The 142,399-nt window shown below is 47.0% G+C and overlaps 3 protein-coding genes and 1 pseudogene across 5 annotated transcripts; 2 read left to right on the top strand and 2 right to left on the bottom strand.

Moving 5' to 3' along the window:
• Nucleotides 1-2,991: 2,991 nt before the first annotated feature.
• On the bottom strand, nucleotides 2,992-33,995 carry ABCB10 (ATP binding cassette subfamily B member 10; the record flags this gene model as incomplete). The annotated part of the gene is made up of 13 exons (XM_081039234.1): nucleotides 2,992-4,880; nucleotides 5,330-5,364; nucleotides 7,059-7,102; nucleotides 9,386-9,566; nucleotides 10,752-10,831; nucleotides 12,445-12,654; nucleotides 13,680-13,775; nucleotides 19,593-19,728; nucleotides 20,739-20,885; nucleotides 21,936-22,070; nucleotides 25,165-25,367; nucleotides 26,075-26,275; nucleotides 33,491-33,995. 13 exons carry the CDS (start codon nucleotides 33,993-33,995, stop codon nucleotides 4,622-4,624), a joined length of 2,232 nt encoding a protein of 743 aa, XP_080895360.1. The 3' UTR covers nucleotides 2,992-4,621.
• Nucleotides 33,996-34,461: 466 nt separating this feature from the next.
• LOC308493335 (large ribosomal subunit protein eL15-like) lies at nucleotides 34,462-36,124 on the top strand (annotated as a pseudogene). The gene has a single exon. The product of its transcript is annotated as a large ribosomal subunit protein eL15-like (transcript).
• Nucleotides 36,125-48,045: 11,921 nt separating this feature from the next.
• Nucleotides 48,046-74,783, bottom strand: TAF5L (TATA-box binding protein associated factor 5 like). 2 transcript variants are annotated; one of them, XM_081039172.1, is made up of 5 exons: nucleotides 74,665-74,783; nucleotides 65,253-65,397; nucleotides 62,803-62,907; nucleotides 55,175-55,899; nucleotides 48,046-49,113 (listed from the first exon to the last, which is right to left on the bottom strand). In XM_081039172.1, the coding sequence occupies exons 2-5, from the start codon at nucleotides 65,392-65,394 to the stop codon at nucleotides 48,319-48,321; spliced, it is 1,767 nt and encodes a 588-aa protein (XP_080895298.1). In that variant the 5' UTR covers nucleotides 65,395-65,397; nucleotides 74,665-74,783; the 3' UTR covers nucleotides 48,046-48,318. The 2 variants fall into 2 exon arrangements, with proteins under 2 accessions (XP_080895298.1, XP_080895299.1); XM_081039173.1 differs by lacking the exon at nucleotides 74,665-74,783 and adding an exon at nucleotides 73,932-74,404.
• A 226-nt stretch (nucleotides 74,784-75,009) lies between these two features.
• Nucleotides 75,010-99,890, top strand: URB2 (URB2 ribosome biogenesis homolog). The gene is made up of 11 exons (XM_081038937.1): nucleotides 75,010-75,138; nucleotides 76,722-76,860; nucleotides 78,243-78,419; nucleotides 80,697-83,994; nucleotides 86,518-86,678; nucleotides 88,301-88,411; nucleotides 89,937-90,179; nucleotides 92,579-92,666; nucleotides 95,252-95,391; nucleotides 97,185-97,369; nucleotides 98,636-99,890. Exons 2-11 carry the CDS (start codon nucleotides 76,735-76,737, stop codon nucleotides 98,730-98,732), a joined length of 4,626 nt encoding a protein of 1,541 aa, XP_080895063.1. The 5' UTR covers nucleotides 75,010-75,138; nucleotides 76,722-76,734; the 3' UTR covers nucleotides 98,733-99,890.
• Nucleotides 99,891-142,399: the final 42,509 nt, after the last annotated feature.

Genomic DNA, 142,399 nt, shown 5'->3' with positions numbered 1-142,399 from the left:
ATAGAAAAGTGGAAATATCGGAAAGGCGTGAACTGGCTGGAGATCAGACTGGAAATGACCAAAACACAGGAAAGGATCTTCCATTCGCTAGTAATTAATGCCAATTAAATCACCCCTTGGCATTGTTTGCCTATCGAATTAGCAGTAATGTTTTTAAAAATGAGAATAGCTCATGTTGAAAGGCTGTGGGGAAATAGGTTTGTTGTACACACTTCTGGTGGGATTATAAATTAACCATCTTTTCGATGACAATCTATCAAAAAGATTTATAATTTGTATACGTTCTTCAAACATGGCAATTTCACTTTTGGAACTTTATTTGAAAAACATTAAATCATATATATTGCTAGTATTGCTTATAGTAGCAAACAATCTAGAAACTAAGCTAAATGCCCAGCAATGGTTTTACAGCATATTCATATCATAGAGTGTTGTAGATTAACGAGAGTACGTATGTGCGTAATGAGTATTTAAAAGATGTAGGAAAATATTCTCTACATTATCAAATAAAAAGGCAGTTTCAGTATTATTAAAATAAAAATGCCTCACAAGTATACACATGTGGATACGTGTGCGATGCTGAACTCGTAGGTGCGCCTCCCCTCTGGACACCCTAAAACACAGCCCTTTCAGTTAATACCAAACTTTGATTTACATGGGGCTAATCCCGTAATCAACAACAGAAAAATAGCCAAAATTACTCTCTGCAGATGTGGTAGAATTGTTACAATCCCATTCTCAGCAACACAGTAAATATATTATTGAAACAAAAGGCAGGGGACAACGACAAACTCATAGAAATTATCTACTCCCAGTCATTTCCAGGGCATTCATCTCATTGTCATCTAATAGCAATGGAACTTCCTAAGAGAACCCTCCATTTCCGTGTAGTTGAAAAATCCTCCAAACACTGAAGAACGATGATTGTTCATCCCAGCTCTGGGGACAGCAACCTGTCAGGGACCGGAGAGAGTATCCCCGGCTTGAAGGCTGTGCAGCCTCTTGACACCGCCCTCATGAGTGTGTCTGTGTTCCAGTGACTCCATTTCTGGACACTAAAATTCGATTTCATGTAACTTCCATGTGTTATGAAATATTTTGCTTTTGATTTTTAAAACCATTTAAAGCTGTAAAACTAGCCTTGCTTGCAAGTGGCAGTTTGCTGACCCCTGAACTACTAGCTTTGTGAGGGAGGCACAGCCAGCAGCCAGCACAGGACCTAACAAAACACAAGATGCACAATAAATGCTGAATGAGTTGAGTAAATAGATTACCGGGAAAACATCACAATGCTTCAGATGTAAACAACATGCAGAAAAACATCCCGAAAGGAACTTTGACAATGTAGTTTTCACGTATTTCTTTTATTAATACACTTAAAGTTTTGTAATGTTTACATTTGTTTTCATTTATTTTCTAACAGCTTTGGCATTTTATGGAATAAAATGGACTTCCTAAAATGGAGGCCTACTTTATAAGAGTATACTTAGAAGGGTTTGGCCTATAATAGTTTAACTTGGGATTATCTCCTGCAAACCAGTCATGTCCAAGGTCAGAGGAGACCTTGCACATAAAGATGAGCCTGGGAGGGTGGACAACAAAATGCTAAGCTCATAATGTGAAAATTTATCTTCACATGTAGGATTTCAGATGATTTAAATTTTCGTCTTTTTGCTTATTTCCTAAATTGCTTAAGTGATCATATATGAGTTCTGACAAGTTCGTGAACTCATCCTAGAAAAAGTGCTACATACCTCACTGCTGAATATCACTACAGTCACCTTCAAAAGGGACTTGGGAAGCTATGCACCTACACCAGCACCTAGTCCACCCTTCACACCAACTTTGGAACTGGCCATCAGAGCTGTGTCGTATTACCCTTGATGTCCTGAATGTCATCCAAATGTCTTCCTTTCAATATTTCCTTTTAAGTTCAGGTAAAGAAAGAAGTCATTGGGGGCCAGATCAGGTGAGCAGGGAGGGTGTTCCAATACAGGTATTTGTTTCCTGGCTAAAAACTCCCTCACAGACAGTGCCCTGTGAGCTGGTGCATTGTCATGATATAAGAGCCATGAATTGTTGGCAAAAAGTTCAGGTTGTTTTCCTCGAACTTTTTCATGCAGCCCTTTCAGCACTTCCAGATAGTAAACTTGGTGAACTGTTTGTCCAGTTGGTACAAATTCATAATGAATAATCCCTCTGGTATAAAAAAAGGTTAGCAACATCATTGCAACAAGTTTGCAAACTTAATTGTCTGACCTAGTAGGTATTTGTTTAAACTACAGGAGTGTCAAAAGATCAAAAGTGGTAACATGTGCAGACACTCAGAAAAACAAGTAATGTCAACCCGTGTTACACCACCACCTCTGCGATACTTACCGTGTTTCCCCAAAAATAAGACCTAACCGGACAGTCAGGTCTAATGCGGTTTTTGGAGCAAAAATTAATGTAAGTCCTGGTCTTATTTTACTATAAGACTGGATCTATGATATGATATATGATATGATATGATATGATATGATATGATATGATATGATATATGATATGATATGATGTGATATGATATGATTCCAGGTCTTATATTAATTTTTGCTCCAAAAGACACATTAGAGCTCATTGTCCATCTAGGTCTTATTTTCAGTGAAACACGGTAGCTGCTTTGCTGTAATTATTTTCTCGGACGTCCCTACCTCTGTCTAAACTGGCAGCTCCCTCCACGGCAGACACTATGCCCACTGTCTGTCGTCAACTCTACAGCAGCTCCTTGTCCCCAGAGGGTAAGGGGGTACTTATTAAGCAATTACACAGAATGTTTATAAACAGCAGGGAAATGGGAACATTAACAATCAGGAGAAAAGGAATGAAACTTGTCATTACTACTTACTTTTCTCTATCTGTAATGTTAGTTTTTTCATTCCAGAACCTCCATAGCAAAATTCTAGTAAGACACTGAATGTAGTAGAAAGTTTTATAAGAAGTGGCAGACACAGATAAAGTTCACTAAAAATTTTAATCCATGATATAAATGTTACCTAAAGACACAATTGAACATCTTGTATTAGACAATAAAATATAATAATCAAATTCAATTTTGTAACTATTTCTATGGCCCACAGAGATTTCCCTCAGATCCAACCTAGTAATTGTGTTTTGTTTGCTTTCTGAGAACCATAGCATAAGAGCAGAGTGTTTAAAGAATACAAGTAAAGTTTGCTAAAATGATTGTCGCAGATGTACTGTTTACTAAATCAAGTAACATTTCGTTCATTTATGCATTGAATCCATTTTATTCATCAATAAATTCCCTGATGTAGACTTAAATAGAACTCTCCCTGTTTATCGTGAACTGGTGGTCTCTTCTTCCAGTGTAACAGGGATTAATGAGTACTTAGTTTAGGAGAAACCTCCGTTTTAATTATATCCACATAGCCACTTAGGTCTGGCATCACCAATGCAGAAAAAGCACTTTTTCGTGAGGCAACAGGAAATTAACAGCACTGATATGAAATATGCCAAATCCAATGGTTGTCAGCATTGCTTTAGGAATTTTCAGACATTTAGGTGAATAAAACTATCATCATAAATAAAAGAACAAGTGTTATTGTCCTCTTTACAGAAGACTGACAAGTTCTTAAGTTTTCTTGATATGCTACAGAACAGTAAGAACTTCCAAACTTTCTTCAAATGTTTTAAGGTTGAAAATTAATTATATTAGTTGGATTTTAGCCTCAGTGAAAGAAATTTCAAAAGTATTTAAATAACTGATAAAAAGCCATAAAATTTGGATTGGAATTTATAATTTTTATAAATATAATTTTCAAAATACATGCCTTCAGATATAATGTAAAATTCATTTTTACATCTTTCTCGATAAAGCCTAACAGTTCAAGCCTTGCTTCCCATAGTACTTATAGAAAGAAATGTGTGAATAATGAAAATAGAAGTTTTCCTAGTACAAGGATGGGGCTTCTTCCGTTTTTAAAACTCATCAGCCTCTCATGTGCCAAAAATGTTGAAAACCACACACACCCAAGCAGTCTCATCCCAGAGGGACACACACTCCTAAACTGCCACATCTTTGAAGACACAGGAGATGGGAGAATACAAATGTCCCCTTCTCACCATGTGAGACATTAACTATTAATACTTCTGTATGCATAGTAGTCAGGATTGCTTCATGACACCATCAGGATAAAATAAAGGGTTAGATTTTCGTCTTCTACCAGGCTACCACAGAATTACACATTGATTGGCAATCTGGCCTAAAATAATTAGGCTTTTTATTTATAATTCCCTTTTAAAAGTTGTCATTTGACAATAGTTTCAATCTGTAACAGCAGGTTAAAAAAAAAAAAAAAAGAGGTGCCATGCTATATTAATTAAAATGTTCCAAGATAAAAGTACAAAACCTGAAAATAACTTCAGTGCTATAGACATTTAGAAAGTTATAATTCTTAAAACTCTGAATAAAAATGTCTTGAGAACAGGTACATCTCAAAACAATATTTTATACACTTTGGGAAAAACTCATATTTCAAGTAACTTGAAGGATGACTTACAGATTCCACACGGTCTCTAAGTTTCTCTTTGTCCCCACAGTGTGGCTTTGCTTTCCAGCCTCTCATGTTTGGCTTACCAGTGGCGGCTCCTTCATGCTGAAACCAGACTGCTTGCTCATCAGTTTTCTGTACATACCATCTGGTTTTGAAAGCAGTTCTTTGTGCTCCCCACATTCAATAATTCTGCCCTGGTCGACCACAGCCACCAGATTGGCGTTCTTCACGGTGGACAGGCGATGGGCGATGACCAGCACAGTCCTGCCTTCCGCGAGCCTGTCCAGTGCTTCCTGTACGAGGTGCTCGTTCTCGGCATCCAGTGCGCTGAGACCCGAAGCCGCACAAGAAAGCAAAGACGTCAGTGCGCAGCCTGCGTACACCCATGTGCCCCGTTCCCGACAGCGGCCTCTTGTTGTAACCGCGCCCTCTTGGGTCTCCCGTCTATGTTTCGTGTTCTAACGGTAATATAAAAGAGAGCTTGGGACGCCTGGCTGCACAGAACTACTGTCACTTAAGTGGACAGCATTCTGCATGCAGCTTATTAGAGGGACTGGGGCTCATCACAAACGTGTCTGAATTGGAACCAGAACTTTAACTCATGGCTCTGCCTGTCCACTGCTCTCAGCTGCCATTATTAATTCAGATTCAGTCACTTTAAAGTATAAGCAGAAAGGCATTGACAGCTATATCACGGTGAAGTACAGAGTAACAAGTCTTCCGTAAAGGAAGAATTTGGTTTAATACAATAACACATAGTATTAAGATAGTCTCACCTGGTTGCTTCATCTAGAAGAAGAATTTTGGGATTCTGAGGAAGGAAAAACATTTTTTAAAAAATGTATTAGAAAAACACAAGCTCTCAGTAATAAAAAGGAATGGAGTGCTGATACGTGCTACAACATGGATGAACCTTGAAAGCATCCTGCTGCGTGAAGAAGTCAGGCACTAAATGCTACATGCTGTATGACTCCATTTGTAGGAAATGTCCAGAGCAAGCACATCTACAGAGGCAGAAAGTAGACTAGTTGTTACCTGGGGCTGGGGTCCACGGGGAAAGAAGGGAAGGCAGTGTGTGTGTGACAGCGACAGGGTATAGTCTCTTTCTGGGGTGACGAAATGTTCCAAAATTGATTATGGTGATAGATACACACCACTGAATACACCAAAACCCATTGAATTACATAGACACTTTCAATGGGTGAATTGTATAGTATGTGAATTATATCACAATAAAGCTGCTACAAGAAAACCACACACTCCTAATTGTCTGAGACAACTGGAAGAGTTAGAGATGATTTTAAGCCATCATCACAGTAATCACCGGATTGGATATTGTTCATATACAGTTTTATCCTGTTGACCAATCAACTAACAGTATGAAGTGGGGTGTAAAGTGAGTAAGACAGAGCCTAGGTGCTTGACTCTAATTTATGCGGAGTATCACAAAACCGAGACACAGGCTACAACACAGGGCAACCTCAAAAACAACATGCTAATTGAAGACGCCACATGCAAAGGGCCATATCTTGTCTGGTTCCATTTTTCTGAAATGCCCAGAAAGGTGAATGTAGACAGATCGAAAGCAGATTAGCAACGGCCCTGGGATGGGGAATAGGGAATGGCTCTAAGTGGGTACAAGGGATTGTTCTCGTGTGACAGAAATTTTGGGTGGGTTCTAAAATTAAATTAGTGTGATGGTTGAATAACTGTAAATTTACTAAAAGTCCCTGAAATGTACATTTAAAACTGGTGAATTGTATGGTATGTAAGTTACGCTTCAATAAAGCTGTTTTTAAAAAAATCACCTATAAATCTAAGGAGAGTAGTTACATCCCAAAGGGGAAGGCTGTCATTTCCGAAAAGCATGTCTATCACTGTCAGCCAGAGCGGCTTCCCCTCGACTTCCCCTCTCCTCAGGAGTCTCGCAGGAGCATTTCAAGTTCTCACTGCTTGGCATAGCAGCTGACTGGACTGCACAGAAGCATGCTTTATTGTTTTGCTATTTTGACAGAATCAAGGCTCACCAGTTAAGATTGCATGCTTCTTGATGGGAGGTCCATGTGTTAAACTTTTCTCCCTCTTACTAGCCTAGCACAGCACCGGCCACCTACTGCCTAGAAAATGCTTGTGGTTTCTGGTGTTTTTTAAAACTCTTGTTTATTTTAAGTATGATTTTTCAGGACCCATCAGCTCCAAGTCAAATAGTTGTTTCAATCTAGTTATGGAGGGCGCAGCTCACACTGGCCCATGTGGGGATCGAACTGGCAACCTTGCTGTTAAGAGCACTGCGCTCTAACCAACTGAGTCATCTGGCCGCCCTTAGAAATGCTTGGATGAAATACTCTCAGCTGAACCCCTAACTGGTCTTTCACCAGCTGTCAACCATTTATAACCCACCCCCTCCAAAAAAAGAAAAAGAAAGTAGAAAAATAGTCAATTACAAATGACACGGTCTCTAATGAAAACCAGTAATAGCCCCCAGCCATGTGGCTTCAGGCTTACCTTAAGCAGAGCACGGGCAATTGCGATCCGCTGTTTCTGCCCACCTAACAATGACAATGACAATGTTTCGTTAAGAACTGAAAGCGTTAACCAAAATTCCTGGTACCCAGGCTTTGTGGTAAGCCATGTGGCAATCTGGAGATAACTTCTTCCAGTTAGTCACAGCTATGACAGACAGCAGAACAGAAACCTAGTTTTAAATAGATGTCTCCTCATTAACTTCAAAATGAATAATGATATTTATCGCAGCTAATATTTATTGTGGAGGTCTTATGTACCAGGCATTTTCTAAATGCATTACACGTTATTATCTCATTTAATCTTAAAAATTCTATGAAGTAGATCCTATAATTATGCCTTCTTTATAGATGCAAAACTGAGGCATGAAATAACCTGTCCAGTGGGTCGCACCTGGTAAGGGACAAAAGTGAGGTCTGAATGTCCACAGTGAATGGCTACGCTTCTAACCCGCACACCTACCGTCTCCCTCGTACCATCTCCAGTGCAGCACGGAGACCAGAAACTCAAGGAATGCAGAGGTTCTGAGCAGCATGTGAAGTGTGTGTGGCACAGGGCATTGGTGACGTGGGGTGGGGACACTGCCGCCCCGTCAGGGCGCTACTCCTAATGCCTCCCACGCAGCACTGTTCTCGTCTCTTCCCGCTAGGGAAGAACCGGCACGGACAGCTGCCTGTGCGCACATGTGGCATTGGAGGTAACAGAGGAAGCACCCAGAGGCCCCGTTTAAAACTCAAATCCTACTAAAAGCAAGGGAACAAAGCGGGGGGGAGGGGAGGGAGGCGTGGGGAATGCAGACAGGACAGCAGGAGGCCTGCAGGAAAGCTGGGGCTGCCTCACGTCAGCCTCCTTGCAGCCCAGGCACACAACTGCTAAATATCAACTGGTGACCTCTCGGCGCAGTCCTCAGGACTCACGTCCCCAGACTTCATTACAGAAAACTCAGCTTCGTTTTGGGTGTTGAAAACATCCCTTCTGGGTTGATTTCACTGGCTGAAAGTACCTACCACACTACTGGCTGGACGCTACCTTCTTTCACCTAGAAGATACGTGTCATTGCAAGTGGAGTGCCACTGGAAGCTGACCCCAACCTGGCCCTGTGCTCGGAGGGCAGCGGCTGAGGCTCCCTTCCTGAACCTCCCCGACTGCAAGGCTGGCCGGGCAGCTCAGCAGCCAGTGGGACCGGCCCCTCAGCGCCTCTCTCGGTGCCCATCAGTGCACAGGGATTCTACTGCCAGACGTCCCTGCTCACTGTCGCCCAGCAAGTTAGTGTGGGTTGAAATCTTTACTTATTTCACTCTGAAGTGAGGGGGCAGAGAGGCAGACCCTGCTCCCAGGGAGAAGGGGACATGCTCAGGGGACAGGGCGCTGCAAGCCCCCACCCCACGCCTCGAGGCTGTCCCACCCTCAGCAGCCTGAGCTGGTTCTCTGCCACGTTGCCGACAGCAGGAGCAGTTCATGTGACATAGCGACGTGCGACTCTCCTCCCGGGACTGCCCAAATCTAACAAAAGCATGTTTTCATCTACTGCCTATAGTTTTAAGAAATCATGCACAATAAACTTAAAACATTTCACGTTAAGTTTCCTGTGGTCAAACTTCAAGTGCAAAGGTTAGTGCTGGAAAGACCACTGCTCTAGCCCCACCTGGCAGCCCCCACTGTCATCCTCTGCTCAGACACTGCCACTCACAGGGAAGGGAACACGTTTCCCCGTCATGGAAGAAAACCTGTTTTTAACTAGAAAAAAATGTATTTCCCTTTAAGTTCTGCTCATTGGTCCCACTTCCGCACTCTCGAGCAATGGAAAGTCAATTTTCTCTTTCCCCTGAAAGCCTGGCGCCGAGTGTGATACGACACGCTGGGTGTGCTCGTCATCTCAGGAACAGTGAGACCTGGTACTGTGTGTCCTCATTCGTCTGGGACAGGACCTGTCTGTGCGTGGCCCTTGAGGTAAGAACAGCTTTTACATTTTATATGGGACGTTCAAAACACCCACAAAGAAGAATGCTATGTGACTGAGCCCACACGTGCCCAGAAAACCTAAAAGTTTATGCTCCCTCTGGCCCTTTGTAGAACAAGTGGCCGGCCCCGGTCTAACGTGCACATGACAGTGCAGCTCTCAGTGGGCCACTCGGGAACGGGGCAGAAAGCGAGGGCCCCGAGGAGCTGTCACACGCAAAGGAGGCTTCAGCCAGTGTAAGGAAATCTAACTTCATGGCCTCTCAGCACCGCGGCCCAATGAACACGATGCTGCAGCATGAGGCCCCGGGCCCCTGGCAGAGCCAGCCCCGGGCAGCGCGACCAGGTACCTGAGAGGAGGACGCCCTTCTCTCCGACCACGGTGTTGAACCCCTGCGGGAAACTGCGGATGAAGGCGGCTGCGTTGGCCACGTCGGCCACCTGCTCTATCTGCGCGGCAGTCACCGAGGAGGGGTCGTCTGCACCGTAAGCAATGTTCTCCGCGATGGAGCAGGAAAACAAAACTGGTTCCTATACATCGGAAATAAAACATACTTATTGCAAATTTCAAAACAGACTTCCAACACGTGCAGTAAACAGTGGAGCTCAGTACAGTGCTCAGATCTAAGAAAGTACCAGGTTGTTCCCAAAGAATGCAGTTTCCTTGGTTCTACTTCCTCATTCTCCATGAATTCACCCAGCAGATTTAAAAATTCGCCTCTTACCATAAATAGGAGTGCGTTTATCGCCTGTAGTTCCTGTTACACTGCAGGAGATTAGCGCACACAGCACGTGCCCGCATGGGCCTGGTACATAGTAGGCACGTGCCCGCATGGGCCTGGTACATAGTAGGCACTTCGTAAATGCACATTCCCCTTTCTTGGGAATCCTGAGGCACTGGGAGACCACAACCCATCCGAATTTTCCAGCTGCTTGCTTTCTGCCAAGGACAAGGGAGGGACTCCATCTCTGTCTACTACTTTCCTAAATGCACACAAACCAGACGGGAACATGACATTTTTACAGAACTCTGTGGAATATCCTAAACTTCCCGCTTCTTCTCTCCATCCCATAATAACACGCACACTGATATCCTCACAGTGCTGACCAACCCCCCACCACCACCACACTGCCTGCCTGCCCCCGGCACACTGCACAGGGTGAAGACAAGGGCTGAGGGGAAACTCGGTAGAGATGGAGGCCCGGGTTTGTCTGCTGTGCACACAGCCCAGTAACAAAAATATAAACAGCTGTGTGAAAAATTTCCCCACACCACGTGTCCTTAGGAAAACAGCCTCATTAAAGTGACAGTGTCACCTTATGCTCACCTTGCAACCTGCCACCTCTTTGCAAGGACACCCTGGCTCTTCCCACAGCCTTAGCTCATCTCTAAACCCCTTTATGCAAAACAGTAGACTGCGGCTGGTAATAAAAACGGGAATTGGGGAAGAGCGAGTAGAAACTAAAAGGGCATATTCTGTTCTCTGCATTACAAAGCAGTGTCAGTCCCAGTTTTTGGTAAAAAGTCCATGGCCCCACTGGTTACAGAGGTTAAGGTCCTAAAGAAGCCTGAACAACCTGCCACAGGAGACTAGGGTAATACACCTGGATCCCTCTCACCCCTCCTCTTCTGAGAGGTTCTACACCGAGCGAAAAACAAACGATAAAAGCAATTTTAAAAGAAAATGCAGTAAAAATAGACCCCTCTCCTCCTACCTGGCTCACTGTCCCAATCTTGGATCTCAGCCAGACTGGATTTAGCTGGCGGATATCCTGGCCATCGAGACTGATAGTTCCTTGTAGAGAAGAAAGGAAAGGGTCACTGAGCATCATAGAGCCAGTGACTAATGTAAACACAGAAAATTCCAGACTCAGTTTTTTAAAGATTAGAAGCATACTCAAAACCTCTAAACAGAATCTAAACCCAACACATTTCATGGAATTTTAGAGCTACAGGAGCCTCTGTGGGGGGCCCCCATCCACTGTCCCCCTGCGGTGCTGAGCTGACCTGCCCACCCAGGGCCCTGGGAGAAGGTGCCACTGCTGGTTCAGAAGGGTCACATGAGAGAGTGGCAAACTGTGAGTGTCCACTTGCACAAACGCTGGCAGGGGTGACACACTTTTGCAGCTGGCACCCAGGACAGTGGATGCCTAATTCTGCAGCTTCCTGACGTGTCAGCACCAGCAGCTGCCTGAAGGGCCATTTCTGCAATGGAGTTCTGGGAAGCGTCGGGAAGCTCGACCCTCCAGCGATTCTGGAGCTCTCTTCTTACTCCTTGAAATGCCCCTTCCTGCACAGATTGTGTTGGAGGAGAGTGTTACCTGAAGCTAAGAATCTGGTGGAGACTGTGGCAGAGATTTAAACAACCAGATGTTACTCTGGCCTTAGCTAACGGAATTAATTCTACATATTGAGGGCACCCGGTAATGCTTGGTGATGATGACAATGATGAGTGACATAGAAATGCCATTCCTTCTCAGTGAGTGGGGTGTACTTATGCCAGCCAGCTACAGGCTTTCAGGAGCTGGAAAAACCTGAGGTCCCTAAATGCTTCAAAAGTACAAGTGCTCTATGGACTACACAGGACAGGAAATGAAGCTTAGTTCACAATATTTTGACTTGATTGGCACCACCTAACGAGGATTTTTCTAAACTCGGAATTTGATAGCAAGTAGAGAGTAAATCAAGACAAACAGGGTGCCAACACCCACTTTAACAGCTAGGCTTCTGTGGGCCAGGACCGGCCGCTCAAAACATTATCTGGCCCATGACCAGCTTCCACATCGTGATCGTTCTGCCATGTATACAATTATCGAATCACAACATGGCACACCGGAAAAGAACGCGAGGTTATACGCCAATTATATCTCAATAAAAAAGGATATAAAGTAAAATAATGTTGTGTTCTTTGCTTTAAAGATGCTATGGTCTGGTTAAAAATAAAATAGAAACCACGAGAAAAATCCGTTCAGAAAAGCCCTGCTTCCCCCGCAGCGTCAGTGTGGCGGCCACGAGAAGCGGGCAGCAACTGCCCAGCACTGTCTGCTCTCGAACCAGCAGCTTCCCAGGCGCTCCCCAGGGCCGAGGCCCCAGCGTGCTTACAGCTGCTGAGTGGCCTTGCCCACCCGTCTCCCACTGGGGCAGCAATGGCATGGGGGAAGAGGAGATACAATTCAGGAAGCCACTCAGGATTTGAAGAGTTCGGGCCTGAAATATGCCAAACGCCAGCCGGCCGTCTGTGTCAGCAGCCCCAAAAAGTGAGCACTTTGTTGAAGGGATTTCTCTCCTGGGAACAAATGCTGTGGTGTCCAGAAGTCCCACACTGCAAGCTCTGCATGATCGCATCCTCGCCAGGGCACAGCCCAAGGGCTCAGGACAGTCCTGCCCTACAAAGTGGGGACTACTCACCAGAAATGGGGTCATACAGCCTCAGCAGCAGGGACACCACTGTGGACTTGCCAGAGCCACTGGGGCCAACCAGCGCCGTGACCGACCCTGATGGGATGGACAGGCTGAAGTCCCGGAATATGGGTACCTCTGGGCGAGCTGGGTAGGCGAAATGCACATTCTGGAACTGCAAAGTGCCCTGGAAGCTCTTCTCGTTTAAGATAAGCCCCTCTGAAACAGGTGGAGATGGATTGCTTAACACAAGGACCAAACTCACGGCTGAAGTCAGTTCCCACGGGTCTGGCTGGTCCAGGGCTGGGAGCTCGTTCTGGGCAGTCAGGAAGAGGCCTTCACTCGCCACTCACTGCCCAGGCCCTACACATAGGAGGTCTTGCTTGAGACGGAGACATGACTGTGCCAGCTTTACTGACAGCACACCGAGGCTCAGGGCCACCAACCTGCCCAAGCTAATGAGTCTGCAGTTAGCCCCCGCCCTTCCGCTGCCTCTGCACCCTCCTCCAGGTTTTACCTCACCTACTCAAAATCCGTGTTTCAAGAGTGAGGACCAACGGGGGCATTGCACAATAGCCATGGAGCCAGAGGGGGTCAGGAGTCCTGCTGTCTTGCTATTGCCCTGCCACTGACCCGGGGGAAGCTGCCAGTCTCTCAGGCTGGGCTCGCCCGCAGCCTATGATGCTGGAGAGCACTGGCATTCACGTTCTGACCTGGGGGCGGTGAGTGGTTACTGCCCACAGCCTCTTCCGAGCCCAGGCCACACGGCTGCCCCGAGTAGTGCTTCCATGGACGCAGGTGACGGAGGACACGGCACTGGACAAGTAGCAGCAGCATGCGCCCCCCACCCCCAAAGCCAGAGGCTTTTATATGTGTGACGCCTCTTCCTTTCCTCCCAGCCTGCACTCAGACATCATCAAAAGCACTACGAAGACATACCTGGTGGGCTGGCTGGGCGCTCCCCACTGGTGTGCCTGGGCCGCACTCACCACCATCCTGCTGCGGGTCAACCCAGTGGGCGGCACGCCACGTGGTCAGCCCCCGGGCTTGCAGGGCCCTCCTGGGCCCTCGGGTGGCTGTCCTTCCTCTTACTGCTTGCCCCTCTGAGGACTGTGTCCCTGCCCTGCGGCAGGGACATTCTTGTCATGCTCATCCCTCACAGGTAGGACAGGGAACTGGCCTAACTGTCCAAGGCCACGTTTGTTTAATCCCAGTGAAGAAAAGCAAATGCATTTCAGACTCACCATTAAAAGGAAGTTCAGGCTTTCTCTCAAGGAGCTCCCAGAGGCGTCCCCCAGCACCCAGTCCTTTCATCAGCTCCGAGTAGAAAGAGCTCAGACCTGAGGACAAGAAGTGACATCCATCACTGGAACCAGGAAATGCCCATCTGCTACTGCCCTCCGTCTGGGAACAGCGACAACTTGCTTTGATAGAAAGCCTGTTATTTTCACAAAAGGATTTGAGGCAGCTGCCTGGGAGCCCATGTTCAGAATCCCTGCCTCTTGTTCTCCTTTAGCTTCTCCTCCTCCAGACTGACTTCTAATAAAGAGTTACTGTTTCATCAGGGCATTTACAAATACATGTAGCCATACTAACCAACCACTGGTGAAAATCACAGTGTTACAGAGAAAGTCTACCTACTCACAAACATAGCAATGTAAATAAAATACAGTGCTTATCCCCTACTTAAAAGGAATATAAAATATCCCAATATTCATTTTAAATTCATACCATCAAAAATCAAACCTCCCTTTCAGGCACTCAAAAATTCAACTTTTACTAAACTAAAAACTGAAATTTGGGGAAATTAATATTCCAACAATCTCTTCTTAAAGTCACTTTTGTCCCATTCAGTAGGCTGCCTTTTCATTTTGTCGATGGTTTCCTTTGCTGTGCAGAAACTTATTAATTTAATGTAGTCCCATTTGTTTGTTTTTCCCTTTGTTGCCCTTGCTCGGGGAGACATAGCCAAAAAAAAATTTACCAAGACCGATGTCAAGAGAGTTTACTACCTGTTTTCTTCTAGAAGTTTTATTTTCAGGTATTGCATTTAAATCTTTAACATATTTTGAGTTTATTTTTGTATGTGGAGTAAGAGAGTGTTCCAGATTCGGGGTTTTTTTGCATCCAGTTTCCCCAACACCATTTACTGAAGAGACTATCTTTACTCCACTATATATTCTTGCCCCTTTTGTTACAGACTAATTAACCATATAGGCGTGAATTTATTTCTGGGCTTTCTGACCTGAATAGACATTTCTCCAAGGAAGACACACAGATGGCCAAAAGACATACAAAAAGATGCTCAACGTCACTAATCATTAGAGAAATGCAAATCCAAACCACAGTGAGATGTCACCTCACTCCTGTCAGGATGGCGATCATCAAAAAGTCAACAAATAAGTGTTGGAGAGGATATGGAGGAAAGGGAATCCTTGTGCTGTTGGTGGGAATGTAAACTGGTGCAGCTGCTACGGAAAACAATTTGGAGGTTCCTCAAAAAATTTAAAACAGAACTACCTTATGACCCAGCAAATCCACTTCTGGGTACTCATCTGAAGAAAAGGACAATACTAATTTGAAAAGATATGTACACGCCTATGTTCATTGCAGCATTATTTACAATAGCCAAGATATGGAAGCGACCTAAGTGCCCACTGATGGATGAATGGATAAAGAAGAAGTGGTACATGTATACAATGAAATGTCACTCTGCAATAAGAAAGAGTAAAATCTTATCATTTGTGACAACAAGGATGAACCTAGAAGGTACTATGCTAAGTGAAATAAGTCATATAGAGAAGGACAAATACTGTATAACTTCACTTACATGTGGAATCTACAACTAACAAACAACAGAAACAGACTCATAGATACAGAGAACATTTTGATGGTTGCCAGATGGGAGGGCAGTTGGGATGGGTGAAAGGGGGAAGGGCAATAAGAGATGCAAACTTCCAGGTATAAAATAACTAAGTCATGAGGATATAATGTATAGCACAAGGTATATAGTCACTGGCATGGTAATAACTTTGTACGATGACAGATGGTCACCAGACACAGTGTGACCACATTGTAAAATACATAAACGCAGTCACTGTGTTGTACACCTGAAACTAATACAATACTGTATGTCACCTGTACTTTACTAAAACGTCACCTTTGAACTAATTAATTAATCAGAATTACATAATTAATGACTTCATGAATGACTTAAAACTCCAAGTACATGGTCCTTCTCAACTGTTGGACGTAGACTTGTAACACTGCCCCTCAGTAAGGAAGCTGGAGAAATGCAATGCACATGTTCTCTCTAAGGTACATTTGTGCGTGGGTTTGTGCATATTTGTGCAAGATACAGTGGATTAAAACTTTCAGGGTGAATGAAAACTGCATTGGGCAGAAATAGGCCCAATGCAGTCCTCTGATCTTTGACAAAGGAGCAAAGGCAATTCAGCGGAGAAAGGACAGTCTTTCCAACAGATGGTGCCGGAGAACTGTACGTCTCCATGCAAAAGATGGATCTAGACACAGATGTTACACTCTTCACAAAAATGAACTCAAAACGAACTACAGACCCAAATGTAAAATGCAAAAAACTTAAATGACTTTGGGTTCAGCGATGACTTTTTAAATATAATACCAAAAGTACGACCCATGAAAGAAAACATTGGTAAGTTAGACTTTATCAAAATAAAAAACTTCTGCTCGAAGAGAATAAGACAAGCCACAGACTATAAGAAAAGCTTTGCAAAACACTTATCTGATAAAGGGCTGTTAGCCAAAATATACAGAGCTCTTAAAACTCTACAGTAAGAAAACAACTAACCCAATTAAAAAATGGGTAAAAGCCCACACAAACTCCTCACCAAAGAAGATAAACAGATGGTAAATGGGATATGAAAAGATATGTCATTAGAGAATTGCAAATTATAAGAATGAAGTACACCACAACACACCTACTAGAATGGCTGAAGTCCTGAAATCTGGAACACTGACCACACCACGTCCTGGCAAAGACATGGCACAGCAGGAGCCCTCAGTCATCACTGGTGGGGACACATGTGGTGCAGCCACTTCGGAAGACAGTCTGGCAGTTTCTTACAACACTAAACATACTCTTCCCATGCGCTCCAGCACTCATGCTGCTTGATATTTACCCAAAGGCATTCAAAACTCACGTCCACACAGAAGCCTGCACACGGATGTTTACAGCAGCTCTTTGCATAATCGCCAGAAGTTGGGAGCAACAAAGATGCCTCCAGTAGGAGATGGATAAGAAAAAATTTAGAAAAATTTAAAACAGAACTACCTTATGACCCTTAGGATAAATAAACTGTGGTCCATCCTGATAGAAGAAGAATATTCATCACCAAAAAGAACGACCTATGAAGCCATGAAGAGGCGGAGGAGCTGTAAATACACAGTATAGCTGAAAGAAAGGAGCCCGTCTGAGAAGGCTGCACACTGCGTGATTCCCAGTACATGACGTTCTGGAAAAGGCAGAACCATGGCGACAGGAATAAGAGCAGTGGTTGCAGGGGGGACCGAGGTGACCAGGCAAAGCGCAGGGGATTTTTAATGCAGTGAAACTATTGTCTATGAAACTCTAACGGTGGACACGTGTCATTTATTCATTTGTCCCGACCAATAGAATGTACACCACCAAGAGGGACCCCGATGTCAACTGTGGACTCTGGGTAACGATGACGTGTCCATGGGAGTTCGTGGATTGTGACAAATGTACCCTCTGGTAGGGACATTGGTAGTAAGGGAGGCTATGCTTGTAGGGGCAGGATTATGGGGGAAATCTCTCATTTCTGCTCCATTTTGTTGTGAACCTAGAACTCCTTTAAAAAGTCTATTCATTGAAAGAAAGAGGGTGGGTAGGAAGAGAGAGGTGAAAGGAAGGCATGTCCAACACAGTAAAGAGTTTCGATTCTGAAAAACAAAAAACCACATGGCCCTGCACAAACTAAATGCACTGTCTATACAGTGGAGTAGTTATTACTCAGCCATAAAAAGGAATGAAGTACTAATCCACACTGCAATGGGGGCAAAATGTGAAAACATGCTAAGCGAAGAAGCCAAACACACAAAGCCACACAGTACATGATTTCATTTATAGGAGTTATCTGGATAAGTAAATACACAGAGACAGAAGCCAAATTGTGGTGCCGGGTCCTGGGGGAGGGGTACGGAGACGAGTGCTTAGTGAACGTGGGGTTTCCTTCAGGGTGATGAAAACATTTGGGAACTAAATAGAGGTGGTGGTTGCACAGCACTGTGAATGTTAGAAAACCACTGAATTGTTAGCGTTAAAATGGCTAATTTTACATTGTGTGATTTTCACCTCCATAAAAATATAAATACATAAGGAAAATTCGCTGGGGTTCAGTAGAAAGATGTAAGAACGTTCTGTGGTACAAAATACACAGGATGCTTTCCTTCACACAGCACCAGAGCAGACCCTCTCTCAGCAGGAAACATGGAATTTGGTGTGGGTTGTTGTTTTAGTATGCTACTCTAAGTGGAAACCAACATGTAAAATGCATCTTTATTTAACAAATAAAATAGAGCTTCTTGCTTGCAGACCCCGTACAGAACTACTTTAAACAGTCAGCTTCACAAAAAGCATTTAAAATCCAACTCGCCTTGGTGACTTAAATCCCAGAGCCGTAGGGACCGGCCTACGTCATAACTCTGGGGACTCTGGTGGCGACAGGTCCCTGCAGATCTAGCCATACGTTGACCCTCCCATCACCGGATGACGGGTATCACGCACGATCGCTGGCCAGAGCTGGCGAGCCTGCGACTGACAAAGTCAAGGTTCCCAAGTCCTGTGCACAAAGCCTCAACAGCTTCCTGCCTAACTAGGGGAGGCAGCCGGCTCCTGGGACCACAACTATTGCCAGGCCAGTTCGGTGTAGGACTCAGTTGTGAACTTGTCAGGACAAAAGGCTGGACTGTGGGCACCCCAAAACAGGTCAGGTAGGATAGAAGAAAAGAGGGTGGGACCAAGAAAGAGCAAATAACGGGCAGAAAACACAGTCTTAGGGGAGATGGGAGGAAAGCTGACCGTGGTGGTGTGGAACGTGAACAGAAAGGCAAATCCCCTCTGAGGTGGGACAGAAGACTTCAAGGAACATGACCACACTGCGGTGGGACCCTACAGCCCAGCAGGCTCAGCCCAGGGGACGGAGAAGAGCTAGCAACGCCCTTATCCCTGGGTCCTCCAGAGGGATCCTCTCGCTTCCCAAATCACTCAGCAACTGAAATGTCTTAAGCAGGTTTTTCAAGACCAGCCAGCAGAACAAAAATGCTAATTTTAGGGGCTCTGGAAATCTCAGTGCAGAAAATATCCTCGCTTGTCTGCAGTCTAAGGAAAAGGCTTTAACAAAATCTTCAAAATAAAAATCCTGCGCTGAGGATTTTGAGGATTTTTACACAGTGGGGTCTCACGTCCCATTAGTCAGACCTCAAGCTATTTCTCTAACCTTTCCATCTGGGTTTTCAAAGAGGAAGGAACACGGAAAGCAGGACATCATTCACTCGTCGTTGGCTGGGGATGCAGGAAAGGGACAGAAAAGAAGATTGCACAGACCACAGGCTTTGCTGCCTCAGCCCTTCCAGCCCTTCACCCAGGAACGGACAATAAAAGCGAACCCCGATTCTTGACAAAAGCAAGCAACTCTGTTTGATGCACTTTATAACTTACAGTTTTTGATTGGTCATTAGTTTTCAACGTGGCTGACTTTGTACAAAAGAACTTTTCTTTCCCTGTGACTGGCCGATCGTGAAACTCTCACTCCCGTAGGACCTGGGTGTCCACACTGTCCTCCACCACCCACTCCATGAGCTAAGTGAGCAGCCATCGTGACATGCAGGTTAGAGAAAGCTGCTCCTGAGTGACCCTGAGCTCAGTGAGTGACCAAGGCCTGCAAAACCCCAAACTCCCCAACCAAGGAAGTGCTTGCCTTGACAGAATCACCTCACATCTTTATTTTTTCTTTCCAAGTCAAACTGGAATAACATTCTAGGACATGATATTTTGAATTGAAGTGAATTGATGAGCGGTGGAATAAAGTGGACGTTAAGTTTTTATTTCAAACCCTGATTTTTCACGTGTAACTGCCGAGCCTACTTAAGTTATATACCTGCAATGCTCAATCCAACCCAGAAAGCATACATTAGGAAGGAAGAGAGTTCCCCCACTGTCATGTGGGAGCTGCCCATCAGCAACCCGCCTTGGTACAGCACGGAAAGCACAATCAGGTTCCCGGACAGCCCCGTCTGTTGAGGGAGAAAACACAGACGTCAGCTGAGCACTGAAGACCCAAAACACAAAAAGCATTAACACGGCCCCTAATTTCCTTTTGGCATTTAACTATCACAGCAAGATTCTTTCAAAATAGGACATTTTAATCTGAATTTCAAACAAGAAATACTTTAAAAATATTGCAATACTGAAAGAAATGATCTCCTCAACATGGAAACCCAGAGCTAAGTCACCCATCAGATTCCTTTTGGCTCTATCTACTCAGTTTGCAAAGGAAAATCGTATCATGAAGGGTCCCCTCCCCACCCAGAGGAAATGAACACACAGCTAGCACCTCGTGCATGTGTTCTAGCATGACACACTGGCTCAGCACTGCACTGACAAGCTGGGGTCCTGGGCCTCTCCTGCCTGACCTGGGCTAGGCGTGTGCTCCCTGGGCAGTGCCGTCTTCTCTGCGCCCATTTCCTTATATGTCAATCACGGCCATTACTGAATTACCTCTGACATTCTTTCCCATTTGAACCCACTGTGAACTTGCCCTCATGCCGACACTCTCACTCAATATCCTATTTGAGTACATAGTGATTTCCATACTTCCTCCTTGAAGCCGCTGAAGTTGTTCTGGTTAATCCTCAGTGGGGCTCAGACAGCCGGCAGCAGAGGGACCTGGGGCGTCTGTCCCCACGGGTGGCTGGCCTGCCCGCAGAGGTTCCGGCCCAGTGGCCTGGACGGAGCTGGAGGCTGCATGGCTGGCCAGGCCCCGGGCGAGGCAGGTGCAGCAGGGCGGGATCACACTTTGAGGATAAGCGCCTGACTCCACACAGTTTGGTCTCACCACCCACTGCCTCTTCTGTAACTACATTTACTTGCTTTCCTCCTCTTTCACAAAAATATTTTAAGGAAGGCAATTTAGTCTTGAGGGAGAATAAAATTAGTTTCTGTTTATGGCAAGAGACACAGAACAGAAGTCTCTCCCAGTGACAACACTGACCGTTTTCCCTCCTCTCCCAAGCGATGTACTCACAGCTCCAAAGAAGCCGGCCCGAGCGAGCGCCTCCTTCCTCACTAGCCGCATCACACAGTCCACTTTGTTGGTGTATTTCTCCATTTCGCTCGTTTCTTTCCCAAAAGCTCGAACAGTTCTTATATTTCCAATGCGCTCCTCAGCTAGCTGGGAGAATAACAGACACATTTCAGGGGGAGCAGTCTCACATTTCAAGATTCCTAGAGGCACAATTAAATGTAGTGCTCATTTTTAAGGCGCCGCCGAAGGAAGCTGCTCATGGTACACGGCGAAGTCAAAGCAGGTTGCAAAGCAGAGTACACAGAACAATGTTATTTTTGGAAACATCTATGCATATGCACATCATACGTGTAAGTAGATAGGAAGATAACCAGGAGAGTAGGTAGGTAGATATAGAAATATACCTTTATGCAGAGAAAAAGGACAGATTTCCAAATGCTAATAACGTTAATTCTGAGGCAGGATTATGCATGTTTTTTTCTCTTTATACATACATTTTTTTAAAAAGATTTTATTGGGGGAGGGGAACAGTGCGTATTTCCAGGACTTTATTGGGGAACAGTGTGCTTCTCCAGGGCCCATGAGCTCCAACTCAAGTCATCATTTCTCAGTCTAGCTGTGGAGGGCGCAGCTCGGCGCCAGGTCCAGTCTCCCGTTTCGATCTTAGTCGCAGGCGGTGCAGCCCACCCTCCCATGTGGGAATTGCACTCGCAACCTTGTTGTTGAGAGCTCGGGCTCTAACCACCTGAGCCATCTGGCCGCCCCTCTTTATATTTTTTAAACTTTCAATTAGAAACACACATGGTTTTTGTAATATGAAAACGTAACAATTATTTTTAATTTTCTAAAAAGACACTATTGGACAGCATTGAAACACTACCTTTATTAATTAACTAAGGATAGAGTGTCATCCAGAAAGTGTTTTGAAAATATGCTTAGCTTTCTCATCCTATAGGAAATGGTGATGATAAGAAAGGAGAAGTTGGTAGACTGTTCAGTCTACTGAGGGTTGAGTCCGCTGAGGATTGGGTCTACTCTGATGTGTGGGCAGTGATCCAGTCTAGAAGGCGAGGGAGCTCGGGGGCCTGGGATCCAAGGGCCTATGGCAGGGAGAAGGCGCGTGCCTCAGGGCGTCCCAGTACCGGCTCTGAGCTCACTCAGTGGGCAGTGGGTACCACGCCGGGAGACGGCCGTTACCTGAGTGGCTTGTGCCAGCGAGTCCTGGGTGACTTTGGTCAGTTTCCGCAGATATCGTCCATAAATCACAGCAAGGATGGATATCGGAGGCACCACACTCAAAACAAAAGTGGCCAGATGCGGTGAGACAAAGAACTGCCAGAAACAAAAGGCAAAAGGTGTTTGTCACACAGAGTAGCAAGAAGTCCTCACTGCCCCCCTGAGAAGCGTGTGTGTCCACGAACAGACAGGCTGGCCGCTGGCTGTGTCAAAGTTGTGCGTCCTGCACTGGGGCACAGTGAAGACATCTTCAATCAGCATGCCACACAGGGGTAACGTGACAGAGCAGCTTACCCTCTGTGCTGTGCCAGGGCTGGTGCCACGCTGTGTGCACGAGGCCACGCTGCTTGACAGCACAGGAGGGGAGGCAGGACGCGAGGCATGGGCCCGACCGCAGCAGCAGGCTTCTCCTCAGGTCTAGACTGCCTCAGGACACCGAGCAACCAGAAATGCATCCCACCGAAAGGACCAAGATGGCAAAGAGACAGAAAAGCACGCACCGTCCCACGAGCAGTGGGAGGAGGACACCACTGACAAGCCCACTGACCAGCGGCAGGAGCTCAGAGCGGCCTCCACGGTTCAGTGGACTGTGCACGAGGAGGAGACGCCGATAGCGGGAGCTGCCCAAAGAGGAAACAGGCAACTTCTAGAAGTAACACAGAGGGTTTTCCTGTCGACCCTGCGATTTGCTGATTATATTTGAAATGATACTAGCGTCTCTTTAACAACTTACTCACATCTGCCAAATCTCACTTGCACAGAAACTAGCAGAATCTGTACGGGGCTCTCCTAAAATGCTGAGGAAAAGCTGCCGACTAAACAACTACTCACTCGTTCGACAACTCGTTACCGCAGGCCTCCCTGCAGCAAACACTGTGCCAGGCACCTGAGAGAGAATGACGAGTGTGGAGTCTCCTCCACAGGGAGAGGAGAAGTGGGAGTTACAGAGTGAGCAGGGGAGAGAGAGAGAAAACAGGTGTAATACAGACTCAGACCCCGGGGCAGGAATGAGCTGGGTGCCTTCATTATGGAATGAGCCACCCTGAGCAGACACACACAGTCCAGCAGGGCCCTAGAGGTGGCTGCTACGGGGACACGTGCAGGGGCAGTGCTGAGCTCAGGGAAGACCTGACCGTTCTGGAGTCGGAACGCAACTGAGCTCAGGTGAACCAAACGTATTTGGGGCCTTTGGCAGTGGGGAGGGATGTCCACTGGGGCCCTGGGACCAGGGTGCACTGTCTCAGAACCACCTACCTCCCTCGCTCTCGTTCCACACTTGGCACTAACTTCTGCAGACTACCCAGGGTCCTGTCACACGAAGGAGTGCTGGATAGCAGAAACACACATCTCACTGGTAGGAAGGGAGACGCCCAAACGACTAAGCAGGCAGGGTGACACAGCCACCACCAGTGCTTGCGAGCAGGCTTACCATCAACCAGGTAGGATGTGCAAGAGAAACAAAGTCCTACTCGCGTTTCCCCAGGGCTAAAGACCAGGTCCAGGTGATGTCGCCTCATGAGGCCCCATCATGGGCTGATGGTTATGGGCCCCCAAAATTCATATGCGGAAGGCCTAAGCCCATGTGGCTGTATTTGGAGATGGGGCCTCAAAGGAAGAAATTAAGGTGAAAGGGAAGAGCCCTGATCTGAAAGGACTGCAGTCCTTATGAGACCCCGAGTCTGCTTTCCACACAAGCACTGAGAAAGGCCACATGAGCAAGGCGGTAGCCGCCTCAAGCCAAGAAAGGAGGCTCAGGACGAATTGCCCTTGCCGATACCGTGACCTGGGCCTTCCGGCCTCCAGAACGGTGAGAAAGAACCCTCTGCTGTTTAACACCCCCAATCTCTGGCACGTGGTCATAGCAGTCTGAGCTGACAGCAGACTGGCTTTAACTGTTACAGGACGGGGCTCCCCACTCCTCCCGAGCCCAGAACTATAAACATTTACAAGTGACGCTTCAGTGCAGGAGGGGGCTTCTTCCAGGGCTGTGCTTCTCTCCTCCCTGGAAATAGAAGATTTGGAAGCTGGTTTCCACTCTCTAAGTCAGACTTAAGGGCTCCCTCCGACAGCATGTCCTCTGCTCTGGCCTAAATGCCACATGGAACAGGGAAGAAAACCAGGCTTTGCACTTGGGAGGAAGGCCAGTCACAGTCCTCATTGTGGGGTCGGAACCTGCACTGTCGCAGCTGCCAGCCTCACATGGCTGCAGGCACTGGAAATGTGCTTACCGTGACCCACCGACTGAAGTTTTAATTGTATTTCGTTTTAACTAAAATTGAAACACCAATGCTCCATTTCTATTCGGTCACTGGTACAGCTTTAAGCATGTCTGGAAAACTCGGTTTCTCAATCTGCTTTTCAGTTGCAAATTTTATGAAATCTAAACACAGAGCAAGTATTTCCAACAAAAATTCAGCATCCAGATTGAGATGTTTCATGAATTTAAAGTACACACTGGATTTTGAAAGCTTAATATGAAAAAATATAAACTATCTGGTTAATAATTTTATATTAATTACATGTTGAACTGATAGTATTTTGTTCATACTGGGTTAAATGAAATATATCTCATCTCATCTTTCTTTTTGGGCTTTAAAATACGGCTGCTAGGACATTTTAAATCATGAGTGTGGCTCGCATCACATTTGTACTGGGCCGAAGTGCAGGCCTGAGGAGAAGCAGGTTTTGAAGAAGGCAGGCAGCAGGCAGACCTGAGCTCTGGCCTCGGACCAGGGAGGGAAGAGGCTGCCCACGTGCGGCAGGAAGGAAGGATGGAATTAGCCCTCCTCCTCACAGAGGAGGGAAGGAGGTGGCCGCTTGGTCCTCAGACAGCAGTGGCAGCATCACTGCCTTTGGGCGTCTGTCAGTCACTGTCTCCCTTTGACCCACTGCTCACACCCAAAGGGTTCGTTCTGCTTTTGGTCTTTTCTGCCTGCACACATTTTCAGAAAACCCTGGCAACAATGTAATCTTTTCTGAACAGCAGCAGTATGTTAAGAATTCATTCGGGAGGAATGCGAGAGCAGGAGGCCACCGGAGGAAGGAGGAAGCTGTCTCCGTGATTCTGCAGCCCTGTGACAATGTTCTGGGCCAAGAGGCTACAGGGCAATGAGAACGGACCTCATGCTGCAGAGGCCTGGCGTGGGCCGAGCCCAGGCCAGGGGGTATCGACGGGAGCCGGCCAACGTACCATCATGCCAATGCCGACGGAAGCCTGGGCCCCGGCCCTGAGCCCGTCCGAGAGGTTTTCAGTCACGGAGCGCCCCAGGAGGGCCGTGTCCGAGGAAAGGCGGTTAATCAGCTCTCCTGTGCGGGTCTTGTCAAAGAAAGCAACCTCCTGCCTCAGGATGGAGGAGAATAACGAAGCTCTCAGCCCGTTCACAATGCGCTGACCTGCAAAAGCAACCGGGAACGGCTCAATCTCCCACGCAGCAGCTCAGCCCGGGGCCATCACCTCTCCCGAGTGGCGCAGCCCCCACGCACGGCCAGTGCCCTTATTGATCCAGTGGGGTTGGCACACATTCGTAATAGCATTAGTGCTCTCTTAGCAACTACAGACTGGACGCTGGGGAGAGGCGACAGCGATGAAATGAGTAACGTGGCTGCGAGGCGTACTATTGACAAAGACATTTTACTGTGTTACCTGCCCCAAAGCTAATTCTGGTCCTCCTTGGCAACCCTTTCCTGTATTGAACTTTCAAATGACAAGACCTGGTTAATTATCTACTGTGTATTTATTTTATTAGCGAAATGGCAAGCAACCGACTGGGAGTCGGGCGTCCCAGGCTGTGGCATGATTGTGGCAGTCACGGCCTGGACACGGAAATGCCGTGCAGTGATCAGCCAGCTCTGCTTGCAGGGGACACACGGGGGGTCACTCCCTGAAGAGGGCCCAGAACACCAGCCTGACTGGAGGCCTGTCCTCCAATCCCCCGCAGACAGGCAGGCGACAGGCAGGGCGGCCTCCCTCCACCCCAGCTCCTGTGAAAGGAAAGCTGAGAAGACAGTGCCGCTGAGCACTGGCCCCCTTCCACTCACAGCCTGGCATCTGGCCGAATGTGGGGACCTGCAGCACCCTGAGATGAGGTGAGGGCTTTTACCTGAAGTCTGCATGAGGTAGACGCGGACGGCATTGGCCGCTGCTCCGCACAGGAACACGCCGCCGAGAGCCAGGCAGAGGCGCGTCAGGCTGCTGCTGTAATCCCCCGTGGGGTTCGTGTAAATTATGTCGATTATCCTCCCCAGGAAGAAGGGGGCAGACATGGTGATGACACTGGACACGGCCAGGAACCCAACTGCAGCTGCAAGACACAAGCAGCTCTCAGGGCCCCCTCGCCGAGACTTTCCTCCCTCCCTTGAGCCCCAGGCCCAGCCTAGAGGGGAGAATGAAAGGCGTTGCAGGGCCAGCCAGGCGGGGGGAGTGCGGGAGGGGCCGGTCGCGGCCAGATCTGCACCTCGGGGCCTGGCCTCTCCCCGCCAGGGGCACGGGGCACTAATCCACGGCCCCTCCTGCCTCGTGCCACGGAAGCTCATCTCGGGATGCTGTTCCAGTGTCACGTGATACATTGTTTTCCTTGGCACCTGCCTGGACCTCAGCTTAAAGGTCAAGGTACGCAGGTAAGCGTCTTGACTGCTGCCTAGTAAGTGTTTCAGAACACTTTACGTAAACTTAGAGAAGTAGTGACGGGCGTCCCTTACATGTGATGTGCTCTGAGCACTACTGCTTTGGGGAAGAGAGCACCGGGACAGCAGCATGATCTGAAAATAAGAACGCAATTGCTCATACACCTAAACAACAGAGAGAGGGGGGTCTTGTCATAAAAGAAAAACTGAGAAAACTCAATTAGGACAGCACGTATCACAGGTAACTACACTCACAACAAGAGGCATGCAGTCAAACTACCAAGAAACACCGTTTTTCATCGACCACACTGGCAAAGGCCCGCGTCTGGTAACGTCCCGCGCCAGCGAGACTGAGAAAGGACGCCAACCGGGAGCCATCCCGCCTGCTCCAGCCGGGCCACGTCCACGAGCGTAACCCGCAGACACACTCCCACATGTGCATGCAAAGAGGGACTCCAAGGACTCGTCACACTATCGCTTATGCCGGCAAAAGACTCAAAGGATCCCAAACAGCCACCCGTGCGGAGCAAGTTAAATCAGGAAGCAGCACTGATTTTAGAAAGACGATGCAGTCATTAAGAAGAACGAGGCAGTGCACAGGGACTGACGTGAGCGACCCGCCACGCCGCAGCGAGTGAAGAAGGCAAGGACACCAAAGCGGCGGCTGGGGGCTGTCGCCTGGCCGTCACGTCTGTGTACACACAGAACACCTCCGGGCAGAAACAAGAAACGGCAGCACAGGTTCCCCCTCGAAGAGCGGGACTGCCCCGGCCCGCCCCGCCCCGCCCCTAGCCCCGCCCCGGCCCCGCCCCTAGCCCCGCCCCTAGCCCCAGTCCCACTCTTCGAGGGGAACTGGGTACCTTACGAGTTGGGTCCTGGGAGGAACCCCGCCAGCGGCACCACGGAGTCAGTGGTGGGTAAGGCTCCTGGGCACCAGCGGGTGGAGCCGGGTCCCGGGGGAGTGCCACCTCCCGCCGACAGCAGCTGCCTCTCCACTAGTGGGGCCTAATGCTCCCGCTTTAGCTTAAGGTGTTCCTTTGACGTAACCTTAATAAAGCGTGCAGAGCAGAGGCAGCGCCGCCTGGCCACTCCGCTGGCAAACAGAGCTCTAGGTGAAATGGGAGCCTGTCACGGAGGGAACACTCCTTGTGATGTCTGTGTCCTCTTCTCAAGAAACCTGCTCTGACGACCTCACAGAAAACAGACCCCCAGCACTGCCTGCCCCGCTCATTCCTCCCCCACGTACCCCTGTGGACATTCCAAACGGTTCACTTGTTTATTGTCTATCTCTCCATGAGGACAGACAAGATTGGCGTCTGTTCTGTTCGCTGCTGTATCCCTGCAGCCCACGGGGCCAGGCACATAGTCAAGCTCAGTAAATATCTGTTGAATGAATGACTTGAACTTGGCAAAGGAGGCACAAAAGCAGATCAGACCAAAGTCCCCGCAGAAACGACCCCTCTGCACAGACGCTGGTTTAGAACCCCATCATCACAATTTACCTGGATGATGTGAAGCTGGCCAAAGCCACTTTATTTTGACGGAAGACCCGGGGTCTTGTGTCCAAATGCCAAGAGGGACTGAAAAGACCAAAGGGCAGGGAGATGGCTGCCTGGTCCTGCAGGGCACCGCCAAGACGCACTGGCACGCTCCAGAAGCAGGTGTCCCAGAGGGCTGGGCCCAGGCTGAAAGCCTTCGGCCTCGCCTGTCGGTAACTAGTGTCTCTACTCTGTTCTTCTGCCTCGGCAAATACTTCCAGACGTGTAACATACAGGAAGTGCTGTAAAGGTCCATCTCTCCCGCTCCCTCCAGTCCTAAATCAAAGTTACGATGCCAAAAATAAGAATCCGTATTTCATGAATGAAATGTCCCATGACTTTGATTCTGAGCACTAGTTCTCACATGGTAATGATGGTTATAGAGGAAGGAATTGACCTAAATCCAAAATCATTCCAGCATATCCCCTTACCTCTTTCATTGAATTAAAAATAAATTATCAACTTTTTTTATTGCCATTTTCGTCTTTGGCCTACAAGATAAATGGAGACAAAAGTGAAACAAGAGGTTTGTTCCACTTCCTGTTACGTGGATTCTTGTTAATCAGGGTTTTGCTGCACACGATGCCTCTTTGGTATTAATGAATAATTTAGACGCGCACAGAACTATTTCAGCTTTCTTCCTAAACTGCACACACCAAGCACACTGCAGTCCTGAAATTCTTCCCTACCTTTTCTCCATGGTTACGCCTTGCTCCTGTCTTTGCCTGAAGGGACCTCAGACACTTGTTATCTGTCTCTTGACAGGTAGCTTAAAGTAGCTGTTACCCTCATTCTACTGAATCGCAGCATTTGGTGAAAGAAATCCTTCAAAAGGGGAAAGAGAACCTAAGACGTACATTGCTGGTAGGAGGGCTCTTGGAGGCACGGAGCTGGTGGGAGGACCAAGGCTTGGGGTGGGAGGAAGCTGTAAAGCATGAGTACACCTGCCGGACAGACTGATCTTCTAATAATTCACTTGACTCTTAGGCAGGGACCTGTCCCCACTGTCATTCAAGGAGCAAAGATGCAGCACTAAGGAGCCCCAGCACTATCTGAAGCTTCTAGTGTGAGTGATCCTGTTCACTCCTCACAACCACCACCTGCTGTCCTTGTTTTTCCAGAAAGGAAACTCAAGTGCAGAGAAGTGCGGAAGCTTGTCCAAGTCACGCAGCTCACATGACCCGGAACCACATTCTGAGACCAGGCCCGTCTTCCTCATCCTCCCACATTCCAAGCAGGAGGAAATCCCAGGGGCCTAGGCCGGGGGTTGGGACGGGGCCTCGTGGGGAGGCCAGAGTGGCAGCAGGTTCCCGGGTCTGAAGGACAACAGGGACTTGGCAGCCAGGCAGGCTTGCCAGGGCTTCCGCTGGTGGCGTGCGGTGGTCAGATGTGCATCTCACACGATCCATTCTTGCTGCGTGCAGAGTGAAAGGGAGGATGGCCACTAGCAGGAGAGCAGACACAGGGAGTGTTGAATCGCTGTTCCCATGCTCCAGGAGAGAGGGGACCTGGGGAACGGGGGGCGGGGGGAAGCAAAGAGGATAAGGAGGGTGACAGGGCTTGGAGGTGTTTTAAGAACTAGACTCCACAGGACCCGAGGACTGGTTGGTTGGACTTGGGAAGCACATGGAGGGCTGTTTCTGAAGTTGGGACTGACAGGGTCAATACACTAACGCTGCCTTCTAGCTGTCTGCCCTTGAGTCACTCAACCTCTCAGTGCCTCAGCTTCTTCATCATGGAAATGCTGTGAGCAGTAAACACGCATGTAAAGCATGTGGCACAGCGCCCACATGCCCAATAGTAAACAATAAGCGTCCGCTACTGTTTACCACAGTTGTCACTGCCCTGAGTCAGGAACGACCGTGTGTCTGGCTTTGGCCAAGGGGTCACACAGAAGTCTTACCCTGACAGAGGGGACAGAGGGGGAAGGCAGCTTCGGGCAACTTGGGTCTTTAAACGTGCTGAATTTTCAGGCTCCTAGAGGACAGTTTTGCAGGTGCAGGTGGGCAGTATGGGGACCAAGGCAGTCGAGAAGACGTGCAGGGTAGAGGCTGAAGTGAAGCTGGACAGGGAAGGAGCTGCAGACCTGAGGGCTGACGGCTCGCGGGAGGCCGAGTTCAGCAAAGGCCTTGGGTTTGTGGACTGATCTGTGGAGCAAAGGGCTGAGTCCCGGCACGCCTGGGGCAAGGCTGGGCTGGCAGCCTATGCTAGGCGTTAGGCACCTGTGCCATGTCAGCAGGGGGCCTGCCTTGGACTCTGGAACTTGCTGTCCAGTAGACATATGACAGGAGCCACCTACGTGATTTAAAATTTTCTGGTTGTAACATGAAAAAGTAAAGGAAACAGGTAACCTTAATTTTAGTAACACATTTTATTTGATCCAATATATCCAAATTATTGGACATGTAATCAACATAAAAAAAGTTACGATATTTTACTTTTTTTTCATAATAAGTCCCTTCAAACTCTGGTGTGTATTTTATACACAAAATGCTGACTAGCACATTTCACAGCACAGCTACAGAATTTAACGTTGTCTTTGAAACACGGTATTTCTGTAGCAAACAAACATCCCTGCTTTCTGGAGCAGTGTCTCTTCCAAAGGTTCAGTCTCACTGACCCGTCAGAACGTCTGTCCTGACGTGGGCTTCAGGAAAAGTCATTCGAAGCACTACTCGCTCTCTCCTTGCTTACTGCATCCACTGGCTTTATCACTCGATTCATTCTGGTCACAAAATATCACTACAAAGTCAGCTAAGCTCCTGGCAGGCACCAGGTTCTAAGAACACTGCTAATCTCAACCCACACAAGCCCCAATCAGTCCTGTCAGTGGGAAGCGCCCTCCCAACTCACCCACAGAGGCGACTGAACATATTGGGGATGGAGGGATGGGCGTGCCCCTTTGAGTTTGACCAGAACCTGCCTGGGAAGAGTGGGGAAGGCAAGCTGCTTCCACGAGATGCCGGCCCACGAAGAACTAACTTGCGGGCTGGCAGCATCCTTCCAATGTCAGAGGACCGTAGGTGCCCACAGCTCACTCGTGAGACCCAACTCTGTCCACTCCTTTCCCCGCCTGGCTCATGGGAAGCTCAGAGCTGTCAGCAGCCTCTTCTATCTGCCCGGTGCAGCAAGGGGGCTTTCAGCAATTCCTTCTTATCCACCCGCCCACACGGGGCTCCTCAGAGAGCCCCTGCGTCTCTAAGACTCCTTTGGCCAAGGTGATAAGATGAAGAATCATCAGAGTAAAAAGACTGGAGAGCAACTCTGTAGGCAGACCACAACTGTAGCAAGACAGATACAGATTCCTACACAAAGCGAGCTGCGGGCAGGAGAGGCCAAGGGCAGGTTAGAGGACCTCGGTTCCTTTAGAACGAAAATGGAAATGACACTGAAACTTCTCAGCACACTTCTGTAAACATGTCAGAAGGCAGATCCTGGTTTTAAGCTCCTGTACAAACTACTTAAGATTAAAGTTTTCTGATCACACGGTTCAGGTGTATATTTTGCAAATTGCTACACACAGTTGAAAGTATTGCTATTCAAATGTATAAATGAATCTTTGAAAAGGATTTTTGTATTTGCTTTTCTAAAAATTAACAAATTAACATTGGAATTCTTACTCTTCAACTGGGCTTTTTTGGTCTCTTGATTAAAAAATAAACACACACACACAACTGCTCTTTGTCTCTAGCACTTCGGTGACGGGCCAGCATCTGAGGCTATTCTGACAATAAGCTACAAATTCATGATGACCCCTCACTTCCTGTGAGTCCCACAAATGCCAACATCCATATTGGCTTCAGTGTGCCATATATAATGACCTCTCAGGAAACCCTATGCTAAGACATCAGATTTACTCAGAAGACAATATGTATTTAGTATCTGTTTAGAAAGTTAAAAGAAAATTACTGTACCAACCTGACTTATTTCCTCAAATTCTATGTTCACAATTATTTCACATGGCATGCCAAAATAGCTCTCCTTCTTAAAATAAAAGGAGGTACATACAGCTCTTGCCTTGTTTCAGGCTGTCTTCTCAACACAGTGGCAGGGCAGGACATGTGGGAACAGGGAAAGCCTGACATCTACAAAACCTTCTTACACTGAATATTTCAGAAACAAAAGAAAACTGGATTTCCGCACATCTACAGGATGGGTGACACACCTGCGGTGCTCGGGCAGGGTCTCTACTCGGCCTCAGCCTGGGCCTCTCCACCATCCTCCGTCCCTTCCCTGTCACTCTGAGCCCCTACCCCGTGCAGCACACATGAAGAACTAGGGATGAATCAGACAGACTTCTCAGCAGCTCACAGTCCACAAGAGTGCTTAGTTTCAAACATCTTTTAAAAGTGGAAAGATCTTTATTTCCATCAAGGTCTACAGACAATTAACTAAGCGATGAAATGATTATTTGTACACCCCCGCGATACCACAATCCTCCTGAGCTTTAACGTCAGTGAGAGGGAGAATGTCCCCTCCAGGGCCTTCCGCCCAGCACCAGCCTGCCCTAAACCACACACGAGTCTAGGAACCTTTTACAGACAATGGATTTGCAGAGAAGCACATGGGATGTCACCGGTTTCAGTGTTGCCCCTGCAGCCTCACAGGCCCTCTCTCCAAGCCTTCACCACAGTGGCAGTGTCACCGCTAGTCCCAGGCGTGTTGCATAATGTTTCACCCCCTAAGCTGGGAGCCCCAGCAGGAGCAGAAACCGGTTCTCTCCGCTCGCCAATGTGGCCCTAGGCCCTGCCACACGATGAGGGCGCAATACATGTCGATTGATTAATTCGGGGAAACCTGGAAAACGCGCGTTTAATCATTTGTCTAATTATGGCTAAACATGAGGAGCTACAGAAAGTCATGTTTGTCTGGATTCCATTCATTGTAATTTCTGCTAAAAAGCATTCAGCTACGACTTGGTTGGGCTGTGATCTGGTTTCTCCAAACCTGCGGGGCGGGCAGATCGGCGGCCCGGCCTGGGCCGAGCGCTGTAAGCGGAGGGACCGTCCCACGCCCCGCTCGGGCCAAAGCGAGGGCACGGGAAGAAAGGCGCCCTGCTTGGCTTGGCGCAGTGAAGGTGCCGCGGGCGCTCCATCCACCCGCCCGACGCAAACGGAGTTCTACAACTCGGCGTAAGCGTGAGCACACGCACAAGCCTCCGGTTCGAGCTAAGCGTTTGACGGCGGCGCCGGGAGAGCGCCCGCTACGCGGAACGCGGGCGGGGCCGCCGAGGGGCAGACCCACGTTTCCACGAGGGGACGGCCGCTCGGGCCAGCCACGCCACGGGACAGGCGCGAGCAGCCTTCGCGGCGGCCGCCCACCGGGCGGGGCGAGCCCGGGACCGCGGGGCCCTACCTGCCAGCCTCCGGCGCTCGGGGTGCGCCAGCGCCAGGAGCTTCCGGGCCTCCGAGCGCGCGGCCGCCGCGGGGCGCAGCCGAGGGTCGTCTGTCGGGGCCGCCGCGGCCGCAGGCAACGCCGGCCCACGTCGCGAGGCGTCGCCCCCGGCCCGCGCGGCGACGGCGGGGCCGCCGGGGAGCCCCGCGCGCGGGAGCCGGCGGGAGCCGAGCCCGAGGGCCTCGCAGCTGCGGGCGCCGGGCCGCCGCGCCCACGGACCCACGAGCCGCGCGAGGCCCGCCCCGCCGCCGGGACCCCCGCCCAGGCAGCCGCTCGTCCAGCGGCGCGGGCCGCGCGCGGCTCCCGCGCCGCCGAGAAGCCCCAGCCCCGGGGCCCGAGGCCGCGGCGGCCCCAGGCCGGTCGGCGGCGGCCCGACCCAGGAGGCGCGGGCGGCCGCGGGCCACGCGCAGGCGAGCGGGCCCCGCCTCACCAGGAGCCGCAGCGGCCAGGCAGCGGGGCCGCGCATGGCGCCGCGTCCGAGCTCTGTGCCTCCGCCCGGCCGGCCCGCCGCGCACGGAACCCCGGGACCGTCCGCCCGGCCGAGCGCAGGGCGTGCCCGCGGCGCCGCCCGCCGCCCCGCCCCGCCCGCCGCCACCCGCCGTGCCCCGCGGCGGCCTGGGGCCGGCGCCCCTCCGCCCGCACCACGCCCTCGGGGGAGCCCACACCCACCGCGCGCTCTCGGGGGAGCGCCCCCCACTGGGCAGCCGCGAGCCCGGCGCGCCGGCCCGCACGACGCCGAGCGACCGGCGGGCAGAGCTGCGCCTGCGCACTGGCGCGCGGGGAGCTTTTTCGCGCTTCGCAGTCTCGGCGGCTGCGGACCTGGGAGCGGCGCGAGCCGTTTCTCACGCAGGCGGACTCCGCGGAGCGCGCAGACGCGATGACTCGATGCCCGGCGCTAGGATGGGGCTACCTGACCGCAAACTGCGCAGGGCGTGGGGCTTGTCCACCGCCCCGGCGACCCCGCCGAGGCTGCTTCCTGTCACCCCAGGTGCCGGAGCCCAGCACAGGGCCGAGGCGCAGGACCACTGCCGGAGGGAGCATCGCTGCGGGCCAGCGCGGTCCTGAAAGGCGGAGAAGCTTGAGGAATTGTGGCATTTAGGCAACTCCGAGAAGAGGAAGAGAACACGTTAGAACGTGAGCCCAGCGCGAAAGCGCACGTGGTCGAGGCACTGGCTGCTCCGCGTGGAAACCAATCGGAGTGCAACGTACGTTAATGCACGTGCCAGGCAAGCCGGAGGTGAGGGGTTTGAAACGCGCCAGCACAGCAGGAGGCATCACGGTGGGGCGCGCGTGCCCTGAGCGGCGGTGAGGGGACCAGCCTGGTTTTTCCTTAGGAGTCGCGGCTGAGCAAGGTGGACAGCGTTTTGTTGACTCCTGAATATGTTTCAGGGCTGCGCTAGGGTAAGGCTACTGGTAAGCACATGCTTCAGTTGCAGAATTTATGGGTTCAGAGAAAAAACAACCCACCTCAATAATCACGATTTTTTTTAAAAAAGATTTTTTTGTTGAGAGCTCACTGGCCCATGTGGGAATCGAACCGGCAGCCTTCGGAGTTAGGAGCACGGAGCTCCAACCCCCTGAGCCATCGGGCTGGCCCCTAAAGATTTTTATTTAAAAACATAACCAATGTATAACGTTATATCAGCTTCATCATTTATATACCTAAATAAGTGATCAGCGTAAGTCCAACAACCATCTGACACCATATTATGCTATCACAATATTATTCACTATATTCCCCTATGCTGTACATTACAGTTCCATGACTTGTTTCTTATCTGGAAATTTGAACCTCTTATTCCCCTTCACCTTTCCCCCTTTTAAAATTTTTCAACAGTTAACATTCAATATTATTTTATATTAATTTCACATGTACAGTATAGTAGTTAGACATTTGTATAATTTAAGAATTGAGAAAAAGGGATTCTGGAAGAAAGGCTCTTTCCTTTCTGTCTGGCCTCAGCCATCAGGGTAAGCCAAGATGGGCGCTTACAAGTCCATCCAGGAGCTATGGAGGAAGAAGCAGTCCGACGTAATGCGGTTTCTTCTCAGGGTGTGCTGCTGGCAGTACCGCCAGCTCTCTGCGCTCCACAGGGCCCCCGCCCCACCCGGCCGGATAAAGCGCGCAGGCTGGGATACAAAGCTAAGCAAGGATATGTCACATATCAGATTCGTGTGCGCCGTGGTGGCCGCAAACGCCCAGTTCCTAAGGGCGCCACCTATGGCAAGCCTGCCCATCACGGTGTTAACCAGCTAAAGTTTGCTCGAAGCCTTCAGTCTGTTGCCGAGGAGTGAGCTGGTCGCCACTGTGGGGCTCTGAGCGTCCTGAATTCTTACTGGGTTGGTGGAGATTCCACATACAAATTCTTTGACGTTATCCTCATTGATCCATTCCATAAGGCTATCAGACGGAATCCTGACACCCAATGGATCACCAAACCAGTCCACAAGCACAGGGAGATGCGCGGGCTGACATCTGCAGGCCGCAAGAGCCGTGGCCTTGGAAAGGGCCACAGGTTCCACCATACTATTGGTGGTTCTCGCCGTGCAGCTTGGAGAAGGCGCAATACTCTCCAGCTCCACCGTTACCACTAATATGAGTAATGTTTGTAAAATTCTTAACTAATAAACAATTTAGATCAGTCATGTTTGCTTAAAAGTGTTCTTTAATTTGTCTGTTAAAACTAGTTGTCTGCAGATTGTATTCATGAATGCATTGTCAAACTATGAAAGTTAATAATGTTTGGGGGAAAAAAAAGAATTGATTCCCCCTGGGTGGCCGGTTAGCTCAGTTGGGAAGGGCCTGGTGCTAATAACACCAAGATTGCTGGTTTCATCCCTGCATGGGCCACTGTGAGCTGCGCCCTCCTTAAAACAAAAAACAAACATAAAAAAGAAATTGATTCCCCCTGACTAGTACCCATCTGACCTCATACACAGTTATTACAATATTATTGACTGTATTCCTTATGCTATACCTTACATCCCCATGACTATTTTGTAACTACCAATTTGTACTTCTTAATCCCTTCCCATTTTACACCCACCTCCTCAATCCCCCTCCCATCTGGCAACCATCAAAATGTTCTCTGTACCTATAAGTGTGTTTCTGTTTTGTTTGTTAGAGTCCGCATATCAGTGAAATCACATTGCATCTGTCTTTGTCTGACACTCCACTCAGCACAACACCCTCCAGGTCCGTCCCAGCCATCACAGATGGCAAGAATGCATTCCCTTCCATGGCTGTGCAATATTCCTTTGTATAGTTGTATATGCACCACCTGCTCTGTATCCATTCATCCATTGACAAACACCCAGGCTGCCTCCACGTCTTGGCCATTGTAAACAATGCTGCAATGAACATAAGGGTGTACACGTCCCCTCAAAGTAGCATTTTGGGTACCTCAGATAATTACCCTGAAGGTCCTTCTTTGTCTCTTGTTATAGCCTTTGTTTTAGAGCCTGTTTTGTCTGGTATAAGTACTGCTACCCCAGTTTTTTTTGTTTGTTTGTTTCATTTTTTGTTTTCCCATTTTGACTTTCATGAAATAACTTTTACCATCCCTTTCCTTTCAGTCTGTGTGTGTCTTTCAATCTGAAGTGAGTCTCTTGTAGGTAGCATATGTGAGGGTTTTGCTTTCTTATCCATTCAGCCACCCTATGTTTTTGATTGGAGCATTTAATCCATTTACATTGAAAGTAATTGTTGTTAGATATGTATTATCTAAGAACAATTTTATTATCCCCCCCCCTTTTCTTGTCTTAAGTCCCTCTAACATTCCTTGTAATACTGGTTTTGTGTAATGAACTCCTTTAGCTTTTTCTCGTCTGGGAAGCTCTTTATCTGTCCTTTGATTCTAAATGATAGCCTTGCTGGGTGGAGTAATCCTTTTTTTCTTTTCTTTTTTAAAGATTTTATTGAGGAAGGGGAACAGGACTTTGTTGGGGAACAGTGTGTACTTCGGGACTTTTCCAAGTTAAGTTGTTGTCCTTTCAATCTTAGTTGTGGAGGGCGCAGCTCAGCTCCAGGTCCAGTTGCCGTTGTTAGTTGCAGGGGGCGCAGCCCCCATCCCTTGCAGGAGTCGAGGAGTCTAACTGGCAGCCTTGTTGTTGAGAGCCCGCGCTCCAACCAACTGAGCGATCTGGCCACCTGGGAGCTGAGCGGCAGCTCATTGACTTCATTATAGTTGCAGAGGGCGCAGCTCGCTGGCCCATGTGGGAATTGAACCGGCAGCCCCGCTGCCCAGAGCTCGCGATCTAACCAATTGTGCTACCCGTCAGCCCCTGGGTAGAGTAATCTTGGTTGTAGATCCTTGCTTTTCATCACTTTGAATATTTTGTGCCAATCCCTTTTCGCCTGCAAAGTTTCTGTTGAGAAATCAGCTGACAATCTTATGGGAGCTACCTTATAAATTAGTAGTTGCCTTTCTCTTGATGCTTTTAGGATTCTCTCTCTTTGTCTATATCCTTTGCCGTTTTAATTACAATGTGTCTTGGTGTGGGCCTGTTTGGGTTCATCTTGTTTGGGACTCTCTGTGCTTCCCATACTTGTATGTTTATTTTCTTTGCCAGGTTAGGAAAGTTTTCAGTCATTATTTCTTCAAATAGGTTCTCAATCCCTTGATCTGTCTTCTCCTTCTGGTACCTCTATGAATGTTGTTGTTACACTTGATGTCTCAGAGGACTCTTAAATTATCCTCATTTTTTAAAATTCTTTTTTCCTTTTGCTGTTTCAATTGGGTGTTTTCTGCTACCTTGCCTTCCAATTCACTGATTCGATCCTCTGCTTCACCTAGTCTGCTGGCGATACCTCCTAGTGCATTCTTCATGTCAGTTATTTTATTCTTCACTTCTGACTAGTTCTTTTTTATGGTTTCTATGTCTTTTGTTATGCTTACTATCTCTCTGTTGAAGTTCTCACTAAGTTTCTTGAGCAGACTTATAACCAGTGTTTTGAACTCTGTCTCTGGTAGGTTGCTTACCTCCATTTCATTTAGTTTTTTTTTTCTGGAGTTTTCTCCTGTTATTTCACTTGGGAAGTATTTCTTTGTTTCCTCATTTTGCTGCCTCCCTATTTTCGTTTCTATGTATTAGGTAGATCCTCTATGTTTCCCAGTCTTGTCAGGTGGCCTTGGGGCACAGTGGCACAGTCTCCCTGGTCACCTGAGCTGGGTCTTCCAGGAGTGTCCCTTCTGTGCCTTCCTGTTATATTTGAACCTTGAGTGCTATTTGCATGTCAGTAGGTGGGATTGACCCTCAGGCTGACTGGCTGTGGGGTTTGGCCATGTCCACAGCTTATGGGCTGCTGTGCAGGGGACTTACCACATGGAGTGAGATTTGCCTCATTGGGCTCTGGTACCTATTTAGACCACCCTTTGTGTGTGCCACTTGTGGGGCTGATTGGGTGGTGCTCTGCTGTGGTCTGAAGCCAATCTTCAAGTATGTTCTGGGGCCTCTTAGGAGGGGCTCCGGTGCAGGCCCATGTCAGCCACTGACTGTGACTGGTCAGGGATTATGTTTTAGGAGCTACAAAGCAATCCATGGTTGTTTGCTGCCTGTGCTGAACCTGGAGGCATGTGGGAGAGGCCACACTGTGAACCAAGGATGGCTACCACCAGTACCAGGTCTGGAGTAGCTTTGCAAAATGGCAGGACACTCCTCCCCTAAGGTTCAGCCACTGATAAAACCTCATTCAGTAAGGAGTTGGGTGTGGCAGGGTCTCAGTGAGTCACCAGGGTGGAGCAGCAGAGCTCACTGGACCAATCAGATTCACATTTGACCTGTGGTGGTAGGCTCAACACAGGAAAGATAGCACCCACCTGCTGGCTACATGGGAGGAGGCCCTACATATGGAAAATTGAGACTATCTTCTAGCCCATACTCTGAAACCACACACCTCAGTCTGCAATGCCCCCTGAGTCACTGTCCCTTTGCCAGACCCCAGGGTGAGTGTCTGAGAGTGAGTTTTTTTGGGACCTCTAAGAAGATGTTTGTGTTTCCTGAAGACTTCTGTCCCACCCACTTGGAATCCCCACTGTTTTTCACTGCCAGATGTTGTGGGGGCTCTTCTTCCTGGCACCAGTACTCTGGGCTGGGGAGCCTAGTGTGTAGCTGGGGTCCCCTGCTCCTCCATAGAGGGGAGCCTCTATGGCCAAGATACCCCTCCCAATTTTCATCTGCCACAAGTAGGTTTGGGGACAGCCCGTTTCTTGTCTCCATCCCTCCTACCAGTCTTGACGTGGCTTCTTTATATCCTTGGTTATAAAATTTTTGTTCAGCTAAATTTCAGATGGTTCTCCAGGTTGATTGTCCTATAATTTAGTTGTAATTTTGATGTGTTCATGGAAGGAAGCAGGCACACTGTTTATCTACTTTGCCATCTTGGATCCCTCTCTATATAAGTATTTTAATACAATATTTTTAAAAATCAAAATTAATACATAAAAATCCATGATGAGCAATATATCGAAATTTCAAATGCAGGACCCGCCCCTCATTAGGAGGTCCTGCCTCTCTCCCACCCTAATCCCAGTCCTGAAAACTTTATTTACAAAGGTAGGCAGTTAGCTGGCCTAGTTTGCCAATTTGGTTTTTATTTAAGACATTATTTGCTTGATTGCTGAGACTCTTAAATTTCACCCCCAGGAGAATACCTCACTTACCTCACTCTATTTGGGGCCCTGTAGTAATGAGTATAGAATTTTTGAGGGGAATTACCAATAATAGAAACATAGTATGGAATTAAATCATGGTGTAAAAGTCCTGGTAAACGCAGCAGGAAGCATGCCATCCCCTAAAGTCCAGCCTCTTAGACCCTGGGAGCCATGGAGTCCCCCAAGTTAACCACAACTTCGGTTAGTCTTTCATTAGTGTCTGAATTCTAGAATGCAGGGTGTAGGTTAAAATCGACTTCAATGACTTGTGAGTAGGCAAGTCTGTTCTGAGAAAGATTTTGTTCTGAGAAAGATTTTGTTAGGTGGGGTACCTCATACCTCACATCATGTATCCTGTCACTTCCCAGATGAGCCCAGCTGAAGCAATGTTGAAGAAAATTTTTCTGGTTGGAGAGAAAGTGACAATTTCAACTCAAATGTAATCTTACTTTCTCTATGCCACTTTCCAGAAAACTATTTCTGCTGCAACGGCTTGGGAAGGCAGGACTGACCTTTTTTTTCTTCCTTCCCCAGAATGATGTCCACCATCCTTTTTCAGCCAGTGCTCTCTGGGGCACAGAGTCAATGGAAAAATAACTCAAGTGTAGCTAATTAAAAAACAAAACCCTGCATTTGCATTTCTAAAAATCAGCCAGATAATCATCTGAAAAGAATTATCCTCAACAGAATTGTCATGTTAAAAAAAATCCCACCCAGCTATCATACGATATACAAGGCAAGAATTATTTAGTAGCCTAGAATGTAAAGAAAATGTCCATGGCTCTTGAAAAAAATACAGTGGAGGAATGGATTAAGTAATAAACATTGGCAGAAGGATTATCTGCACTTATATGATCATCACATCAAGTGATGAGCTACATTAAATGTTCATATATTCAATATATATTCAAATTAGAAGAAGTAATAGTATTGCAAAACAATTATATATATACATGTATATATATGTATACATATATACATGTACATATATATATATATGTATATGTACATATATATTCCCATTTGAAAATAATGATAACTTCTCACTGTCTTTTTATAAATTAGGATAAAATTTCTTGGCCACTAAAAAGGGCCAGAAATGCTCCAAGATGTGTTTGGGAAAGAAAGAAGCAAAGCACTTAGATGTGAGTGGATTAATAGTAAAATATACCACAGCAAAGCAAGGCAAGGTTGCCTGTTGATTCTGAGACAAGCAAAGGTCGAATCCTGTCCACAGAGAGACAGAACAGGCTCTAGGTTGGACGTGTGTGAACCAAGTGGAAAAATCGGACCTCACTGCATAGATTTTAATAGGTTTAGTGGCCTATTAAATGGTGTGAAATTCAAAAAGGACATCTTTTGACCAAAACTTGAGATCAGTTGGATTTACTTCCAGACCAGTTCCACCTGTGGGTTCTTGTCTCTCTCAAAGGGCGACAAGAGAGCTCACATGGACAGTGGGGGGGAGAATGGGGCCGTGGAGGAGTTGCACAGCAAGAACAAGCAGCACACATCTCCCCCGCCTGCTGCCGGGATCCAATGGGGGTCATTTGACCCTTCCTAGTACTTTCCTTTTTCTCTTACCTCACGGTGCGGTCTCCCATCCAGGGCAGGGGGGTAGGGTGCTGGCTGAAGGTGGGGCCTGCAGGTGGTGATGCATGAACCCAGGAAGGGGTATAGACTCTGCTTGGGGTACAGGTGCTTTGTGAACTCCTGGGTGGGCGTGAAGCTCGAGGTGGCTCACCTGCACTGTGCTCATGGGGAGTGCCGAAGTTGTAACGGTCTCATGGCAATATGACTCGGGCAGGCTGCATGCAGTGCGTGTGGAAGGTTCGGCACCTTTGGCTTTTACATTCTCTCTCTCTCACCTTCTCCCAAAAGATTCTATGGAAAAGTTATTATGGTTTGAATTGTGTTGAAATCCTAATCCCCAGGACCTCAGAATGTGACCTTATTTGAAAATAGACTTGTGGCAGATATAATCACTTAAGACGAGGTCGTGTAGGAGGAGGAGTAGGTGTCCTAGTGAGAAGATGGCCGTGTGAAGACGACACAGGGTTGTGCCATGTGGTGATGAAGACAGAGATGGCTGGGGTGCAGCTAACCAAGGAATATTGCTGCGAGCCAAGGAATGCCAAAGATTGCCAACAACACACCTGAGGCGACCAAGGGGCCCCTGCAGATTTCAGAGGGAGCGTCGTCCTGCTGACGCCTTCATTTCAGACTTCCAGCCTCCAGAACCATGAGACAATAAATGAGCCTATTCTACAAAAAGCAACAGAGGAAACTAGACAGTGAGCCTGCTTTGTGCTTTTCATAATAGTTAGGTACAGTATTTTTTCTTAGGTTAAGAGTCTGAGGGTGGACCCAGACAGAGAAATTACCCATGTCCTATCAGTTCTGACCCGGTTTACTTTCATCTCCTGCTTACAGATGCAAGGTTGCCTGTAAGGTATATGATAACCACATATTTCAGTCCAAAACATGACATTTAAACACATCATTCCCACCCTAATTTGTGAATTTCTAACTATAAATTCTGTGCAGACCTAAAAGAAAAATGTGCAAAGAAAACAGGCAGTTCACCCAAAAGGAAATTCAAATGGCTCAAACAAATATATGAGAGGGAGGGAGGGAGGAAAGGAGGGAGGGAGGGAGGAAGGGGGGAGAGAGAGAGAGAGAGAGAGAGAGAGAGAGAGAGAGAGAGAGAGAGAGAGAGAGAGAGAGAGAGGTTCTGTCTAATTTATAATGGGAGACACGGAAATTAAAACGGCAGGCAGCACCCTTTTCCGTTTTTCAGTTTATGGAAGATCAGAAAGTTTGATGCCATTGCATCCATGAGGATGAGCTCGACCAGGCGATGCTGACAGGAATGGAAATTGCGGCAGTCTTTATGGGAAGCACTTGTTACATCTACTAAAACTGTAAATGCATACATTCCTTGATCCTGCAGTATTACTTGTAGGATTTTTTAAAATAAACTTTATTTTTTAGAGCAATTGCAGGTTCACAAAACTGAGAGGAGGGTAACAGATTTCCCGTAGGCCCCTGCACGACACAGGCACAGCCTCTCCCCGTCAATGTCCCCACCAGAGGGGACATTTGTTACAACCAATGCACCTGTATTGACATGCCATTATTCAAAGCCCTTAGATTGCCTCCGGGTCACCCTGGCTGGTGCACATTCTATGGGTTTGCACAAATGTATAATGACACCATCGTTACGGTGTCATAGACAATAGTTGCACTGCCCCATCTCCCCCGTCCACCGTTTCCCCCCTTCCTCCTCCCATTCAAGCTGTTGTTCTCAGTCTAGTTGTGGAGGACACAGCTCCCTTGCTCGTGCTGGTGTTATGAGCATTGAGTTCTACCTGGCTGAGGCTGTCAGTCGGTCCTGGCCGTCGGTCTGCTGCTCCCAGCAGCTCACTACAGCTCTCATGGCAGCCCAGCTCCAGGGAGAGCGGTTGTTCACCATCTCAGCTGTAGAGGGTGCAGCTCACTGGCCCAAGTGGGAATCAAACCGGCGACCTCGGTGTTAGGAGCATGGAGCTCCAACCACCTGAGCCACCTGTCCGCCCAAAAAAACCCTTATTTTAAAAACCACTTGGAGTCAGATTTCCATCCCAAATCAACACATCAGCCTAGACTTCTCCTGTGAGTTCCAGGCGCCCTTGGGCATTTTCATTTTGTTCTTTCATAAGCACCTCAAGCTTTACAGGTCCAAGACTGAACTCTTGATCTTTCCCCCCAAATCCTCTTCCTCTATTATTTTCATCACAATAAGTATCCACCTATCCACCAAATCATTCATGCCAGAAACACATAGGTCGTCCACGATTCCTGCCTTCTCTTCTCCCGATCCAGCCAAATCCATCTCGACAGTCCTCAGATTTGTCCACTTCTCTCCATTTCCACTGTGGCTAGTCTAGTCCGTGTCACCCTCATCTGTCCCCTGGACAAGTGCCGTGGTATTGACTGGCCTCCTTACTCCCTCTCACACTTAGTCCATGTACCTTACAGCAGCCACTGAGGTTTTTTTAAAAATCAGTAGTATTTCATTTTCTATAGTGTAGCAGTTAAAAGCAGGGGCTGTGGAGTGGGGCACACAGGCTAATTATCTATTGCTATGCACCGAATCTCCCCAAACTTTAATGGCTTAAAACACGATTTGGCATCTCAGTTTGTGAGCTGGGAGCCAGGCCGACTTCGCTGCTGCCTCTGTCTCCAGGTAGACCAGGAGACCGCCGTCAGTCAGCCAGCGCTGCAGTCTCATCTGAAGGCCTGGCCAGGGCAGGACCTGCATCCAAGCTCATTTGTTTGGCTGCTGGCAGGATTCTAGGCCTCGCGGGCTCTTGACTGGAGGCCATTTTTAGTTCATGGCCCCAGGGGCCACTCCACGGGGCAGCTCACCACATGGCAGTGCTTCTCATTTGGCTGTGCCTGGCAGTGCTTGGCACAGATTGGGTTCAGTAAATGTTGCTTAGTGACCCTGATGGTGAAGTGGAATTCCAGTTGTAAATAAGTCTACGTCCTCCTATTGCCAGTGATTTGAAGGTAGAAATTGGCCCATGTTGTGGCTTCCGTTCTACACCCTTCAATGGCTTCCATCCCCCCGAGATAAAAGCCAACCTTCAGACAGTGCCAGAGCCCTGCAGTTACCCAAATGCATGCTGTTCCGTTCCTCACGCTGCTTGCCCACTGTATGCCCTGAGTGTACAGGTTCTTCCCACTTGGGGGTCCGGACCGTTCTTTCCTGACCTCTGCCTGACTAACTCCTGATTACCCTCCAGGTCTCCACTTAATTATTACTTCTTCAGGGAGGACTTTGAATGCCTGCTCTAAGTTGGACCATTGGGTATGTTCTTCCACAGTGCCCAGTACAGCACCCACTACAGTTAGGAATTCCATATTCACGGGATTGTCTGGTTAATGTCTGCCTTCCTCTCTAAACTATAACCTCAATCCAGGGACCCTGTCAGCTTTGCTTATCACTGTATCTCCACCTACCAACACAACGTCTGATGGGCACAATAGACTCACATATTTAATATAAAATACTTTAGAAATTTTAGCCAATCATAGGAAAGTATTGAAGTTGGGCTTTCATGGTCAAATTGACAAGGAACATTTGCATTCCTTGAATTCTTGAATGAAGATTTTCTTTTTACCACACAGTAGTTTCAGAGTCATTTGGCTGCTATGTAGGTGTCAATAATACGAATTTTGAGTCTGAGCTGGGCATAGATTTAATGGACACTTTTCTAAAACATGCGACTGAAAGACAAATTGAAGTACAGACTAAGTTTTTAATCCATATACTTAAATACCAATCTGGGCAGTAGCAAAATTAGAAGCCTACATACCAACTCTTTGTTTATACAACCAAGACATTTCTAACACACGATTAAACAAATGAAAAGCCAGTAATCATGTCCTTAGATGCTGGGTCTTAAATATAAAAACTTTAAACTGTTTTGTCTCTATTCATTATTTTCCTTTATCCTCACTTTCTCTTTCTTTTGTCCAGTCTATTGCTAAATTCAAATTACAGTCAGATCTTCTGAGCCTGTCAGTTTCAGAAATTTCAGCTGTTTTTCCCCCACCTTATAAACACTGCGGACACTTATCACAGTGGTTCAAAACAGCTGAGTATTCCCAAGTTTCTTTATTCCTTGTTGGGTGTGGGTACACAATACAGCTTTTCTGGGCTTTAGGTATTTCAATACAAAATGGTAATGCCTCCAGTCCTGTCCAAGTCATGGGATATCCTGAAGATAAAATGAAACAACGCAGAGAGCAGCCTGAAGAGGGTGACCATGTTCTTTGCGTAACTTGTGGACACACACATACCGTATTTGTAAGATTTGGGGGACGTTGTGAGGTGATTCTAGAAAGTTCAATTATCCCACATTAAAATTAGTTCACAAAAGAAAAAAAGACCCAATATGTAGACCATGAAGACCTTGAACTGAAATCACAGAGCAGATACACAATCGGTAATGTGAAGACTGACCAACCCAGCACATTTCTGTTTAATCAAAGAAATTCTGCATCACAAAACAAACACAAAATTTCCAAACCATCCCAAGTCAGTGATATTTTCACTTCTCAGAATGATTGAGTCCAATTCATGGATTTCATGATTTCTAGCAATGTATCATGCACTCTAACTTAGAATTCTTATTACAGTAAGAACACATTTGGATTCTAGGCTTTACCCCAGGCCAAGTGGAAGGTGATGCCGTCTGGCTAAGTTGCCAAAGGATCCTTCTTACAATGTCTCAAATATGTAGATTTTTGTGAATAAGAAACATTTCCTATTATTTAGCACCTTAGGCTCAAGTGAAAAAAACATTTTGGCATAGAATTCTAGAGTCTTCCTATTTAATTTCCTGATAATTCTGGTGTCCTTGCCAGGAAATTATGTATCAAAGTACGTTTTTAAAATTCTGGCATCATTTAAATCTTTGGATGAGTCCTTTATCTGGAATTGCACAATAAACAGTTTGAGTTAATTAAATAACACAGTTCTTATGCCCCTTTGAGATTTTATAATAGGGTTTTTAAAAATTGAAGTAGGATCTTACCAAATAACTCTAGATGGCAAAATATATATTGTCCCAGGTCAGCAATCGGCAATCTTGGATATCTGAACAGTACTGAATGCTAGCGATAAGCCACGCGAGTGCCAAGAGCATGACTCAACGTAAACAGAACAGAATACAAGAGTGGACAGGAATACCCCTGCTTTGGGGCTGGTCTGGCCTACGTAACTGGCTATTACCCTAAAGAGAAGTGAGCTGCATGTCACTGCAAGGCAGACCACATGCCCACCTGCCCTCAGTTTAAATGAGATGCCAACACTTTTTTTGGAAACTAAATACATTTTAATAGAAAACAAAATACAAAAAACTCTTTTCAGAAAACAGAAATATTTAATCCTTTTTCCACAAATTAGAACTTGCTTTATCCTCAAAACATAGTTTTATACGCGTGCATACGTACTTACAATTTGTTTCACAAAGTGTTTTCTATTAAACTGCTATTGCAATGCAGGAGGTGGGAGTGGATGGTCCTAAGGAAAAAAAGACGTTGAAAAAGCCACACCTCTGAGTAAATACTCATTTGGAAATTCAACACTTAATAATTCTATCTTTTGACTTTTTGCTTCAAATTATTCTCATTGCTTTACCACAATCTGTCCTTTCAGGGGAGAGAATTGCTAATAGAAGTGCAGCCAAGAAAAGAACCTTTCTTTCCCACCATCACTGCAAGAGCCCAAGACTTTCTCAATCAAATCCACCCACTTCTAGAAACACGCCAGCCGGAGTAGCCGATCTGTTACCCAGAACGTTTCCCTTTCTTCCCAAACACTGTGCTACCAAATTCTCTGAATTCCCTGAACCTCAAAATTCCAAGTGTCATGGCCAGTGCCAGGGGTACGACCTGAAGGATGAGCGCAGAGAAGGCCTCTGCCAGTGCTACGGTTCCCCTCTCAATAATAATAATAATAATATTATAATTACAATAACAATAATAAAAAATTCTGTTCTCTGTAATTATGGAAAGTCTTTCTGCGGGGACAACCCTGCCCGTTTGCCAGCCCCCAGCCCTGCATTCCCACACCAGTAAAGACCCCCTTCCCCGGCGCCTGACGCCAGGCGGCCCCGCGGCCCGGCTCCTCTGGACAGCGCTGGGGCCGGCCACGCCAGGCCCCCGGCCACGCCAGGCCCCCCGGCCACGCCAGGCCCCCGGCCACGCCAGGCCCCCGGCCACGCCAGGCCCCCGGCCACGCCAGGCCCCCCGGCCACGCCAGGCCCCCGGCCACGCCAGGCCCCCCGGCCACGCCAGGCCACCCCCGGCCACGCCAGGCCCCCCGGGCCGATGCAGCACCAGCATCGCGGCCCACGCGGGCGCGCTCGGGGGGACTCGCGATCTGACCTCGCGAGCAGCTCAGCTCTTGATCTCAGGTCCGCTGGTCACCCGCCCCGTCGCCCACCCCCGGCCTGCGACGTGGGCAGCGGCGGGAAGGGGTGGCGCTCAGGGCGCCCGCCCGCGCAGGGAGGGGAGGAGCGGGGAGCCGTTCCCACTCAGTCAGCGGTGCCGTCCCTCCGCGCGGGAGCCGCCACGCGGCGCTCAGGGCTCGGGGCTGTCCTGCGACACGCCGGTCACCAGCAGCAGGTTGCAGGCCATGAAGCGCACGCCCAGCACGCTGCGCACCGCGCCGCTGTACACGCCCACCAGCTCGCCCGAGGAGCCGTCGGCCGGGGCGCCCCCGTGCCCGCCGCGCACGTCCCACACGCGCACCGAGTTGTCCATGGAGGCCGAGGCCACCAGGCTGCTGTCCGGGCTGAACGCCAGGCTGGTGATGTTGTCCGAGTGGCCCCGCAGCTCCTTGTACAGCGTCCCGGACGCCAGGTCCCACAGCTTCAGGCGCTGGTCCTCGCCGGCCGACGCCAGGTACTTGCCGTTGGGAGAGAAGGCGAGGGCCAGCACCGGGCCGCGGTGGCCCGTGAACAGCCGCACCGAGCCGCCCTGCTGGGCGCTCCACAGCCGCACCGTCTTGTCGGCGGAGCCCGTGGCCAGGTAGTTGGAGTTGGGGTGGAACTTGACGCAGTCCACGTCCGCCAGGTGTCCCGCGTATATTCTCAGCGGGTACGTCCGATCAAACGACCACAGCCTCGCCGTGCGGTCGTGGGACCCGCTGGCGAAGTACAGGCTGTACGGGCTAATGTCCAGGTCCCACACAGGGTACGCATGTCCCTGGTACAACACAGTGTTGGTGAAGCTGCCCAGGTCCCAGTACCGAATGGACATGTCTTCAGAACAAGACAGCAACCCTGAGCTGTCCGCGAGGAACCGCGTGCTGTACACTGGCCCACAGTGTCCTCGCAGGGTCCTCATCTCTGTGCCCGCAGTTTCCTCGTCGTCCTGGGACGTCCGGTGAGGGTGGCAAAGGAGACACACAAGAAAGAAACGTTTAGTGGTCTGCCATGGAAAACAAAAAGTCCAGGGCAAGAAAAGGCACTGCTTGGGAAACAGCATCTACTCAGGAAACAACAGGCGTCTTGCCGGTAAGGGTGACCCCGGGCAAACGGCCCCTAAGAGCCTAACTGAACAAAACGTCTACAGCCGACACACTGCCTCCCTTAACTTCACCGTGCAGCCAAGACTGTCTCAAATCAAAGATCTGGAAATGCAAGGCTATTATTATCCAGTACTGACTGGGGTCTCACTCTCAGGCTGAGGATAACAGATTTCAAAAGTCGATTAAAAAGCAGCTTATGGAAACTTTCATTGTTAATTCTGATATCTGCTGTTCAAAACTATGTTCAGTTCTTAGATTCTTTTATTCTATAGGTATGTCAGGTTTAGCTGCTTCAAAAGCCACTTTGCTCCCCATTTTCAATCCACTAAAAAAATCCTGGCACATTCATTACTCCCACGACTGGGGCCAATGACAAAGGCAGATGTGGTCTCAGTTCAGGGTGAATACAGAACCATTGTAGGAGTTTAGCCAAAATAAAACCTGTATGTATCAGAATCACGAGTGAGCCAGGAAGTTGCAGTTATCAGTAAATTACACTCATGCCCCGTGACCAGGAATAAACTGCTGGTGTCCAAAAAGAAATGAAGATGAAGTTTTAAAGCTGTGACCTTCTGGAGGGTCTCAAACATTTTCCTAAAGTAACAAAACAAGGCACGGACTCAGAATTGCTTTAAACACGCCAAGTGACTCATGTGATTCTTGGAAATAATTCTTATGTATGAGGACACGAGAGAAGCCAGCCACTCACAGTCCTAGGGAGAAAGTCTCACCAGTACACTATCTGTGTTCAAAATCCCTTTTCCCTTCATTCTCTCACAGGCAACCTCCTTAAAACCACAACTGTCTCCATCATGGAATTCATAAATTAAAATGGTTTTAATGAAACACTAGAAAAAGGAAGAGTAAGATGAAGTCTCTTAAACCAATCGGCTTTGTTGGGATAGAAATGAGAGCCTTAGGTTCTTGTATAGGAAAAGGGCATCCTTTTAACCTCTATTTGAAAACCATTAAATTTAAAATAAAACAAACACTTCCAATGTATATATATTAGAAAGTTAAGGGAAAATAAACATGGATGTCCATGATAATTCAAAAATGGTTATTCCAGAGGTGGCTGGTTAGCTCAGTTGGTTAGAGCGCGGTGCTCTTAACACCAGGGTTGCCAGTTCGATTCCTGCATGGACCACTGTGAGCTGCGCCCTCCACAACTAGATTGAAACAACCACTTGACTTGGAGCTGATGGGTCCTGGAAAAAAACACTTACATAAAAGATTTTTTTTTTTTTTTTTTAAAATGCTGTTCTAGACATTCAACATTAAAGATACATAAGCATTTGGGAGCTTAAGGCTCTACTGAGTGTTACCAAGAATGTTAGCAATTTTCCTTTCCAAAGAGGTCACAATACTTTAAAATTTCAAGAATGACTCGTTACTCTACACCAGAAAGTTGATATGAGAAATGTGGGAGGTAAAAAGGACCCAATGGATTCCACAAAGATCCTTTGCAAGGTAGTGGCGGGTCAGAGGGCACGTTCCTCTGAGCTCTGCGTAGTCTTCACGGAGAGCAGGAAGCGACAGGACAGCGTCTTCGCCTGAATGGGGACCTGACTAGCGTGCTCACAGGTGGAAGAGGAGGGCAAGCTGGCACTTCCCCAGAGTCTTGACAGTTGTCCCGAGCCTGTGGAAAGGCGTCTGGTTGACTCTCCAGACCAAGAAATGGGGGAATCAGATGTTCCTGCTGGCTATCACTATCAGCCCTTTGCCAGGAACACAGCTTCAAATAACGCAGCCCCATCTTCCTCTGTGGCTCGGCTCAGTCCCACAAGGGCCTCAGCACCGTGGAGCTAAGAGCCCGGTACAAGCAGCTGGGCACACATGTCCATCTCCACAGATCTGTCTTTCCTCTCATGCTAATGGGACAAAACTCCCAAACTCGCTACAATGACTGAGCCCTCCACAGTAAGTGGGCATGCACCCCAAACAGGAGTTGTTATATGTATATTCGTGTAATAATAAACTGTATTATGTACATTATAAGGCTTGCATAACATAGAAGTTGAAGAGGAAGAAAAAGTATTAACAGATCAACTATTGTCTGACGCACCCCTGTACCGTAGTTTGCGGACCCTGATTTAGACCATGGAGTCCCTACACACCGCAGGCTGCCCCTGGCCAGGGGCGTCCCAGGGCCTCAGCTCACATGCCCGTCTTCCCCAGATCAGGGGTACCTCGGGCCTGGGATCTGCCATTGGGTACTTCTCTAACTAGTTGCTGGGGGACTGAAAGAAATGAAATGTGGCCGGCTTTGGGAGTGGGTTAAGACTTGCAAGGCAGCGCTGCCATCTACATGAGACAACGGTAGCCTGACCTAGAACAGAAACGCCAGCTGTGGCTAGCATGAATGGACATAAGTGCTCTGAGTGTAAAATTCCCAGTGGATTTCCAAGAAGGAGAATGTAATGGGTCTCAATAATTTTTTAGGTTGCTTACATGTTAAATAATATTTTTGCCATACTGGACTGAAAACATTATTAAAACTTTGACTACTTACTTTTTTAATGTGGCTATTAGAAAAATCTAAATTACATATGACTCACATTATAGTTCTATGGGGCAGCATAGATCTGAACGACAGTTTTATATGCAAATTAGAGAACTGAATATTAATGACAAAACTGAATTCTTTCCTTTTCAAACATAAAGACTACCAGATTGGGGGAAGGATCACAAGACACTAAGTGAAGTGAACCTAGGTATTGTCGCTGGGCTAAGCAGGTGGAAGGCTGAACGGGGTGGGCGTGTACACATAGCAGAAAGAGCAAAGCCCTGCTTTGCTATCTGTGGTTCGGCGAAGTTGTTCACATATTAAAAACACATAGCTGCCAATCAACAAGGGTAAAATCTGGATCTCATTTCTATCTCCGTCTCGTGTGGAATAGTGTGGAGCGAGCAGGTCCCGCTTTCCACGTGCAGTGTCTGAAGAAGGGGCCACTGGCACAGGGTGAGGACACAGGCCCTGCAACGCCAGGTAACAGATTCCAAAGCTTACTGTCAATTATCTTCAAGGTGGACATAACAGAAGCTATGGACCAGTGCTGTCAATCCAGTTTTATTTGGCACACTTAACAGAGAAAATAATACGCTTACATAGGACCTTTTGGTTACTGTGCTTGGTTTTTTAAAAACTGAGATAATTCACATACTATCAAATTCACTCTTTTAAAGTGTACAATTCGATGTTTTTTTTGAACATTCACAGAGTTGTGCCGCCAACTCCACTATCAGGGTGGAGAACATTCCATCACCTGAAAAAGAAACCCTGCGCCCATGAGCAGTCACTCCCCAAACTCCTGGCAAGAACTGACTTACTTTCTGTCTCTTTGGATATGCCTGTTCTGGAAACTTCCTAGAAAATACAATAGTCGGTCCTTTGTGACTGGTTCCTTTTACCCAGCATGATGTTTACAAGGTTCATCCATGATGTAGCACTCTCACTACGTATTTTCATTCCTTTTCGTGGTTGAATAATATTCCATTGTACGGACAGACCACAGTTTGTTTATCTGTTCATCGGCTGATGGACATTTGGGCTGTTTCCATTTTGGGCTCTTATGAACATGCTTCTATGAACATTCTTGGCCAGGCTTTTGCGTGAACATACATTTTCATTTCTCTTGGTTACATAGTTAGAAACGGGATCGCGGGGTCTGATCAGTGCTTTACGTGCTTGTAGTCAAAGTACTTTAGCCAGAAGCTTATGCAACAGTTACTGCCTCACAGAAATTAAAGCCCAGACTGCAAATCAGCTTCTTAATTTGGTTTGGGGGTGCTTTCTTACTTCCTATCACGTCTTTGGTCCAATTTACTTTAACCTGTTTGGCTTTTACAAGCATGTGGGTTTGTGACCTTTGCATTAAGGGTCTTGATTTTAATTGTGAATTCTACAAGGAAGGAAGTGCAAATTTTCATTGAAGAAACATTAAATACCAACTACCAGAACTAATTTATACCTTGCTTTTCCCCAAAATGTTCCTTGTCAGAAATCAAAAAGAAAACTTCCCTGAACTGCTGTGACAAAATGGGTGGGGGATGTAGAAATTCCAAACAGAAAACCCCTCAAAAACAGAGTAGGAGGGCCTCAAGTTCAGTTCTGAAGTTACAAACAACAACCACCACAAAAAACCGTTTGTTCTTAAGGAAAGCAGAGGCTAGAATCACTGGGGGACTTTCCATGTAGATAATGAACAAGCAGAAAGACGCTTCAAACAGCCGCTGCGCTGACACCCTTCGTTCTCTCTGAGGTGCCTGCTCAGCCTGAGACACTGGTGTCTTCCTGGACTCGTTCTTCCTCAGCCCCTCCATCCATCCAGTGACTGAGCCCTCGTCTAACCTGTCCATTGGCGCGTCCCCTGGGCTACCACGGTCTCCCGAACAGTCAGCGGATCCGTACTGCTTCCTGTCTCACCCCTCCCAACTCCAGCCATATTTAATTTCTTTCGGTTCCTGGAATTCATCACATTATTCTTCACTTCTGGGTCTTCAAATACTTGTCTGCTGATGCCTGGAAGCCTTCACAGAACAAGTCATAGAGCTAGTTTTCAGTCATAGCCAGGGAAACATCTTAACACTTTAAATTTTAGTCTAATGTTTTTTCCATTGTTGTGTCTTTCTTCCTTTATATTACATTTTAATGCCTAGAATAATCCCGAAACTCAGTATCATCACAGCTAATAAGGTCACTAGAAATAATTTTTTTTGTATTTACAGACTTGAAAGTACATTAGGGCAGTGTCCCTCAGTTGCATGAAGAGGCTAGAACTATCTCCAAAGAAAAATTTGACAATTCAAATACATGTGCAATGAAAGATATTTTAGAGGGTACTGTAAAATTCTAGAAATCATACTTTGTACATTACAATTTGGACTCTTTACTCCTGTAATCGTATTGTCTCAGTTGCAAGAAGCAAAAATTCAAAGGACATACAAACTAGAAGGTAACCAAGAAAACAGAACAGGAAAAAAAAGAGTTTAATTTGTGCATCCAATAGTCTTGATATCCTATCAGCAACTGGAAATTAACTTGAGTGATTTTTGTTTCATTCCTTAATTTTTCACCCTGGTGCAAAGAATTTTCCACCCAAAGTAGGCTGAGGAACAACTAACTACATTTCAGAGGTGATGCGACAAAATATCCCAGCCCTCAGCTTTTGTGGGGCCACTTCCAGGGACAGGTAACTCCGTGAAGTTCAACTTTTATTTCCCTTCGTGCACATTTTTCCTAAGGCAGTGATTCTCAGTGACCTGACACTGAGGCCACTCGGCCTGACCTTTTCAACGACCATTCCCAATCAAAGCAACAAGATCATTACATCGACTGACGCAGGAAACGTCAACTCTCTGCGTGCTTTTCAGAATGGGGTTTGGAACAGCCTGGGCACATGAAGCCAGAGGACTTGCACGGCCGGGTGATGGTGGGTCCACAGAAAGCAGGGCTCTCGTCTACTGTCGATGACACTGGACAAGGGCACAATATTTGTCACAATTGAAAGTGCAGACCCTCTGATCCAGGAAGCTTACTTGTAAGTGTGTATATTTGCACAACACACACACACACACACACACACACACACACACACACACTGCAAATCTTAATGTTAGCTAAAGGTCTTTAATCAGGCTTAGCAATGCTATGCACGTTTCAGACAGTGGTCAATCCTGAGCGCTCATTAACAGTGCTGAGTTGCTGTTGTTAAAAGCAGTGTTCAACTTTTCCATGGCTAGGACTGAGCGGGAACTCACTGGTAGCGGGCACCTGCCATTATCTGCCCTTAGCCACACGGGGGACACAATGGGGTCCGTTCTCCACAGGTCTGTCCTGTTTGGTAAGGACATTCTAAGCAAATTAGTAAGGCAGATGTAGGCAAGAAAAAATGATACCCATACCTCCTCTTCCAGAACATCACAAGCCAAGTGGACGCGGGACACGTCGACTCGATGAGGCCCCGGCTTCAACTTCTTAGATCGCAGGCTCCACAGCTTGATACAGGAGTTGTCGAAGCCCGCGGCGAGCAGCTTGCTGTCCGGGGAGATCTCTGCTGTGTTCAGCAGCTGCTCGGTGTTGTAGAAGGCGTAGAAGCAGATGGTGGTGAGGGACGGAGGGCCATCCTTGACGCGCCTTATGCTGTCCTGCAGGACAGCCAGAGCGGCCTCGTCATGCAGGACAGGAGCGGGCATGTCGGCGGGCTCCAGGCCGCTGCCCTCGCCTCGTGCGGCGCTGCCACTGGCATAGAGCTGGTAATCTGTCCTCTTGGCAGGCTGCACATCCAGGTGGATATGCAAGGTGAGCACTTTGCAGAGCGCGGCGTTGTTGTCACTCTGGAGGTAGCGGACAAGGAAGTTGTAGCTGTCTTCTTGGAGGCGGACCACGTATTTGTTATCTAGGAAGGCGCGGAGCTTGAAGTTGGACAGCACGTCCTGGATGCTCTGCGTGGTTTGCAGCTGCTCGATGACGTCCTTCTGGCTGGCGTTGTGCAGAAACATCCCGTGGAAGCGGCTGTAAAAACTCTCCACCGTGCTCTTCGGACTGTTCTGGACCAGGGTGAGATGGAGGTAGACGAAGAGAGGGTACAGGAGGGGCATCACTTCGTGGCTATGTTGGGAGTCAGAATCTGAAATGAAAAGCATGAGGGCTTTACAATCAGCAGAACCTCAAAGGACAACATGGCCCTCCTGGGGGGCCCACCGTCACATCACACTTGTCAGGACCCCATGCCCTGAGGCTAGCAGTTGAACTCTAAGCCCAACAAAGAATTCTGGAAACTCAGAGTCCATGCCTTTTGACTGAACAAGGAAGACAATGTGCTCTGAGGTCTAGAAAACTTGGCTATGAACTTGGCCATAAAGAAGGCACTTGATGCCCAGAGAGTTAAGGGACTTGCCTAAGCCCCCACAATTCAGTAGCATGTACCCAGGTCCTCAAGGTTTAGTATTTTCCCCAATATATCAGTGCTTCTCGCATTGGGTACCTTAGACCTCTGAAAGTCTGCAGTTATATTTTCAGGAGACTCTGAGTTCTTCACAGAAATGTTTTAACTTGACGATCATTTAAAAAACAATGAATACAAGTATATTCAGAATTATGTGGAATGCCATTTAGCGAGTAAGTATTGACATGGTTTTACTGCCCTACCTTGTTTTGTGACGACTTTTGGCATTCATCACCTACAGAAATATCAAAGCACTTATTTTATGGGGTCATTAACACGTCTGGCTACCCAGGTTGTCATGTCCTAATGCTAAGATGACAATATTCAGGGGCGGCCAGATGGCTCAGTTGGTTTAGAGTATGAGCTCTCAACAACAAGGTTGCCGGTTTAATTCCCACATGGGATGGTGGGCTGCGCTCCCTGCAACTAAAGATTGAAAACGGTGACTGGACTTGGAGCTGAGCTGCGCCCTCCAAAGCTAGACTGAAGGACTGATGGGCCCGGGAGAAACACACTGTTCCCCAGTATTCCCCAATAAAATTTAAAAAACAAAAAACAAAAAAACCTCACAGAAAACCTTAACTTAAAAAAAAAATGACAACATTCATTTATAATTTGCCCATATCTGTCAGTGCATTCATTTCGATTTTGTTGATTAAAGAGTAAAGCTTCTCTTTTGCAGTGTTAAGTTACAAACAAGACATTTTTATGTTATTAAGCCTAAACCTTTAACTAATTTGAGACTTTAACAACATGAAACTATGTGACAAAGAATGTTCAAAAGTGTACAGCTTTGACATGGGCTAATGAGAAAGGCTCAGGTGTGTGTGACACGTAAATAAGTGAGGGAGGACAGACAGCGAGCTGTGAGGGAGCCAAGGCTTCCCGGTCATTCAGAGCCCAGCGGTGGGAGCAGGACCATTGCAGGCACAGCACCTCTGGGAGATGACTGAAAACGAGCCTGTGCCATGCCATCTGTGCCATCCCTGTGCCCACGCGGGCAGCAGATTGGTCCTGCAAAATCCACCCATCACTCCATTACTCACTCACTGTTAATTTGAACTTTATTGCTTTTGTGGTTTTTGCTTGTACTTTACTTGTAAATGAGTTTAGGTTTTGTATTATTTCTATCTATTATAGTATAATGTTGATACACATTTAAATAAAAAATGCTTTAGGTCAGCATTTGCACTTCCGCTAGCATTTAGTTTTTTCATGAAGAGAAATCCATATGTGGCTCAAGTCCTTGGAACACGTACTAATTTGATGACGATATATCTGCTTAGTACCTTATTTCCTTCATCACAGGTGAATGAATTGTATGTGTGCATTTTAGAATAAAAGTGTCCCTACTTAAATACATATGTAGAAGATGAACTTAAATTACAATGATTCCATTGATCTGGAAGGCACGACTCACCGGCTACTCTGGGCTCCTCACGTGTCTGAGTCAACAGGCAAAGAAAGGAGTTACTGTGCTGGCTGGGGCGACGGGTCCTGACTCCCAAGGGGAAACTGGACTGCTAAGCCCACAACGGGGGCAGGAAGAGTCTGGAATCTAGGAGATCCCGTAGGGTGTCACTTAGTGTCACCATCTCCTGTGGTTAAGGCCAATGGAAACTACAGCAACCCAATCCAGGCAGGACTAGCAGCGGCCCAGACCTCTCAGGAATGAAGGTTTGGGTCACCCACCACGTAAGGAGCCAGGACCAGGTGAGGCGCTTGCTGAAGACAAAAGGAATGCAGACGGGTAGTGGAAGAAGGTAGTTAAATATCAATTACGACCACATGACCAGGGACAGGCCTGAGGACTGGGACTGTCATGTGTCGTCCTCCTTATTTTGCTATGTTTGAGTGTATACATGCTCTGTTTCCTTCCCTCTCCTATCCCCTTATCACGTACCATAAGTTATACTGACTTCATATTACAGTATTTAAGGCAGGGGACATCAGGAGAAGAGTAAACATTACTCAAAGACTTCGCTTCCTCTTCTGGGGCAGGGGTTAGTGGGTTTTAGTTGTGCTCAGGAGAGCTGTATTATGGTAAGTAGAATTACGACCTTATTGTCTTTACATGGCGATTAAGTATGGTTTAAGGAGATGAATATGGGTGCCAAGCTGACGGGGTGGACCTGAGAGGGTTCATTTTATGTTAACTTGGCTGGGCCACGATACCCAGACATTTGGTCAAACACTATTCTGGGTGTTCTGTGAAGGTATCTTTTAGACGAGATTAACATTGAAATTGGTAGACTCTGAGTAAAGCACATCACCCCATAATATGGGTGGGCCTCATCTGATCAGTTGAAGGCCTCAGAGAACAGAGGCTAAGCTCCCTGAAGAACAGGGAATTCTGCCAAGATTGCCCTTGGACTTGAACGCAACTCCTCCCTGGCTCTCCAGCTGATGGCCTGCCCTGCAGATTTACGACCTGCCGGGGTCCACAAGCACGTAAACCAATTCCTTAAAACAAACCTCTCTCTATGTATATCCTGCTGGTTCTAGTGGACAAAAAAAGGATTTGTATGGAAAGGAGCTTCACAGGGTGATCCGATCCTGAACTCCTAGGTGGGCAGGCCACGGTGGGTTGTCACAGGCCAGGCCTATGATGTCCTTCGTGAGCCGTGCGAGCCAGCCCTGCCCACTGCTGTCGTGTATCTCGGCCCACAACCTTTGGAGTGATCAAAGTAACAGCCCTGAACGGAAGGGGCATTCACTCTTAAGAGCGCATGTTTGTTACGCGCCCTGTGAGCCGTCCTGCCTTGCTCGCCCATGTCATCTTCCTCACGTCCCCTCCTTAATTCCAAGTGCACAGAAGTAGCTGAGAACTGTCACTCTCGGGAGCATGTGAGATCCTGCTCCCCGGCACGTCATCAGTTTTGTTCAAATAAACTCCTATAATTCTCCGCGGGTTTAGGTATTTCTCACGTCAACATTCTATTTCTCTGGAGAATGCTGATTAATACAGATTTTGGTATTTCTTTAAATACTGTAATTCTTTAAAAGACCTCTAGAAAATTTCTTTGCCAAAATATCACTACTAATAATAAAAAAGACTCAATCCTTACTCATTAGACTTCCTGTATTCTATGGGGATGAAGGGTTGTTTTCAAGTCCTTAAACATTTTAGTTTCAGGATTATATTCCAAATGAGAAAAATTTTAATTTAGTAAGTTTAGGAAAAATCTAGCCATCGAGAAACAGGGACACACGCTTTAACACTTACTGAAATTCACTATTGTTTCAGCTCATAGTTTCAAAACTGCTTATTTCTTGTCTGAAGAGAACAGTATGTTGGATAAAAAACATAATAAATTTCAATCAACACATTCTGTTCGTGGAACAAGGAGAAACTCACAGATGTCTTAACTCTTTTACTCTTGTTCCCTTACAATCATAACATATAGTTTATGTATTTTACTGAAAGTGGACTTGCTTAAAACATTTCTAATTACAAAGGAAGATATCCTCTGAAAAGTGTGCTTTTCCCTCCTTCCATCCGTCCACCCACCGAATACGGAACAAACGAGACCTGCTGCTCCTCTCTGCCAGTGGTAAACAAAAGAAACGTGGAGTCTCATGGAGTTTGCAGAGATGAGTCGTGAAAAGGACACTAAGTGAAACACACAGCTGCTTTCTCCTCGCTTCTCTGTAAGGCTGGGCCCCACTGACCACGACACCTGTCCTTTGTTTGGAAATGCCCGCCACACCGCCTGGCGTGACTCTTCAACCCCCTCTACCCCCACTTTTGGGCTCCTCGCCTTCTCACTGCTCTAGTGCCCATGTCACTGTAAAGAATGAACAGTGAGCGTGTGCCTCCTATGAGCCAGACGCGCTGCATCCACAACCGCCTCCTCTGCTCACCCCCCAGCAGCACACAGCCCGAGACCGGCTCAGCTCTTCCCCTGGCCTTGCACAGCCCGTCCTGGGAGTCTGACTGTGGAATCGAGACCCTGCGCCCCCTTCCCACCACACTATTGAGTCCTGGTCCACACTCACTTCACTTCTCGGGGTCTGCTGGTCACCCGTCTTAAAAAGCCTTTCCTAACCTGCTTTCAGACTAGCTTCACACCAGTGGTCGTCTCCATCGTATAGGATGAGGTGCACACCTCTAGGCCTGGTGTCACCTCTCTCCTCCATCCGGCCCTACTGCGTCTGGCTTTATCTCCAAGCTCAAAGCCCATTCTCAACAAAGCCAGTCCATTCACTGTTCCTGCACAAAGAGCCACCTCTGGCATCTCGAACTTTTGCTCATGTCTTTCCACGTACTCCATCTCACAGTTTTGCTCATGTCTTTCCTCCTACTCCCTCTCCACAACTGACCGACATCCAGCCCACCTTACAAGCCCTACCTGCAGCAGCCAGGCCTTCTCTGACACCCATCTAAGCTACTACCCCTTTCATTCCAAGTGCAATTCCTGTGTACAGCATTCAGCAGCCGAGTCCACAATGGTCTGGGAAAACACTTCTACTATATTCAAGTTCAACTTTTATTTAAAAACTTTTACTTTTAACCTTTTTATGTTTGGATTAGCTCCCAATTTAGATGACTGACTACATGTTATACTTTATCTTGGTGCTCCGGAAATACGGTTCATTGACTTGGTTGACTGCTCTTCAGAGACTGAGGGTAGAGAAAAATGTTCCAGGAAAAGCAGTCTGCAAGGAAAAACACATACTCACCTATTCCAAATAATCTGTGACCAATGGGTTAAAGAATTAAATTATAGACAATATAACAGACAACTTACTCAGTTTTGAAACAAGAAACAAACTTGCAAAGGAAAAGGTTGATAGATTACAATTTATTGAAATGTAAAATTCTGGACAAAGGACATTAAGAGATAAAGTAAAGAAGGTACTGCATATTAGGGAAAAAGCCTCAGCACCATCAAATACAAGGGGTAGACAGCTATTCTATTGTGAGAGCTCTGGCACATATGTGAGAAAACCATCAGGAGCCCAAAAGAGAGAAATACGGCCAGAAGAGTTGGAATCAGGTAGTGATCAATACACTGGTTGTGTTGCCTAGCCTGGCAGGTACCCGGCTGAATGAATGAAGCACCGGCTTCCCCATCACCACAACGGTGGGAGGTCCATCACGGAGAAATAATAATTGTGTTTAAAAAAACTGAGGAAAATAACTCGCTAAGAACTGATTTAAAAATTTTAAAAACTGCTGAAAGCCTCAAAAACCAAAGTTAACCAACTATTTTTACTTATTAAAAATAACTCATTATCTCCCAGTTTTTGCTTACCTCTGAATGAAATCCTTCTTATAAATTAAACTTTTCTTTTTTTAACCTTAGTGGAGATAGAGAGCAGCTGACCACTGTTCTGAAATATTTAACATTCATATGATATGAGGATCTAAATCGAATTTCTTTCTTTCCAGTTTAAACTTAATAGAATCTTTTTATTAAACACTTAATTTTAATGATTCTTTTTCATTTTTGTAACTATTTAACAGACTAGTCTCTACTTAGCAATTTCATCATCAACAACTGTGACACTGATAAGATAACCACTCTCTAGGGTTTTATTTTTTAAATTTTATTTCCTGTAACACTTTGGCCATTTTTTCCCCAACCACAGAATATAGGAAATATAGATTCTTTGCTTTAAAAATCTAACAATTATAGGATTAAGTGAAATTAGGACAATGTTAAGAGTGTGTAAAACTAGGCATATTATTTTGTTTACATAATGACACCTATATATACCTTTATCATCAAAAATTATTAATCCAAGGATCGTTCAAATAAGGAAAGTAAATAAAACAACTTCAAAGTATTTTAACTATAGTTTCCCACTAACCAATACATGCTAATTACTCTCAGTCCTTTGAGGGCAGAGAAAGTTCCACATTTCCTACACCTTAAGTTGTTTTCTATAAAGAAAATACTTAACAACACTGATTAATAACTAGAATCTATGCAGTCTTTCTTACTGCAATCATCTTTCCAACATTAAAATTACAATCAATCATCTTAGGGCTGGGTGAGTTCACTTGGTTTCCCCTTTGAATTGCCTTCTTCATGTCACATACGAGGATATAAAGACCCCAAGAGGCCAAGGGACTCCATTGTAAAAGTCACACAGTGGATCAGAAGAAGTGATTAGAACTCATGTCAACTGAGCTTGTATTTCAGCGGTCATTTCACCGACCATAAACTGGTCTAAATTACAACTTCTAATTTTTTTGTCTTGCTGGTTCATGAGGACTACTGTGTTGCACTTTTGGAAATAAGGGGGAAAGACCATGTTGAGATGTAGTATATTATTATTAGTGATATCACGGTACATTTCAAACACTCCGCATTAAGGGTATTTCTCTACATGGCTGTTTAGCTTTCCCACGAGTTGCAGTCACAGCGAAGGATGGGTAAAACAGTGACGAAAACTCCCAGAGCCCGAGCCCTTGCAAACAGTAACTTTGTGGCTAAGCTCTCTCAGAAATTCCAGCACACCGTAAGTGTGGCGACAAGAACCCGTCCCTGACACTACCCCGGGACACAGCTGGACCTGAGGAAACGTGCACCACTCCTGCTCAGGAAGAAAAAGTCCCTCGTGCTGAGTACTTACCGGTGAGAAAATTCCGCAGTCGTCCAAACTGCACTTCATATTGCTGGGGCTCTGCCTGGCAGGGAGCTGCGGACACCACGTTGGCACAACCAGACTCTGATTGAACTAAGGAGGAAACGTACACAGACGGGATGACAGAGCATTGTTAGCGCGGTGTGGGGGCAGGATGGAGCGACGTGAGCGAGAGTCCAGAGCGAGGGACAGGGCAGCAGGTCTGCAAAGCGCGTTGGGCTTCCGGTTCAATTTGCCAGGCTGACGACACACACCTATTTCCTCTCCCTCATGATACCCAGTACAATAATAGCAGAGAAAGGAAAAGGTATAAATCACGAAATTCATTAGTTGAAAATCACAAAATACATACTGTATTTTGCCATGTATAACGCGCACTTTTTTGCCCAAATTTGTGAAGGAAAAATAAGGATGCATTTTATACATGGTACTACTAATTCCATACCTATTTAAATGTTTTCAATTCTTTTATTTATGCTTATAAGTTAAAAGTGTAACTCTAGAAATCAGTAATGATATTGATATGCAGAATAATAGCCTGGAATATGATAATCGTTCTGTTGAACTTTGGACAAACTTGCAACGATGAAGAGTTCTTCACCTTCTAAGATGCGTAAATACCATAAATTTGTACATAAAATTTCTTGTACCTTGCATCTGTCCTTGCGTTTTGTAATTATTTGCTACGTAAAGTTTCTTGTACCATAATATGTTAAAAAAAACATTAAAATTCCTTTATAATAAAAAAAAGTACCTAAATATAAACAAGTAAAAATTTGAATTAAAGAAGTAAAACAAAAGATTCTTTTTCCCGAAAGTTTGGACAAAAAACGTGGGTGCATATTATGCACAGGACCACATTATGCACGGCAAAATATGGTAAATTCACGAGACTTATCTGGAAGCGGCTGACCCCATGTTCCACCATTTTCCAAAGATGCGTCTTGCCGTGGGTCTATTTTCTACCACTATGCTGGGCATTCCGAGGGCCCTTTCAATCTGGAAATTCATATCCTTCCGTTCTGAACATTTTCTTGAATCACAGTATTGATTCTGTCCTACTTCCCTTGCTGGCACTCACACTATTTCAAGGTCAGAGCTCCTTAGGAGCTAGGCTCACACCTTAGCTATCTGGAACTTTCCAGCACCTGGTCTACAGCAGACGTGCAGTAACTGTCTGCTGAACGAAGACATTATCAGATCCCTGGGCTAACTACCAGAGGGCCTCGGATGGAGTCTAAGCACATTCACACTTCCTGCTGGGTTTCCAGGAACAGCAGTGGCTCTAAGAAGCCATCTAAGCTAAGACAGCTCAAAAGAGGGGAGCGTGGAAGTCTGTTCAATAGGGTCTGCCTTGTTTTCTGTCAACATCAGCACAGAATTACTGTCCCCAGGTCCTAATGAACGCAGGACAATAGGAGATTATTACACACTAAGGTCATGTTGGCAAGTTTGGAAGGCATTTCCCTGGCCCTGAGGAAGCCTCGCCTACGAGGAACAATAAGGCATTTGTGACTCTAGTCCCAGTTCCTCAGCTGGCCCTATTTTCTGAAGGAAGAATGGAGTGTCTTCAAAGCTGAAGGATAAGAAGGCAGATGTGACCGACTTCTTTTATGGTCTCAGAGGGCTTGGGAACACTCTTTTCAGGCCACACTCAGGTTTTTACTGTCCCATCACTCTTTTCTATAGAGATGGCAATGGCTCCTTTGAGCACAAAGGGCCTGGGCCTTGGCTTTGAAGGTGATAAGACACCAAGGAGCTGCTGCTACCAGAGCGAAAGCTGGAAATACTGACGGCGGAGGACGTGGTGGGAGACACTGAGGAAAGCAGCAGCACTTATGCGAACAGAGAGAAGGGTCCAGAGTGAGCAGACAAGAGGAACCAGGGCTGAGCTGGGGACTGCACACATACCCACCAGAGAGGTTCATAATCACCCCAAAATCATGGCAGTGAAATTTTTTCAAAATCACCAGCATGCAAATTCAATAAAAGAAAACTGTATCACATAAAAACCTGAACCCACAAAATAGCCAAGTAACAATTATTTGTTATTTCAGATGGATTCAAAACAGAGTTTTTAAAAAATTCAATTTCAAAACAAAGAACAAAAACCAAAACTGTAAAAAAATCTCAGGACCGCATCTATGTCACACTATTTGCAGCCACCGATCCCAGCCTGTCAGTCCCCAGCGTGCGAGGCTCTGGGCAGGACTGGGGCGTGTGCCAGAGGGGAACTACAGGGGGTGGTTTACAGAAGAAAAGGCCGCACACTCCCAGGTACAGGTGAAGTCACTCAGCGCTGTGAGGCGGGCGCTCCACAAGTGGCACCTGTGCCTGGAGTCTGCTCTGTACGGGCCACCTCCAGGGACAAGCCCTCTCGCCGGGAACTCGGCACGAGTGCTGCCGCTTGCCCTGGGAGCAGTCCCCACGCTGGTTACCTGTGAGGTTGGTGGCCATCTCCTCAGCAGTCTGTGACAGCCGCAGTCCTTGCTTCAGGGGCCCGTCTGAATCCACGTACTGCCGACGTTTGAGGTAGCAGGACACTGCCATCTGAATGTGCTCGGCGCGTACTCGTTTCATGACCTGGGGGGACCATAGAGCTGTAAGGGCCAGGAGCACATGCGACCAGAGCAGGTCCACAGATGGCAAAATAATAGAGGCCAGCCACGCGGCGAGTTAAGTGGCTTAGTTAAGACGCAGAACTAAGTTCCTTAGCTATTTTCCCAATGACAATACAGCCAACGTCCATTATGGGAATTAGGAATGTCCTAGGTGATAAACCTTACAGATCACCCCCAAACGTCATTTAGGCCAGCGGGCCTTCTCCGTCGAGATGCAAGCAAAGCCAACAAGACCAGCGGAATGTCAGGGCCTTGCGTTTCTCCCCCACACCGGTAGGAGGAGGTGTCAATCAGCAGCGAGCCAGCCGAAAAAGCAAGCAGGAGGCAGTAGCAAATCAAAGACCTGAAAATTCAGAAACTGGACAAATAGATGTTGAGAAAGTGAGAAGTTAATCATGGGGAAAGGAATGCTGTGTTTTTTTTCTTAATAGTTTGGAAAAGGCTGCCAGCACTAAGTCAAGGATTTCAGCAATGTGTTTTCATTTTGCTCATATTATTTACCTCTTTCACTCTTTATTTGTAACCACAAGTACAGAAAAGTATCAACATGGTAAGAGGGTATGTGTATGTGTTAGAACATGTCTCATGACTTTTTGTAAGAAAGGAGAAGAAAATGGTAGGAAGTATTCAACAGGGATAAATTCCTTTTGATAATTCAAGCTAATTTGAGGGTTCCCCCTGCAAATGACTATTTTCCTTGACTCTTAAATTTATTCTCAAAATGACAGGACCCCTGATATTGCCATGGGCCTCAAACACTATTTTGTCAGAAGGAAAGACCAGTGACAGAGGGATGAATTTTCTTGGTTCATTTCTGTCATGTAAAATATATTTTCCCCTTCAAGATCAAAACACGGTGACCATTTGGAAATGCATGCAATGCTACCCATCATGTGATTGTCCCCAGCAAGGGAACATTCTTGAATCAAGGGTTCCCATTTTTTTTTCAGGGGAAGATCTGCTTTTGATAATTTATTTGGGTGTTCTTAAGTTTTTAGTATCAATTACATGCACTGGCCTCCTCTGTGATTTCCTCCACTCTTTTTTAAGATTTTAAATCCCCCCTTTCCATAAATCTGTTATTTTTTTAAACTTTAATGAAATATATTTGTATCTAATTTTCAGTCATCTACAATTTCTTTTAGTGTAGCATATATGGTGAAGAACCTGACGTGTTTTACCCAGAAACCGTAGCAAACAAATTGTTCCAACGTCATTTGCAAATAATCTTTCTGAACTGACTTGTGGTAGCCCCTCTAAAATATCCTCTGAAAATCTACTCTTCAAGTCCCTAAAAGTCACACAACAGAGCAAACAGTGAAGGCTGGAGACACCCACAAATATATGCAAACGTAAAATATTTGTACATCATAAACATGTTATTTTAAGCTATGTATATAAAGACTATATTATCTATGCATTTCATTTCTGGATTACCAGAGAGTATAAATTATTTCTTTAAAAAGAGGGGTACCTGGTCTGATATGTTGAGATTCCATGATACAATGAAACACTCATCAATTTCCCAAAACTTAACCATCTTTTCACTGTGGAATTTGTCCCACTTCGTTATGGTGTATTAGTCTTTCACTGTACTGACAACTTAGATTATTTTTTAATACAGATTTTTAAATTGATAATATAAGGATTCTGATACATTGATTGTGGGGATCCCTGCCCTAAGCATTTCTGTCCATCAATGAAGACAGGTAATTGCTTCTTTGTGGTTACTAATAAGCATTCCTATATCAGTTTGCATCAGTGACCCTCCATGGTTCTAACCTGGCTACACATAAGAATCTTGCGTGTGCATGCGCGCGCAAGTGTGTGTGTAAATAATTGCAGCCCTGGAGATTCTGATTCAATGTTATATTTAGAGAAAAAGAATGAAATGCATACAGAGACTGCGACAGTACTGCCCTTTCCCAGTTTGGCTCAAAGTCAGGACTAGTCAATCCAACCAGCTCTGCTTCCCCCACCCCCCACTCCTTGCTAAAGCTGCTTTTAATCGAACTTCAAGAGCTCTTAGTCTCCAAACTCTTCCAAAGCAGCCTGATTCCTTGTATTTTAGCTGAGACTAAAACTTTTCCAGATTTCCTACTGCCAATCTCTTGTTGCCATGGGAATGCATGCTTGTATCAATGTGTGTCCCTTAGTGTTCCAAATAAGATGGGAGTACGAGATCACCTCTCTAACGGGAAAAACCAGGCAAGTGAAAAACACAGGATAACTGACAAAGAGAGAAGGGGTCCTGCAATCACAGTGTCCTCAAGGTGGGGAGAAGAGGAAAGTCATGAAGGAGCAAACAGAAAGGAGGGCGATGAACAACAGTAAAAACTGGCCATGTTTGGGATTGCTAGAAACTAGTTTGTAAATACTAATTCTAACAAGTTTGCCCCAACTAGTTGCCCCACAGGCGGTCTCTCTGGGTCCAAACCAGCATTTATGACAAAGGAGCTTCCCTGGGGGAGGCAGTGAACCAGCTGTAGGGCCCAGGACCTTCAGGAGAGGAATGCTGGCATTAACTCTCTTTCACAGCCACACGCAGCTGAAATACCAGAGACATGATCCAATCTACTTAACTGGATTTGATTCCAAAGCACACATATTTCAAATGAAATAAATAGTTAATGGAAAGAGTTTTGTAGAGAAGTCAGTCCCCCTCCTGGCTGACTTCCATAGCTCTAACACTTATAAATGGACACATGAAAAACAGAAACTTCCTATAGTAATACACCTGTCGCCTGAGCGACTCAGACACGAGACCGGCCTGCACAAGTTCAGATTACCTGCTGAGCTTTCCCACAATTATAAAAATCTTTTAAATTTAAATTGAGTTTGGATACAATTACATCTTTGTTAAAATTTTAGGATTTCTCTTAATTTTCCATTTATATACACTATCTTAACTTGTAAAGGTAAAAATATATGATCACATACCTTTTTGTTTATGTCACATTAGTAGTATTTCTGGAATTTGAAATGAAGGTTCTGACACTGTATCTCTCATGTCTCAATGGTTGCCTACTGTTTAACTAATACTGCAACAAAGTTGCCATATGATATCAGGACATGAGTATTTTCCTGTTTCAAAGTAACAACCGTGCAGGAAAAACCAGGGCCACACTCTTAGCATTTAACTACAGAAATTGGGGGATGCAAAGACACCGGGTTAAGATGCCTATCACAAGGGGCTGCAGCTGATTACGTCTCTCCCCTCTTGCCAGCATCCTCGGCCCAGGCGGTCACGTTCAAATGTACGCGGGGGTGGAGTGGGGCTTGGAGAGACACTGCAGCCCAACGCTTCATGCTGTACACCAGGCAAGTCCGAGAAACGCCGCAGAGCTCTGTATAGACAGTGCCCACCGGACCGAAGGTGGCCGCTTTGGGGATGGGCGACTTCAAAACAGATCCAGCAAACTCACCACCACCCCCTCCATATCAGCTCCCCAGCTGACTGTACTGACAGGGAGCTAGGCGTTTTTTTTTTTTTTTTAAAGTAAATGCATTTTTCCAATTGTAAGTTTATGCTTTAAAACGTTAAAAATTATTTGATATTTCTGTTAAATGAGATGTCATGTAAAGTGCCTAGTAGGCACTCAAAGATTGCTTCCCTCCCTTTTACTTTCCGTAGTCTGCACGGTTGAAATAGCTATCAAAAGGCCATTCGAAGTAGGACCTAAAAATGTAAGCCTTTTCATGAATCATCCTGATAGCGTGTATTCAATTAGCTTTGAGAAAACATAAACCATAGAAGAAACTAAATGAGCCGCCCTGCTCTCAGCGTCAGTCAGACCTCACGGAATTGGAACACCATGGTGGCATTCCATATTCTGTCTGCTCAAGCACACACTGACCTGAACACATCTGTTCCAGAAGTCCCGCTTTCCCTCACGGTGCCCTGGCACACGAGCATGGCTCATAGCTGGGGCTCAACATACAAAGTAGAACCTGGGGTTTCTTTTGGAAGCAGAAATCATACAACCAGGCAGACAGAGGTCACTAGAAATTGATTTTCTCCGGCATCCCCCAGGACCTCTGTGATAGCCCAGAAGTCTTTTCTTCCCTACAGCTTCCCACCCAGCCATTCCAAACCTGCAGTCACCTCCCCCAGCCCGAGACCTGCTTCCGACTCCATGGGCTGTTAAGGAGGACTTGGGACTCCTCACCACTGGCCTAATGTGGCAGTCACTTTCCCACAGGATCCTCCAGGCCTCCTTCCTTGAAACGCCCTCTCTCGGTGGCTCCCCCTCTTCTGTTCCTGGTCTGCCTCTCATTCTTCATATTCCCTGCCCACCTCATTGCACTGTGACCACAAGGCAGATGCAGTCTCCAGGTCACCTTCCTGAGCTCAAGACTAATAAGACTTTGCTAGCAGGATGTTGCAAATATCGGAAATTCAAAGTGTTCAAGTTTATGTTCCTTCAAAGCCTCTTCCTCGTAGTTGTCCTATGCTGCCATCAGCCACCATGAAAGCAAAAATCCCAGTCACCATCTTTCGATTCTTCATCTTCCTCTCACTTCTAAGTGGCCACCAGTGCCGTCTATTCTACAGAGGACTCTTCTCTGTTGGACCCACTGCTGCTACCCTCCTCACTGCTTCTATCTGACAGCACAGATCACCTCAGAACCGGGCTAGTCCAATATCCTCCCACCTCGAGCCCCACTTCAAACCACACTTTAAATGCAACCAGAGTAAAAGACAAATCTGATCACGCTGCTCCCAGGCTTAGAATCTACCCTCCACCCACGGCGCAGGCCGGTCACTCCTGCCGTCACTGCGCCTCAGTCCCCGGACAGATGGAGAGTCCCCTGGGCCAGGGCCTTTCCCATCTCTGAAACTCACATTAAAAATAAAGTGAGTGTCGTTTATCTTCATTTGGAATTGACAATTTACTTTAAGGTTATATTTCTCTGGATTTTTTATGAACTGAAAAAGCCAGAAATATCTGATTCCTATTTTAATACTGTTTTATGGCACAAATTATTTCTATACAAAACCTCGTTAACCTTGAAGCACGATCTACAGAACGGAAATCTACATGTACTGTGTTTCAACTCCATGAAGAAAACCTCCACATTTGCTCTATTTGCAAACACCAAGGGAGACAGAAGGCACAGGACGTTTTGCTCTCAGAGATTAAGGGAGAATATGTTTTCCTATATTTATCATTCTGAATTCAGAATGCAAATGAGGATTCAGAGATGCTTTAATGACATTAAAGTGAGAGAGGGAGGGAGTGAAGGAGGGAGGGTGAAAAAGAGAGAGAAAGAGAAACAGAGAGAGAGAGAGAGAGAGAGGGAGAGAAGAATGACGTTCAATTTTTCATTCTACAATAGGGCTATCTGACAGGCCTTTCCGCAATGACGGAAATGTTCTAGGTCTACACTGTCCAGTATGGTGGCCACCAAACAGCTACTGTAACCAAGGAACGGAGCTCTTAATTTTAATTAAGTGAAAGAAACTATACGTGGCCGATGGTTACTGTCTGGACAACACAGCTCTACAGCATGGCATGATTTGTGAAATGAAAGCATCAGCACCTTAGCTTAACAATGTTAACTCACAACGTTTCGCAAAACACTTCTGATTACTAAATTACCAAATCTCCAAATGTTAGGACTTCGTTAGTAAAATCAGAGCTACCTTTATTATTAACAAATATTGTAAGGTTACTATAATAACACACAGATACATTTCAATAAATCTTCCCAGAAGGACATCTTATTAGATTCCCAAACAAAGTATTATGAATGGAGGTTCTCTATAGTGTTTTCTAAACCTTGCCAGTACACATTCTTTAAACCGTCTTAAGGTTTAAAAATGACACAGGAAAGGGAATTTGCTTCAGCAGAGCAACAGAGCAGCAGTTAATTTCTGTAAAATGTCCAAGAAAAGGTAAGCTCAAACCTACTTTACCCTTGCAATGAGAAAATTAAAAACAAAATTTGTTTGGGGTGGTCGGATGGCTCAGTTGGTTAGAGTGCGAGCTCTCAACAACAAGGTTGCCAGTTCCATCCATGGGATGGAGGGCTGCGCCCCCTGCAACTGAAGATTGAAAATGGCAACTGGACTTGGAGCTGAACTGTGCCCTCCACAACTAGATTGAAGGACAACAACCTGGAGCTGATGGGCCCTGGAAAAACACACTGTTCCCCAATAAATCTTTTTTTTTTTTTTTTAAAAAGAAAGAAAAAGACAATTTGTCTAACTTAAAAAAAAAAAAACTTTTATGATTGTAGACAAAATAGTCAACTGTCTGTTTATAATCTTTAATTTATTAATTTACACATATGTATTTAAAATAGATTATATAAGGCACTATGTATATCAATTCATGAAACAAATTGACTCCAAATATTTACTTCCAACATCAGTGTCTCTCTGGTACCGAGGCCCTCTGAATCGTCAAATTCCCTTTTCCAGAGCACACCACCCCTGCATCTCTCAAATCAGCTACAACAGAGCATTTCTTGAATCCACATGTGATACTCTCACTGGAAATCTCAACCCAAGCCATCAATATCCACTCAGGCAGGCACAGCTTTTTTCATTCATCACTGACTGTACTGATTGATTGTATAAACATCCCAAAGCAGCATTGACTGAGGTTGTTTTTAGTCCAATATGTATTTACCAAACAGTGTCTTGTTCGAAATAGAGTAACTGAGAGGCTTCATCATGTGGTGACACCTTCTTTTCAGAGGGACACTTGTCTTATAATGAGGCATACCCAGTACATACTTGAAGATAAGTTTTAAGACTTAAGGCTGCTTGGAATTACTAGGGTTTCTTCATGACTTCTCTAAGTGCTCTCTGAGCTTCCAGCTTGGGTTTAAAATGCCTATCATTTTCCTTTTGGAGTCACAGGTAGCCACGAAGCTGCCAGGACAAGGGGATGGGTCTCTCTTACTTTCACTCCAATCTCACACTCCGCAGGCATTATCTTTCCAGAAAGTTAACGTGATGTCACCTGTGCTCAGCTTAAAAACTTCCTATTGCTCCCACCAGCATGGAGGGTAATGTCAAGGTTACTCTGATCTGCCTTTGTTCACCTAACTGCTGGGTGCCGCCCGCCTTCTCACTCCAGGCGCTCGGTAACTGAAGGCATCCCTACACTGGTTCAGCTAAATACTACTCATGCTTCCCAGTTCAGCTCAGCTGAGCCGTCTCTTCCTTCCAGAAGCTTCATTGAATTCGGCCTCTCCACCCACTGAACCCAGGGCCAAACCTCTATCACAGCACTCACCACACTATTTGTTTCCTACGTTACCATGATCGATACCTAACACTTATGAGTGTGTACCACTGTAAGGAACCATCTTAAGTTTGTACCTCAGAACAAGCCTATGAGCTAGGGAACAGTCTTCTGATGGGAGGGGAGGCCCACAGAAGTGGGACAATGTGCGCAGGCGCCAGAGTGCCCCGATGGAAGTCAGGCCACAAGGCCGCAGGGTCTGGGCTCTCCCCTGTGCTGTCCTGCTGCTCTAAGGGCTCTCCATGAGATCAGGGGCTCCCTAGGGCGCACAAGTGAAGGTTTACCAGATGCCTGGGGACAGTGATCAGAACACTCACTACCCGAGAAGCTGTCACACGAAGAGAGGCTGGAAACTTGACTTCCAGTACTGTCCACTGAGTAATGCTGGTTTAACAGAGGATCCCCAGGCCTCCCTTCCACCTAAAGCAAATCGTAAGAACAAAATCCCATCCCTTTCTCCAGAGATATCTGTCATGTGTTTGCAAAACTAAAAACCAAGAACCAGTTACTGAGCAGCTAAGTAAGGCCTTTACCAAGTTTCAGTGAGCCAGAAGCACACAGAAACGTCACGTTTAGAGGCAGGAACAACAAAACTACTCCAACACACACTAATCAGAAAGAAAAATGCTCAGGGCAAGCCCACATTTTGGTTTTCTAGTTGAACACTGATTTTCAGGACGAATTTGTAATTCGTAAAGAAAATCTACTACAAAAAGTTTAGGCCTACAAAGAACCTAGAAAACATCTTAACGAAAAGGAAGCTACAGTATCTAGTAGTTAATATTTACAGAGTGCTTTCTATATGTCAGGTATTTTCACATACGCTTTCAAAGCTCCACTTTAATCGGCCATGACTCCATTTTACAGAAGAGGAAACGAAGGCTCCCAGAGATTACAAATAGTTACAAGGTTTCAACCTGAGGTCTCTGTAGTTACCAAGACCCACGCGCTACACTAACTTTCTCTGGGCTTACCGCAGCGCCACTCGCTCCTGCTCCTGCGCCCATTGTCCAGCAGGGCTGTGACCACGGTGGGGGGTGGCGGCGGCGTCCTCCCGTGACCCCGCCACGCAGGTGCAGACACGCGCGGATCACCCAACAGAAGACAAGCTCTGCCCTCACTGTGCGTCCCAACACAGCGGCAAAGGCTTGCTAGCCAGCGTTGCCACCCAGCGTTTCCAGCCCCACGGCCCGAGTTCCCTGAGTTTAAGACGAGCGCCGCGTGGGATCGCGCTTACCTTTGGATCCTAGAGCCGTGCGCGTGGCGAGCTCCGCGTTATGAGGACACTTTCGCACTGACGGGAGCACGCAGGCAGCTCTCCCGCACTGCGCGTCCGCTAAGCCTCCCGACAGCGGGCTCCAGCCGCCCGGTCACTTCGGAGCGGCGCCTCCCCCGGTCCATCTGCAGCGCCCGGAGCCCGGCGAGCGCCGGCCGAGCGCGCCAGCCGCTGTCGCCGTCACGGGCTGAGCCCCTCGCGGGCCGCCCGGCAGGCCGGCGCCCGCGGCACGGCTGCTGCAGCCGAGACCTCCGGCCCCTGTCACACGCACAGCTCGACTTCCCAGCCAGCCGCCCACAACCACCATGTGCGAAGTTGAATCTAGAGTTCGGCCAGAAGACATTTCCTTTCTCCTTCAATGAAAACGATCTGGAGCCGTGCCCCCGCCCGGCTGCCCCGCGCTCAGGACCCCTCCCGCGCGGGGACGCGGGGCACCTCGGGGTGCACCGCCGACTGCAGGCCACGCCGCCCGCGGCCGCCCGGGACTCGCAGGCCGAGGGGGAGTCGCGCCCGCGCACGGCCGGCCCCGCCCGCCCCGCCCCCACCGCCCGCCGGCGGGAGCCGGGCGCGCGCCCCGCCTAGGCCTCGCCGCGCGCCGCCGCCCGCGCGCCCCCGCCGTCCCGGCCCCGCCGCCCGCGCGCGCTCGCCTCGCGACCCCCTCCCGGCCCTCCGTGCCCGCGCGCCCCGCACTCACTGAACATCCCAGGCGGCTCCGGCGTCCCCCGCCGCCGCCCCCGGGATCGGGTCGCTTCCGCCTCCGTCGTCTCTGCGGCAGGCTCTCGCTCCCACGGCCGGCTCAGCCGGGCCCCCGCGCCCCGCGCCCCGCCGCCCCAGCCGCGGCTCTGGGCGGCCGCTCCATGACTGACTGACACGGAGCGGGCCGCGGGCTGGGCCGGCCCGGCCTCCGACGCGCAACCGTCTCCGCCAATGGGCGAGGCGCCTCGGCGCTCCGCTGGCGATGCCTGGCGTGCGCCCGCCCCGCCCCCGCGTCGCCGCCGTCGGGCGGAAGAGCGGGGGCCGGGCCCACGTGCTGGGGCGGCGGGGAGCCGGGCGGCTGCCGCGCTGCTGCGTCCTCGCCCGCCCGCGGCCCCCGGCCCGGCCGGTCCTGGAGGGGAGCCCTTACCGGGGACCGGCTCCAGCTGAACCCCGACCTGGGGTCGGCCTCGAGGTGAGCTGCTTACGGGGGGCGACGCTCCGCCGGGCCCGCGCTTCCCCGGGTTCCCGAGCGCTGGGCGACAGCCCCCTGCGCTCCCCCTTCGGCGGCGTCTCACATGGCGCCTCGCTGCCCCGCCGATTCTCGTTACTTGGTTTCCTTCCGCTCCGCAGGAGTCGGTGTGGCCGCGCGTGAGCGGCCTTTGCGTGGGCACTGACCGGGTCGGCCGGCCGCACCGCGCTGCCTCACGCCCCTTGCTGAGGCCCCTGGGGGCCCCCGGGGCGCAACGGCGGGAGACTCCGCGAGGGCACCGGGCGTCTTTGTAGCCAATCCTGCTGACACTTTTTAAGTACTTTGTAGCTGCGAAGATGGCTACAAACGTTGAACTTAGAAGTTAAGTAAGCAGTTGTTCGCTAGGCATGGCACAGTTTGACAAAATAGCCAGATGACAGCGCTCGACTGTCCCGTGTAACTGAAGGATGCTGTGCGCACGTGTGTCCTTCGCCCGGTCTCGGCGCTGCCCATTGAGGTTCTGGAGGTTGGGCGGTAGGACGTCAGGCCCCGGAGGTTCTAGTTAAACAGTGCAAGTGATCCTCCCTCAGGACAGCGGATTCTGTTGGTCGCGTAGTTTTGTGTTAGTTTCGTGGTACTGCGACTCTTCGTTGTATTTCCGTTGTCCTGTTCTGTTTTTATTTACAAAAATTTTGAGTATTAAGTATCCTGAAAAATTTTCTCTCTTGAAGAACTGACTTGTGTACTTTCATATAATGAAAATGGCTTGACCAGATATGTTTCCCCTTTTTGCTATGACTTTTAGGAAACTCAAAGCTACACTTACTTAAGTTATATAGAGTTACAGGTGGTTGATATGTCTGCTTTCCTTCTTTATTCATGATTTTATTGTAGTCTATATTTACAGTCTTAATTGTATAACGATATTTTGTAGAGTCTTTGAGGAAGTAGTGTGTCTTTGTAAATTTATACATTAAGGAATAAAGTTACAGTGGGAAGTTACTGTTGCAGCTGAAATTACTTCTGTCGGGACTTGGTTTATGCTGTACTTCATTTTGCATGGAGAAATGTTATTTTCTCCAAATACTACTTATTTAGCTGTTTGAACTACTTAATGGAGCTGTGCCTAATATATAATACATACTATAATTCAGGAGATTTATACAGAAACTTAGCTTTTTCAATCTAAATCCAATGAATCTCCTTTTTCAAGTAATTTGAACACTTTGGGTTTTCCCCAGTAGAATTCCGGCACACTCAACTCTGAGGGTGTGGTGTTCCATCACAGCACAATATTTGTACCTGTGTGTGTAATCCATCTTCTTCCTGCTTCTGTTTCAATTTCCCCCAGAAAATTTCTTGGGCTCAAGCAACTTACATGTAGACTTATGCCGAACAATTCGTTAAAGGAATATATATATATATACGTATATGTATATAGGAATATATATATGTATATATGTATACATATACATATGTATTCAATATAACATATATCATGCAGCAATAAGATACACAATGTTCATTTCGTGGTGTCTGTTGAGCTTAACATTAATATAATTTCTTTCCATTGTTTTAAATTGTAGATAAAGTGTAGCAATGGCTGCTGTTTATTCTGGCATTTCCCTTAAGCTTAAAAGCAAGACAACTTCCTGGGAAGATAAACTAAAGCTAGCTCACTTTGCTTGGATTTCCCACCAGTGCGTTCTTCCAAATAAAGAACAAGTAAGTTTAATGTGAAACTTAACATTTTTATAACCTAAAACAATTTTTTACGTAGATTGCATATTGACATTTAGTTGAACTTTTGAAAGATTAGAGAAAAGGCTGGGGAAGGAAACACGGTTAGAAGTTAAAGTAATATCTATGAAAAAAGGTAGTAAGTCAGATATTTCATTAACAAACTTGCTGTTGCAAAACCTTAGTTAGCATTTCTTACATTCTGAATTAAGTATATCCATCCGTGAACAAATTGGGAATTAGGTTACAGAAGTTAGGTACTGAGTGGTCGGTAGCTCCATTTGCTCGTAAACGCAAAGTTATACTACAGAAGCAACTGCTTGTCGGAGCTTTGTTAAACATCTTTGGAATTTGATGATTTGAAAGTTGGAAAGTAGAGAAGCTTTACTATTTGTGTTAAGCCATTCTAGAAATAGATTAGGGACCAAGAAAGACATTGCTCTTTGTTAACATTTCTCAGTCTCATTTGGCTAAGCATGTTTGGATGAGCTCATGGAATTGGACTCACATACACCCATATGCTGGTATTGAGGAAGACAGCACAAAGTGTGTCAGATGGGTTTCAACTATGAAAATGATGATGCCACAGTGTGAGGAGCACTAGCATATTGAGCAGTTTCCAAACCTGGCTGCACCTGAGAATCATCTTGGCAGCTTGACAGTCTCCTGGTCAGTGCTACACAGGGTGAGATGGAAGGGAAGTCATGGCAGGCAGTTTGATCAGGTCTCTACTCTCCTTATCCTGAGATGTTTTTTCCTTTTAGCATCTGTCACTGTTGTGACAGTTCTGTATTGCGAGCTGAGACCTCAGCACCCTTCCTTGTGTTTCTGCATAAGGAAACATGTCACAATAATGGAAAGTCTGTATGTCCAGCCCTCCTTGTCAGAAAGCACTGTGCATCACTTTACAGAAGACTGTCTGTCTTCTAGATAAGGTAATACATTCGGAGCACATGGGAAGCAGAAGACACCCTGCCTTATAACTCTACATCCCTGCTTCTGTGTGTCATTAGTCCGTGGCCATTCTGAGCAATTGTTGTGCTTCTAACTTTCGAAATTTAGTGTAACCGTATGGAGGAGTTAGTTAGAAGAAACTGTTAAAGAGTTTCACTCGAAACTTTTTATTGGCCTCAGATGAAGACAAAATAAGTTCTGTTCTCTTTTTATTAATTCTTTAATGATATAACATTTTAAGATACTAAAACATTTATGTAATACAACATTACCAGAGGTAAGTTTTAAAGGAGAGGTTGTCCGCCTGGCAATTGGATTTGGTTATACATGGATTGTCCCTGTAAATGTCCAGTGCTTTTATTTCTTGATAAATAAATTCATTTATTTTCAGAGTATATTTCTTTCAAATTTAGGTATTACTTGATTGGGCAGGACAGTCGTTAGTTGCATTTTATAAGAAAAAACTTGAACTGAAGGAAGACGTTGTTGAAAGGCTTTGGATCTATATAGATGGCATTCTACATAGCAAAAAATTACAAAATGTCCTCAAGAATGGAAAAACCGTTAATCTTCAGCTTTCCCTGGTCAAGGTAATTAAGTCTCATGGTGTTGTGTGTGTGTTACATGCATTTTTGTTGATTTCCTATTGTTGCTGGAGGCTTATTTGTTTTAGGATTAATTATACGAAGATGCAGGAAATCCCAAGGTAGGGGAGAAGGAAATAATGTCATTAGAATTATAATAATGACTGGTATTTATTGAACGAGTATTGTATACTCTATACTATGCTAAGTATTTTGTTACTTAATACTCAAGAAAAGCTTAGAACTGTTTCACAGAGTGGTTGTTGATTACCTTTTTAATTGGAAAAGATAGCCAGCAAATTATGGTACTCTCTCATTCCTCCCCTCCCCCTTTCTATTGGCCTGAAGGGAAGTCAAAGGCCAAAATCTGGTAGGAATTTCCTCAAAGATTTTTGACCCAAAGTGATTTTGAATTATGAACTTCATTGTCAAAACAATATTCTGAAATGCTGTGAGAATAGCTGGTGACAATAAAAAGCGCTAATAATGAGCACTTAGTGTGTGCTAGGCTCAAAGAGGTAGAGAAACCTGAGAGGCACACAGCTGGTCGGTGGCACAGCACCTGCCACCTGCCTGATTGGAGAGCCTGTGCTCTTCACCACCACACTGCCTCGCCCATGGGTGTGCAGGCAGAAGGAAGTCAGTAAAGAAGAATTAAGTAGCTGTGCTGCCTGATTGTTCGTAGACTGTAGTGGTTCTCGAAATTATATTCTATTAGGTTGATGCAAAAGTAATTGCGGTTTAAAAGGTTAAAAATAATTGCAAAAACCGCAGTTAGTTTTGCACCAACCTAATAGATTGTATGTCAGTTTTTACTTTTTTTTTTTTAATTTTTTTTAAATATTGTATTGGAGAACAATGTGTTTCTCCAGGGCCCATCAGCTCCAAATCATTGTCCTTCAATCCAGTTGTGGAGGGTGCAGCTCACTGGTCCATGTGGGAATCGAACCAGCAACCCTGTTGTTCAGAGCTGGTGCTCAAACCAACTGAGCCATCTGGCTGCTCTGTATGTCACTTTTTAAAGTAATAGACTGGTGGCCACCAAAGTGGGTTATTCTGAATGGTCCTTTGGGAGAATGGAAAGACAATCTTACAGTGTCTCTATATGTTTTTTTTAAAATCACAGTTTAATATTTATGGATGCTTTTTAATTACATAAAATGTGAGCACTATAGTACATGCACACAGTGGGTACAGATGTGGGGAAAGTTGTACAGATGAGCTGTGCGATCAGAAATATTTGGAGGGCTGGCCCCGTGGCTCAGGCGGTTAGAGCTCCGTGCTCCTAACTCCGAAGGCTGCTGGTTCGATTCCCACATGGGCCAGTGGGCTCTCAACCACAAGGCTGCCGGTTCAACTCCTCGACTCCCGCAGGGGATTGGGCTGCGCCTGCAACTAGCAAGGGCAACACGACCTGGAGCTGAGCTGCGCCCTCCACAACTAAGACTGAAAGGACAACAACTTGACTTGGAAAAAAAAAAAGGCCTGGAAGTACACACTGTTCCCCAATAAAGTCCTGTTCCCCTTCCCCAATAAAATCTTTAAGAAAAAAAAAAAGAAAAGGAAAAAGATATTTGGAGATCACTGTAGTAGTGCATTGGCTTTCAAGTAGTTGGCATATGTGTTTCAGCTTTTCCAGAGCCAGCAGCTACTTGGAGATAATCGCACTTGTGTCACTGGGCTACTGACACAATGCCTTAGCACCCAGGATGAATTTGGTTTCAGATGCCATAAGGCTAGGAGCCAGTCACTTAGCCTATGAGTGAATTTTGGAATCTGCCTGGCTCTCGTGAGTTCTGGTATTTGTGGATTTCAGAATTTTGGAAGTAGTAGACTGTAGGTTTGCTGCATAATATGCAGTAACTGTTAAACATTTGCTTTCCTATTTGAAGAGTGTTTTTGCTTCGGCTTTTAAAATAGAAACAGTGTAATTGACTATAAAATATAATTGGGCCGCAGTATCATCACCGAAGGCCCCTGTCCGTCACCTGTAGTATCTGAGCGGAATTGCAGGTTTAGGCTCTTGGGAGCCTAAGCCTTGTAAAACCCAGCTTCAAAAGGAACGGCAGATTTACAAAGACACTGCTCCCTTTTCATGGTTTATATTGGTAGGAGATGGACATGTGCAGGAGTTAAATCGGGCTCAGGTTCACAGATGTGATCACCTGGCATTTCTTACCAAGATGAGGGTAAGGAGTAAGTTGATTGATTCTGTTGTATTTTGTGTGTGTATGTGTGGGTTGAGGGTCAGTGATGAGTTTTTCTTTCTTTCTTAATGCTCAGATCATAAATGAGAGGATAGCCGAGTTCTCCCTTCTGGGATCCCAAAGAAACATCTGTGCTGTGCTCAGCTGCTGCCAGGGCATCCTCTCGACACCCAGCCTTGCTGTCATCTACACGGCCAGACAGGAGCTGATGGTGGCCTTGCTGAGCCAGCTGTGCTGGGCAGCCTGCAGGCAGCCGGAAGGAGCCATGGCGGCCCCATTATTTGAGGTCATTCACCTGGCCCTTGGCCATTACCTCTTGATCCAGCAGCAGCAGGTCAACCCAAGACGTGCCTTCGGGGAGATGACCGGGCATCTCCTCCAGCCTTGCCTGGTCCTGAGGCACCTGCTCTCAGGGGGTGCCTGGGCGCGAGCCGGCCATGGCCAGCCACGGCAGGCACTGGGCCGGGACCTTAGGGTTCAGGTCGAGGCCTTGCTTCGAGGCGGAGCTTTCCAGCCTGAGCTGCTTTCGTCCTACAAAGAGGAGCTCTTGGAGCAGCAGCAGGCTAACACGAAGATGGGGGCCATCAAGACTGTCCTAGCTCCCCTGGGCACGGTGATTGGCAAGCTGGTGGATCCTGGCTGCTGCCAAGCAGGCCTTCATGCCGCTGTGGTGGCTGGCTCTGTGCCCTTGCTGTACAAGCTCTTTCTGGACTCCTACTGCAGCGAGGGGAGTCAGCTGCTGTGCTTCCATGCGCTGCCCAGACTGTTCGACTGCTTGAGGATGGCACAGCTGCAGGAGGAGCGGCCAGGGGCCCCGCCCATGCCAGACTGGACGGCAGAACTCCTGGCTGTGGAGCAGCTGCTCACCATGGTGGCGAGCACTGGTGTGTACAACGTGGCTGCCGACAGGATCCGGCATGGTGAGGTCCAGTTCCGCTTTTACCGCCGCCTGGCCGAGCTGCTGCTGAAGCACTCACAGGCGCCCGTGCCAGCCTGGTTCCGCTGCCTGCAGGTCCTGGGGTCTCTGAATCATTTGGTCCTGGAGCCGGACCTGGGCGACCTGCTGGCCTCGGCGTGGATTGGTGCGGAAGTAACAGACTCTCGAACCAGAAAGGCCCAGGAAGCCCTTCTTCACACGCTCTTCCAGACGTATGGCAAACTGCGGCAAGTGCCGCGGCTGTTTGAGGAGGTTTTGGGGGTGATCTGCCGTCCAGCTGCCAAGGTGCAGACGCCGCTGGTGCTGGCCTTGGGCCCCTCTGCGGTGCTCCGAGAGTGCCTCCTGGAGCTGCCTCCGAGTCAGGTCTTGGACACGTGGTCCCTCGTGCTGGACAAGTTCCAGTCTTCGGTCCTGCCTGACTTGCGGGGTGACGCCGACATGGCCCTGAGGGCACTGTCCCTGAGCTCACTGCTGCACTGCGTCCTGAGCAACATGAGAACCTTGGACAGCGGCACACCTCTGCCCGTCGTCAGACGGACGCAGTGTGTGATGGAGAGGATGCTGCGAGCGCTGCTGCAGCCCCTGCTGGACCTCCTGCCGGACCCGTCGGGCCCAGAGCCTGAGCTGTGGCTGCGGAAGGCCTGTGACTGTGTGCTGCTGCTCTCCTGCACCTGGGCCCAGGTCGACACCATGCTCAGTTTAAACTGTAGCCGGTACCACGCTGTGTCGGAGGCTCCCACAGGTGTTGCTCTGGAGAGCCCGAACCGCCCTTCATTGCTCCCAGGTATAGAAACACACCAGTGGAAGAAGATAGAAAAGGCTACAGCTCAGGTCGACTTCCTTGGCAGGTACTGCTTAGAACAGCTCTACCTGCAGAAAATGAAAAGGACTTTAATGCAAACCGGTGTCCAGTCTGAAGAAGCCCTGCGCACGCTGAGAAGTGACGCTGCCTACATTCTTGGTTCTGGCAGAGAAAGCTTGACTCAGAGTACAACGGCCTCCTGGGACGGCCAGGTGAGCACAGTGAGCGTGCTCACGTACCCTGTGGCACACTGGCACTTGATTGTGTCAAATCTCACAATCTTACTGTCCTATCTTTGTCCAGATGATGTGAGATACCTGGCTGGTGTCCTGCTGAGAACTTTGCAAATGCACAAAGCCCAGGAAGGCTCAGCAGATGAAGAGCCAAATATCACTCTAGGAAAAGTATCCGAGGCCATGCTCCACAACCCTGTCTTTCCAGAAATGCAGTCACTTCATTCTGCGTTCTTACTGTGCCTGAGCGCGCAGTGTACTAGCATTCTGTGTTCAGGCGCCCAGCGCCACCCAGGGCTTCTCCGGCAGCAGCTGCCCTGGCTTTTTGAAAAGGACTCCATCGATGTGGCTCATTGGGAAAACAGGTTTGTAAAAGTCGGACCCGACGGTGTAGAACCAAGAGGAGAACTCGCCCAGAACTTACTGGCCTTGGTCAGGGGTGACTTCCCCATTCAGCTGGAGGCAGAGCAATCAGAGAGCCTCTTGGGGCTTTTGGAAGTCATTGCTGCTCTGCAGCTGGACAGCCTCTTGCCCCCCTGCCACATGCACTACTTCCTTCTGTTACTGTCCACGGCCATCGCCAAGCTGGGGGACTCTTGCTCCCCCTCGCTGACCCTCCAGTTTTTGGTGACTTGCTACCGGCTTCTTGGTTGCCTGCAAAGAGGGAAGAGTGCTCGCTCCGTGCTCAAGGTCATGTACATCAGTGACATTTTTGAAATCATCCTGACCTCGCTGTTCAAAGCCAGTAGTGGACTTCTGATTGATAGTGATGACCCCTCTTGGCTGGAATTCCTCCAGGTGATAGGGACACTCCTAGAGCAGCTGCTGCAGGTGCTCATCCAGGGAAAGCTCAGCATGGCGCTCAGTTTTGGGAAAATCATTGCCTTCCTCTCGCAGTGCCAGGAGTGCAGTGCATCGACCGCAGGCGGACAGCTGGGAGCCCAGCACCCTCTCGGCCGGCAGGTCCTTCTGGTGTCTTTAACCAAGTTGTGCCGAGTCCTGGGGCCTTTTGTCCAAGGGCGGAAGCGTCACGAGGCCCCAGACGTGCTGCCGGGGCTCCTGCTCCAGGCGGGGGCCACACTCCATCTCTGTGCAGCGGGCGGGCCCTGGGGGCGGCCCCCGCACCCTGCTTTCCTGTCGGCGGTCAGTGTGCTGCTGGAGGCTGACGTGGGCCAGCACTGCGGCCGCAGGGGGACAGAGAGCGTGCAACTCTCCCGCGCTGCCTTCTGCCGCAGCGTTTTCTCTCAGGTCCTCTCGGACTTGCCCGCTCTCGCAGGAAGTCCCCAGGCTTTCCCGGCAGCCGTGCGATTTTTAACGCTGTTCCTTTCGGCCCCAGAACTACATCCCAAGGAGGAGTCTGTTTTTACTTCCACGTTCCATTCTGTGAGGAAAGTTCTTGCAGGTAAGATGTTTTCTTTTGAGCTAATTCTGTGCTCCTGCGCTTCTGGGAGAAGCTGGCTGAAGGGTGAGTTGCTGTCCCTCCCGTTTTGGGAACAGATGTTCATTTTAATGGTACAAGTCGGGCGTCTCCCTCCCAGGGCTGTCCCGGGAGTGCCCAGCCAGGTCCTGGCCTCTGACGGCTGCCACCCTCACGGTGGTCCCTGCGTCTCACACACAGCCTTCTGGTGTGTTGTTTAGCACCTTAGTTGACTCATTTTGGAGATTGTTCTAGTGTGTAGCTTTGAAATCACTGCTCTCTCTTTTCCTGCTTCCACCTGTCCTGCTCTGGACGGTCAGCATAGATAATTCCACCCTTATCAGAAGGCTTCTGTGTAAGATCGTCAGTTCCATCAACTGACTGTAGAAGTACATAAAATCTGCCAACTTTGGAAAAGTGCAAATGACTTAGTTTATAGGGAACCACGTAAAATTCCTTGGGGGCAAGACACCCGCTGCCTAGGTTTTGGTGTGGCACCGCCCGTCGCTGGGGCCATGCATGCTCATTGGCTCAGCCTGTCACTTCATCGTGGTGTACTAGTCGGATGTCACAGGACCGCCGAGCCAGCCAGAGTCTTCATGCACGAGGATTCCATACCTGCTGTCCCCTAGGTCAGAGGTTACCGGGCCACATTTCATCCGTTCCAAGGTCGCACATACCACATACCACAGCTGGGGCGGCTTTGTTTTCTTCTTTTGCTTGTTACTGAGGGGTGGTTGGCGCGTCAGGACAGTCTCTTGAGGTGAGGCTGGGGAGTCGTCAGCACAGCCCCACCTTTGTTTCCCGGTGGAGAAGCTGTGCTGGGTGACGAGGCCCAGGCGTGCTCGGCCACGGAGTATTCAGGGGCCTGCAGGACATGCCACCGGGGCCTACGCCAGAGCCAGGGCGCTGGGGCCTGGGCAGCACTGCAGGGGCCCCTTTCGCGGCCTTTCTACCTCTGCCTTGATTGTGACTGACTGAAAGGCTTTGTGTCACTTGTTCTGTCTTCCGTCAGCCACTTTTTTGGGGAGTGGTGTTCACCTTCTTCGTGAAGGCTAAAATTTGGTCTTCTGTGGACACTAGTTATGGTGTTTTAAGGAACGCCCTGAGCAGTGGCAGCTGGGGCTTGGAAGCCCTGGCCCCTCCCCTTTGCTAAGCAGGATCCGTGTCTCCTTCATCCCTCCAGCCTCAGGAGGTGCAGGGCCTCTGTTCTGACGGTGTGTCCTCAGACCTCAGGGACGGAGCTCAGTCTGGTGAGGTGTGAGACCCGCCACCTCCCAGCCCTCAGACCACAGGCCCGGTGCTACCTTTGATGCGGGCCTCACACCTGAGCTGCTACACTGTGTCTAGAGAAGGGACCAGAGTGCTGAGAGGTCTGGAAGAAATGCCGAGTGAGGAGAGGCCCAAGGCTTTGCGCAGGGAGAGGGAGGATGACGGTGGCTGCAAATAACAGAAGGGTGACCGCCTGCATCCTCGGGTGATTCCACTGTTTCTCATGAAAATGAGCATTTATTAGGAATGCTTTCCGACAGTGAAATAGGTGACCTCCATTCAATTATACAAACCATCACTTTCGAAAAACGGTTCACATACACGTGGAACTTGACCGTACTTGGAGATGAATGAAGCACTGATGTGGACCTTAAGTAAGCAGACGTTTACACAAGTCACAGGTGGTGGGGTGCTGTGATTGAACCAGAGCTGTGGGGTACGGGCTGAGACACTGCCTCAGGCAGCCCACTAGTCAGCAGTGGCCTCTGAAGGCGAGAAGGGCAGGCGGAGATGTGGGCGTGCTGGCGCTCTGGGCAGTGCAGTGCCAGCCACAAGGCATGGTCTGTTAGCCCATTCACTGAGGAGGGAACTGACGCTCAGAATCTCGCGTCCAGGGTCTGACAGCTTGTAGGAGACTTGGGCCCAGGTCCTTCAAAGCCTTTGGTCCCCGTGCCCTCAATGCTGTGCATCGTAGGTAAAGACTGGCACCCAGGAAGGGACCCTGGCAATATGGGCCGGTCTGATGGCTGGAATGTGACTGGAAAAGCTGGTGTCAGATCGCAGGGCCGCGAATGTCCTCTCTGAGATGTGTTATGAAGCCATGGCCGGAGGACCCAGGGGCGGTGGGAGGCTTTCCTGCACTGAGTGACAGCTGGGGGTGACTGCAACAGGCACCCCCGAAGCTGAGGGCTCTTCTGGTTGTGTCAGAGCTCCCATCTGTTTAAAAGCGCCAGCCCACCCCCATGCCCCTGCTGAGGTTATAAAAGAATACCAGGAAAGGAGAGATAGTGTAAAGAGGTGACTGCCACCTGTCTCAGGTGGCTAAGCATTTCTGTCACCCCCCTCAGGCTCTTCTCTGCCCGCAGAGTGCGAGAGGTGTCTCACTGCGAGTGCTTTCCATGCCCCTGGAGTGGTGACTTTCGGTGGCTGTGCACTGTGCCATCACGTGGCTGCTCTGACTCATTCCACTGCTCCTCGTCCAGGACATCGTGACAGTTTGGTTTCTTTCCCACCCAGATACTGCCGTTCCTGTTCACGTAAGTCAGGACGTCGAGTCTCATTTTGGAGCCTTGTTCACCCAGATGTTAGAGCTTGGGACGACAGAGGACGTCAGGACAGTGGTGCAGTGTATCCTGCAGGGACTGGACATCAGGAACGTGTGGACAGCAGACCTGCCGGTGGGTCGCCCGTCGCTGCCTTGCGTGGCGGCACACAAAAGGTGTCGGCTCCCAGGGGAAAACCTACGGTGCGGTGTCCCTCTGAAAACCAAGCACAAAGTCACACCCGTAGAGACTCCAGGCAGAGGAGGTGCTGACGGAGGCAGCCCAGGCCTCACGTTTCAAAGGGGAACCTTCCAGATGACAGCCGTGTTCTCCTTATGTGAACTACTAAATATTACTCGTAGTATTGACACACAAAGAGGTTAAGTTCTACTGGTCCTTTGCTTAGAGCTCTCCTGTTACACTTGTTGGAAACTTGATTTGGTCACACAGCCCGGATCCTATTTGAGAATCCCTTAGTTTAGCAAGCTGCCTGTCTGTCCTTTGTGCCTTCGTTCATTTCCTGTGAAGCGCTCGTTGCGTTCAGTCTCTGCATGCAGCCCACGTGGTCCTCTAAACGGCCCGTGCACTGCTCTGGCCACATGTCCCCCCTTGCACGGGAGGGAGAAGCCACAGAGCAAAGCATCGCGGGACCAGGATTCTGGCCAGGTCTTCTGGCTTTCTCTGCCTCACGACAGCCCTTCTTGACTCTCAATTGCGATCAGCACAGGGCTGGGTGTCGGTTTGGGGGGTGGAGAGCTGGAGAGGGCCCTTCAGGTAAGTGGCGCCCTGGAGAGGACCTACCCCCCCACTGTCTCCGTCGTGAGCCTGAGGCCTGCGCTGGACCAGGGCCAGCTTCTCTGTGTCTTCCGCAGCACCTGCCCAGCTCTCTGGAAGTTTCCAGTGTATGTATCTCAGCATGGTTAGGCCCTGGCTCTGAGAGGCCTCGGCTTCCAGATAAAACAGAACAAACTGTTTCTGTTCAGACCAGTGAGGTAGAGAAGGTTCACGGAGGAGGTGGTTGGGGGGCTTGGGTGCGGGGACGCTGCTATGAAGACAGGGTGGTGTGTGCACAGCGTAGTGACTGTGGGTCTGCCAGGAGCTGAGGTGCGTGTGAGGGCGGGCAGCAGGCCCTTGGTGTGGACGCGTCCCGCCGAGGGGAGGATGTGCACGGGCTCTCTGGGCGGGGAGTGAGAGGGAAGGTGGAAGCCAAGTGGGTTGTTGGGGGAGGAAGAAGAGGCTGGTGTGGGGTTGAAATCGATGGCGGGCACAGGGGCAGACGTGACTAGGCATGCGGTGAGGTCATTTTCCTCCTCGGAGTTCAAAGCTGTCACTGCAGTCAGCACCTAATCCAGCTGCTTTGTTTGCCCACGTTTCCTTCTGGCCCTCCTTTTAGCCACAAGCACTCAGGGTGCAGCCAGCCGCCTCTTGCAACATTGCCCTGACGAGACAGGACCGCTTTCCGTCACTGTGCCTGTTGTGTCATTGCCCTGGCACACCAACATGTTTGGGTAGTGAGATGCTACTGAAAAGGCCCCCACTTTGCCCAGCTCTACTCATCCTGCTCATTCCCCGACCATTTGGTGATACAAAGGCCATCACCCTCAGCACCTCACCAAACCGCGTCGCCTGTGACCGTGACACCTGTGCTCTGACGGGCTCTGCTCTGTGACGTCAGCACTGGTGACTGGCTTCTTTCCAAGATGGACTTCTTAAAAGAGAGTTGGCTATTTCTGCTAAGATTTTCCCTCTTACCTTAGGCCATTTTGTCGGCTCTTTCGCTGACCAAGCTGCTGCTGGCCTGCCCGTTCGGTGGAGAGAAGGCAAGTCTGTTCTGGCGAGCGTGTCCCCAGATAGTGACTGCTCTCACGGTGAGTACTGCTCCCTGTCACTCCTCTTCCTGTGCAGACGGGCCGTGTGCTCACCTCCCTGCAGGGCGTTCCAGGGCTGACGTCCTGTATGTGGCTGTGAGCAGAACACTTTACTGTCAGCATGTCCTGTCTGGTCTGTCTCCATAGCGGTGTCGTCGGTCCAGGGCACAGGGAGGTGGTGGAGGGCCACAGGGAGCATTAGGAAGAGTGAGCTTTCATTTTCTCTGGGCGCCAGTGTTGGTTTCAATGGCGTTCATCTCCAAGAGTCACACATCACTTGCGGTGGGGACTTCTCCCAGGGGAGCGGCTGCTGCCTTGCTGGGCTGGGCTCTGACCCCCCGGACAGGAAACAGCAGAAGGAATGTGGTAACAGATGAGATGAGAAGGATTCTGTGGCTGCCTTTGTCGCCACAGAACTTTGTGCCCAGTTTCGTGTATTCATTCGTTATAGGTGGGGTGTGTTTAAAGTCTGACACAGTGAGGGGGAAATGGCTTTGTAGAATAGGATAGTAAGGTTGCCATAATCCTGCCAAACATGACATTTGGGTACCTGGTGACTATACACTGTGGTCATAAGACTGTGTTTCACTAGGACAAAAGCCTACTTTAGATCGGGTCTGTCTCAGTGTTCTGTTCTGTGAAGAGCCTGGCGTCAGTGTTCTGCCCAAATCGAAACAGCAGCACCTTCGTACGGACGGGGTCAGCCCTGGTCGCCGCTCGTGCTGCCTGAGTGACTTGCTCGGTCGGCAGACGCGCAGGGTCTTCAGAGCGGAGGCGCTGTTCTCCGCTGTTTTCCTGGGTCTGCAGCGACCAGCTCTCCGCCCGGTGTGTACGGTGGCAAGAGGAAGGGACCGGGTAGAGTCGGAGAAGAGGGCCGTGTGGCTGGTGGTCAGTGCTGGCATCGTGCATAGTAGGTCTGCATTGACACAAGCACGGGGCTGGAAATGGCTCAGCTGCATCTCAGGGGCATAGCACAGGGCTAGCACGGCCAGAGCGCCCAGGAAAAGACGAGCGTGTGCGAGGCTGGCGTGGGAGGACGGGCCAGGCTGCTGTTCACAGAAGGCCGTGAGGGGAGGCGCGCGGTTAGGAGGCTGAGCTGCCCCTCCTCTCGCGCGTGTTTCTTTTATGCCCCAGAACAATAAGTGAACGCCTTGAGAGCTGAGGTTTAGTTTAGTTACAGACACCGAGCACTCGGGACCTTCTTGGGGAAATGTAATTGCGTATGTCTGACAGGAAGTCTCTTGTTTAGAGAAATAGGATGAATCAACTCTTTCCTAAGAAATTACTCTCTTCACGGGAAATGAATCCAATGAGTGTGGACCGAGATGGCTGCACCCATCGTGGTTGCCCGTGGAGACTGCACACTGGCCTTCTTGTCACTTCAACCTGCCCACTGACCAGCAGTTCATTTTGGACATGCTTGTGCCTGTCACTTCAGTTGTCCCCTCAGTCTGTTTCAGGTTTTGTGTTACTTTCTTTGAGATTCACCTTCACTTTCTTCCCTTTATCCCTTCTGGTCTTGTAGCTGCAAAACCGAGAGCTTTGTCAGGAGCAGCCGGTGCCCCTAGGGGTGGTCGGGCGTGTGCTGGACGTGCTGGCTGCCCTGCTGCGGCGTGGGGAGGGCGGCATCAGCAACCCGCACCACATCGGCCTGGCCTTCAGCATCCTGCTGACCGTCCCGCTGGACCACCTGCGGCCCCCGGACTACAGCAGCATCTTCCTGCGTGTGCACAGAGTGCTCTTCTCAGTCCTGCAGTGTCACCCGCAGGTGAGGTGGGGCGGCTCAGTCCGTGCCAGCGGGCTGATGGCAGCTGGCCGAGAAGCATAAGGAAAGCCGCTTGGTGCCGGATAATAAAGTAGTGATTTGCTAACAAAAGTGTGGTTCCAGCAGTCCTCGGGGCCGGGGTGGCTTTCCAGCACAGCAGTGCTCGACCTTCACCTTGGGCAGGTTTGAAACTCAGACTTTGTTGGGTCTGACACTCGGAGCCATGTTGTATCCTAGCTATTTCAGGAAGCTCATTGGAAATTATTCTGGTTTTGCAGGCCCCATATTTAAATGTCACTCACTTGATTAGCTCTCTCCTTGGGTGAATTCAAATGGGTATGGAGGTTGAGGCACCCTGAGTCCCAGTGTGTAGGTTGCTGCCTTTCAAATTAAGCCGACACTAGAAACAGATGCCCTCTAGATGAGGTGCCAGCTCAGCCAACATTTAACGAGCACTTACTGCATCTCACTTCACCCCCACAGCAAATTTAAGAAGTAGGTGGTAATCCCATTTTGTTGATAAAGAAACTGAGGCTCAGAGCCACTAAGTGATTTGACTAGTGTCGTCCAGCTGAGTCTTAGAATCAGGGCCAGATTTCTTTGGCCAATGTCCTTTTCACTATGCCACCTCTACATGTGGGATGTATGGGTCCTCATAAATGAGGATAGACCCACATGTCACCCACAGGCACGTGCACAGCTTATTAAGTGTTTTAGTGTTCTAAGGTTAGAAGACCTGCCAGCAGTGCAGTTTTTAGCAAATTTATTCCCTGGCCAGCTAAGTACTCATGACGCTGGGCCTCACTCCGGTGCTTTCCTTGCGAAACAATTGCCTTTGGCCTGCCTGTGTCGTCTGCATCTTTGGTATTAAATCTCTCTGCTGATTGCTAGGTGTTTTCTGTGACCGTACAATATAAACGCAGTGGCAATCGATTACAAACTGAACTTGCCGAGGTTGCAGAAGATACAGGATTTCATACAGGTGATGAAGTGACGTTAGCCGTATAAATCTGCAGAACCGGTAACTAGTGAGCTGTTAGCAGAAGTAGCTGGTTACTGAGAGCACTGATGAGGACAGTGACACAGTGTGTGTGAGAGATGACGTGATGACAGCAGGTCACACTCACACGGCCTGTGGGGCGAAGTGGGGCCAAGGGGCCCTGTGGCACGTGAGCGTTGCTTGCAGTGTGCACAGTGGGTCCAGTTGATGAGAGCAGCAGGCCGAATCTGCTTAGGTAAATAAATCTAAAGGGGCTCCACAGAGTGAGCCCGGCCTGAGCTCCCAGGGGCGTGGTCAGCAGCTCGAGCTCTTCCAAACATCTTAACGTGTTTTAACTCGTGTAATTCTCATGACCCATGATTATCGTCATTTTGCAGATGAGGAAACAGGCACAGAACAATTGGGTGCCCTGCCCAGGGTCACGTACTAGGCCTGGTGTGGACTCAGAGGCTGGCCTGGATTTGTGTGCTTTTAATTACCTTGATAGTAGAGGATTGAGCGAGATCTGGAAGATCTGATGAAGCTCTGGAAAGCTTCTGCAAAAACGACCTCTTTCTGAACACGTTGCAGAAGTTGATGGTTTGAAGGAAAGAATGTGATGTTACGGTATCAAGAGTTTGGTTGGATAATTTCGGCCAAAGCAAAGAATTCCAACACTTGATTTGGTCCTTGTTCTAAGCATTAGAGCAGCTCTGTCCCGCAGGGCTTCCGACCACGATGGGCACGTCCTGTGTGCGCTGTCCTGACCAACTGAAATGTGCTCTAGGAGCCGTATGATTAGGAACTGAATTTTAATTTTCATTAATTTACATTTAAGTAGCCACAAGTGGCCTGCAGCTGGTTTATTGGACAGTATGTGTTTTGATCAGCAGCTAAGGATGGTTGAGTATAAAAGAAGCATGCTTTATAATTTTCATATCATTTTTCAAGATAAAGTCCCAGCCAGCCCTTGACATTCATCACTGAAAAATGAGAATTTTTGATCCTTATTTTAAATAGATTTGCTTTACGTAACCTTATTTTTAGTGCTGGTTATGTTTAAATACCTTGGCTGTTGTTCCTTTTATTATTTTTTTCAACCCATTTCCAGAACACTAGTAACAACTTACAATAAAAGACACAGGTTCGTCAAATTCTAAGGTCGGATGGCCCCCTACATTCCTGACGTTCCCCAGCGTGGAAGCCCTACCTCAGACCATTAGGACAAGTGTTAAAGAGTCAAGTGAGGTGCCTGAGCAGTTCCCTAAAAGGTCTGAGCAAAAAGAAGTCGGCATGACTATAGAACGTCCTGATAGATGCAGTTAAGAAGGACATAAAGATGATGAGCTCCTTCGAAGAGAAGAAGTTGAGAGAAAAACAATTACGTGCATGTTTCATATTCTTTTGTCTATTTTTATTACAGGTAATGTTGAAAGCCATCCCATCTTTCTTGAACTGTTTCAATAGGTTGTTGTTTTCAGTTCTGCATGAAGGGCGGCAGAAAGACAAAGGTAATTCCCAGTCATGATATCAGCTGCACAGTTTCAATTGTGTTTATATCGCGGTGTCTTTGGCCACATATGTTACTGAAAATAAAAACACCCAGTTGAGTTTAAGTAAGAGGAATGTTCAGATCATCGAGTGAGTATGCAAAACAATTTTTTTAAAAATTTCAAGCTGTCATAATTTTTTACTATACCTAGAACAGTAAATGCATTTAATATCTCCTAATTGAAGTAGTTCTTTTTCTAGGAAAAAAACAGTATTTAGATTCAGGAAACATTTATACTTCAGTAAAGGGGATATAAAAGCAACTACAATCCCATTGTTGGCCTCAGGGACTCCCCAGTTTAATGGGGAGATGGAGAAGAGACAGCAGTTGGAGCTGTCCTGTTCTATAAAAGGGGTGGCAACTCACAATTGCAACTCACAATTCCAGCCCCATCTCGGCGAAGTCATGAAGCAAAGTGCCATATGGCAATAGCAGAAATTATGTGTACAGGTTATTTACTAGCCTTGAAGTTTGTTCATTCCTGCCAAATATTTAAGTTTGGGGAGATTCTCATTAAAAATTTGCTTGTAAAGTGAGACTGTATTTCAGACTTGCATGGATGGGCCTCATACCCATTGGTGTGCTAAGCACGACAATAGGATGTCTGGAGGGAGTTCTGGGACCACAGGCGGGGAACTTGGAGGGCGCCAGGGACGACCCTGGGCAATGGTTCTGGACTAGAAACGCCTGAGTGCTGCTCAGCTGCCTGCCCCGGCCAGTGGGAGTCAGTGAATACGTTTGCACTTACAGACGTAATGATAACTAGTTACACCAGGTAACTTGTGAGAAAGGACAAAAGTGTTCACACTGCACTGTAATTCCTCCCCACGTGTTCTGCCTGGTTTGGCACAATTAGGTATTTGGCTTGCTCCGGTGTCCCAGGCAGAGGACGCCTCAGTGTGACATTGAGTATACTCAGGAGCAGATCCAGGTCCCGTGCTAGCCTTGGTCAGTTGGTTGCTGACTAGTTCCGTGTCAAGGCCAAGGTCATGTCTGAGCTCAGCAAGAAAGAATCCCTGTTGGTCTCGTGCGGTCAGCCTGGACAAGACGTGTGAAGTGGCTGCTTAGGGGCCCTGTTCCCAGCCTTGCCGAGCAGTGGAGCAGACATGGTCACATGCTGCCACAGGCGTGTCCCATGTGTAGTTGTCACCATGTCCTTTGTTCTGGCAGGATGTGGGGCTGTGGGCGCATGCATGGCTCTGAGCTACGTCCCTGCTGGTGCAGCTGAGTCACCTCCAGTCTGCCACCGGTTCTCTGATGTGTTCACGGCTTAACCGACTGGAGCTTTGACTGTTTGCTCTCTGTTTGTTGACATCTAACACACTCTAATGATCACATGTTGGATCTCTGGCAAATGCCAGGCGTTCGTGCTGTGAGCTGGTGTGTGTGTTGAGCAGGATGAAAAGAAAAGATGTGGCGTGTGTTAGAAATTCAAGTGCTCCACTAAACTATGTGGCCTGTCGAACTGCCCAGTGAATATTCATTTACATAATTCATAAAATTAACGTCTAGAAAAACTACATAGATGTAGGATGGTTGTATGTATATTCAGGGTCTTAAAAAAGACATACATTCTAAAAATCAAGTTTGTTGAGGCATAATATACGCATAACAAACTGCATCCATTTAAAGGACACAATTTAATGAGTTTTGATAGGTAAGCACATTCGGGAAACCACTAGCACATTTAAAATACAGAACGCGTGCCTTGTCCCAAACAGTCTTCTTGCGGTCCGCTCCTCCTCTGGCACCAGCCCCCGGCGGCTGCAGATTTGCTGTTTGTCACTGTAGATCTTTTTGTATTTTCTAGAATTTATAGTAGTGGGTATATCACTGGAGAATGGAAGTGGGGACGGGCACTGGCATGTGCTGGGCTCCCCACCTGGGCTCTGCTGTGAAGGCCTGGCGGGGGCGTACGGCCTGGGCGAGCATTCTTTAGATCTTTGAGCTGCTTGACTTCTTGAGAGGAGTTTGTTAAGATGGGCCTGGGTGGCCCTGGCACCTTAAAGTGGAAAGAATTAAGAGTCAGAAATAATCTGGGAAGACAGTGATGGTAATTAAGTTGTATATATCTGGCTGTAAAAGAAAAATCCTACACAAATAGTTTTGGAAACTTAAGGAGGCAAAGACACAATTAGGCCATCTTATCTTTAAAATCACGATGTAAAAAACTTTTTTAAAGAGAATTTTCCATTTTTCTCATTTTAAACCTTCCTTGTAGAGATCCATCTCCTTTTAAATACAATAGCAATTCTAGATTTCATTCTGGAAATCTTGATTATTCTCATTAGACTAAAAACAAACCCCAAAACCAAAAGACAATAACAAAAAACCCCATGTACTTGTATTTTAAGTGTCCTTCCATGTAGTATAGGTAAATATTTGGACATGCTGTCTCTCCCTCATTCTGTCGGCAAAATAAACCAGTTAAAGAATGGGGAAAAAAGGAAGGTTTGAATAATTTGGGACCACAGAGTATAAAATAGAAGAGTTAACACACATGGTTCTTGAGCTGATCGGTTTGGCAATACTTGGCTTCCGTAGGAAGCACAGACGACCTGCCGGTGGTCATCGAGTGCGCCCGCCTGGTGGAAAGGATGTACAGCCACATCGCTGCGCGGGCCGAAGACGTCACGGTCTTCTCCCCCTTCATGGTGGCCCAGTATGTGACGGAGGCACAGAAGGTAAGCCCAGCTGCTGCACGTCCCGTCCTGCACTGTGACGGACTGCCCTGCACGTCCCCGTCCTGCACTGTGACAGGCTGCCCTGCACGTCCCCGTCCTCCGCTGTGACAGGCTGCCCTGTCAGACATCTGTAAGACAAGATGATTTAACAGATCATCTGAACTATCATGTGAAAATGATCATGACTTTGAAGAATAGCATCATCTTAGTGACAGAACCAATTGCCTCTGGGAATTTGGCCCCCATTGGTTGCTGTGGTGCCTCAAACTTCTGTGTCCTCACTGGTAGGTCATCATGACGTTAGTGAGGAATCCGCCGCACGCAGGCACGTGGCTGGGACCTTGCTTTTCGGTTTCAGCTTCTGCGGTGCTCAGACTGAAAATGCCAGTAGAGCCTGCTCTCGTCCCTTTGTTTAGATACAGGCAACACCCGTATAACACGGTTGTTAGGTTCCTAAAAATGCCGTGTTATATGAATCTGTGTTATACGAAACAAAGAACTAGTACAAAAAAGGGGGTTAGATTGCAAAAATTAAAAAAAACGTACTATTGTATTTTTATAATTAAGAGAAATATCTTTATTAAAGCAATTTTCACCAAAAGTATAACATATTAATATGTATTAATGTTTTCTTCATCATCACTACCAGGCACCATTAACTGAGGGTGATTTCTTTTTGACAAAATATCTTTATCCTCTAAACTTAATACTCCACGAACAAAATGGATTTAAAATTCTAATAAATTTTAAAATTCTGCACTCAAATCTGATACAACATCCATGCTCGAATGAAAAATTTCAAATGAGGTATCTTTTGCTCTTAAAAGCTCTTGTTACTGTTTCGTGTTGTTCAGGGATTTCCCTAATTTCGAATGAGATATTTTTTTGCTCTTGAAAGCTCTTACTACATTCCGTGTTGTTTGGGGATTTCTCTAATTCTCAAACCGTGTTAGAGTGAAACCATGTTCTAGGATGCTGTGTTGTATGAGGGTTCCCCCCAATTCTTGAACCGTGTTATAGAAGTGCCGTGTTATGCAGGGGTTACCTGTATTTGTCCCAATCTCTGATCTGAAAGTCTGTGTGTGATACTCACATAGCCAATTGGAGCCAGGCTGCCCACGCCCCTGCTGCACTCCCGATTTTAGTTAAGCCAGAATTTCCGGAAAGAAGCACATCTTTAGGCTCAGGGACCAATGCAGCTATTCTGAGGCAGTTAGAAACTTAGGGCCCATTGTGCTATTGTTGATGGAAATCAGAGTATCCACTAAGTGGTAATCCTAAATCACACCTGATGTTGGGGGGTGAGGTGGTGTCCTTCCCAGTACAGGCCTGCCAGGGATCTGTTTGGAGAGCATCAGAGTCCGCCGGCCCCTTGCTCTGGGGAGGCGGGGTAGCCCCGCAGTGAGAGCTGCTGCCATTACCCCAAGGGCGTGTGGTTTCCAAAGCCATCCATGGGCTGAGGAACTAGATGCCACGTGCAGGTGACAGCTACACGATTTTTAAATTTAACAGATTCCAGTTTTTAAATGCTGCTGGTAAACACATAGGCATCATTTATGGAACAGCAAAGTACCCCTGTGACTTTGTGATGTTTTATTCCAGGTTTTTGTTCAGTTAAATTGGCTTCTATATTCCCAAAATATAAACTTTTAACATACGAATGTTTGATTATTTAAATTATGTGTGAAATGATATTTTAAAAGAAACGTCTTTTCTCGGGTTGGAGGCAGAAGTCGAAGCTCCTTGTCAGGTCTCTGCTTGCTCTTAGGCAGGTGTGCCCTCCTTCCCCCCAGGTCACCTTGTACCCGGCAGTGAAGCGCCTCCTGCAGGAAGGCATCTACCTCATCATGGACCTGTGCATCGAACCGGACGTGCAGTTCCTCCGGGCCTCGCTGCCCCCAGGGGCCAGGGACGCGTTCAAGGAGCTGCACAGTGACTACGTGCAGTACCACAAGGGCAGCCGCGAGGGCGAGCGCAGGTACGCCGTCTGAGCTGCGGCCTGCAGAGCGCCGCCCCCGGAGGCCGCCAGGCTGGAGGGCCGCGCACGGACGTGGGGTGCACGGACGTGGGGTGCTCGGGGGCGCGGGGCGGGGGGTGGCGGCCTCTGCGTTCCCCGGTGTTTGCCTGGCAGCCCTGTTTTCCACACCGAGTACTTTTTATCACGTCTTTCACGGGGCAGTAGCACCCTGAAACGCGCCCTGGGCTGGGCGAGGTCAGAAAGAGCTACAGGGGCTCGGTGCTGGCCCAGGTGTGGTCCTTGTCTCGGTGCCATGCTTTGCTGCCCCTCGCCGCTGGGCTGTGCGGAACTTGTCTGTTACTGCAGCTACGTGGGGATGTAACTAAGTCCTGTTTAAATGCCTTTGCCTTTGCCATTCTTCAAGCAATACGGGCAGACATCTTGAAAGGCTGCTCTTCTGCGCTCCCACCACCCCACCTTCCTCAGAGTAGACCCCCGACGGAGCTGGGGAGCCAGGGGCCCGCCCCCTCCCCCCATGGAGCTGGGGAGCCTCCCCGTACCCCCTCTCCCGTGGAGTGGACCCCCGTTTTCCTAGTTGCTGGGGACCCGGGGTCTCCTGGTGCGCACCACGGAAGGCGCTGCACCCACCTGCTCTGGGTGGTGCGCCCCACGGCGGAGGTGGGGTCGTCCTCCCTCCCGCCCACTTCCTGCTCCAGTCTGCTTTTCCTCTAAAAAGGTTTTTTTTCTATTCAGTCTGAGAAATGCTCAGAATCACTTTTTCTTTTTACCTAAGCAATATATTTCATTGTAGTAACCCCAGGAAATGACAATGGAAGGGAAAAAATTACAACCATTTAGTTTCCGTTCCCCATACGGCCTCCATGTTGTCCTTGGTTTCCTCCCTTTGCGCTTTGTACATCATATATATATGATGTAAATATATATATATATATATATATATATTCATATATATAAATCATATATATATAAATTATATATATAAATCATATATATGATTTACTTACATATATGTGTGTGGCCAACTGGCATCATAAGTGCAGGGTTTTTTAGTTACCTAACTTTTATTCCTGTGTAATATTTCAGTAATATCTCTTTGGGTCTATAAAGACATTTCACATACTTTTTAGTGGCTGCATAGCCATCCATTGAGTAATATAGCTGTTTTATTTAATAAACCCCCACGGTTACATATCAGGATCTTTCCAGGTATCCTTTTACAGGTGGTGCGTGCAGCTGATTCTTTCCTTCTGCCTTTCTTTCCATCAGCTGGATTCCTATAAGTTGTATTGCCTGTCAGAAAATCCTGTCAGTTTTTAAAGATTTACATAAATATTGCCAAATTGCCCTCCAGAAAGTATACTAGTGTATTGTCCCAGTAGTGAATCAACTTTAATATTGTTGATTTTCTTTGTCTTATGCTGCCTTGATGCAAAATGTTATTTTGTTTTGAATGTCTTTAATTACTAAGCAATTATACGTTTTTCATATTTAGCCATTTTTGTATCTTATATAAATTATGTTTCTGTAGTTATGTTTCTTATGTAATGCTAGCCTGTTTCTCAGTTGGGATATTTATTTATTTATTTGTCTTACTAACTGTAGAGTTCATGTTGGAATTCCCTTCATATCCCTTTTTCAGTGAATATGTAGACTTAGTTATTTGAAGGATCATTTCTAAACAACAGGTTTTTTTAAATACTACTTTTTCAAGCATGTGTAATTGGAGCAGATAATATAAAATGGATTTTTTTGGCTACCTGAGAGAAATAGCCTATTTTTCGTGCCCCAAATTTGATTGCATTTCTCGCACTGGCTGACTGAGCAGGGAGGTGGTTCGTGCTTGCTGCCTGTCCTACGTCTCCTCCTCCATCTACACAGCGTGTGGAGCGGCTTTCTAAGGTCTGGTAACCAGAGGTCTGACATCTTTTCGCTCAGTTCTCTGTAGCCATGGACTTCCGCTTCTGTGCTGAATTCTCCTTGGCACTGCCTGAGAGAGGCTGTGACGGAATTTCTTGTTCACACTTGGAGATGGTGGCCTTTCAAGGCCACAGGCTGTAAACAGCTGGAATCAAACCCGCATTCTTGGTTTTACCCTTTTGATCCAGTGCCCAGGCAGGAGTGTGATGGGTCTCTGAGACCCTCGTGGAAGTGGGCCGCTTTTTCTCTCTGCTCCCAGTGCATAAAGGTGAGGGTAGCAAAGGTGAGGGTGGAGGTTTACCCTGCTTTTGGACTGGTCCTGGCGTGCAGACAAACATGGGGTAGTTCCCCAGGCGTCCTGATGGTGGCACTGCAGAGCCACAGCTGGAGGCTCTGCGGCTGGGACGGGAAGCTCAGAGGTGTCTTCAAGGAAGAGCTGGCAGCCTCGGGTGGACCCAGGACGCGAAGGCCTGCTGCACAGCCCAGCCTGCTGTCTCTACAATGTCACAGTCCTGTTGGAACTCTAAACCTGCCTCAGGAAAGAACAGTTTGCAACTCTATTTTGCTGATTAATGAAAAAGAGGAACCATTTTTCTTAGTGTTACAATGGAAGCTGTGCTGTGTTCATTTTTATTAAAGTGGACCTCACGGGCAAAGAGTTGGCCCAGGCCACCGTGCTCATGGTAGAGTGGGGGACAAGCGGGGTGACAGTGGAAGACGTGGTCCGAGCGAGACCCCACCTCCCTGCGTGGCAGCACACCCTGTACACTGGAGGGCCGTGTTGGTCATTCGTTTGACACGAGGCACCACTTTCCTGTGCACTGTGCCAGGCTTCAGGCTGCGCTCCCAGGCCTCATGGAGCCTCTTTCTTGCAGGAGGCACACCAAACAAGCATGGTCATTCCAGAAGGAGGTGACAAGGGATGGGAAGCAATGAGAACAAGTGTGCGGTTGGGGGTGGGGGCTGTTGTGGGAGGTGACATTTGAGCTGAGAGCTGCCTGAATGCTAAGGAGCCAGCCATTGGATGGGCAGGGCCTTTCAGGAGGCTGGCACTGAGTCACTTGCCACACTGCTTGTGGCCCAGAGCAGGTACCTGAAGGGGAGCGACACATGCAACAGAAGTTGGGAGGAGAGAAGGCTTACTGTGGGGGGGCTGTGCCTGGGTTGTGACTTTGCAGGGGGCTGCGGTGGGAGGGACTGGGTAGCACTATATCAGGTGGCCCGAAGAGGACACAGCAGACTGCCCCATTCCTGGCCCTGACCTTGATGGTGACCCATGGACTATAGTGGGTGGGTCTCCACACCGTCTTCTCTACAGCGTCCCGGATCATGGACTCATCTCACCTCCTTCATCACACCCTCCCTGCTTCTTCCTTGTGGAAACTGCCTGGTGCTAAGGAATGGTGTGAAGGCTTAAGAAGAAAACATGTTGAGGGTGGGCTTGGAAGGGATTCGGGTAAAAAGTTTTTGCCTGTTTTCTTGTTTTGATCTTCAGAGGAATTTGTAGAAATTGCTTTGATTTATTGCCAGGCTACCGCTCCGCCGCTCTTGTCTAACAGCTCACGTCTTTCTGCTTTGAGTCTCAGCAAATCCCTCGTGCGGCAGCCCCTGGGCCGCCTTTGAGTCTTCATCCCATGTGTGTCTGACGCTCTTCTGTTCTGTTCCGTTTCACTCTTCTAAGGCTCTCAGTTGCTCTCCAGTTTCTCTTCCTCTCTCAGTTCTGCCTCTCCTCCTCGCTGTGTGTGTCACAGTCGTCTCTCCAGTGGGTTCCTTCTGTTGCCCTGGGCCTCTTGTGTCCTGTTGCTCCAGACACTCCTGCCATCAGTCTTCACGCAGCAGCGTCTGCTCCCAAGCTCTCCCTCCGGCTGCATCTGTGTCTGCAGGTCCAGCCCGCTCCTGTGTGCTGGCGACTCCCGCTCTGCACCCAGCTGGCCCTCTTGTTTCCTGCTGGCCTCCTGGGCAGCCTCAGCGTCCATGTTTCCAGGGATCGCCCCCTCTGCCCTCTTTCAGCGGGGCCTCCTGCTGGCCTCTGCCTGTCTTGTTACCCCTGTCCCCGGCCTGTCCCCTGTTTGCCATCACGCCCACCATGCCCTCACTGGGGATGTTAGACCATCTCTGAGTCTAACAGCTCCCGCCTTTGCCTGTCGGTTCCCCTGGTTGTGCCCCTCCCCACCCGGGGGGAGCTCTGTTGCTGGAGAAGGAGTCATGGTGATGACTGCATACCACCCTGTTCCTGTCCTCGGCTGGGCCCCGCCATTGGGAGGAAAAGGCATTTTCATGGGCGGAAGAGGCATTCATGAGGCAGTGTCGCTTTGAGATGTCGAGCTGATGGGTTATAATGTGTAGTATGAAGTTCAGGGTGACGAGAACATGAATGTTGTGGGTGAAAGGAAGGTTTGTGAAATGCTGCATAATGAGCACAGCTGCTACAAGGGGGAAAGGGTTTTCATTACAAAGGGACGGAGGAATGTGACTCAGCAGAGGTGGGTACCAAACATGCTACCGGCAGCAGGAGCAGGTGTCTGGGATGAGAAACATTCAGGAAAACAGGACCATGGAAGATCCTAGCAGTGAATGCCTACCCGGGGGCCACACTGGGGTCGAGCCCCCAGAGACAGGGCACTGAGGGAGACCACACACATGTGCAGGCACACGCCTCGTCTCGTCCTGAGGGACATGCCACTCCGTTTTACCAACGGGCCACTTGAAAGACCGAGACGATTGCCAGTGTCCGAGCGTGGCTGCCACCGCCTCGGCGCCCGTGTGCTGATGGCCGCCGTGTGCGCTGGGGTGTTCTCGAGCCCCGTGAGAGCTTGTCACAGACAAGTCCATCTTCCAGCTTTCTGACCACACTGCTTCTGTCTCCATTACTTTGCTGCTGGCAGACACACACAGAGGACCCTTAACTTAGAAACTCTGTTAGTCCTGTTATCCTCCCAAATTTCCAGCAGCCCCTTATCTTGACAAGGCGGGGGCTCGCTTGTGCTCACATTTCGCGCCCCCCCCCTTATCTTGGGGACCCTCCCCTGGAAGCTGCACTCTGAGAGATAACGGCATCAGTGTTTCCGGCCAGCTTCACTGCTGTGTGGTTGGCTTGGCCCTTGATCTTCACCTCTAGACCCTTTGGCTTGTTGGCTCACCCCCGGCTTTTCCTATGTCTCTAGGGCCCTGGGGATCTCCCATGCTCCTTCTTGCCTTCACCGGCTCCCCTTTCTCTCCCTTCCCGAAAGCGCTGCTGTCCCCAGGGTCAGTCCCTGTTGTTCTCTTGACCTCTCCTCTCCACCCCTCCACTCCTCTGACGTCACCTCCGCACGTCCCCTCAGACTTCCCAGTTCTACTCATGGACTCGCTCCTCTCAGCTGACAACCTGAGAGGACAGTTTCTCACCGTGAGGCTTCCAGCGTCTCACCCTCTCCTTCGGTTTGACCTCTCACAGTGTCCACATTGCTGGCCCAGCCCGCCTTCCCTCCTTTTTCTTGTACCTCTGGTCATCCATCCCACATGTTATTTATAAGTAGTCCTAATCATTGTCCCCCACCTTGCTTCACCTTCAACCAAAGCCCTCATCCCAGAGCTGGAGGCTTTCTGTGCTGACTACTGTTTCCAGCGGTCAAGGATGGACCTCCCTGCCGTCCTCCAAACTCACCTGCTTGTGAAACCTGCAGCTCGTCCACGTCTCCCTCACTGCACTGCTCTCTCGAATCCACCTCCTGTGTTAAAACACTCCTTGGCCTCATGCCAGGGTCCCTGGAGCTGAAAACAGTAGGTTCTCTCTCACCTGGCATGTGACTGTGTGTCCCACGTCTGCGTTTCTCTCAAGCACAGCTACACGCACAGGGCCACGTGCACTGAGCTCGGGTAGGTTTCAAACTCAAGGCCAAGTGTTCTAAGGCTCCCCATGCGCCATGGACAGTGAGTGTGCGACAGTGTTTTAGACACATGGAAATGGGGTTGCCATAGCTGAAGTGCCTGGTCAACCTGGCACAGCCGATTACACCCCTACCCCACCCCAACCAGGCTCTGTTCCCTCCATCTGCCTTTTTTCCTTCCCCTCCCCCTTTGGCTCTGCACCCCCACTTCCTGGGCTCTGCCCTGTGTATCCAGCTCTGCTCTCCCCTTCCAGCTCTGCCCCTCCCTACAGGCTCTACCCCCTCCCCCCAGGCTCTGCCCTCCTTCCCCCTCCCAGCTCTGCCTCTCCTCCTCTGCCCCCTGCCCCCAGGCTCTGCCCCTTCCCTCCAGCTCTGCCCCTCCACCCAGGCTCTGCACTTCCCCTCTCCTGTCCCAGGCTCAGGGTCTCCTTTTCCTTCAGAGCTTTACTTGACTGCCTCTCCCAGAAGCCGGCCTTCCCTAGAAACCACAGCCTCCGGTGCTGACTATCGTGTCCCCGTCCCATCCCCTGCTTTGTTACTTTTTCCTCAGCATTTATCACTCAATTTGCTATGGATTTTACTTATTAATTTTGTCCCCTCTCCCAGTAGAAGTTAAACTCCACAGAGACCACCTGGATCTCAGCACCCAGGACAGTGCCTGACACATAGTAGGTCTCGACTGCTATTTGTTGAATGACACCCCCTGGGACTCTGGGCTGTCAGCAGAGCAGTTTGAACACCTGTGCCTCACCCTCCCACTGCCATAAATGGTCAATGAGTGCAGAGCGTGTGTGGGATAAGTACAGGAGCGAGCGCGTGAGTGGGTGAGTGGGCTAGTGTGCTTCCCCGTGTGCGGCCTGGGTCTGCCAGGTGTCCGCCCCTCACCCCCTCGGGAGTGTTGCTGCAGGAGCTGACCGTGTCTCCCACTTAACGCCCACATCTGACATTTTAATAACATCTGGAAAGGGGATGCTAGCATTTTTATTAGCTTCCTGATTGTCACAGCACATGTGGGAGGGCTGCTCTGAGCCCCAGAGGCTGCACTCTGCAGAAACCGTCTGCTAGGCACCTACGTTGGGTCCTCATTTGGATTTGAGATTGGACATTCTGATGAAGCCTGGCCACGCCTCGTGCTGCTCATGCTGGCTGCAGGGACTGGTGGCCCCCGTCCCCGGGGGGCCGAGAGGAGAGGGAAAGGGCTCGGAAGAGCTGTCTGTTCATGGATTAGGGGTACCAGACAGACCTCATGCCTCCTTGCCTCTCCGCTTCTCTGGGTTGCACTTGGATGCCGCTGTTGGTTTCCAGTTGACAGGCTGTCACAATGATTACCACACATGCCCAAGGCTGGTGCGCTCAGTCAGCAGTTGCTAAGAGTTTCCTCCAGCCCCTCAAATGCGTGCTTGTCCCAGATGCAGGCGTGGGGCCAGGGCCCTTCCTCCTCACAGCAGAGCAGGGGGGCTGAAAGGTCTCCAAAAAGTCAACCGTTTTCCCCTTCGGTTAGCCAGGTTGGAGGTGCTGGTAGGACCCACCAAGATCCCGCAGTATTTCCCTGCCCTGGGTGGGGAGGGGAGCAGGTGTGGTGACTCAGATGGCTCTTGCAGCAGGGGAGGAGCTGCAGTCCTGGGAAAAGCCCTTCCTGCTGTGGGCTCCCCAAGTACAGAAGAGTTTACAATGAACCTCTGACTTTTGGGGACAGTTTTGATGCTTCCTGCCAAGATGCAAAGGGTGTTTTGGGAACAGATGATACAAGTCCAGGTGGGACACGCCGGTCAGGGCTGAGCTGTGGGGAAGACACCCCTCCCGGCTCGACATTCGTGCAAAGTGTTCACCCAGCTCTTGAGCCGCCTGAAACTGCCTCAGGGCGTTCAGTTTAGCTCCCGGGAGGCTTTGAGGCTTCTCTGTGCTGTATTGAGTCAGCCATCCTGGGGTGTGTCCAAGGATTAGAAAAAGAAAGTGTGCTTCTACTTAGAAACCATAGTTTCTACCTTTCTTATCAAGGCTGAGGTCTTCAAACCAGCCTTCAGGAGAGCCCCAAACCTGCTGAGACCGTGCCTCTGCTGCTTCGTATGCTCAGTTTTCCGAGGTGTGAGTCTGTGGACTCCATTGTTCTGTCTTAGCCTGGGCTCCCCAGAAAGCAGTGTGACACAGGACATGGGTGTCTTGTATCATGGGGTCCAATCCCAGGGAGCGGGAGTGAGGGAGGTGGGCGGTGAAGGTGTGCCCCTCCCTGGGACTGCATGTGCATTGTGGGCATTGGGCAGGGGCTGCAGGCCCCGCGAGACCTGCAGGTCGGGTCTCTGGCTGTCAAAACCCACACAGCTGGAGGCGAAGTCCAGAGGCCCTGCAGTGGGCAGCAGGGTCTGAGGCAGGTTCTCCAGCAACCCCACAGCTGCAGGGTTGCACACTGCCCATAAGTTCCTGGCTGAGGGCACGTGGTTGCCTGGGCTTTTTGCAGGGCCTGGTGACCAGGGGCCTGTGCCTATCCAGGGCGGGCACTTTTTTCTGCTAGCTCTCGGGGGTTCTGTTCACCTGCTTTTCCAATGTGACCAGTGGGGTCACTCATGCCACTTATGCTGCTGTGTCATGTGACCCAGTTGGAGCACCTGGAAGAATAGCTCAGACAAGTCCTCCTGGGGTCCCTGCCCTCCCCACCTGCCCTGAGTTTCTTTCCAGACCCTGTTTCTCGGAAGCAGGTGGTGTTGCCTTGGGTTTCTTGTGCGCAAACATAAGGATGCAGCCCCAAGTCCCTTTGTCCCCCAGGCATCCCCGCCAACCCCAGGGTCAGGGCTGCTTTGTTGGGACAGGACCCTTGGGCATCGGGCCATGGTTCTTTTTGGGAAACAATACGTCTAGCTTATGGAATATATGATAGCTCTGTGTTCTTACTTCTTAACTTAGGAAACTATGTATTTGTGCTTTCACTTAGCAAACATTTATTAACTTTTACTATATAGCAGGAACCGCTCCCTAATTGTGAGACTCAGGAAAGTGACTTAATTTCCCAAGTTTCATTTTCTCATCTGGGAAATGCAGATAATTATGTACCGCGGAGTGGTCCTGCACCTTAAACAAGATACTGGGTTTTAAAGGCTCCACCCAATATCAGCACAGAGAAGGTGTTCCTCAAATGTGTGTTCTCCCCTTCCCCAAACTCTGGGATGGTACCTCCCGTCTTGCCACGTGATGGTGGAGGGGCTCGCTCTGGAATTATGCTGCCCAGGTTTTACTTACCACCCATGCGTGTGTGCCTCATTTTCCTTCTAGAGCCCGCCTCACAGATTTGTTGGGAGAATTATTAGGTAGTATATGAAGAACACTCAGAAAGGCATCTCGCACGTAGCAAGCATTCAATAAAGAGCTGCTGTCATCATCATCACCATTATTCTTCTAGAACCAATGAGAGAGAAGTGAGTTGAAATTGAACCTTGCTTGAGCGCCAGTGGTATCTGAGATGACTGAGCTGCCCTTAGCCTGTGGGTGGTTGGAGAAAAGCCTCCTAGTTACTGATGACCTCACACAGCACGAGGGAGGTCCTGGGGTGTGAAGTAGGGACTCACAGGTCTGGGCCTGCGAGGAGCGCCCCTGGCTGCCGTCCCGGTGGGTGGGCTCACCTTCAGGGTCCTGAATTAAGGCTTTTGTTTTCCTAAATTCACATTCCACTGCTGCTGGGTCTTTAGAATAAAGACTGAGCTAGTAAAGATCTGGAAAAAATGGCCTTTCTGAACTGTAATTCTTTTGAGTGCTGAGGAAGCAACATGCTTTTGTGATTCAGAACCTGGCTTCGAATCTTACTCATCTTTCATGAGCTATCTGTGTGGCTCTGTGCAAATCACCTAACCTCTCTTCCTTGGTTTCCCTGTTGTGTGGTCACTTGGGGATTAAGTATGATAACACATGAGAGACTTTTAGTATAGTTGCTGCAAGTACTCTTATTTTTAAAAAAACCTGTCCTCAACTTTTTATTATAAAAAATTTCAAAATTATACAAAGGTTGAAAATATAGCACAATAAACAACCATATACTTGGCACCTAGATTCAAAAATTACAAATATTTGACATATTTGCTCAGCCTCTCTATCACTCTATTAGTATACCTATATCTGTGTGAAACTTTTGCTAATAGAGTGTGAAAGGAAGTTGCTGACATCATGATATTTCACTCCTGAAAATGTCATTCTGCTGCTAGTAATAAGGACATTCTCCTAGGCACCTACAGAGCTCTTATCTCACCTAAGAAAAATAAAAATAATTCCATAAAACCATCTAATGTCCTGTCTCTTTCAAATTTTTTCAATTGTCCCAACAAGACTATTTGTATGGTGCCAAAGTGTCATCCTGAGGATTCCTTACTGAGTCCCAAGAAGGAGGGAGGTGCTCGCCTTAACATAAACGTAACACCTCTGAGTGTGGTTTGCTCACATGCCATCACCTAGAGACACTGCCTCCAAAACTGTTACCTGTAATCCAGTCAGGCCTCTAGATTTGTGATACTCGGTATCATAGCCATTAGCCAGCCGTAGGTGGCTACTGAGTCCTTGAGATGCAGCTAGTCCCAATGAGATATGCTCTAGGCATGAAATAGGTCCTGCATTTTGAAGACTTAGTGTTGAGGAAATAATGTAAAATTGTTCGTTAATAATTTTAAAAAATCAATTGTGTTAAATCATAAGATTTTAGATATGGTGAGTGAAACAAAGTATGTTATTACAATTAACCTCACCTGTTTTTAAACTTTTAAAAATGTGGCTACTGAAAAATTTCAAATGACGTGTGTGGCATACATCGCAATTCTGTGGGGTGGCACCGCCCGAGGCCTAACTTTCAGAAAGCAAAGAATGCAGGCACAAGATAAACGACATTACAGAGAAGCAACCCGATAAAACCAGAGTTTGGAACATTCTATCAATCCAAACCGTCAATGTCATGAAAGAAAGAAAAAGACAAAGGGCTCCTTCTGCATTACGTGATTACAGAGTAGTTGACCAATGTCCCTGATCCATCACCACACGGCAGTCATGAGAGACGTGCGTAGGAGCTGGTTCCTGACAGGTGCGAGAAGCAGACAGCGAGGGGCAGCTGGACATTCGGTGAGGCCATCGGTCAGCCTAAGAGGGCTTTGTTGTTACCTGTGGCCCTTGTGGAGGGGCCCATGGGATGCTGGTGTTTGAACATGTCAAGGTTTGAGAGTGTCTGGGCGATCAGAGGACATCCTTTTCATCCCCTTGGGACAGTGGCACGAGAAGGATATGGCATGGAGCGAGACTGGAGGTGACGGCCCTGGCTCTAGGCAGCGAAGGGTGTTTTATCACAGAACAAAAAAGACCTTTGGGTCCTGAGGTGCACACGGCCCTGCTGGAATCCGAATGTGCTGGGAGGTACTGCAGACTGACGAACCTACAGAAGCCTGTGTGTGGGTTCTGCAAGTTTCATTTTTATTTGTTGCCTCTTTGAGCTCACTTTCGCAGAGCTTTGAAATAGTTTCTGCTCTGTTTCATTTTAGAAACATCTAAAAACTAACGAGTAGAGACGTAGTTTATGCCAGCTCTGGGCTTTTCTCCATCCAAATTACACATTTACTGAGAATAGCTGTGTCTATACTTTCCCACAGAACATGAAAGGATCGCTTAAGAAAATTGACAGGTGGGCACTGGGTACCTTTGATTATATTCATATTTTAATGTATTTCTGATTTGGGCGTTTTGTAAACTTTCATTATTTTATTTCCATTGTAGCATATTGGCAAGAGAGCTGTCCCTTTTTTCTCCCTAATATATGAGTCTCAAATCAGAGATATTAACTCCAATACTGGAATAGTATTATTTTTTAGTGCTAGAGAAAGGCTTTGGGGATTTCTGGGCTGTGTGCTCTAAGAGTTTCTGTGGTTCTTAGTGACGTCACTGGCACCTCCTATGGCAAACGGATGGCGGTCTGGACGCGTTCTGCCATCGTATGGCGCCTTCTAGCCGGCAGGCAGTCTTTGTGGTGTACATGCATATTTCCGCACAGTGCCGGGCTAACCTCCCGTTGCCATGCCTGAGAGAAATGCAGAGGACACACCAGTTGGCTACCCCCAGGGGCTGGGCTCACAGTGGGACAGGCCCCTGACACAGGGTCCCTATGCTCTGGTGACGGGCACTCACTCGGCAGTTTCAGAAACTTCACTGTATCAGTGAGCCCAGCATCGGAGCTAACTCACAATGTCATGGTCCCCAGACTTGCAAGAAGTTTTCAGTGGCCAAGACCCACGGACAGTGACTACTGCATTTCATTTACGTATTAACGGGCACCACCCTCTGCCCAGTTTGAGTCCTTGGGAAGCTGGTTCATCATCTGGGGTTTGCTTGGTGGGAATGATGTCTGTAAAGGCAACTGCATGGCCCTAAAGGGCGTCTCACAACGGTCTTTCCTCACCGCCCCTCTTGCTCTAAGTGCTGGCAATGCGGCCTGCTTGGGCTCACCATATGCTTCCCAATCCACGTCTCTGCCTGTGCCCAGACACAGGTGCACCATCTGTGTCCCTATTCCAGAGTGTTCTGTGCTTTCCTCCCTCTTCCTCCCGCTGCTGTGACAAGTCTATGGGTCCACTCAAGCCATGCTCCTTTGCCCAGATGTGCTGGCTGCAGCTCTCCACTCAGAATCGTGTCAAAATGAAAGAAAATGAGAGATATCATTTGCAAATTGCAAAAAAGCATTCACAAACTTTAATATTTTAACTTTGATTGGGACCAGATTACCCAGAAAACACCTTACAAATGGTCCCAACACACCTGGGTGGATTCTGCCCTCTGCTTGTGGTATCTGTCCTTGCCTTCCATAGTAACAGTTTAGCAGGTATATGGTCACTGAAATGAAGGCTGCCTTCCTAGTTTCCTCGTGTGGCCGTGCGGCTAGTGGGATGTGAGCCAAAGTAGTGTGGGCATCTCAGGGTCATGCCCTTAAAGGAAAGGGGAAAGGGTTCTTTTTCCTGCTGCCTGGGGAGCTGCCCTCTTGGGACATGTGGACTAAGCAAGTACCCTGGGGACAGTGGATGACCAGGGGAAAGAGCCTGGGTCCTACGCTTGAGCGCTGTACCTGCTAAGGCAGGGAGGTTCACCAGCACCTCGTGCTCCCCACTTTCCCTGGCAGTACAGCCATGTTCAGCTGTGACATGTGATGACTTCTGCCTCCCAGTCTCTGTCCCTCCCTTCCAGTGCATGGAGATGGTGGCAATGCAGGTGCAGGGAATAGCTCCCCGTAAGGCTGACATGCAGTGACTCTGAGTCTTGCCAGCACGCCTTGGATCCTTCTGGAATAAGAGAGAACGGGAGGTTTGAGTGGAGCACGCGGAGGCCCTTGCCCGAGACACTGCCAGGTTGTGAGTGGCTTCCCACTGCTCTGGGTTCCGAGAGCTGCGGCTTTTTGCCACAGGCCCTCAGGATAAAGCTGGGGAGCAAAGCCACTGGGTGTCCCCAGCGTGTGCTGCAGGCACCTGCCTCTTTGGTTGCTGGGTCATCCTTTCTGTGTGTGGGGCAAGGAGCTCGGGGAGGCCCAGTGTGCGTGGTAAACTGTCTAAATCCACACAGGCCTCCGTCTGGCTCTCTCGGTGGGAATGCCAGGCCCAGGGCTGGCCTCTGTCTGGGTCCCGGGACCTGACCACTGCTGGGAGGAAGCTTTCCCCGAGGGCAGAGAGATGCACGGCAGGGTCCCGTGAGCGGGCGATGAATCCAAACACCCTGGGCGGTTTCCCCGCAGTGCAGCGTAACCTCAGGTGACACGGATGCCTCGGGGGCCCCTGCCGTCCACATGTCTGTGTGAGACCCAAAGGTAAGCCAGGCCTCTACAGGCGTCTGTCACTGCTTTCTGTCACAGCCAACACGTCCTGCACCCCAGTGGGCACCCACGAGTCCTGACATCCCATTTAAGATGGATTCAGTAGTTAGTGGTCATCTATGTTCATTAACTGAGCGGATTGTGGACAAATTTTGGTCCTGGATTGTGGACAAATTCTTCAATACATGAATAAAGGAATGAATGAATGGTCTGTCCACCCTCCCTTCACTCACCCACCCACCTGTCCATCTGTTCGTCTGTCTATCCGTCCATCCATCCTTCCGTCCATCCGTCTGTGTGGCCATCCATCCATCCATCCATCCATCCAAACAGAAAAGAAATCTGTGCCCTCATGCAGCTTATTTTTTTACTAGTAGGAGAGTCAGAGGAAATTTTTAAAATCTTAATCTCTGATCTCTTATTTCCTAAATCCCATCCTATTATATAGTTTTTCCAGCAACATATAAAAAATTAATCTTCCATTTTCTTGGTTGTAATTACATTTATACCGCAACTCTCTGAAACCACAAGGTCTGACAGTGAAGTTCACAAACTTGCCACCGTGCTCTCACATTGGCAGCCCTGTACAAACAGCTTGAGAAGGTTTCATAACCTTGGTGCATCAGTGTCTCACTGTGTTCATGTTGACATGTGGCCATGTCTTGCTGAGTGGTGTTCATTATTGTTGCGTGTTTTTGTGTGCTATTGTGAGAATGTCTGAATTTGAATTAGAGCAACAAACAAACATTAAATTTTTTGTTAAACTTGGCAAGAGTGGAAGTGAAATCAGGGACATGTTAGTCCCAGTTTACGGGGATGATGCCATGAAGAAAATGGCAGTGTACAAAGAGATAAAACGTTTTTTCTGAGAGGAGAGAACACGTCACTGATGAAGAGAGGTCAGGGTGGCCAGTAATGAGCAGAACTAACGAAAACACTGCAAAAATTCGAATTGTGCGTCAAAATCGTCAGCTGACTATGAGAAGCATAGCAGACCAGATAAACATCGATAGAGAAACAGTTAGGAAAATCTTAGCTGAAAATCTTGGCATGAGAAAGTTGTGTGCAAAAATGGTCCCAAAGGAGCTCCCCGATGAACAAAAGCAAGGAAGAGTCGAAGTTTGCCAAGACCTTTTGGAGGCAAGATGATGTTTTGGGCCATGCTATCACTGGTGATGAAACATGGGTGTACCAATTGGACCCTGAAACAAAGTGTCAAAGTGCACAATGGAAGTCAGTCAATTCTCCACGACCATAAAAGTTCCGTCAGTCCAAATCAAGAGTCAAAACAATGTTGCCAACCGTTTTTGATATCAGGATTATTCATTATGGATTTGTACCAACTGAACAAACAGTTAACCAAGTTTACTGTTTGGAAGTGCTGAAAAGGCTGTGTGAAAAAATTAGATGAAAACAATCTGAACTTTTCGCCAACAATTCCTGGCTCTTGCATCACGACAATGCACCAGCTCACATGGCACTGTCTGTGAGGGCGTTTTTAGCCAGTAAACAAATAACTGTATTGGAACACCCTCCCTACTCACCTGATCCGGCCCCCAGTGACTTCTTTCTTTACCTGAAGATAAAGGAAATATTGAGAGGGAGACATTTTGACGACATTCAGGACATCAGGGGTAATACGATGACAGCTCTGATGGGCATTCCAGAAAAAGAGTTCCAACAGTGCTTTGAAGGGTGGACTAGGCACTGGCGTCGGTGCATAGCTTCCCAAGGGGAGTACTTCGAAGGTAATGGTAGTGATATTCAGCAGTGAGGTGTGTAGCACTTTCTCTAGGATGAGTTCATGAACTTAATTGTCAGCCTCATATACTCCACATCTTGATTATATTTGAGTCCAAAATATCCTCATTCTCACATTTATAAGTAAATTTTTTGGGTTATTTTTACAGATAGTTATGGTCTTTTAACATATCTTATTAGTTTTATTCTCAGAGAATAACCTTATTTCCAAGTTTTGGGAGGTATTTACTTTTGCATTTAAATGACATTCATGCATTCACAAGAATTCATTCATTTATTCAAGAAACACTTCTTGAGTAGCAGTTGTGTGCCATTGTTCTTCCGGGTGCTGGGGGTACAGCAGTGAAGTCTGCCCTCTGACTTTCCGTGCAGTGACGCAACGGGCAGCCATGTACCATTCAGCTGTGATTGCAAAGGTGTATATGAATGAGGCTATAAGAAAAGGTATTTAAACCAAATTATTTTAATTCTAGTTAATGCTGACATTGAAGAGTTTGTCTAAAATAAGCATCATAACTTAAACATTAATGTAAAATTTCTTTATTTCTTAGTAGTAGAAGTGTTTTCAAAAAGTTAATACAGGTTCACATTTTTCTTGAGTGACTTCCTCTCGTTTCTGTAATTAGTTTTATAAACACATCAGCTCATTTTTTTTTTTCATGAAAATTTGCACTCAGTCCTTCCACGTTTGCACAGCCCTTGGACCTCAGCCACCATGAATTTCAATATGTATTCTGAAACCAATTCATGAGCAGAAACTATCACAGATAATTCTCAAATGACTTTAATAGTTTTACTTTTATGTTAAAATGCAGGTGTACTTTTTGATGAGCCCAAGTGTAAATTCTTCACTTCCCGGCAGTAGGCGTATTAGTTTTTCATTTTATTCCTGACTTCAGTGGAAACATCCGAATGTTTTGTTCTGGTTTTAAGCTGTGTGCTGACTACTACCTGGCTGACATTCCAAGTAATATTTTATTTGACATCTTCATATATTTTGATGTACCTTTTACTAATACTTCTGCCTCACCAATTCCACCTCATTCCAAGTTCTTTTTATTCTCGTTGCTTTCTTTCAATACCTAATAAAACCTTCATTTATGAGGTACTTTATTTTCATTATAAAGAAGAAGGGGAAATCTTTCAGCAGTTCTGTCTTGCATGATCAAAGCTAGGTTTTAAAGGGCACTGCCTCATTTGTGTCTAAGCTGACTGCAGACACTGGTCCTTGTCTTCAGATCATTCAGATGTTTTCCTGTTTACAACTAAGCAGTAAGAATCACTGTCGGCAGTCCAATAATGCATACAAACATAAGCAGTTACATAAAACTTATGTTCTCAACATGTTCTAGATTTAATAATTCCTTTAACAGTACGTTGTGAGGCTGGCCTTAGCAGTTTTAATATCATAACTTGCATTTTACAAATGGGGGACTGAGGCATGGCGTGGGTAACTGATGTAAAATCATGCAGTGGGACCAGGACTTCAGCCTTGGCTGTGAACATGCCCCTAAGCGCTATGTGGCAGAGCACTTGCTGCACTCGAGCCCAAGTCCCCTCCGCGTGAAAGAAGGCCACTCTTACTCGGACCTCTGGAGAGCACAGGTGGGCAGGCAGGAATACCCCTTCGGAGAAGGCAGCACAGCTTTCGGACAGCGCTCCCCGACAGGTGAGGCTCTTCCAAATGGGAAGCTTGGGAAGATCACAGAGGCAGGGCACAGGTGTGTGGGGGCTGGGCTCCGGAGAACAGAGCTTCAGAAGGTCGACAGAGTGGCCTGGTTCTCACGATAAGGAGTGAGAAGCTCTGTATGGGGGCCGTGCTTCGCCTCAGTCACCAGCCCTTGGAGAGCTCAGCCTTGCCTCTTGGAATTGCCACCCCTGCCATCCCCTGTCTGCCCATCTGGGGTCCTGAGAAACCAAGCATACCCTCTCAGAATGTTGGAGTGGCTTTAAAACATTGACTGACTTACTTACTTGTTGTGCACAGTTTTGTTTGTTTTTTTTCACCTTTTTAAAAATTCTTTTTCTTTTTTTCTTTTTTATTAGTAGCACGTGCACAAAACAGTGTAATAGTTAGACATTTATCATTTACATCCCTCACACTGTGACAACCCTCCGCCCCATCCACTACCCTTCTGACATCGCACACAGCCATTACATTTCCACTATCTCTATTCCTAATGCTGTACTCTGCTTCTTGTAACTATGTGTGTGTGTGTGTGTGTGTGTGTGTGTGTGTGTATAAAAAAATTGTAGTTGACATTCATTATTGTTCAACTTCAGCTTAAGGTGAAGGGCAGTTTTTATTGACATGTAACATGCATGCAAGAAGGTGCCCAGATTATATGTTGCAATAATCATGCCTTTTTATTGTTTGTATTTCCGTCACTTTGACATTTTGGGTCCTGCTGACCACCCCTCCCAGGGTTAGCCAATTCCTAGAGATAGGAAACAACCCACCTGCTGGCCCACCTTCATATACAAACCAATCAATCCAAAGCCCACACCCCACCACCTCCACTATGGTCCTCACGCTTGGAGCCATTCTCCCTCCACCCCAGTCACTCAGGGCAGGTCCCAGACAACCAGGGGCAGCCCTGTGGCCCAGAGCCCCGAAGTAATTCACACCAGCTGGTCCTCAGCCTGCTTGTTGTGCCTTGTTCTTTCCCGTGAACATGACGATAAAGCCTTGTGTCATTCCTCCCTCTCCCACTGCCCTGTGCTACCCCATGTCCCCCACACCCTGTGACGTGGCATGCGCCCTCCTCTTGGGAACCATGAGTAACAAACTTTATTTTTAAAGATTTTATTGGGGAAGGGGAACAGGACTTTATTGGGGAACAGTGTGTACTTCCAGGACTTTTCCAAGTCAAGTTGTTGTCCTTTCAGTCTTAGTTGTGGAGGGCGCAAGCTCAGCTCCATGTCCAGTTGCCGTTTCTAGTTGAAGGGAGCATAGCCCACCATCCCTTGCGGGAGTCGAACCGGCAGCTTTGTGGTTGAGAGGACGCGCTCCCACCAACTGAGCCGTCCGGGAGCTCAGCGACAGCTCAGCTCAAGGTGCCGTGTTCAATCTTAGTTGCAGGGGGCGCAGCCCATCATCCCTTGTGGGAGTCAAGGAATTGAACTGGCAACCTTGTGGTTGAGAGCCCACTGGCCCATGTGGGAATTGAACCGGCAGCCTTCGGAGTTAGGAGCCTGGAGCTCCAACCACCTGAGCCACCGGGCTGGCCCCACCAAACTCTGTTCAATGGCACTTGTTTCCTGACCTGCTGCACTTGCCACACCTGAGTAATAAAAACACCTACTATGTCTAGAACGTGTATATTGTCCTGCCATGTAACCTGCACCGGGGTAAAATAGCACAAGGAGATCTGCAGACCTTGTCCTTTATCAACCAACCAAATTTAGAAAGCGCCTTCTGCTCACTCGTGCATTCACACACCCACTAACTAGTTATCAGTTACGGTGTGCGGATGGCGTGCGGGAGCCACAAAGATGAAGAGACCAGACAGAGCTGCTGTTTCCACCAAGCATGTCTGCTAGTAGAGGAGATGGTCAGTAGTTAAATAACCTCACAGCTGAATGAGCAATAGCGAACAGTGCTAAATGCGGGGGAGAAGAACCAAACAGCTGACGTTTACCGGGCACTGCTCTGCAGGCCGCGTCCCTGCGGCATCGCCCTGGCCATCCCGAAAGGTGTAGGTGGGAACTGTTCGTATGGACACCCTACACACAAGGGGACGAAAGTGAGGCCTTGTCCAGAGCTGTGCAGCCGGACTGGCAGAGCCAGAGTGACTCTGGAGCAGCTGACGAGTGTCCTCCCGTACTCTTCACCATGCTGCACCTGCTAAGACCTTGCCAAGCCACCAGCCTTGAGGATCATTTACATCCTCAATGCCATGGATGGTGGGAGCCGTGCCAAAGCCTTACTGAGCTATTGGCCTCTTCTTACACCTGCCACTTGGGAGACTGAATTGGAATAGTTGCCCATTAGAATGGTGACGCTCTAATAAGCAAGCTTCCACCTTGGGGGCTGTGTGCAAGGGACCACGCAAACCAAACGTGTAAAACGTGCCCCTCACTCAGAACATTATGTGTGTGACCAAATAATAGCTCCAGGCAACAAGAAAAGAGCTATCACGACAGTGGCAGGGCCAAGGAGGTGAGAGCTGCAATGAGGGTGTGTCATTTCAGAGGACAGAATCACTGGAAAAGCCCAGCTGGTCAGGGAAGATGTCAGGGCTGGGAAGAACTTGATGTAAGTCCTGAAGAGTGGGTGGCATTCAGACAGGCAGAGAAGCTGGGAGGCTCATTCCTCAAGTCACCACCTGGGTTCTGGGCAGTGCCAGGAAGGTGGGTGCCTGCTAACACACCTTCCTCGTCCCAAGGGAGGAAGGCGGAATTCTGATTATCAGGCTGGGTCCCCTCAGGGTTCTCAGGCTGTTCTACTACCAAGTTCTACTATAGCCAAGAACTGCAAATCTGGGACCAGCAACGTCTGCAGTCTGAAGGAAGTTTTTCTAACTCCGTCTGGTGTAGACATCTGATGTCGTGCAGGAGTCAGTCCAAAGCTTGAGCTCCCCAGCTGTGTTCTCAGACCAGGTTGCACATGCAGGAGAGCCCGGGAGCTGTGGGTGCTCTCCCTAAATCATGGCGACCTCGGACAAAGTGTTCCAAGTTCTCTTCTTAGTTGAGGGTTGGACAAAGCTAGCATTTCACATCTTCTGAAGAAACATCAACATTTGACGACAGAGTGTCCTGGGCACACAGATGAAGCCTGTGTAATTGGAGACCCTAAACACCCCAGGCACAGTCCGCCCCGCCCAATGAGGCTGGCCCAGGATTACATGCTGCTTTCCTCCCTGTCAGACAGAGCTGCTGCCTGGGGTGAGGGTGAGATGCACTTCCTCAGGACAGAGGCGGGTGGTGTCCTGAGAGGAGGTCAGGCTTTAATGCAGTTGAATCCTGGGTTTGCTGCTCTCGAGCTGTGTGACCTGTGCAGGTACTTAACCTCTGCGAGCAGCTTTCTGCATCGGTGCAGTGGGACATAGGGAAGCTGCTGCATTGTGTCAGAGGTGTTCATACACTTCTGGACTTGGCACAGTGCCTGACGCACAGCAGGCAGCCCAGCACTCCACTTTCCGCATCAACACAAGATACGTCCTTTCTGTGGCATTGGCCACACAATCTGTCACAGACACTTGAATAGCTGAACTGACATGCTCAGGGCAGTAGCTGGCAAACCCTTCATGGTGGACAGAGATCTGATGTTATTTGTTTGCTTTTTCTTCTTCCTACTTTTTTTTTAAGCAGCTCTGGGATTCCATGCAAGACCTTAAACTGGCATAACCATGGAACCAGAGACAAATCCTCCAAATTATTGCCGTTCACAGACCCGAGTGAGCTCACGTCCCCACACCCTTGGCTGAGCCCCATTGTGCGTCCCTGGGGACCCTGCGAGCTAGACTTCCTGGAAGCATCAGCGCTGAGAGAGCCACGCATTGGCTTCAGGCCACAGGGGCTAGCGTAGGACGCAGTGGGCTTGGCAGAGAGCAAATCCCCGCTTCAGTTTTTTTTTTTTTTTAAGATTTTATTGGGGAAGGGGAACAGGACTTTATTGGGGAACAATGTGCACTTCCAGGCTTTTTTTCCAAGTCAATTTGTTGTCCTTTCAGTCTTAGTTGTGGAGGGCGCAGCTCAGCTCCAGGTCCACTTGCAGTTGCTAGTTGCAGGGGGCACAGCCCACCATTCCTTGCAGGAGTCAAACCGGCAACCTTGTGGTTGAGAGGACGTGCTCCAACCACCTGAGCCATCCGGGAGGCAGCTCAGCTCAAGGTGCCGTGTTCAATCTTAGTTGCAGGGGGCGCTGCCCACCATCCCTTGCGGGACTTGAGGAATTGAACCGGCAACCTTGTGGTTGAGAGCCCACTGGCCATGTGGGAATCGAACCAGCAGCCTTTGGAGTTAGGCTCACGGAGCTCCAACAACCTGAGCCACCGGGCCGGCCCTCCCACTTCAGTTTTGATGCTGATTATTTGTTCCTTGACTTGACCCAACAGTATCTGGGATGTTCTGAAAGAAAAATGTCCCCGCCTTGTAGAAATAGTTTGAGGTCAAAGTATAACAGCTATAATTCTTTACACAAGTTTTAGTTGTTTCCATTAAATATGTGGGAAAAAATTAACAGAAAAAGCTGCCATAAAAATGAATAGTTCTCACACGTTGGCTCAGCCCAGACTCGAAAGGAGGACAAATGAGGCACTTACACCTGTGTATACAGCACTGTCCCGGGTCTCTTGATAGACACCCTATAAGCCAGTTCACGTTGGCTCCCAAATGGAGCTCCTCACCTCAAGCCAAGCTCCTTTGACTATTTCTGTGACAGAAGCCCTTGAGACCCTGTGACCTGCCCTTGAGAGTACTGGGCTAGGAAGTTATGTTTCATCTCCTTTTAGGGGCAAGACTCAGGGTTTAATGAAGATATCTTCTTTGGTATCTTAGGACAGATTTTTGCTAACTGCCAACACACGTTGTCCTTTATTGTAAATGCTGGAGCTACGTTGCCCCCAACCTAGGGACAGGGAACGTGTCCATGATGAGGGAGGGAGAAGGATGTCCTATGTGTTAATGGATGATTATATTGTGCCAGTTATGGTAACACAGGTCCATGGAGCTAGAATAGTCCAGACACCATTTACCTTGCTTGTCAGCTGGTATCGAATACACCAGTCCTTGTGAGGGCATAGGGATTGTTTAACTAGGAATCGTATCTCTGTATATTAGCTTTAAAAAAAAAATCAAAAGTAAAACAGCCTACCACAGTTCTTTTCTTTTTTCGTTACGTATTTAGATGTTTTGTAAACAACTTTTCAGTCATGTGATTAACACTTACCCTGGATTAGCTCACAATCAATAATCTCATTTCCTTTCTTGTTTCTTGTTTGTTTGTTTTTTAATTTATTGGGGTGACAATTGTTAATGAAATTACATAATTTCAGGTGTACAATTCTGTATTACATCATCTATAAATCCCATTGTGTGTTCACCACCCAGCTTTCTTGTTTTTTTTTTTTTAAGTAGATTTCTTGGGTTGACATTGCTTAATAACATTATATCGGTTCCGAGTGCACAATTCTATATTGTGTATTGCTTTGTGTGCTCACCACCTCTTGCTTCTTTAAAAAAATGGTTTATTAAATATTAAGTAGCGTTTCCACTGCTGCTTAGGATTCGGAAAGCTGCAAGAGCACATTGCTCCTGCCCTGATGAGAAAAACCAGACAGTCTGCAAAAGTTAACTTTTTTAAGGCCCTCCTAGAGCTGAGGTTGTTGAATTCTGAATGCGGGTAAACTGAGGGTGTCCTGTACAACCGTTTGCTAATACCTCAGAGAGATAAAAACTGAGTGTGTCTGTCACACAAAAATCTCTTGGAACAAATGCAGGTTTTCAGAATTAAGGGTCTCAAGATGGGAAGATTTATTCTGGATTGTGTAGGTGGGCCTGACACAACCACAGGAGCCTTAAAGGTAGACAATCTTTTCTGGCTATAGAGAACTGGAAAGATGGCAGCACAAGGAAGACTGCCCACTGTCATTAGCTTTGAAAATGGAGAAGGGGATCACAAGCCAAGGAATGTGGGTGACCCTACTTTAAATATCAAGACATATATAGAGTAAAAGTAAATGGATAAGACAAGTAAAAGAAAGCAGAAATGGTTGTATTAATATCAAAGTCAGTTTATAAGCCAGGAGTTTCATAGGGATAAGGAAGGACTTTCCATAATGATAAGGGGTCACTACCTTCAGAAGTTGTAACTGTCCTAAATGTGTATGCATCTAAAAAAACACAGCTCCAAAATACATACAGCAAAAAATGGCAGAGCTGAGAGGAGAAATAGACATATTCTCAGTTACAGTGGGAAATGTCAACATTTCCTCTCAGTAATTGATAGAACAAGCAGACCAAACAAAACCTGTAAGTATCTAAAAAGTTGGACAACATGATTGTGGGATCTGGTCCCCACTGCCTGGTATTCGTGCCTACGTGCAGTAAAAGTAAATGGATAAGGGTTGTACAGGGTTCATCTGACAGACCTATGTGTGGCAGACAGTGTGGCCCTTCACAGATTAGGTTATTGGAGGCTGTGGCTTCTGTCTTGCATGGTTTCGTTACCTCTCTCAGATTACTCAGTCTGGAATGCCAGCACACGAACAGCCCTCTAGAGAGGCCTGCTTGGCAACAAATGGATGGAGGCTGCTGCCAACAGCCATGTGACAGACTTTAGAGACAGATCCTAAATCTCCTGTCACGTCTTCATAGAATGCAGCTCTAGGCAACAGCTTAACTGGAGCTTGGTGACAGACACCAGACTACCTAGATAAGCCACACCCACATTCCCCATACTCAGAAACGGTGACATCATAAGTGTTTGTTGTTTTGGGGCAATTAGTCACGAAGCAAATTTTCTGTCTGGATGATCCATCCATTGTTGAAAGTAGGGTGTTGAAGTCCTCTGCTGTTCTATTATTGCTGCCCATTTGTCCCTTTAGGTTGGTTAATATTTCCTTTATATATTCAGGTGTTTCTATGTTGGGTGCATAAATGTTTACAAATGTTATATTCTCTTTTTGGATTGAACCAAGATCTGTTTTTTTTTTTAAAAACTCAGTTTGATGTTTTTCAAACTGTGCAGATGGTATGAATTTGGGCTGCAAACCTGTGAAAAGCACTTGGTGGCTGAGTCTTAGGACAGCTTTTTCCTCCCTGTACCTCTGGGACCAGTGTGAGTCAGCGATTTTCCTCGTCCTCTGTGGCTGAGGACGGGTTTACTGCTGGTTAGCCCTTGCACTGAGGTTCTGGCCCTTTGGGATGTGAGCACAGTGGGGGGGATCTCCTGTACATTCCCCACCCCGGGCAGTTCCTGGTCTTTGTCTCCTGTGTCTTGTGGTTTCCTGAGTGTGTTAAAACTGAGACTAATGTTTGCTGCTTTAGCAAATGATTTCAAGGTGAAAACTGGCTTCAGTTTGTCACCTATCTCTTTAGTTCTCATTTTCTTGAGTGTTGCCCTTTAGGTATTTGTCGTGCAGGGTCTCCTGCGGGGTCTCAGCTCCCACTCCCCTCATAAGGGCGTGGTGGCAGGACGTGGTGAGGCCAAAAAGGAACACCCACGGAGCCATAGGTAGGGGAGTCATATCACTATATTTTCACCGGCGGCATCCGCCTCTCTGCAATCCGCTCTTGCTAGCCCCCATTTTCCTGCTAGCGTAGCCACGGCAGTTATATTAGTGGCCAATGGCTTACGGGTTACAGCTGACGGCCAACTAGCCACAGCTGATGGCCATCTGATCACAGTTGATGGCCATTTACTACCCTAGCCAGCACTTTTCTATGTGAGGCCGAGAGCCTGGAAACTGCTTTCTGGGGCTTTGTCCCCACAGTATTCCTTAATGTCTCCCTGTATTTATTGTGTTTCAAGTTGTCTTATGTATTCTGGAAAACTGAAGCTATTCTATAATGTAACAGGAAAGTAATCTTATAGGGTTTAAGTCACCGTGGATAACATGCTGTGTTTTCAGAACAAAAGCTTTCTCTGTCTAGAGATCTGTGGATCAAGATAATGTGCTTCAAAATGTGGATCTTTACTATCCTCCTCAGGACTGCTTATTTAAAGTACCGAGTACTAAGGCTCAATCAGACCTAGTGAATCAAACTTTTCTGGGCGAAGGAGCCCAAGAATCTTCACATTGGACAAGTAAACTTGATGATCCTGATGCACTCTCCTATGTGAGAATCACTCCCCTAAGTCTATAAAAATGGAATAATTCTCATACAACCTCATTGGAGTATTGTGGAGATTAACTAATTAAAGATTATAAAGTTGTTTAAATAATGCTAAATAGTACTATTCTAGGAGGGCACAGCAAAAAGTCATTAAACTACACTAGAAACTTATTAAAGCCCTTAAATAGACTTGATTGGAGGAATTAGTCATTAAATTACTAGGTAACAGAAGTTCAGCCTTAATGCATGCAGCTCCCCAGTGGAGTGTTGAACTTATCAATCCATCATTGCTCGCTCAGTTAAGTAGTAAAATATTTGTAATCTTTGAGGGGAGAGAAAGCAACAGATTTTTTTCAGGTGTTTCAGGCATCATTGCTCGCTCAGTTAAGTAGTAAAATATTTGTAATCTTTGAGGGGAGAGAAAGCAACAGATTTTTTTCAGGTGTTTATGGATAGAAAAAATCTAGGCCTCTTCAAATGAGACAAAAATTCTTTCATTTTTATTAATTAATAAAATTATTATTTTTTAAATTAATTCTTTAATCTCTAAATAACAGGTAGTTAACCTTGTTTAGAAAGATGAGGACAGGACACTCTGTAATTTATAAGGGAAGCTCCAGGACCCCACTCCCACCCCACCCTACTCATGATATAGATTAAGGACCAGCAAATGGATCAATTGCCCGGTGTGAGCAGACATCTCCTGAAGAAACAAAGAGGTTAAAAGCTTTTGTTCCTTCAGAGGAAGGCACTCTTTTTGGAACACCCTTCTCTTGGTGTTCCTGAATCCCTTTTCTGCTTTGGAATACTTCCTTCTCTTCCCTCTGATGGGACATAGGTGATAAGATATGCCCAGGATGTCTTCTAACCAGGGAAGAAATATCTCTTCTCATCCTCTTTATTTCTTTGTTGGTCTCCCGCCAAGTTGTTCCATCCGTTATTGCATGTAGGTACTATTATTGTTTTTTAATTTTTTTTTTTCAGTTAGAGTTGACATTCAGTATTATTTTATATTAGTTGCAGTTATACAGCATAGTGATTAGACATTTATAGAATTTATGCAGTGATCGTCTCTGCTTAGTCTGGTCCCCACCTGGCACCATACATAGTTATCACAACAAAATTGACTATATTCTCTATGCTGTACTTTACATCCCCATAACTGCTTTGTAATTACTAATTTGTATTTCTTCTATTATTGTTGAATTGTCTATTTCTCCTTTAAATTCTGTCAGTTCTGCTTTGTGTATTTTGGGCCTCTCTTCTTAAGTGCTTACAGGTTTATAACTGTTATAAATTCCTGATTGTTCGTCTTATCATTATAAAATGTTTTTCTTTGCTTCTAGTAACAATTTTTGCCTTACACTCTTTTGTCTGTATAGCTACCCCGGTTCTCTTTTGGGTACCATCTGTGTAGTATATCTCCATCCTTTCGTTTGCAACCTTTTGTATCTTGAATCTAAAATGTGTCTCTTGTAGATAGCATATAGTTGGACTGTAGTTGTTTTCTTTTAAACCATATTGCCAATCATTTCTGCTTTTAATTGTAGTATTTAGCTCATTTACATTTAAAGTATTACTGATGAAGTAGGATTTATATTTGTAATTTTGCTATTTTTTTTGGTATGACATGTATTTTTTGTTCTTATGTTCATTTATTATTGCCTTCTTTTTAGTTAGATATTTTCTAATATAGCATTTTTATTCTCTTGTTGTTTCTTTTACTATATTTTCAGTTATTTTCCTAGTGGTTTCCCTGGGGATTACAATTAACATCTTAACATAAAACAATATGGTTCAGATTAAAATTGACTTATTGTAATACAAAATACAACCTTATACATTATAAACCTATCAACACAGTTTTATAACTATTGCTTTATGCAGTTGTCTTTTAAATCAGATAGAAAACAGTTACAAATAGATACATTCATATTGTCAGATTTACCTGTGTGGTTACTATTATTAGTGCTCTTTATTTCCTCATGTAAATTCAAGTTACTGTCTAGTGTCCTTTCATTTCTACCGGAAGGACTCCCTTTTGTATTTCTTGTAAGACCAGTCTGCTAGTGATAGTGATTTGTTTTTCTGGAAATATCTTAATTTCGTCTTTGTTTTTTTAAGGATTAGTTTTACTGGATATAGTATCCTTGATTGATAGCCTTTTTCTTTCAGCCCTTTGAATATGCCATCCTACAATCTTCTGACCTCCATGTTTTCTGAGGAGAGTTCAACTGTTAACCTTTGCTGATACCTTGAATGTGATGAGTTACTTCTCTCTTGCTGCTTTTGAGCTTCTCTCTTTATCTTGTTTTTTGACAGTTTGACTAAGGTGTGTCTAGGTGTGGATCTCTTTGACGTACACTGTTTGGAGCTTATTGAGCTTCTTAGGTATGCATCTGAGTTATGCTTTTTAATTAATGCTTTCATCAAATCTGAGAAGTATTTGGCCATTATCTCTCCCGATAGTCTTTCTCTTCTCTCATGTGTATGTTAGTATGTTTGATGATGTCTCATAGGCGCTATTCATTTTTCTTCATTCTTTTTTCTTTCAGTTCCTCAGACTAGACATTCTCAATTGGCCTGTATTAAAGTCTGCTGATTCTATCTTCTGCCAGTTCAAATCTTCTGTTGAGCCCCTCTACTAAATTTTTCATTTCAACATTTGTACTTTTCAGCTCAAGAATTTCTGTTTTATAAAATAATAATTTGTATCTATTTATAGATATTCTCTATTTGGTGAGACATCATTTTTATTATTTTCTTTCATTCTTAGACATATTTTCCTTTAGTTCTTTGAATATATTTATAATAGTTTACCTAAAATCTTTTCCTAATAAGTTTAATATTTGAGCTTTCTTAGAGACAGTTTATAGTGACTGATTATTTTAACTATATTGGGTTCTACTTTCCTGTTTTTCTGCATGTCTTGTAATTTTTCTTAAAACTGGATATTAAATAATATAATGTGGTAACTCTGGAAATAAGATTCCCCTATTCCCCAGGGTTTGGTGTTTCTGTTGCTGCTGTTTGTTTAGTGATTTCCCTGAACTAAATCTGAAAAATCTGTATTCTTCGTTATATGCACCCATTGAAGTCTGTGGTGCTTGGTTAACTTAGTGGTCAGATAGTGACTGGACAGAAATTTCTTTAAATGCTTTGAACCTGTGTGACTCCCACCCTTTGCCAAATGGGTGTGTGTGTGTGTGTGTGTGTGTGTGTGTGTGTGTGTGTGTGTTATGCCATTGCTGGTACTAGCAGTTTACAACTCTTCCTTAGTCTTCATATTTTGCTGTGCAAGCATGAAGGTCAGCCAGCGGGGAGAATCTAGGGCCTCCTCAGGTACTTCCTGTGCAATTACAGTGCTCTGCACATGTGTGGGCTTCTAGATTCCCAGGATTATATTGGAAATTTTCAATGCCTCCTGTAGATGTTTCATTCTCCAGTTTTTCTTTGTAAATTTTCTGGTCAGCCTATTGTCAGCCCCAACTGTAATGCTTCCTCAGGCAGCTGAGATGTTAAACAATTGCTGATAATTATTTTTGACAAATGCCTGGGGGATGGGAATGCTTGCAGTGAGTGATCTCTGAATCAGGTCAAATGAAGACAAGTCTGGAGAGTGGAGCTTTTACTGAGTTGTCAGATTATTTAAATAGTGGTAATTCTCTGGGGATAGTGGTTTGGGGGCGGTTCAAGCCCATTCTGCTCCTTCCAGTGGCTGTTAGGTTGCTGATTTTCACAGCTACTGTATTGTAAAGCTATTGATTTTCAAAGTTATTATGGAGCTGGAAAGCTATTGTGGAGGGGAGTGGAATTAGGATACTTAAATGTTAGTGTTCATTGTTCTTACTGATATTTAGCTGTTTTTCTTGAACAGGTAGTCATTGGATTGTTGCAATCCATCAGTTAATTTCCAGAGTTCTGAAACATTGATCTCAGTTATTTTTGTCAGTGTCCTAGTTGCTTTTATGGAGGATCAGAATTTGGAGGTCCTTACCCTGCCATTCCAGGAGTGTTTCCTCTCTTCCATCATCTTCAGAAAGCCATGTGCAAATAAAGGCTCTTCCCTGGGAAAGGAGATATGGAAGCAAAATTAGTTATTAATCTAGAGGGACCAAAGGAGTTTTTATAATCTCATTCTCTAGGATAAGAAACAAGATAGGAATTAGTGGCCGAAGTGTACATGGGTCTGAACTGCCTTCTAAAGGAACCTCTGGGAATCTATCAAGACAGTAGGTGGCATTCTGTGTTCAGAGACTCTGGGCTTACTAATTACAGCTAGCATCTGGCCACCTTTGTCCCAAACCAAGGTTTTCTTCACTTTTCACTCTTTATTATGTCTTCTAAATTCCTTTAACATGTGACTGTGAATCCTGGTTTATTTTCTCAACAATGTATCTCTTCATGCATCCTTCCTCCACCATCCTTTCTTATTGTTAACTATGCTGTTTCTTTCTGTGTCTTAGCTCCTCAATTTGAGTTCTAATATTACTTTCTAATTCTAAAGACCAACATGTGGGCCCAAATGTTATAGTTTAGAACAAGGACAGGTAATGTCACCATTCAAAGTGAATTTATTAGTTATTATATGAAAAACAGTAATGTTGGTAATTGTAACATTTTTATGGTAAATGTCAACTGTAAGGTGCCAGTTTACATGGAGTCTAGAAAAAGAAGCGTTCAGAAGCAAAGAGTGTGTGTTTATCTAGTATTGTCTGATGGAGAGAGGAAGGGATGCTGAATTTAAAAGAGGTAAACATTATAGTTACTGTAACAGTAAACTCTAGGAAAGCACTGAGATCTTGCTCCCTGGTCTTCCCTTGACTGGATACTGTAACCTGTAAAATGCCCGCGCTGAGTCCCTGCCCAATCTTCTAATTACTATTTCAGATAACTTGCTGATGAGGAAATGTCCTGCACAGTGGATGTCAGTGTTTCTGTCTGTACACATGCCTAGCTGCCTCCTCCCTCCCTTTCTCCCTAGCTGTACATTACTGCCCCCTCTCAGTCTCCTGCGTCCTTGGTTGGTGTGGCTTAGTCACCCTAGAGACTGGTCTGAGCTCTGCAGAATCCCTAGAAACGTCCAGCTGAACTAGCCTTGCCACTTCTCTCTGCATTCCCTTTCAACACTGGAGAAATCCAAGACCACAACCACAGGCATAAAGAGAGAAGGCACTATGAGAAAGCAGTACCTCTTGCACTTGGCAATAGTGCAAGTCAATAACCTTGTTTGCAAATCACCAGGTCAGAGGAGCTGTTGATGTGGGTAATTACGAGCCTCTAGCATCCAGCAGCAGGATCTGAGCGGTACCTACACATACCTGTGAAGGGAGCCCTCTCATTTTACCCACAATACTTCAGATCATCTCATGTAAAAATAAGCTGTTCCCCTCACCCTGCCACACATTTGTATTAGTGAGGATTTTCAGTGCCTTGGGTTCCCTGCTGGGGTCTCTCAAGCCTGTTGCTCCTTGTGGTAGTTAGGCTGTGATATGCTTCCAAGCGAAAGGAGCATCTCCACCAAAACAGATGTTAACATCCCGGGCATGGTGTGCCCTCTCCCTGTGATTCTCTCCAAATTTGCATTTGTGCTGTCAGCTGGGGAACTGCACAGAATGACAATTGAAAGAAGTTACAATGGTAGTGAGGGATGGGGGAAGAAACAGACTTACTAATTAATGAAGGGAAAATGGGGTCTCTCAGCTCACATGCGCTGTTTGAACTCAAGTAGGGTTAATTGTTTTCTGTGCCAGCCCCACAGCAGCTTCCGTCTGAGGGGATGGCAGTGGATGGGTCTCAATTAGCCAGCCTGACCTAACGTCGTAGTCAGCTACATGTAGGACATCATCTGGTTTGTTTTCAGTTCCTCTGCAAGGGATTAAAACACATGCACGTGCACGCACTGCCCCCCACCCCCCGCTCAACCTGAGCATGGAAAATGACTAGTTACCCTTTCTTTGAAAGGTGTGGAAGGGAAGAACCGTTCTTGCTGTGGCTCTGAAACAAGCTAGGCTGGTGGCCTGCGTGTGGGTGTGGGTGTGGGTGTGGGTGAGCAGCTGTCTAGGTTCTCAGAGATGGACACTGTGAGCAGGAGGGGAACTGGGGTACAGTTCTAACAAAGGCCTCAGCTCATCTCACAGCCCCTGAGTTTTCTTAAAAGAAGGCCAGGATCTGTGCCTTTGGACCCCATAGGATCATGCTGTCCCCAGGGAGGAGGTGTCCTCACCAGATGCCTTGGCAATTTCCAGGTGGGCTTCTCAGCAGCCAACCTCATGCAGCCTTGGCCCCAAAGGTGGGCCCAGGGATGCCATGGCCTCTAGCTCAGACTTGCTCCCTTTAAATAAATGGGATAGAAGTGAATGTGGGCACTTTGCCACCTTATCAGCCACTTTCTGTCTAGAGCAGAATTTAGAAAATGGCTCTGGCAACATAATGAAGCAAATGCAGCGATTCCGAGGTCACACTTTCACAGAGGTGGGGTTGGAACTGCTCCCAGGGCTTCTGAGAAGCTGCAACCCAAAAACAATTGGCTCGACGCACCCTCTGAAACACACACCCTCTGTTATGAGCATGAAATGAATAAACGGGTGCAGCTGAGTGTCCTGAAGCAACTGGCCCAGAACTAATTTGTAACAGCTACAATTCCTACGAACACAGTATTTCTTCAACTTCACAAAGCTGCCTTCAAAATATGTGATTTTTTAAAGAGTAAAGGAGGAGACATTTATAAATGTTAGCTTTCCCATGATATGGTTTAGTCTGCTTTCCCCAGCTTTATTGAGATATAATTGGCTTATAACATTGTATAAGTTTAAGGGGTACAATGTGATAATTTGATACATGTATATATTGTGAAATTATTTCCATTATGTTAGTTAACAACTTCACGTAATTGATGTGTGTGTGTGTGTTGAGAATATTTAAGTTCTACTCTTAGCGACTTTCAGGTGTATGACACAGTGTTAACTGTAGTCGCCATGCTGTACCTCAGATCCCAGGACTCATTCATCTAATATCTGGAAATTTGTACCCTTTGACCAACGTCTCCCCATTCCCCTCACCCCCAAGCCCCTGGCAACCACTAATCCACTCTGTTTTTGAATTTGGCTTCTTTAGATTCCACATGTAAGTGAGGTCATAAAGTATTTGTCTTTCTCTGTCTGACTTATTTCATTTCCCACAATGTCTGCAAGGTCCATTCATGTGGTTGCAGATGGCAGGATTTTTTTATGGCTGAACAATGTGTGTGTGTGTGTGTGTGTGTGTGTGTGTGTGTGTGTGAGAGAGAGAGAGAGAGAGAGAGAGAGAGAGAGAGAGAGAGAGAGAGAGAAAGAGAGAGAGAGGCATTTTCTTTATCCACCTGGGTTGCTTCCATGTCTTGGCTGTTGTTAATAACGCTACAGTGAATATTGGGGTGCGGACATCTCTTTGAGTCTTCATTTCCTTTGGATAAATGCCCAGAAGTGGAATGGTAGTCCTATGTTTAATTTTTGTGGGCCCGCCATACCCTTTTCCATTGCAGCTGCACTAAGTTACATCCCCATCAACAGTGTGCAGGGGTCCCTTTTGCCCACATCCTCACAGCATTTGTATCTCTTGTCTTTTTGATGAGAATGGTATGGCTAACTTGAAATCCATCTTGAGCTACAAGTAGAGAATGACCACTTGAGGGGCTTCTAGGTCCACCTGTGGCCTAGAAAATCAGAGACAATCGAGAAACAAAGTAGTTGAGGTTTATTCCCAACTTCCTGCTCCCAAAACCAGAAAGAGGGGCTTCATATGTTGCTGCTGGTTCTGTGTGACAGACTTCTGCCTTCCTTGTAGGGCGAGATGGTCACCCCTTGGCGGCCTCTATAGTCCGGAGAGGGAAGCAGGAAGTGCAGGGCAGGAGGGGTGGCACTGGACCGTGGGTGGAATCCTGGCACAGCAGCAGCCAACACGAGGCAGCCGCAGAAACTGTCCCAAGCCTGTGTGTCACCTTCAGCCACCGCCAGTGTGTTCCCACCCTTCTCCGTGCTTCCTCGGGTTACTGGGGTCTCTCCCTGAGTGCTGGAACTCAGAGACTCCATCAGGAATAGGTGCACAGTGGTTGCTTAGTAGACATTTGTGCCTGAGAGAATGTCGGTCCCAGAGGCTCTCGGGGTTGGCTCTGGACATGACGACAGTGGCTTATCAATCCTCCCAGGTATATCCTGTTTGTGGCCATCCTGAATTTGCTCCTCGGACTGAGCTGATGTTTGCGTAAGTTTTCCTCCAAAAAACAACTCATGCCATGTCTCTGTCACAATTTACGACCAACCTCTCTGAGCATTCTAACTGTGGCAAGGGGGAGGGTGGGCACCCAGGGGTCCATTCACACGGCAGGATGTCCAGCCACTGCTGAGGGCAAGAGTGGCCTGGTCTCCTGGCAAGCGTCTATCTGAGCTGTTGCCCTTCACCCAGACCAGGCTGTCTCTCCAGGCTTTTCCCATCGCTGTGGGTCACCTGGGAAGGTGTTTGCAGGGCCCTGGCTCCTGTTGCTTCTTTGCAAGATGAGTTATCAGTGACCGCAGAAAGACTGGGGAGGACAGAGTGGCGTCGGGAAGTCCGCCTCAGTCTTCAAAGTCTCATCATCGTTCGAGCGCCATGGAAAGGCGAGGCGGGCTAGGCAGGCTTATTTTTATCAAAGGCTGGATGATTATTCATGAGGGCTCTCGGCACAGCCACCTTCCCCAGGCCACCCTGGATTCTGCAGAGTTATGGGGTCAGGCTTCTGGGATGTGTAAAATGGAAATGTCCCGGGCCTCAAATGTTCTCTGCAAATAGCACTGGTTTGGTGGCACGTGCAGACACTTCAGCAGCACATGTCTATTGGTGAAATGTTAAAGAACAGGGATGGCATTTGGGAGTGGGGCCATGTGGAGCCTGCAAGATGGTGGCGGTGGCGGTGCTGGTGGGGGAAGGAAGTAACATTTAGCGAGTCCAAGTGCTGTGAGCTGTTCTCAGCCAGTGTGAGCAGGACCGGGATTCTGGTCTGTTAAAAAGTCACTTGAAGTGGAGAATCATGCAAAGTGATATATACTCAGACCTTAAGCATTTTACTTTAACTTCAAACACTAATCTGAACATTCACATTTCCTTGCTGATCTCTTGATTTAAGGCCAAGACCTCTTTTTTGAAGATGGTGCCTGACCGACGCTCCAAATTATTATTCTTGCGTAAACCACATCTGTGATCCATCATGTAAGATTTCCAGTTTAGGATCCTTTAACGTGGAACAAGGACTTAAAGGTAAGGGGAGCAATCATGTGAAGAGCTTCGAGATTTTTAGTCCCCCAACTCTTTTATAGGTGGCTCAATGAGTCTGATAGTAATTAATTTTAACAGCTTGCCTCTGTGGAGACTTTCCAAAGAATTCATGTTATTTTTCACAGAAACACTAATGTTTTTTCCTTTTGCACTCATATTTAAGTACTGTTTAGTTAAATCACAAAATTACAATATAAAGCACAACTGAATAACAGGGTTGATAATAGAGGCACCTGATTTTGGACTGTGTGTCTCCGCGGGTGTGAGCAGGCGTGGAGGGAAGGGCCTGTGGCTGAGAATCTGCAGCTGGCTGTGGCCGTGGGCTTAGGTCAGGAAGAGAGAGACGTGGTTAAACTGCCAAGTTGGCCATAGAAAGTACTTACTCTCATCTAACCCTGATGAAACCCAGTGAGTCTCCTATTGGCATCTCTATCCAACAGGTACAGTATTCGAAGGCCAGAGACTCAGTGGTTCACTGGAGGGCACACAGCCAGTGAGAGGGACACCCGGAGTTTTAACACACCTGGTTTTGTCTATATGGGTCTCACTGAGGACCGAGTTTCTTCACCTGTTTTAACAACTACATACAAGAAAATCCATGTTGCTTTCTTATTTTAAATCTCATTAAACCTGGTTTTCAGCGTCCCCCACTCAGCGTGGCAAGAAATTTGATCAGTCATGTTTTGGGCTCCTCAGCCCAGGACTCTAAAGAATCTAGGGGTTTACATATTTGCATAGAAATGTGAGCAGGGCCTGGTGCTTCAGTGTGGTGACTGCTCTTTCTAGATCAGGGGCTCTCAATGAGTGGCCCGGCCAGCACCATCAGCATCACCTGGGAACTTCCCAGAAATGGAAATTCTTAGCATCTGAGGGAGAAGTGCAGTGGAGGTTTGACTTTGGGATTATCAGGCTCTCAGCTTCCACCCATTTTCAAGGCCCAGCTCCTGTGGTGTTGGAAGAGGGAGAGCGGCACAGATCTGTGCTCCTGACTGGGAGTGGCCTCGCGTGGCAGGTGGCTGGCTGCTGGCTTCGTCTTGTCTCCTTGCCTCCTCACACCTCTGGGCTCCTGCATGTGGTGCCACAGGGACTGGGTCCCTCCCTCCCTCCCGACGCCCAGTTGCCTCAGGAGCTGGGAGAGGATGCTAAGACTTCCCCTGCGTCCCCCCACCCCCAGCTACGATCACAGTCCTTTCCCTGTGCCTTTAGCTGCTCCTGTAAGCTTTGTGCCTCTACAGATTTCCAGAGGAGAAGAAAGTGCCACGCAGCTCCAGAGCAACAGGCCCAGCTCTCCCAAGAATGCTCTGGTTGTTCTCTCCATCCTGGTGACCCACCATCCTGGTGGGCCTGCTGGTTCACAGCTCAGCAAGGCTACAGCCAGGGACATGGTGGCTCTGCAAGGTCCCCCTCCCCAAATTGGGCTTTGTGCCAGGAGCTGCTTCTTGATGACTGTGGCTCCTCTATTCTCACTCCATTCTACCCCTTGACAATTGTTTCCTCATGTGGCAGGTGATGGGACAGGCGGTGTCAGCGGGAGTGGTGGGGGGCACGGTGAACTTGGCTGTCTCTTATTAAGGGGGTGCTGGCTCCAATTTTTGGCAGCTTTCTTTAGAATATGGAATGCGTAGAGCCTGTTGTTTACAGCTGTGGGTTTCAGCGCAATTCTGGGACAATACTTTCACTGACCATCTTGTTTCATATGTTGTTCAGCTCTCATATGTTTCTGCTGAGGTTCTGTATCCTTGTTCTAGCAATTACTGAGGGAAGGGACCTCTAACTATAACTGTGGGTTTTCTGTCTCTCCTTTTAGTTATATCAGTTTTATTCTATGTTGTTTGAAGCTTTGTTTTTAAGTGCTTCTATATTTAGAAGTGTTATGTCTTCCTGAAGAATTGACTCTGCTATCAATATGCGTCCTTTTTTCTTTTTGGTTGTTCTGAGATCTACTTTTTTTTTTTTTTTTAATTATTGAGGAATATTGGAGAACAGTGTGTTTTTCCAGGATGTCAAGTTGTTTTTTTCAATCTAGTTGGGGTGGGGAGTACAGCTCAGCTCCAAGTCAAGTTGTTGTTGTTGTTGTTTTTCAATCTAGTTGTGGAGGGCGCAGCTCACTGGCCCATGAGGGACTCGAACCGGTGACCTTGGTGTTATAAGCACTGAGCTCTAACCACTGAGAAACCCACTGGTCACCCACTGGTTGCTCCAAGCTCAAGCCATTGTTTTCAGTCTAGTTGGGAAGGGCACAGTTCACTGGCCCATGTGGGAATCTAACTGGCAACCTTGTTGTTAAAAGTTCATGCTCTAACTAACTGAGCCATGCGGCCATCCCTCTGAGATCTACTTTTCTGATATTAATATAGCCACTCTAGCTTTTTGGGGGCAGTATTTATGTGTATATTCTTTTACTTCTAACCTACTTGTGAATATCTTGCAGACTGCATATAACTCAGTTTTGATTTTTAAAGCTAGTCTGACAATATCTGCCTTTTGATAGCAGTATTTAGGTTCTGTGATATAATTTTTGATATGGTTGGGAGTAAGTCTACCATGTTGCTATTTGTTTTCTTTTTATCCCATATCATTCTTTTTCTGCTTTTCCTGCTTTCTTTGGATTAACCGGTTAAAATTTTTAGGATTCCATTTTATCTCTTATTAGTTTTTCCTGTTTTATTTTCAATTGTTGCTTCAAGGATTAAAATATGCATTTTTAACTTTTGAAAGTTTACGTTCAAAGAATATTATACTACTTCAAGTAGTGTAAGAGACCTAGAACAGTTCATTTTCATTTCCCCTTTCCTATCCTTTATGCTATTGTTTTAATAAATTTTACTTTTACATATGTTGAACTTTCATAATTCATTGTTATTTTGCTTTAAATAGCCATTATCTTTTAAGGAAATTAAAAACAAGAAACACTTCTTATACTTACCAACATATCACTATTTGTTTGTTTGTTTGTTTGTTTGTTTGATTATTGGCATTTTTCATTTCTTCGTGTACACCCAAGTTCCATCTGGTATCCTTTTGCCTGAAGAAGTTCATGAAGAATTACATTTCTTGTATTTTACCTGCTGTTGAGAAATTCTTTTTTTTCTTTTTTAATTTTATTGGGGAACATTGGGAAACAGTGTGTTTCTCCAGGGCCCATCAACTCCAGGTCCTTGTCCTTTAATCTAGTTGTGGAGGGCGCACAGCTCAGCTCCAAATCCAGTCTCCGTTTTCAATCTTTAGTTGCAGGGGGCGCAGCCCACCATCCCGTGTGAGAATTGAACCGGCAACCTTGTTGCTGAGAACTCGCGCTCTAACCAACTGAGCCATCTGACTGCCCTGTTGAGAAATTCTTTTAGCTTTTGCTTTTCTGGAAGTTCTTCACCTTTAATTCTGCACTGGGCATAGAATTCTAGGTTCAGCACTTAAAAGGTATCATTCCGTTGTCTCCAGGCTTACATCATTTCTGCCAAGAAGTTTGTAGTAGTTCATAGCCTTATTCTTTTATCAGTTATGTGATTCGTTTCTTGGGCTAGTTTCAAGATTTTTCTCTGCTACCACATATTTCCATTAATTTGATTTTAATGTGCCTTGGTATAGTTTTCATCGTGTTTATTGCACTAATTGGGGTTTGTTAAAGCTTCTTGGATCTGTGGGTTTATAGTTTTCATCAGTTTTGGAAAAGCTCATGCATTATTTCTTCAGGTATTTTTTTTTACCCTCTTCTTTCTTCTTTCTTCTTGAATTCTGTTTATGCTTTACTACTTGCTAATGTCCCACAGATCACTGAGGTTCTTTTCATTTTTTTTCCCAGTCAGTGTTTTCTCCTTGTACTTCATTTTGAATTCAAGTTCAGTGATCGTTTCTTCTGGGATGTCTAACCCGTAAACTCTACTCAGTAAAAATTTCATTTTAGATGTTGTATTTCTCATTTGCTTCATTTTTATACCTTTCACTGCTTTCCTTATGCTCTTGTTCTTTGAGTGTCTTTGAGTTACTGCACATTGATAATATCTGTTTGATATTTTTGTTGATAATTCCATTTCCCTACTATTTCTGGGTCTTTTTCTATTGATGGAGTTTTCTACTGGTTATATGTCACATTTTTCTGTTTTGTGGAAGTCTAATAATTTTTTTATGGTATGTAGGGCATTACAATTTTTTTCATTATTGAGTGCTAGATATTTTATTTTTTTAAATGTGTTACAGTTTATTCTAACAGGGAACTAAATTACTTGTGGATCAATTTGGCCCTTTCAAAGCTTGTTTTTAAGCTCTTACAAAGTAGCCTTTAATCTAGGGCTAATTTAGTGCCATTTCTAAGGTGTGACCCTTTCTGGGGTCTATGCTGAAATGCCCCCCATACCTGAGGAGGCCTCTCCACTCTGGCTGGTGGGTGCCCAAATGATTTCCAGCACGTGTGAGCTCTGGGAATTGTTTGGTTTAAAGCTCCTGGTAATTGTTCTTTTCTTGGAAGTCGTAATTGTTTCTTGCCTTGCCTTGTGGAGTTTTATCCTCAGCATGTGCACGTTGGATTTTCAGCCAAAAACTGAAAGGACTACATTCAGATTTCTGGAACTCTTTCTCTGTGTGGCTTGCCCTATCTGTACTCTGCACTAAATTCTAGCTTCCTTGGTCCCCTGAACTCTGACCTCTGTCACCTCAGTTTGCTGAGACTGCCCAGATCTTTTTGAGTTCTCGCTCTCCCTGAGCTGCAGTTCAGAAATTGCCTCTAGGCAGGGAGCCCAGAGAGTTTATGACTCACTTCAAGTGTTTTCCTTCTCTCGGGAATCACGGTGATTCTGTTGTTCATTGTCTGCAGCCAGTTTGTTCAGTTTCCTTCCTTCCTTCTTTCTTTCTTTCTTTCTTTCTTTCTTTCTTTCTTTCTTTCTTTCTTTCTTTCTTTCTTTCTTTCTTTCTTTCTTTCTCTCTCTCTCTCTCTCTCTCTCTCTCTCTCTCTCTCTCTCTCTCTCTTCTCTTCTCTTCTCTTCTCTTCTCTTCTCTTCTCTTCTCTTCTCTTCTTTCTTCTCCTCCTCCCTCCCTCCCTGCCTTCCTTCCTTCCTTTTGATGGTAGAAGGTAGTTTTGGACTCTTTTATTTTCTCATGCCTCTAAGTGGAAGCCTCTTTTGATGAGAACTAAAAAAAACTATAAAGATGTAATGTGTTAGGTTTCTGGGACTTTGTGAGTGTGGGATAAAGCAAATTACAACAATGTATTTAACAGTACGAGCTTATAGATATCAGGCAGTTTCCCACTCTGCAATATATAAAGGGCTTTCTAGAGAAACAGGTTGGCTGAGGTGATGCCCAGCGGCCAGATCTACAAGTAAGAAGGGCTGGTCGGTGGTCCTTAGACTCTAATGCAAAGAGAAAGCATTTGGGTATTTGTTCAAAGGGCTGAGTCTAGGCCTCTTACAAGAAATACTGATTAGAAAGTCTAAGGTGGGACCTTTTTTGTATTTTTAACAGGTACTGTATGGTGATTTGGAGGCAGGTAGTCTGTGGACCATTCTTGGAGAAACAGCAGCTAAGGATCCCAGTTGGGTACCCTAATGTAAACCTATTTAATTCCATCTGTACATAGATAAAAGAAGGGGAGAAAGAATGAGGTGACAAGGGACCAGATGGAAGATCAAGGCATAAGGATAGTGTGAGCAGGAGGTGATGGGCATTTGGTACAAGCATTGCTCCCCTTGGCTGTGGACACAAGGGGAACCTCGGATTCAATGGCTGAAGGCTTCCTTCAGGTCAGGGAGAGGTTCAGACATATAAGTAAGAGCAGTCCTGAAGGAAAACAGCAAGCGTCAACGCAGAATGAAAGCTTGCTCTGCTGGCGCACACACTGGCAACGACAAACACTGATTTAGACAAACCCTTTCCCTCTGCAGGGACCTGGCCTTTTTCATGAAATACTCATCTCTCTCTCAGTGAGCTCTCTACGGACACAATTTTAGCTTTGAGGAAATTCATGCTGGGTTGTTACACTGGCCCAATTGCCTGGCTGCTGTATTAAAGAGCTCAGTAGGAACAGAGAGAGTGGGGTTGATCTCTTCATCAGGGTGCCTAAAAGCCCCATTGCAGCAAGAATTCAAGAGTTCAGGCTGACTGAGAGCTGCTGAGAATCCTTTACTTATTTTCTCTTGATGTATTGGCAGTGAGGACTCAAATCTTCCTACCTCTGCCCAGACCTGCTCACCCCACTAGTGCTTAGAGCAGAGAGAGAAGCCTTTCAGCTACAGACAAAGGGACTACACCAGAGGAGTCCTGGGGGATAAAGAATGCAAACTGACAAACAGGCATGGATTCCTCAGAGCAGGATATGCACTTGGACCCGTGAGCAAGGTGAGAACATGGGACGGTCATGTTAAGTAATGACACTAAGGAAGATGAGAACAGAGGTAAACGATGGGGAAATGTCTTTCTGGCTTATTTTCTGATCTTTGGTGATTCACACATCTCACAATGCCAGGAAGTTACCCTGTTCAGAGGGGACTGGCATTGAAGGAAGAAAATATCATATCAGGGCGAAGAGTCAAGAAATTGTAATGGCATCATACTTTGCAATCATAGTTACAACTATCAACCGCAGTTCCATGGTGGGCTTTTCTCACAAGAAGAGTCACAGAAATTTTATTCTTGGAGAGGGCTGATGAATAAAGAGGAGACCTTACTGAATGAAAAACAAGGAGATGCTTTCACTTTGTAGATAAGAAAACCTGTTTTCAGCTAATGTATGCTTATTGAGCACCCATAGCTTACTTTTCTCCTCTCTATGGATTGCATTAGTTGGTGCAGACATAACTGCGGTTTTTGCATTGTTGAAATTTGCCATTTAATACTGGAATACATTCTTAAATACATGTGGTTACGTTGTACATCACTTTAAAGCACATTTCTTGCTTTATGCTTTTTTGCTAATGACTTACTACTTGCTGCTTATTTTATATTTATTTTAGATTATGGAAACGATGTTAGACAGAAAGCAAATTTGAGCTATTTTCTTATTCGAGTTCAAAATGGGTCATAAAGCAGCGGAGACAACTCACAACATCAACGCATTTGGCCCAGGAACTGCTAACGAACGTACGGTGCACTAGTGGTTCAAGAAGTTTTGCAAAGGAGATGAGAGCCTTGAAGGTGAGGAGTGTAGTGGCCGGCCATTGGAAGTTGACAATGACCAATTGAGAGCAGTTATCAAAGCTGATCCTCTTACAACTACATGAGAAGTTGCTGAAAAAGTCAACATCGACCATTCTACGGTCATTCGGCATTTGAAGCAAATTGAAAAGGTGAAAAAGCTCAATAAGTGGGTGCCTCCTGAGCTGACCGCAAAGTTAAAAAATCATCGTTTTGAAGTGTTGTCTTCTCTTATTCTACGCAACAACAATGAACCATTTCTCCATCGGATTGTGACGTGCAGTGAAAAGTGGATTTTAAACGACAACCAGCGACGACCAGCTCAGGGGTTGGACCGAGAAGAAGCTCCAAAGCCAAACCTGCACCAGATAAGGGTCACGGCCACTGTGTGGTGGTCTGTTGCCAGTCTGATGCACCACAGCTTTCTGAATCCCGGGGAAACCATTACATCTGAGAAGCATGCTCAGCAAATCGATGAGATGCACCGAAAACTGCAATGCCTGCAGCTGGTGTTGGTCCACAGAAAGGGCCCAATTCCTCTCCACGACAACGCCCAACTGCACGTCACACAACCAATGCTTCAAAGTTGAATGAATTGGGCTCCGAAGTTTTGCCTCCTTCGCCATATTCACCTGACCTCTCACCAACTGACTACCACTTCTTCAAGCATCTCAACAACTTTTTGCAGGGAAAACACTTCCACAACCAGCAGGATGCAGAAAATGCTTTCCAAGAGTTTGTTGAATCCCAACACATGGATTTTTACGCTATAGAAATAAACAAACTTATTTCTCATTGGCAAAAATGTGTTGATTGTAATGGTTCCTTAATAAAGATATGTTTGGGCCTAGTTATAATGATTTAAAATTCATGGTCCAAAACCACAATTAGTTTTGTACCAACCTAATAGCAGCATTTCCCAAATGAGTTTTGCGCAATATTCAACCTTGGGATGCCCCACAGGAAAAGTTTCATGGTCAAACTTTGGGGGACCATTGTCTACTACATCTTCCCTGTGGACATATGCAGAAGGCTATTCAACCAAGAAAAGGAGAAATACATCATATTTACATGTTGGCTTATATTAAAAACGAGGAGGGATAAAACATTATAAATGGTTATCTATAGGGAAGGGAGGCAATAGGGTGAAGAGAACATAGATAGAAACTAGGCTTCTTTGAACGTACCTTATTTTGTACATTTAACTTTGGAATCATGTAAATATTATGGAGAATTCTAAAACAAAGCTAAATAAATTTAAAAAGCAATTGATAAAAATTGAAAGTAAAATGAAATAAATGAACATGTTCCCAGTTGGCACATAGTTCTAAAAAGGCAATATTCCTACTGACTTTAGAACTGAATAACTTGACTGTACATCCTTGTCCTAAGGACGTAAACCAAACCAAACCATCCAACCAAACAAGAAACCCCCCCAAGATATGAAACTGTTTCCAGCAATCATATTGTTATTGGGAATGTTGATATTACGAGTATTATTTTGAGACTTTGTGTATGTTATTGTAGGAAAAGTAATTATGTGGGTGGTGTTGAGAATTGAGATTTTGGGCATGGTTGAAAGGAAATGTGAATGTAAAATTGATGAGATTATATAAACACCTGTAGTTTGAATTTGAATTGGAAATACCAGTATGAACCATGATGTATCTTATCCTCAAAAAAACATACTTCTTAGCTTCACTCACCAAAAATGGCCTAGAAACAAATGACCAACCCAGTAGCAGTAAGCACCCCTGCAATCTAGATTATGTTTCTAAATGTCACTTACCACTAAAAGGACACAGGACTCCTTGGAGAAATGGTTGCTTCCAGGTGTGGGGCACAAATTAGCCTGGAAATTTTGTCATGCAGGAAAGAAAAGGAGTCACCAAATACTACTAGAATGATGTCAAAAGGACTGAAGAACTAACATGAGTAAGTTCTCATCGAGTGAGGATGGGACAATTTCACCATTAATAAGGATAGTAGCTGAGATGTTTAATTCTATAGGTTCATAATAATAGCAAAAAGATGAAACCTCCATTGGATATCTTTGCAGGGTTTCACGGAACCATCTCATGATTAACAAGTAAATTAAAAGAAAAAATCATAAGTCTATTTTGGCTTTCTTGTTAGATCTGCATCTCGGAGTAACCAAACAGTAGACGAAGAAAAAATTATCTTTACAGAAACAGCAAACTTAAGATGTCATCAGGCAATGACTGTCACTGGGTGATGACGTCACACAGAGAAACCATCAGGCATCAGACACCTCCCGAGGAAGCGGTCCTGCCCAAAAGGAAAACAATTCACCTTCATCTTCTCAAGACTCGAGATCTTATTTCTGGTTCACAGGAAGCCCAAGTGACGAAGGAGCAAGCTAAACGATACCACACAGATAATAATCAACAAAACCCAGCCTGTGGAAAACTTTCCAGCACAAATGAAACCCTGTTTCTTCAACATACATTTTAAGAGGGGAGCAAAGATGGAGAATAAACTATCAGTTGAAAGAGACTTGAGGACATAAGGAGCTGCTGGAATATTTTGATTCTGATTTAAATAGACTATGAACAAGATGATAACACGATCATGGAAAAGTGGACACTGACTAGATTTCATAATATTAAGGAATTATTAACATTTTAAGGTTTGGTGATATTAAAGAATTCTTTATTAACTGATATTTTGGTGCTTATCTTCTGGAGCAGAAGTTGTCAAACTGTGGCTTGTGGGCCAAATGTGGCCCAGAGCTGCAGTGTAAATAAAGTTTCTAGGAGCACAGCCACCCGTGTTTGTATGGTGTGCGTGGCTGCCTCCACGCTGCACAGGTGGTTATAAGGAGAGATGATGGACAGCTCCCCGTGCTCGGCCCACCCCCGCCTGCTCTGGACTTACTTACTGAGACAGTTACAGATGGATGATGTGATGCCTCGTGTTTTCTTCAAAATATTCCAGGGACGGGAGACTAGCTGGTGGAATAGACGAATCAGAATTGACCGTGTTGAATCTGAGGTTACAATTTTGGTTCATTATACTATTCTCTCTACTTATGTAGTTTTGAAAATTTTCACAATAAAATATTTCAATAATAAGGTAAACTGTATGAGAACTTACTGGCATAAAAGTATTTTCATATGTCATTATATGAATAAAGTAAGTTGTAAAATAGTATGGCATGAATCTATTTGAGTAAAAAAAGTGTATTTATATTATATATATGTATATGCATAAAAATGCAAAATTGAGAAGAGGGGGATTGGCAATGTTTGGAATGGAAAATAGTTTTTTTTTTTTTTTACTTCATATAATTCTGTTCTGCTTATTATTTTTCTCAACAACAAATATTTTTAATAGTAATTTGAAAAAGTAATAGACTGTGTCACAAGTTCCCTATATTCCTAATTGAATTCCAAATAAAAGTGGTGACCAGCTCTTGGTAATGGATTTTTCCAAAGACATTTTCATGCACATTTGTCTTAT

The sequence above is a fragment of the Rhinolophus hipposideros genome (genome assembly GCF_964194185.1).
Source record: "Rhinolophus hipposideros genome assembly, chromosome: 26".
Classification (NCBI taxonomy): domain Eukaryota; kingdom Metazoa; phylum Chordata; class Mammalia; order Chiroptera; family Rhinolophidae; genus Rhinolophus; species Rhinolophus hipposideros.
The sequence above is the reverse complement of the archived record's forward strand: the minus strand, read 5'-3'. Positions and strand labels throughout refer to the sequence as shown.

Excerpts from the sequence above, each read along its gene's own strand:
- TAF5L (XM_081039172.1), bottom strand. The coding sequence starts at position 65,394 with ATGAAACGAGTACGCGCCGAGCACATTCAGATGGCAGTGTCCTGCTAC. Across the intron at positions 55,900-62,802 it reads ACTGCGGAATTTTCTCACCG|ATTCTGACTCCCAACATAGC; the intron begins GTAAGTACTCAG and ends TTTTCATTTCAG. Across the intron at positions 49,114-55,174 it reads GTGATGTTCTGGAAGAGGAG|GACGACGAGGAAACTGCGGG; the intron begins GTATGGGTATCA and ends CGGACGTCCCAG.
- URB2 (XM_081038937.1), top strand. The coding sequence starts at position 76,735 with ATGGCTGCTGTTTATTCTGGCATTTCCCTTAAGCTTAAAAGCAAGACA. Across the intron at positions 83,995-86,517 it reads TGTGAGGAAAGTTCTTGCAG|ATACTGCCGTTCCTGTTCAC; the intron begins GTAAGATGTTTT and ends TTTCCCACCCAG. Across the intron at positions 97,370-98,635 it reads AGCCGCGAGGGCGAGCGCAG|CTGGATTCCTATAAGTTGTA; the intron begins GTACGCCGTCTG and ends TCTTTCCATCAG.